Raw genomic sequence first — 139065 nt, forward strand, 5'->3', positions numbered from 1 at the left:
AAGGAGGTTGTCATCGACTTCAGGAAGTGTAATGAAGAACTTATCCCTGTCTACATCAACGGGGATGAAGTAGCAATGATTGAGAACTTTAGGTTTTTAGGTATCCAGATCACCAACAACCTTTCCTAGTCCCCCCATGCCAACACTATAGTTAAGAAAGCCCACTAATGCCTCGATTTTCTCTGAAGACTAAGGAAATTTGGCATGTCAGCTACAACCCTCGCCACTTCTATGGTGCAACCTTTATAGATGCACTATAGAAAGCATTCTTTCTGGTTATATCACAGCTTGGTATGACTCCTGCTCTGCCCAAGACCGCAAGAAACTACAAAAAGTTGTGAATGTAACCCAGTCCATCACGCAAACCAGCCTCCCATCCATTGATCTGTCTAAACTTCTCACTGCCTTGGCAAAGCAGCCAGCATAATTAATGGCCCCAGTCAACCCGGACATTCTTTCTTCCATCCTCTTCCGTCAGGAAAATGATACAAAGTCTGACGTCACTTACCAACCGACTCAAGGACAGCTTCTTCCCTGCTACATTATACTTCTGAATGGACCGACCTCACATTAAGTTGTTCTTTCTCTGCACCCTAGCTATGACTGTAACACTACACTCTGCATTCACTCCCTTCCTTCTCAATGAACGGTATGCTTTGTCTGTATAGCACAAGAAACAAAACTTTTCACTGTATGTTAATACATGTGACAATAATAAATCAAATCAAAAAATATTTATAGGATTCAAATACCATGTGATAGATTCAGCACTATCATTTTCAGAATTGTAGGGACAAGCTGAAAGTCTGGTTGTTAGTTCTGGTGTTGCATGATATGAAATGTGTAGTGATGATGTTATGTTACAGTTCACTCAGGAAGCCCTAAGTTTCTGTGGCAACATGCTCTTTTACATGCATGTAGTCTGGAGCTATGGGTAGTGATGGTAAAGGATTCTTTCCGTCACATGGCTGGTCAAAAATCTCTTTTACTCTTACCACCTGCCATTGGCATGTGTTTAAAGGATTTGCATATTTGGTCACATGTTGAACACACCTTCCTTGGCCATCAAGTCCTGAAGTGGAACTTGAACTCAGAAGCAGGGATGCTACTCACTGCACAACGAGATCTCTCATATGTAATGTACCTCTATAAATAAAAGCATGTAATGTGTATAGTGACTAGTCTCCAGTGCTAGCCTTCACGGCCTGTCCATTTGAGTTGTAGCATGGTAGCAGGGGATGAAGGCGAAGGTGTCAAACTCCAATATTTTATTTCCAGATGTAAAGTGCAATCCCAGTGCCAGTCATGGAAAATGGCAAAAAGCAATTGTCAGGGTACAATTACCCTCCGAGGTTCTTGGAAAATTAACCACGTGCCCAGTGGAAGAAAGTAGATTACCACTTTATCAAATAATCAACAAGGTTGGGATTGTCACAAAGTAAAATCCGAAATGAGATATTTTCTGAGATGGCTACCAATCAGTTGGATAGTGATTCAAACTTTCTAGAAGAAACCCTCAATGAAATCTACAAGAAAGATGTATAAGGTGCCTTTTTCAGAGTTTTATTTTATCAAAAGCAGGTCATCATTGCATGGAAGTATATATGATGGACTTTACCAAATTGGACAAATGGTCAACAATATCAAATTTAGAAATCTCTGTCCAGAACTAGCACTTAAATTAATAAATTGTGCTAAGATATTTCAATATGGTCAGGCAGCTGGTTCTAACTAGTATCCAGTTCTCAATGAAGAAGACTCTAGAGTTATCGGTGACACAGTGGTTTGCACTGCTGCCTCACAATGCCAGGGATCTGGGTTCGATTCCTGGCTCAGGTCACTGTCAGTGTGGAGTTTGCACATCCTCCTTGTGTCTGCATGGGTTTCCTCCAGGTGTTCCATTTTCCTCCCACAGTCCAAAGATGTGCGGGTTAGATGGATTGGCCGTGCTAAATTGCCCCTTAGTGTCAGGTGGAGTAGCTCAGCTAAATACATGGGGTTATTGGAAAAGGGCCTGGGTGGGATTGTGGTGGGTGCAGACTCAATGGGCTGAACAGCCTCCTTGTGCACTATAGGATTCTATGATCAGAGATTTGCTATCTTAAAGTCCTGGTGAAAGTCAACTTCAGGGAACAAATGTGACATTCTGAAAAGCACAAAGATTCTGAGCTGAAAGGATGTCCTTTCACTGCATTGATGGCTGAGGATAAAACATTGTTAAACATTATTCACTTTTCATAGGCAATTTATACTTCAAACTACCAGAGTAAAATCTTTTCTATTTTCATGACAACAAAAAACCCCAATTTTGTTATAGAACTCAAGCCTCTTAAATAGACATCCAATCTCCTGCAGCCAGTTCAGAACATTTTGCAGCTCCCAAAGGTTCATGTCTATTCTTTTCCTTTCTTAATACCACCTTCCACCATGAGATTGTTCTGGAGATTCTCCCTTTAACTTCAGCTCAGCAATCCCTCCAGTTTTGCTTTATCTTCTCATGAACTAGGACTTCAAACTGAGAACACGCTCTCACCCGCAATGTACATGGTGACTGATAATGTCAGCATTTTCTCTGCTTAAGGCGCCAGCCAGGCTAACATCTATCCCTTTCACTCCCCAATTCCCAGTCAGCTCCAGATCAATCAAGAACAAACTGAAGCTACCCTTTGGCCTGGGTCATCTCTGAATATAGCGAAGCTGCTAACCTGATGTCAAAATGACTTCCAGTACTCTTTGCTCCATGGGAAACACACTAGCCCTGTATAGACATAGAAACATTAATATGCTATCACTAATTATCATGCTTTAAAACAAAGGGACAGATTCCAGCACAACTATTAACAACTTGATAACATTTCTCTGGGTTTAGGAGACTTGGACATCGGACTGGATTTTATGGGACTCCCTATTCCCAAAAGCACCATCACGCCCCCTGCCCCCTCAACATTCCTCCCCCACCCAACTCCTTCCCATTTAAACCAGCAATAGGGAACTTGCCTAACAAAAATCTAGCACACTGTTAATTAGCTCAGGGAGACACCCAGGCAGAAAGTCTTGCCTTCAGGTTTGCCAGTCAATCTGACTGGGTGGGAGCTCTGTAGTCTCAGGTGCACCAAGCTCAAGTGGTGGCTACGCTGGGGCTGCAACTAGGCCACGGTTGAGAGGTGGTTATTGAGATGGAGTTCAAGGTAAATCAGGACATCAGCAGGGCCTGGTAGGCACCACAATAAGAGGCATGAGAGGGATGTGAATGCCAAGTTTGAGAGCCGGGGAAGTACAAGAGTGATATGAGGGGCTGCGTCAAATGGACACAGGGGACCCCGACCTCCCCCCAAAGAAACTTGCTCTCCCCTTGGCTGACACTAGCTCGCACAGTTAAAACTGCCAGACTACCACCTGATATGGGCATCCCCCTGCCCTGGGTAAAATACCTATAGAGGAGGAATGAGACACTTAAGTGGAGAATCTGGCTCCAAACTAACCCTGTGTATAAAATAATCATTTAAAAATGCTAATCTAGTTCATACCATTGCTGGCCGTGAACCAGATTATGGCAAACAGCAGGAGTGGGTGAATCCCAAAAGGGGTTCCTACCAGCACTAATCGCACTATGGCCTCTCCCACATGATTCCCCAGCCTTACCACCATTTGCGCACGAGCCTGTGGGACTGAAGTATTGAGCCCAGTGTGTGTCAATGATACTGAAGAGAGGGGTGGAGAGTGTGCATGTGGCACCCACAAGGCATTGGGTGTTGGATATCAGAATCTCTGAATGCAACAAGGGCAAGTTTTGAGGAACGTTGAATATATTACAAATATCTGAAAGATGAACATCCGACCTCTCCCGCAGCTGGGAATAACCTGTGCTGCTGCAGTGAATGGAGATTTGGCAGAGCGCCAAATTCTCCATTCTCGCTGGCAACGGGGCAGGAACTGGCAAGATTGGAGAATGTGGAATTTCAGTTGGAATGACTGCTACAATCAGTTTAGTACATTTAGTATTTTAACACTAATCCACAATGAGAAAAGATGTTTGCTTAATGCGGGCCATTTAGTAACATAAAGGTTACAATATATTTCTCTCATCAAATATAATTCTTCTCTTCAGTGAGCCAGAGAATACGCCTGATTAACATTCACCTGCACTTTCACTTGTACTGATTAAATCTATCTCATTACTTAGTCACATGAATGCACGAAATCCCTTTTATGATAGGAGGACACATCTGTTCAAACAAAGATTTGATACAAATGTACAATTTTTCCTTAGTACCGTCATCACAAGATAAGAAGAGGACCATTTGGGTCAATGTAACTCATTCATGTAGAAAAGCCTACAGTGCCCCATCGCAACATCTTAATGCCTCTCAAAGATGTTAAGATCAGATGAGGAGGGTTAGATTGACTCTCACTCTTGTTTACCGCTCCTTGTTTGACCATAACGAGTTTTTTTTTAAAGAGTATGCTTACCAATTGTGAGTGTTTAACTATCTACTTGCTGTTTGTGTAAAAAAAAGACACAAGGCATGTTTACTAATAAGTGTTTAAAGAAGAAAAGAGAATTGTATTTATTGTGCTTAACACCCCGCGTAAATAAAAATATTACAAAATACTTCAGTTTTTGCATACACATGCATTCAAGGAATCACACATACAGAAGTACATTGCAAAGTGGGAGAATAGATTAAGCAGTTTTCAAGACCACTCAAAGTCAGTGCAAAGTGGATCTTGTAGAATGATGACTTGGATGGTTTCAGGCTGGGCTCCACGGTCCTCTGAATTCAATGTCAAGACACTTTAAAAATGTTGATAGAGATCTTTATTTCTGGAGCTAGCAATTGTTGGGTTGATTCTTAAAACCCTGCCTGCAATGTGCAGATAGTTAAACAATAGGCAAGGCTAGAGTTTGCTGGCTGGATGGAGGGAGAGACAGAGAGGGAATAATACAAGGTTCTCCTTTGTTTCTCTGCTTCATCTCTCTCCTGTCTGGGGAATGGTAGCTTTTTAAAAATACAAAATGGTCAATTGGCTTGTCACATGATTCTCCTCTCGCCAACTGACCAGCAATGACAGACCTGGTTTTGATAAGTTGATTCCAGGTCCGTGGTTTAAATTACTGGACTCCTTACTCATTGTCTATTGTCCAAAGTGGTTCCTTGACTTCTTTCCCCACCCAGTTGCACACACAGTTTGGGCCTGGATGATTTGTAAATGGGTCTAAGGTGATTTCTTCAGTTTTTCCAGACACTTGGGATATTCTTTCCTGTGTCGAGTGGCACAAGAGGTAGACAAAACATATGTCAGTTTCCATGGTCAGTATTTTTCCCCTCAAACACGTGGCCATATCTCGAGGGGTGCCATTCTGTATCAAGCATAGCTGACTAGGAACTCCCATATTGAAAGGTTTTACAGATTGATAATTAAACTGTTTGGCCATTATATGAACACCCATTCCACTGCCACATTAACCAGCTTGTGGAGCTTTATTAAATTTGCTTACAGCCCAGGATGGAAGAGAGGGAAAAGTGTCTTATCTATCGCTACATATCATGTGACTAATCAAAAAAAGTTGAATTCCTTCGTGGGACATGGGTGTCACTGGCCGGCCAAAATTTATTGTCCATCCTTAGCTGCCCTTGAGAAGGTGGTGGTGAGACACCTTGAATCACTGCAATCCATGTGCTATGGTTTGACCCACAATGCCATTAGGGAGGGTATTCCAGAATTTTGACCCAGCAACTGCAGAGGAATAGCGATATGTTTCCAAGTCAGGATGGTGAGTGGTTTGGAGGGGAACTTGCAGGTGGTGGTGTTCCCATGTATCTGCTGCCCTTGTCCTTCAAATGGAGTTTGGAGTTTAATGCAGACAAGTGTGAGGTATTGCACTTTGGAAGGACAAACCAAGGCAGAACATACAAGGTAAATGACTGAAGAGTGTAGTAGAACAGAGGGATCTGGAAATACAGGCACAGAATTCCCTAAAAGTGGCATCACAGGTAGATAGGGTCATAAAGAGTGCTTTTGGAACATTGGCCTTTATAAATCAAAGTATTGAGTATAAGAGTTGGAATGTTATTGAGACGTATAAGATGATGAATGGGATGGATAGGATAGAGGTGGAAAGACTCTTCCCGCTCAAAAAAGACAATAGGACTAGGGGGCACAGCCTCAAGATAAAAGGGGGGCGGTTTAGAACGGAGTTGAGGAGGAACTTCTTCACTCAAAGGGTGGTGAATCTCTGGAATTCTCTGCCCGTTGAAGTGGTGGAGGCTGCCTCACTAAATATTTTTAAGACGCGGGTTGATGGGTTTTTGATAAGCGAGGGGATTAAGGGTTATGGGGAGAGGGCGGGAAAGTGGAACTGAGCCACGACAGATCAGCCATGATCTTATTGAATGGCGGGGCAGGCTCGAAGGGCTGGATGGCCTACTCCTGCTCCTATTTCTTATGTTCTTATGTTCTTATGTTATGGTGAGGTTGTACAAGGCACTGGTGAGGCCGAATTTAGAGTATTGTGTGCATATTTGGTCACCTAATTACAGGAAGGATATTAATAAGGTTGAAAGAGTGCAGAGATGGTTTACAAGGACATTGCCAGGACTTGAGAAACTGAGTTACAGAGCAAGGTTGAATAGGTTAGGACTTTATTCCCTGGAGCGTAGAAGAATGAGGGGAGATTTGATAGAGATGTATAAAATTATGATGGGTATAGATAGAGTGAATGCAAGCAGGCTTTTTTCCACTGAGGCTAGGGGAGAAAAAAAACTAGAGGACATGGGTTAAGAGTGAAGGGGAAAAAGTTTGAAGGGAATATTAGGGGGGTGTTCTTCACACAGAGTGTGGTGGGAGTGTAGAATGAGCTGCCAGATGAAGTGGTAAATGCAGGCTCACATTTACATTTAAGAAAAATTTGGACAGATACATGGATGAGAGGGGTGTGGAGGGATATGGTCCAGATGCATGTCAGTGGGATTAGGCAGAAAAATGGTTTGGCACAGCCAAGAAGGGCCAAAAGGCCTGTTTCTGTGCTGTAGTGTTCTATGGTTCTACGGTCTATAGAAGTGGTCATGGGATTGGAAGGTGCTTTCTAAAGATCTTTGGTGAATTTCTGCAGTGCATCTTATTGATAGTACACACTGCTGCTACTAAGCATCAGCGATGGAGGGAGTGGATGTTTGTAGATATGGTGCCAGTCAAGCGGGTTGCTTTGTCCTGGATGGTGTCAAGCTTCTTGTATTGTTGGAGCTGCACTCATCCAGGCATGTGGGGAGTATTCCATCAGACTCCTGACTTGTGCCTTGTAGGTGGTGGGTAGGCTTTGGTGAGTCAGGAGGTGAGCTACTTGCTGCAGTATTCTTAGCCTCTGACCTGCTGTTGTAGCCACTGTGTTTATGAGGTGAGTCCAGTTGAGTTTCTGGTCAATGGTGACCCCAAGGACGTTGACAGTGGGGGATTCAGTGATGGTTACACTGTTGAATGTCAAGGGCTGTAATTGGTGATGGGCAGTGTGTGGCATGGATGTTTCTCGCCACTTGTCAGCCCAAGCCTGGATATTATCCAGATCTTGCATTTGAACAGGAACTGCTTCAAAATCTGAGGTATCTCAAATGGTACTGAACATTGTGCAATCATTGAACATTCCCACTTCTGACTTTATGATGGAGGGAAGGTAATTGATGAAGCAGCTGAAGGTGGTTGGGCCAAGGACACTATTCTGAAGGTCTTCTGCAGAGTTACCTATTAGTGTCAGAAGTAGGCTTACATTAACACTGCAATGAAGTTACTGTGACAATCTCCTAGTCACTACACTCCAGTGCCTATTCGGGTATACTGAGGGAGAATTTAGCAAGACAATGCATCTAACCGACACATCTTTTGAACTGTGGGAGAAAACTGGAGCACCCAGATGAAACTCTCTCAGACACGGGGAGAACGTGCAGACAATGACCCAAGCCGGGAATCCAAGTCAGGTTCCTGGCGCTTTAAGGCAGCAGTGCTAACCATTGTGCCACCCAAAATGTATCATTCATCACATTTCCACTGTTTCTCCATGGTGCAGGAGTCCTTGCATCTCTCCAGGTTGGATAATCACCAGAGATGTCCTGGAGCTGAGATGACTGACGCTTTATAACTACAACCATTTTCACATGGACCAGATATGACTGCAATCAGCGGAGAGTTTGCCCCTGATATCCATTGATTCCAGTTTGGCTGGGGCTCCTTGACATCACACTCGGTCGAATGCAGCTTGATGTTAAGGGCTGTCACTCTGACCTCACTGTTGGAATTCAGCTCTTTCATCTGTGTTTGAACCAAGGCTGTAATGAAGTTAGAAGCTGAAGGACCCTGGCGAAACCCAAACTGGGTATCACTGATCAGGTTATTGCTGAGCAGGTACTGCTTGATGATGACCCCTTCCTTTACTGATGATTGAATGGAGCTTGATTGCATGGTAATTGGCCAAACTGGATTTGTCCGGCTTTTTGTGTATAGGACATACCTGGGCAATTTTCCAAATTGTTGGGTAGACACCAGTGTTGTAACTGTTCTGGAAGAACTTGGCTAGGGGAGCGGCAAATCCTGGAGCACAAGACTTAAGTACTATTGTCAGAATGTTATCAGGACCCATTGAAGGGCCAGTGCCTGCAATATCACATGGACAAAATTGAATTGGCCGGAGACTGGCATCTGAGATGTTGGGAACCACTGGCAGAGGCTGAGATGGATCATCCACTGGCACTTCTGGCTGAAGATTACTGCGAATGCTTCAACCTCATCTTTTGCTCTGATTTGCTGGACTCCTTCACCACTGAGAATGGGGATATTTCCGGAGCCTCGTCCTCTAGTGAGTTGTTTGACTGTCCACCTGCGACTGGAGGTGGCAGGACTGCAGAGCTTAGTTCTGATCCGTTAGTTGTGGGATCACTTAGTTCTGTCTATCACTTGCTGTGTATGCTGTTTGGCAAGCAAGTAGTCCTGTTTGGTAGCTTTAGCAGGTTGCCACCTTATTTTTAGGTATGCCTGGTGCCGCTCCTGGTATGCCTTCCTGCACTTTCCATTGAACCAGAGTTGATCTCCTGGCTTGATGGTAATGGTTAAGTGGGGGATATGCCGGGCCATTAGGTTGAGATGCTGGAGTATAGTTTGGCTGCTGTTGATGACCCATATCACCTCATAGATCCCAGTCCTGAGTTGCGAGATCTGTTTAAAGTTTGTCCCATTTAGCATGGTGAGAGTGCCACACAACACGATGGAGGTTATTCATAATGTGAAGGCAAGACTTCGTCTCCACAAGGACGGTGCATTGGTCACCCTTTCAGATACTGTCATGGACAGATGCATCTGCAGCCTGCAGATTGGTAAAGATGAGGTCAAGTATGTTTTTTTCCTCCTGTTGGTTCTGTCACCAGCTGCTGCAATTCTTTAGGACTCGACCAACTTGATCAGTAGTGCTGCTGCCAAGCCACTCTTGGTAGTGGACATTGAAATCCCCCATCCAGAGTACATTTTGTGCCACTTTTGGAGTATGAACTCCAAGTATTGTTCAACATGTAGTACTGATTCATCAGCCAAAGGAGGACGATAAGTGATAACTAGTAAGAGATTTCCTTACCCACATTTAACTGGAAGCATGAGACTTCATGGAGTCCAGAGTCGATGTTAAGGACTCCCAGATCAACTCCCTCTTTACTGTATACCATTGTGCCACCACCTCTGCTGGTTTACAATACATAACAAAACCCAAAGTTTCTAGTCCAAAGGTAGGGACACCATCACTGTGCCACTTTGTATGCATTTTCCTTCAATTTGATATCCTGCTTTATTTCCTGAGAGATCCATGGCTGATTATCTCTTTTTCTACAGTTCTTTCTTATCACTGGTATATACTTTTGCTGAGCACTGTGAAAAATCACTTTGCAATTCTTCTACTGTCCCACCATAAAGTTTTTGCTTCCAGTCTATCTTAGCCAATGCCTCCCTCATCCCTTTGTAGTCTCCTTTGTTTAACACAAGATACTCACTGTGCTTTTGAAATCTTTGGAATTCTCTACCCCAGAGGGTTGTGGAGGCTCAGCCTTTGAGTAAATTTAAAAAAGAGATTGACAGATTTCTAAAAGCCAGTGATGTAAAGGGAGATGGGGATAATGTGAAAAACAGGCATTGAGGTGGATAACCAATCACTGAATCATACAGCAGGTTTTATGGGCTGAATGGCTTATTCCTCCTCCTATGAAGCTGTAAAGAGCACTATATAAATGCAATTTCTTTTTGTATTCACCATAAGAGGCAAGTACTCCATGCTAAAACACATAAGATATTACAGATTTGGATAATGTGCATATTCCAATATTCCAATAGCGATGGGGATGTAATGGCCAGTCCTTCCAGCAGAACCACATTCCAATAATTACCTCTAAAAAAAACCCTGATTTAAACTCCTTGGCCTTGAAAGATTTTTCACAGTGCTCAGCAGAAGTATATACCAGTGATAAGAAAGAACTGTAGAAAAAGAGACAATCAGCCATGGATCTCTCAGGAAATAAAGGAAGATATTAAATTGAAAGAAAATGCATACAAAGTGGCAAAGATTAGTGGGAAACTAGAGGATTGGGAAATCTTTAAAGGTCCACAGCCATGAAAAAAGCTATAAAGAAAAGATGGATTATGAGAGTAATATAAAATCAGAATATAAACACAGATAGCAAAAGTTTCTACAAATATATAAACGAAAAAGAGTGCCTGAAGTAAACATGGGTCCTTTAGAGGACATGAAGGGGGATGTAATAACTGGAAATGAGAAAATGGCCAAGGCATTGAACAGGTATTTTGTGTCAATCTTCACAGTAGAAGACACAAATAACCTGCCAAAAATTGCTGACAAGAAGGCTATGGCAGGTGAGGGCCTAGAAACTATTATCACGAAAGAGGTAGTGTTGAACAAGTTAATGGGGCTAAAGATAGACAAGTCTCCTGACCCTGATGGAATGCATCCCAGGGTCCAGGGGAAAATAGCAAATGCACTAGTGGTAATTTACCAAAATTCACTGGTTCTGGAGTGGTTCCTACAGATTGGAAAACAGCAAATGTGACGCCACTGTTTAAAAAAGGAGGTAGACAAAAGGCAGGTAACTATAGGCCGATTAGCTTAACTTCTGTAGTAGGGAAAATGCATGAATCTATCATCAAGGAAGAAATAGTGAGATATCTGGATATAACTTGTCCCATTGGTAAGACACAGCATGGGTTTATGAAGGGAAGGTTATGTTTGACTAATTTGGTGGAATTCTTTGAGAACATTACATGTGCAGTGGACAATGGGGAACCTGTGGATGTGGTGTATCTGGATTTCCAGAAGGCATTTGACAAGGTGCCGCACCAAAGACTGCTACGTAAGGTAAAGGTGCACAGTGTTAGGGGTAATGTATTAGCATGGATAGAGGATTGGTAAACTAACAGAAAGCAAAGAGTGGGGGTAAATGGGTGTTTTTCTGGTTGGCGATCAGTGACTAGTGATGTGCCTCAAGGATCTGTGTGGGACCACAATTGTCTACGATTTATTTCGATGATTTGGAGTTAGGAACCAAGTGTAGTGTGTCAAAATTCACAGATGACACTAAAATGAGTGGCAGAGCAAAGTGTGCAGAGGATGCTGAAAGTCTGCAAAGGGACATAGTTAGCCTGAGTGGATGGGCAAGTGTCTGGCAGATGGAGTACAATGTTGGTAAATGTGAGGTCATCCATTTTGGTAGAAATAACAGCAAAATGGGCTATTATTTAAATGGTAAAAAATTGCAGCATGCTGCTGTGCAGAGGGACCTGGGAGTTGGTTTGCAGATGCAGCAGGTCATTAAGAAGGCAAATGGAATTTTGCCTTTCATTGCTAGAGGGATGGAGTTTACAAACAACAAGGTTATGTTGCACCTGTTTAAGATTCTGGTGGGGTCACACCTGGAGTACTGTGTACAATTGTAGTCTCCTTACTTGAGAAAGGATATACTGGCACTGGAGGGGGTGCAGAGGAGCTTCACTAGGTTGATTCCGGAGTTGAGAGGGTTGGCTTATGAGGAGGGACTGAGTAGACTGGGGCTATACTCACTGGAATTCAGAAGAATGAGGGAGATCTTATAGAAACATATAAGATTATGAAGGGAATAGATAAGATAGAAGCAGGGAAGTTGTTTCCACTGGTGGGTGAAACTAGAACTAGGGGGCATAACCTCAAAATAAGGGGAAGCTGATTTAGGACTGAGTTGAGGAGGAACTTCTTCACACAAATCTGTGGAATTCCTTGCCCAGTAAAGAGCTGAGACTACCTCACTGAATGTTTTTAAGGCAAGGATAGATAAATTTTTGAACAGTAAAGGAATTAAGGGTTATGGTGAGCGGGTAGGTAAGTGGAGCTGAGTCCACAAAGATCGACCATGATTTCATTGAATGACGGAGCAGGCCAGATGGCCCACTCCTGCTCCTAGTTTTTATGTTCTTATATAACCTTCTGAGTAAATTAAATTCTTCTCATCTCAGTCCTAAGTGGCTACCCCCTTATTTTGAAATTGTGTCCCCTGGTTCTGGACTCTCCAACCAGAGTAAAAAGTAGATGTACCACAACTACACTAGAAACAGAATGAGAAGTGACTGGAATTTTGTCAAAATAGACATTTATAAAGACTGGTGCATTTCTGGGTTATTCGACAAAACCAATGTCCTCCGCCCGAAATAAGCTAACACAAGGAGCTAAGTACAATACAATATTAGTGCCTAGGTATCAACTTTGAGTCAACTTGAGGAATGGTTTTAAAAGTCTATTGCAGCAAACCAGACCAATATTGCACCATTTTATAAGAGGGGGGTTTGTGCTGAGGTAGCCTTTAACAGGCTTTGTGAATTTCAGCATAAAAACTTGTTATCATGGGCCAACCTTTACAAGGAGTCTGATACCACCCAGCAACAGAACTATTGTTCAGTCAACTTTTATAAAGTGAGATCCAATATGACCTTTTAAAATTGCACCTCAGGTTACGTGCATCACTGGTAAGGCTGGTATTTATTGGCCATCCTTTGTTGGAAATCTCTTGAGGATGTTTTAGCTGCTGATGTCCTTGCCGGGATGCTGTATCCACAATGAAGGAATTCCAGGAGATTGCCCAAGTGCTGATCAAAAATGTGGAAGTAGATCCAAGTTGAATGGGACTTGAAGGGGACCTTACTTCTTTATACAGAAACAATAGTCCTCATTTCTCCTGATGAGGCCAATGCAATACTGTACTCCTGGGGTAATGCTGTGCTCCAGGTGGGGGGGTATGCTGCACTCCAAGGGCAGTGCCTTGATCCCGGGGGAATGCTGCACTCCCAGGGCAATGCCATGCTCCCAGTACAATGCTGCACTCCTGGAGCAATGCTGCGCTCTCAGGGCAAGCTGTGTTCCCAGGGTGATGCAGATGGAAACAGCACTCCCAGTGGTTTTCCCAGGGCAATGCTGCACTCCCAGGGTAATGCTGTACTACCAGGGAATGCAGACGGCTGCTGTGCTCCCAGTGGTTTTCCCAGGGGAATGCAGGCGGATGCTGTACTCCCAGTGGGTTTCCCAGGGGAATGCAGTTCTCCCAAGGGAAAGCAGGTGGATGCTGCAATCCCAGTGGATTCCCAGGGGAATGTTGTGCTCCTAGGATGATGCTGAATTCCCAAGGGAATGCAGGTGGATGCTGCAATCCCAATGGGTTCCCAGAGCGACATTGCACTCCCAGGAGAATACAGGTGGATTCAGTGCTCCAAGGACAATGCCATGCTCCTAAGGAGTTGCTCCCTGGACAATGCTGCACTCCCAGGGAAATGCAGGCAAACGTTGCACTCCCAGGGGATTTCCAGGGTGATGCTGAGGAGACTGGGGGATGCTGTACTCACAGAAAGCACATGTCCAAAAATCCTCAGAAGTAATTTCATGAAATCAAACCAACATCATTATTTTTATTTTAGTGATCTTTTATCAATATTCCTTTTAATATCTTTTTTCATCATTATTTGATTTGGTTAATGACATGTCATTTTATGAAGTTTTATATCATGGTGAAATTGTAAAGATCAAAGGGAATATCAGACATTACCAGTCTGCTATATGCCCCAGTCAATGTTTGGTTCCAGTGACCACAATTGCTGCTACCCATTTTGTGTCTGATATGAATTCCACCCCCGCCACCCCTCTTCACATTTTGAAATCGAGCACTGATAATCAGTTGGTGCGCTACTGCTAAAGATTTGTAGTGTGTGCTACAAAATTTATGACTAATTGCTATTTGTGCTTGAGTCATTAACAGACAAACCTGTGACCTTTCTTTTGATTGACAAGCTGTTCTTAGCTAAAGTGTAACGTTAGCTAGCTCATTTTCAGTGAGTTCATTCAATGCATGAAGGCAAAATAAAGTTTTGCATATCCAAAGTTTAATCATTTAAATCAGGTAAAGTGCTCAAAAAATGCGGTCTATTGTGTGTACAGCACTCGAGCTTGAACATCCTGAGTAGAATCTATAACCTGGTCCAGATCAACCACAGTGAGTGGGAATTTACTGTGGACAAATATTATAACAGTGACTACAGTTCAAGAAGTACTTCATTAGCTGTAAAAGCTTTAGGATGTCTGGAGGTTGTCAATAATAATTGTAAATCCCTTTTTCCAACTCAAATCCAAAACCTAAATATAGTTATATATGGATAAATTTATACAACTATTGACTGACACAGGCTGACTTGACATTATGATAGTTTTCCTGAATATCCCCATTTTTTTATCTTCATTCGAGAAAACTAGACTGCATCATTTCAGTCCCATATAGTAGTACCACTCATGGGTTCATCTCAACTGGAGAAGGCAGGTACTTATTTCTTGCATTTCTATCTTGCCCTGGGACTCAGCTTTGGTAGAGACCAGAATAGCAGGAGATTCCATTGTTCACTCTCTGCAGTCTTTAAAATTACATTTTAATAATTTTCTGCATGGGAATTCAAAATGTAAGGAGGCAAAAAGAGCTTTATAAAGACTGCTTTTAGATAGGATCCATTTTTGTAATGAAGTCACTCATTCCTCCAATACAGTAGCTTTCTCATTATTATATCTGATAAAATCTGAATAACTCCAGTGCTTTTTAAATAGAGAAGTGTTTTTTTCTTCGTGGATCCGAATTTCTTTTTCACTAAGTTTGATTGGATCCTCTAGCACTATTATCTTGTCTGACTCGAGGCAGTTATTAATCTCAGCTTAACGGAACATTGCGATCTTCTGGACTGGTTTTTATTGCCCAGGTAAGTTGGAGAGGAATTTCCCAGGTTCTTCTGTCTCTTTCTTAGCCTTGGATTTTTCTTCAATTTATTTGTCTTGCTCAAGAGATTCCATGGCTACAGGAAGAAGATAGAGATGGTTTAGGAAGTCTTAGTCATGATGTTTTAACTATCATGTGTGTGGGGAAAGCCTGATGAACTAATGGGTCTTTTCCTGGCTGCCAAACTCATTTGTCATCTCTACGATGTAACATGTTAGACGCTTCAATAAAACTTCACAGATCTTTGTATATCTAGATTGCAAAGATTAAACTTGTATTCAGCTCCATCATAGACCTACCCCATTACACATCATTGGTCTTTTTATTTTTGTTGTGTTGACCAAGAAACTGAGCACCATGCTTAAGTGGGGTCAGACCAGCATATTGTACAGTTTTAACGTTGTGATTGTAAACTTCTGTTCTACTTTTCTGATTATATATGCACATATTCAATTATTCTTTTTATTTAATTGTTTAGCATATCCTCTGGCTGTTGAAAGTGGCATTCTTTTAAATACTTCATCCTTCATAAATCTCTCTTCACTGAGCCAAATCGATATTTGGTTCAATTTTTTTAATATGTTTATAATCACTGGTGTTATTTTGACACAGCCATGTTCCCACCTAACTACAAGGTTCCATGTACTAATTCCTGGTTCAATTCCACTCAACACCAATGCCAATTGTACCTCATAAGTCATTGATTTGTTTCTCTCTCCCTACACATGCTACCAAACTTGCATTTCTAGCAGTTTCAGTTTGTATATTTCATAAGCACTCTCGCGTTCTTTGAGTTTCTTACCAATCTTGTACAGCTGATTTTTGTGAGTCTTCAAAACTTAGAATCTTTCATGTGAAACATTGACTAAAATTTCCTAAAAGTTTAACATCACAGTCAATGCCTCTATCTCTCTTTTATCTGTAAGGTCCTCCAAGGAGTCAAGAATCTTCTAACTACAGAGTCCATGTTTGAACCAAAGGTGAAATGAGGTCAGGAGCTGAGTGACCCTGATGAAACCCAAACTGGGTGTCAGTGAGCAGCTTATTGCTGAGGAGGTGCTGCCTGATAGCACAGTTGATGACCCCTTCCATCACTTCTCTGGTGATTGAGCATAGACTGGGCGGTAGTTGGCTGGGTTGGATTTGTCCTGCTTTTTGTGTACAGGACCTACCTGGGCAATTTTCCATACTATTGGGTAGATGCCAGTGTTGTAACTATATAGAAGAACTTGGCTAGGGGAGCGGCAAATTCTGGAGCACAAGTCTTCAGTATTATTGCTGGAATATTGTCAGGGCCAATATTACAGCTAATGAAGTACTTTTTGAACTGTAGTCACTGTTATAATATTTGTCCACAGTAAATTCCCACCCACTGTGGTTGATCTTGACCAAGAGTAGAATATTGCCTTTGCAGTATCCAGTGCCGGCAACCGTTTCCTAACATCACGTGGAGTGAATCGAATTGGCTGGAGACTGGATTGGCATTTGTGATGCTGGAGGAAGCCAATACCTATCATTGAGGGTAGAGACATTTGTGGAGCCTCCTCCAGCTGGCTGTTTTAATTGTTCACCACCATTTATCTGCTGAATGTGGTAGGAGTGCAGAGCTTGGATCTGACCCATTTGATATGGGATTGGTTAACTTTATCACCTGTTGCTTCTGCTGTTTGGCCTGCGAGTAGCCTTGTGTTATAGCTTCACCTTATTTTTAGGCATGCCTTCCTGCACTCTTCATTGAACCAGGATTGAACCCTTGCTAATGGTAGCGGGGGGTATATGCCAGATCATGAGTTTACAAATTGTGGTTGAGTACAATTCTGCTGCTGCTGATGGCCCACAGTGCCTCATGAACATCCAATTTTGAGTTGCTGTATCTGTTCAAAATCTATCTCATTTAGCACAGTGGTAGTGCCACACAACACAATGGAGGCTATCTTCAATGAGAAGGCAGAACTTCCTCTGCACAAGGACTGTGCGGTGGTCATTCCTACCATTACTATCATGGACTGATGCATTTAATACAGGTAGATTGGTAAGGATGAGGTCAAGTATGTTTTTCCCTCTTGTTGATTCCCTCACTACTGCTACTAACCCAGTCTATCGGTCATGTCCTTTAGTGCTTGAGTCAATAGCAGTGTTTCTGAGCCACTCTTGGAAATCGATATTGAAGTCCCCCACCTAGAGTACATTTCACACCCTTGTCAGCCTCAGTATTTTTCCAGTTGGTACTCAACATTGAAGAGCACTGGTCCATTAACTAAGGGGGTTGGTGTGGTGATGAAAGGTGGCAATCAGCAGGTTTTCTTGCCCATGTTTGATCTGATGCCATGAGACTTCATGAGATCCAGAGATAATGTTGAGGACACCCAGGACAACTTTCTCCTTACTGTAAAGCACTGTGCTGTCAACTCTGGTGGGTCTGTCCTGTCATTGGAGTGGCCATGGTGATTCCTGAGACATTATCTATAAGGTATGATTCAATGAGTATGACTATTTCAGGTTGTTGCTTGATTAGTCTGTGAGATAGCCCTCCCAATGTTTGCCCTCACCCCCAGATGTTAGTAAGGAGGGATCTACAGGGTCCAAAGTGCTGTCTTTGCCATTTGCTGGGTGGTCCATCCAGTTTCATTTCTTTTTCAGGACTCATAGAGATGCAAAACAACTGAGTGGCTTGCTTGGTCATTTCAGAAGGCAATTAAAAGTCAACCACGTTACTGTGGGTCTGGATGTAGGCCAGACCAGATAAAGAATTGCAGATTTCCTTCTCTAAAGGGCATTAATAAACCAGATGGGTTTTTATAAGAATGGTTTCATGGTCACCATTACTGAGAATATCATTTGAATTCTGTATTTATCAACTGAGTTTTCAAATCCACCAGTTGCTGTGTTGGGATTTGACCTTGTGTCCCCAGAGCATTAGCCTGGAACCCTGGATTACTCATCCATAACACTGTCTCTCCCCAGAGTGTACATCTATGTAGCTTCCATGGCATCCCTATGAAACAGCCGGCAAAGTTTCTGTCTGCCTCCTTAATCCCAAAGGGTTGATCCTGACCCAATTTTAGTTTATGTTCTCCTTGCCTGTGAATCTACAACAGTGATTGGGGTAAGGAGAATGAGGATGATGAAGAGGAAAAAGGTACTGATGATAAGGATGATAAATGTTTTTGATAAGAGAGGGGATTAAGGGTTATGGGGAGAGGGCGGGAATGTGGAACTGAGCCACGACAGATCAGCCATGATCTTATTGAATGGCGGGGCAGGCTCGAAGGGCTAGTTGGCCTACTCCTGCTCCTATTTCTTATGTTCTTATGTTCTTAGAAGGAAGAAGATTCTTCCTCATCACCAATATTAATGAGGATACAGAGAAAGAAGATGTTGCTGACAGGTTCCTCTCCCAGATTCCTTTGCCATAACCACCTCAATCTCGCTCTCTTCATTACTAGCCTGGCAGTGCCATGCACTCCCATACATATTATCATCCAGTGTGGGGAGGGGGTAGCTAGTAATTAGATTTGTATCACTGAGGAAATAGCACTAGTGACTCAATTACAAGATAATGGTTGGAATGTGAGTCTTAGCAGGTAATCAAGTCTTTACAGGTGCAGACAGTGTGAGTGGAGAGAGGGTTAAGCACGGGTTAAAGAGATGTGAATTGTATCCAGCCAGGATAGTTAGTGAGATTTTGCAAGCCCAGGCAAGTCATGGGGGTTTCGGATTGATTGAGTTTGTGTCTGTATATGCCCTGTTTGTGAAACAAATCCTGCACTCACCTGATGAAGGGGCAGCGCTCCGAAAGCTCGTGGTACCAAATAAACCTATTGGCCTTTAGCCTGCTGTTGTAAGACTGCTTACTGCTCCTTTTGCACTGTAGGGACTCTGTGATTTTATTCTATGATTCTATATTGAATAAGGTCAGGTCGAGTGTTGATTCTTCCAAGAGGGACATGAGATACATGGAGAGAGAGGAATGAGTGAAGTTGCATGAACCCAAACAAACATCCTTACTCCGATTATACAGCATGACTTCTAGGAACCGTAAAGGTTGGGGGAACCTTCCCCAGGCCAATTCCTTTGACTTCAGAAGCCTCAGGAATCAATATACAGTTTGGTGAAAGAAGGAAAAAACAGGATGTAACACCCAGCAATCAACACCAGAATTCATAAAGACATACCCTGCCCTGCCAACCCTGCAAAGTCCTCCTCACTAACATCTGGGAACTTGTGCCAACTTTGGACAGCGTCCATAGGCTAATCAAGCAACAGCCTGACAGTCATATTCATGGAATCAGACCAGATAGCCAATGTCCCAACACCTCCATTACCATCCCTTGGTACATCTAGTCGTACTGGCGGAACAGACCTATACAAAGTGTAACGGCAGAGTGGTATACAATCCACAAGGGTCTGCCCATGGACGTACTCAGTGTTGACTCTGAACTCTAAGTCTCATAGCATCAAGTCAAACATGGACAAGGGAACTTCCTGCTGATTACTACCCATCTTCCTTATCCACAGCTGACGAATCAGTGCTCTTCCATGTTGAAAACCACTTTGGAAGAAGCACAAAGTCTAGCAATTGCACAGGGTGCAACATCACCCCGGTTCTCTGGGTGGAGCTGAAACATTTGCAATCATCTTCAGCCAGAAGTGCTGAGTGGATGATCTATTGCAGTCTCCTCCTTAGGTTCCACCGCCATTCAGCCAAATTAATTTCTTTATCAATAAATCAATACACAGTTTGGTGAAAGATAAAGAAATAGCTAAAAGCACTGGATACAGCAAAGATTATGGGCCCTGACAACGCCCCAATTGTAGTGCTAAGGACGTGTGTTTCAGGACTAGCTGTGCCAGTAACCAAGCAGTTCCAGTACAGCTACTTCACTGGCATCTACCTAGAAATTAGGAAAATTGCCCAGATATGTGCTGCCAAACAGAAACAAGGAAAATTCATTCTGGCCAATTAAGGCCTCAATTTACTCTCAATGGTCAGCTTAATGGAAGTTGTCATCAACAGAAATATCGAGCTGCAGGTACACACACAACTTACTGATGTCTGTTTGGTTCTACCTTAATACAGTCGTGATCCAAAGGTGAACAAAAGGGCTTGAATTTGAGAGATGAGATGAGACGAGTCAAGGCAGCATCTGACTGAACACAGTATCAGGGAGCCTGAGTACAATTAAAGTCAGTGGGAACCAAAGGCAAATCTCTCCACCAGTTCAAATCATACTTGTTACAAAGGAAGATGACTGTGGCTGCCAGAGTCTAAATTTTGCAGCCCGATAGCATCACTATGGGAGTCTTTCCATCATAAGATCAAAGTAAGGGGTGTTCACTGATCACTTCACCAAGATGAAATGAAAACACACAAGTTGGCCTTAAGTGAAACAACATGCCAGGTACTCTAACGATTATTAATGTGATATTATGTACAGAGTAAACACGCAAATAACACTGCAGCGCAGTCCACTGCATCAATAATGAATAGAGGCAGCTGGCTCACTGGCAGTCAACCTCATTGTGGAGGTGTTGGTATCTTCAAAAGGTTGCTGCAACAGTGGTGGCAGTTTCTGTTCCAGGGTGCAACTCAACAGATCTTTCATGGGTGGTCATGGGTGTGGTTGAGGATGACAGAGCCTCATGTGGGGTGATCTCCAACCCCCTCCTCTACAATCATCATCAATCACCATCTATCTCCTCAGACCTTTTGTGGAATTTATGAACACCAGAAGGAACTACCATCTGGGGCACAGGCAGCATTTGACCCCATGTTGCCTTGTGCCACTGACTGGTCCACAAATCCAGCATCCACACTGAACAAAGCTGCAGTGACTCCAAATGAAGTTGGTTACTTTCTCAATGCTGGAGTTCATCTGGTCAAAGCATGGAAATAGAGGACCCCTCCATTCTCATCACATGAAACCACAGTGCTTCAGGTACCTTGGACATGTGGGCACACATCTCACATCGGTTCTCCAGACAAGGCAGGATGGTGGCAAATGGTCCCAATTCCATCGGATGAGTACATGGAATCATGATATTCTCCCAATGTCTGTATGGATTTCCTCTGAGTGTTCCAGTTCCCCACATCCAAAGATGTGTAAGTTAGGTGGATTGGGCATGGTAAATATGCAGGGTTATGGGGATAGGCAAGGGCTATATCCTCCAGTACAGATCCCCAAACCAGGCAACATCCTGGTAAATTTCTTCTGCACCCTCTTCAATGCATCAACATACTTCCAGTGATGTAGTGACCAGAATTGTACACAATATTCTAAATGCAGCCTAACCAAAGTCTTGCACAGCTGCAACATGATTTTCCAATTCTTATCTATACTCAACGCCCCGACCGATGAAAGCCAGCATGCCATACTCCTCCCCAATCACCTTGTCCACCTGAATTGCCACCTATAGGGAACTGTGGATCTACATGCCTAGACCCCTCTGTGCTAATATTTTTAAGGGCTCTACCATTTACTGTATACTTTCCTGCTGCAGTAGACCTTCCAAATCACATCACCTCACATTTATCCAAGTTAAATTCCTTTTACCATCTTTTGGCCCAGGTCTCTAAGCTGATTTATATCCTCCTGTATCCTCACTATCCGCTATTCCCCCAATTTTTGTATCATCTGCAAATTTACTAATCAAACCACCTGTATTTTCCTCCAAATCATTTATATAAATTACAAACATCAGAGGCCCCAGACTGATCCTTGTGGAAGACTGCCTGACATAGATTCCAATTAGAAAAGTACCCTTCCACTGCTACTCTGCTTTCTATGCCCAATACAAAGTCTCACAACACCAGGTTAAAGTCCATCAGGTTTATTTGGTCGCACAAGCCAGAAACTTTCAGAGCACTGCTCCTTCATCAGGTAAATGGGAGTTCTGTTCACAAACAGGGCATATAAAGACACAAACTCGATTTACGAAATAATGGCTGCACTGCGAGTCTTTACAGGTAATCAAGTCTTAAAGGTACAGACAATGTGAGTGGACAGACAGTTAAGCACACATTAAAGAGATGTGAATTGTCTCCAGCCGGGACAGTTAGTGAGATTTTGCAAACCCAGGCAAGTCGTGGGGGTTACAGATAGTGTGACATGAACCCAAGATCCCGGTTGAGGCCACCCTCATGTGTGTGGAATTTGGCTATCAGCTTCTGCTCAGCGATTCTGCATTGTTGTGAGTTGTGAAGGCTGCCTTGGAGAACGCTTACCTGAAGATCAGAGGCTGAATGTCCATGACTGCTGAAGTTCTCCCCATCATCCACATCTCCACATCACTTCTATGCCCAAGCCAGGTTTGAATCTATTTTACCAGATTGGATCACCAATCCCAAGGTATGGGATCACCTTGGATTTCATATGACTTTACCTTCTGTATTAGCCTGCCATGAGAAAAGTTATCAAAGGCTTTACTAAAGTCCATGTGTACAACATCTACTGCTCTACCTTGGTCAATTTTTCTTGTTATTTCCTCAAATCTACAATCAACGATGTGAGGTGGGGACAAGGTGGAGTGGAGAAGCGGTTGGACATAGCTTTGAGCAAGGTTGTGCCAGCAGCATGAGTTACAGATTATAAAGCATAAAAGTACCTCAAATAGGCACTTTTTTTTAAGTTAGCTCAATGTTATGGCAATATGAAAATAAACTCTATGGTTAATTTTGGTATCTGCATACTTAAGTGGTATTGCTAATCCCAAATCATTGAGCATTGTGGTTTGGGGTAAATGTCAGTTATGGTACTTTTAACAATTAATGATAACGAAATGATGCAATTGATGTCAGATGAGTGCAAGTGAATACTGTTGAATACAAATGATGACAAACTTTTCAGGTAGGGCATCTCCTGTTTATGTCTATGGAACTTTGCTCTGCACAAATTAGCAGCTATATTTCTACATTATAGCAATGATCTTACATCAATAGTACTTCACTGGCTGTAAAATACTCTTTCAGTCACGAAAGGCAACTTCTTCCTTCCTTTATTTATTTCTGCTTCTGCCAGATGTCTATGGGAGAGCACTGAGCATTTGATCTCTTTCAAATGCAGCTCTCCACTGTCTGGATTTATTACAGAACTCATGAATATGTCACTGCTATATCAAATAATTGAATGTTATTACAGGAGGTTAAATCCAGCAATCTTTGTTTAATGGAGTCTGACCAGCAACTTGGTAATTCAGCACCTTATCTTCTCCGCTACACTGCAGTCTCTTACAATATTATTATATATTACAAAATTGCAATACAACACTAGTTATACAGGCCAATACAACACTAGTTGCAAAGACTTTATTATTTTCTAGACTGGAGTTTCAATGTAATGACAGAGATCTTTGGAATTTAAAAATCTGCAGCAATTTCAAATGTATGATTTGTGTAATTTTCTTTTCATAATTATGCATATTTTCACAAAGCTTGGCTAATATGTTCCTCAGCCATTCATAGAAGAATATCAAAATGTGCATAGTTATATTTTAATGTATACCCGACCTGTCATGACAGCTTTCAAAGCATCATGTTTAGAAGTGACACACCTCAGAATATCAAATCCATGAGGTGAAATATCATAATTGATTCACCACTTTTCCATCATTTGCAAACATCTAGCTGCCAAATGTGAATATCATGTGAATATAAATGAAATTTATAATTTACCAATGAGAAGTTGATAGAAAACTGAGTTGTTTTCTATAAACATGATGTAAAACTATCCAATTCACTCAGAATCATACAGTGCAAAAGAAGCCTTTCAGTCCATTGAGCCTGCACCATCACACAGGAACCTAACCTAATCTACCTAAACCCATTTACCAGCACCTGGCCCATAGCCTTGAATTTGATTTGATTTATTATTGTCTCATACATTATTATACAGTGAAGTGTATTGTTTTCTGCATACTATACAGACAAAGCATACCATACTTATACAAGGAAAGAAGAGGGTGCAGAATGTAGTGCTACAGTCATAGCTAGGGTGCAGAGAAAGACCAACTTATTAAATTGATGTTATGATACATCAAGTGCTCATCCAGGTACTTTTTAAAGGATATGAGGCAACCCACCTCCAAGGCAGAGTGTTCTAGACCGTCACCACCCTCTGGGTAAAAAAGCTTTTCCTCACTTTCCTCTAAATCTCCTAGAGCTGGTGTCCCCTCATGAGTGACCCTTTCACCACTCTTCTTATCCACTCTGTCCATGCCCCTCATAATCTTGTACATCTCGATCAGGTCACCCCTTCAGTCCCATAAGAACAACCCAAGCACGTCATAAAGCAGGACACAAATAAGATACCAGGAAATCAGGGTTTAGTGGGAGGGAGATACTGAAAGAGATCAGTTTAGTAGTAGAGAAATGGTGTTGGGGAAACTGATGGGATTAAAGGCCATAAGTCTCCAGGGCCTGATAATTTACATCGCAGAGTACTTAAGGGAGTGGCCCGAGAAATAGTGGATGCATTGATGGTCATCTTCCAAGATTCTACAGATTCTGGAAATGTTCCTACAGATTAAAGGATAGCTAATGTAATCCCACTATTTAGAAAAGGGAAGTAGAGAGAAAAACAGGGAATTATAGACGAATAAGCCTGATGGCAGTAGTAGGGATAATTCTCAAGAATTATCAAAGATTTTACAGCAAAACACTTAGAAAACAATGGCAGAATTTGATGGAGTAAGCACGAATTAATGAAAGGGAAATCATGCTTGACAATAATGAGTAGAGTTGATGAAGGGGAGCCAGTGGATGTGATTTATTTGGACTTTTAGAAGGTTTTCAACAAGATCCCACATAAGGGATTAGTGTGTAACATTAAAGCACATGAGATTGGGGGTAGTGTATTAAGATCCACTTTAGGTGGATTACTTTTTGAATGGCCATAAAATAGGAGAGGGGAATGTGCAATGAGATCTGAGTATCCTTGTCCACCAGTCACTGAAGGTAAGCGTGTAGATGCAGCAGACAGTAAAAAATGCAAATGGTATGTTGGCCTTTGTAGCAAGAGGATTCGAGTACCTAAACATAAATGATAGGAGCAGGAGGAGGCCATTTGGCCCTTCCAGCCTGCTCCACCATTCATTGCGATCATGGCTGATCATCCCACTCAATAGCCTAATCCTGCTTTCTCCCCATAACCTTTGATCCCATTTGCCCCAAGTGTTATATCCTGTACATTCAAGTACAGGATTGGTGCAATTATACTGGGCCTTGGTGAGGCTACTCCTGGAATATTGTGTGCAGTTTTGGCCTCCTTAAGTAATGAAGAATGCTCTTGCTCTAGAGGGAATGCAGAGAAGGTTTACTAGATTGATTCCTAGGATGGCTGGACAGACGTAAGAGGAGAAATTGAATCTTTTAGGACTATATTCGCTGGAGTTCAGAAGAGTGAGGAGGACCTCAAATCCTATAAAATTCAGATAGGACAAAACAGATGCAAGAAAGATGTTCCCAATGGTGGGGGTGTCCAGAGTCACAGGTCACAGTCTGAGGACACAGGATAGACTGTTCAGGACAGAAATGAGGAGAAATTTCTTCACCTCGAGAGTGGGCAGCCTATGACCACAAAGTAGTTGAGAGCAAAACATTGAATGCTTTCAAGAAGCAGAAAGAGCATTTCAGGCAAAGGGAATGAAATGATGTGGGGAGAAGGTGGGATCAGGATAATGAGTTGGATGATCGCAATGAATTGGGGAGCAGGTTTAAAGAGCCAAGTGATCTCTTCCTGCTCCTACTTTCGATGTTTCTATGTATCCAACTTCTCTTCATAACTTGAATGTTCCATCCCAGGCAACATCCTGGTGAACCTCCTCAGCAATCACATCCTTCCTGTAATGTGGCAACTAAAACTCCGCACAGTACTCCAGCTGTGGTTTATATAACTCTATCATAACCTCCCTACTTTTGTAACCTATATCTCGATTGATAAAGGCAAAACACACATGTCCCATATGTCTTTTCCAGCACTTCACTAACATGCTCTTTTGCCCTCAAAGACCTATGGGCAACCATGCCATGGTCCCTTCTGTTCTTTGTGTCATGCCATTCATTGAATACTTCCTGGTCAAATTACTCCTTCCAAAGTGCAAGACCTCTGCCCAATTGACCATCTCATCTCTATCTTCCTGTCGCCCAAGACACTCGACCTCACTGTTAACCACCCAGCCAATCATTGTGTCATCAGCAAACTTACTAATCCTATAATATAGTCATCTATGCTGTTTTTATAAATGATGAAAAAAAGAGGAGCCAGCACAGATCCCTTTAGAACACTACTGGACACTGGCTTCTAGTCACTAATGTGGAGTACTCCACTCACCTGACAAAGGGGCAAACCCTGAAAGCTAGTGGGTTTACTATCAAATAAACTTGTTGGACTTTAACCTGGTGTTGTGAGACTTCTTACTGTTTCTAGTCACTAATGCAGCCTTCTGTCATCGCCACTATCAACTACAATTAAGCCAATTTTTAATCCAATTTATCAAATTACACTATATCCTACGTGCATTTGCTTTCTTTACAAGTCTCCCTATGCTTTGCTGAAATCCATATAGATTACATAAACTGCACTACCCTCATCCACATACCTGGTCACCTCCTCAAAAAATGTGATCGAATTTGTTAGGCATGATCTCCATCTGATTTGACAATGCTGACTATCCCCAATCAAACCTTGTCTCCCCAAGGAAGGATAAATTCTCTCCAATAGTTTCCCTACCATTGACATGAGACTCATTGGTCTATAGTTCCCTGGCTTATCTCCACAATCCTCCTTAAATCGCAGAATCACATCAACTGGTCTCCAGTCCTTTGGCACCTCACCTGTGGCACAAGAGGAATAAAAAAATTGTGTCAGAGTCCCTGCAGTGTCCTCCCCTGCCCCCCACAACGCCCACACACACACACACACACACACACACACACACACACACACACACACACACACACACACACACACACACACACCATCCTAGGACACAATTCATCCAGACTTGGAGTTTTGTCTGCTCTTAAGCCTGCCAACACCTCCAATACCTTATCCTTCCCCATGTCAATTTGCTCAAGAACCTCAGTCTCTCCCTGAATTCCATTCCTTCATCCTCATTCTTTTGAGTGAAGAAGGGTGTGAAGTAATCGTTCAACACTCTACCAATGTCCTCTGGCTCCACCCACAGGTTGTTCCCTTGGTCGCTACTGGGCCCTATTCTTTCCCTGGTTATCCTCTTCCTATTAATCGGATTTTCCCTACTTTGACCAACCAGGGCTTTCTCATATCCCCACTTTGCTTTCCTAATTGCCTTCTAAATTCCACCTTGCACTTTTCTGCACTCGACCAATTTGCTCCCCTTGTATCTACTAAAGACCTCTTTTCCTTAAATTAAGTTACTATGAAATTTTCATTTATATCTCTGGTCATCCATGGTTCTCTGGGCTTGTTACCCCTTCCTGTCAGCTTAGAGGGAACATGTTGGGCCTGCACCCTCCTCATTTCCTTTTTGAATAGATTTCCCCACAAGTAGCTGTTCCCAGTCGACCTTGGCCCGATCCTGCTTATTTTACTAAAATCTGCTTTTCCCCAGCTCCAAAACTCTTACTGCAACTCGTCTTTCTCTTTGTCCATAATAAGATTAAATTGTATCAAGTTGCTATGATTAAAATTCTCCTCCACCACCACCTTAACCACCTGTTGGGCGTCATTCCCCAGAATTTGGTCCAGTTCAGCTCTTTCCTTTATTAGACCCTCTGTGTAATTCCCTAAAAAGTTCTCCTGTGCACGTTTCAAGAAATCCACTCCATCCAAGCCCTTAACTTATCCCAATTAATGTTGTGGAAGTGCCGGCGTTGGACTGGGGTGAGCACAGTAAGAAGTCTCACAACATCAGGTTAAAGTCCAACAGATTTATTTGGAATCATGAGCTTTCAGAGCGCTGCTCCTTCCCACTCACCTGAGGAAGAAGCAGTGCTCCGAAAGCTCGTGATACCAATTATGTTTGAAAAATTGAAATCATCTAATATAATTACCCCATTCCTATTGTTTGTACACACTTCCACAAATTGTGTACATATTTGCTCCTCAATTTCCAGCTGTCTGGGACTCGAATAAATACCTAGCAATATGGATGCCCTATTTGTTTCCCTAACTCTATCCATAAAGCTTCATTTGATGCCCCCTGTAAGTTATCATCTCTCCTTATTGCAGTAACTGATCCCTTAACTAATACTGCTATGTGTTGTCCTCTTTTGTCCCCTCCTGTCTCTCCTGAAGATTCTATTTCCTGAAATGTTGAGTTGCCAATCCTGCCCCTCTCTCAACCACATCTATGATGGCTACTAAATCACAATTCCATGTGTCAATCCTTGCCCTTAACTCATCTGTTTTAACTGTAATACTCCTGGCTTTAAAGTAGAGTTGATGTGGAGATGCCAGAGTTGGACTGGGGTAAGCTCAGTAAGAAGTCTCACAACACCAGGTTAAAGTCCATCAGGTTTATTTGGCAGCACAAACTTTCAGAGTCTCACTCCTTCATCAGATAAATGAGGAGCTATGTTCACAAACAGAGCATATACAGACACAAACTCAATTTACAAGATAATGGTTGGAATGCGAGTCTTTACAGGTAATCAAATCTTAAAGGTACAGACAATGTGACTGGAGAGAGGGTTAAGCACAGGTTAAAAAGATGTGTATTGTCTCCAGCCAGAACAGTTAGAGAGATTTTGCAAGCCCAGGCAAATCATGGGGGTTACAGATAGTATGACATGAACCCAAGACCCCGGTTGAGGCCATTCCATGTGTGCAGGAACTTGGCTATCAGTTTCTGCTCAGCGATTCTGCGTTGTCATGTGTCTGAAGGCTACCTTGGAGTAGAGGTTATACAGCCTTACCTTTATTCCCTTGAAATGTAATACAGCTGTTCTCACTCTGATTTGATTGTTTATTATGCCATGCCCTTACTATGCTAACAAACTATGTCCCCCACCCCCCACCAAATTACTTTAAACCCTTCCAACCATCACTACAGACCCACCCACACAGATGTTAATCTAGCTTTGGTTCAGATGTAGACCGTTCTGCTTGTACATGACCCACCTTCCCCAGAAACAGTCCCAGTGTGCCAGAAGTCTAAAACCCTCCCTCCTGCACCACATGCTCACCTGTGCTATTCTCCTATTTGTGTGCTTGCTAGCACATGGCACTGGGAGTAATACCGAGAGGTTTTGAATTCTTGATGAAAACCTCATCCCTCTTTCCACCTATATAATGACCTCAGCCTTATCACCTTCCCCCCTCAGGATGTTCTGCAGCTGTTCTGTGACATCCCAGATGTCAGTACCAGGGAGGCAACTTAACAAGACAGGGAGCATTTAATGAATGGCATGACACTAGGAAGGTCAGAGGAACAGATGGATCTTGGGGTACAAATTCACAAATCCCTGAAGCAGCTGAGCAGGTGAACAGGATAGTAAAGAAGGCAATATGGGACTCTTGCTTTCATCTGTCATGGAATAGAGTATAAGAGCGCGGAGGTAATGTTGGAGCTGTACCGAACATTGGCTAGGCCCCAACTGGAGTATTGTGTGCTTCACTACAGGAAGGATGTGATTGCACTAGAAGGGTATAGAGGAAATTCACCAAAATGTTGCCTGGGATGGAGCATTTGAGCTATAAGGAGAGACTGAATAGGCTTCGATTGTTTTCTCTAGAGCAGAGAAGGCTAAGACAGGAATGACTAAGGTGCATAAGGTTGAGTGATATGGACAGGATGAATAGGAAGCAGCTGTTCCTGCTGGTTGAGGGGTCAATCACGAGAGGGCATCATTTTATGTAAGGGAAAAGTGATCCCGAAGGGATTTGAAAAAATAGTTTGATTTTTGATGTGATTTATTATTGTCACATGTATTAGCATATAGTGAAAAATATTGTTTCTTGCGCACTCTACAGACAGAGCATACTGTTCATAGAGAAGGAAACAAGAGAGTGCAGAATGTAGTGTTAGTCATAGCTAGGGTGTAGAAAAAGATCAACTTAACGCAGGGTAGGTCCATTCAAAATTCTCACAGCAACAGGGAAGGAACGGTTCTTGTATCGGTTGGTATGTGACCTCAGACTTTTCTATCTTTTTACCCAACAAAAGAAGGTGGAAGAGAAAATGTCTGTGGTGTGTGAGGTCCTTAATTAATCTGGCTGCTTTGCCAAGGCAGCGGGAAGTGTAGACAGTCAATGGATGGGAGACTGGTTTGGTGTGCAGGAGTCATACCAAGCTGTGATACAACCAGAAAGAATGATTTCTATGGTGCATCTGTGAGAGTTGTAGTGGGCATGCTAAATTTCCTTTGTCTTCTAAGAAAGTCGAAGCTTTGTTAACTATAGTATTGGCATGGGGAGACCAGGACAGGTTGTTGGTGATCTGGACACCTTAAAATTTGAAGCTCTCGACCCTTTCTACTCCTTCCCCATTGATGTACACAGGGGCATGTTCTTCGATGACAATCTCCTTTATTTTGTTGACGTTGAGGGAGAGATTATTGTTGCAGCACCAGTTCACCAGATTCTCAATTTCATTCCTTTATTCTATCTCGTCATTGTTTGAGATCTAAACCACTACAGTGGTGTCGTGAGGAAAATTGAAGATTGAATTGGAGGGGAATTTGGTTGCACAATCATAGGTGTATAAGGAGAATAGTAGGGAGCTGAGAACACAGCCTTGTGTTAAGGATGATCATGGAGGAAGTGTTGTTGCTTTTCCTTACCAATTATGGTCTGTGGGTTAGGAAGTTCAGGATCCAGTCTGAGGGAGAAGCCACAGCCACAGAGTTTGGAGATGAGTTTCATTAGAATAATAGTGTTGAAGGCTGAGCTGTATGCAATAAATAGGAGTCTGACATAAGTGTCTTTGTTATCTAGGTGCTCCAAAATTGAGTGCGGGGCCAGTGAGATGGCGCTGCTGTGGACCTGATGTGACGGTAGGTGAACTGCAGTGGATCCATGCAGTCCAGGAGGTTGGAATTTATTCACACCATGTCTAGTCTTTCGAAGCACTTCATAATGATGGGTGTTAGGGCCACTGAATGATAGTCATTAAGGCACGCTGTTTGGCTTTTCTTTGGTACTGGGATGATGGTGGCTGTCTTGAAGATTGTTGTAAAGAGAGGTTGAAGTTGCCAATGAATATCCCCGCCAGCTGATCCACGCAGAATCTGAGTGCTTGTTTGGGTACCCCATCCACGCCAGTTATTTCCCGTGGGTTGACCTTCGAGAGGGTTGCTGTGATGTATGCAATGGTGCAAATCTGCAAATTGTCACTCAGAGGGTGGTGGGAATCTGGAACACACTGCCTGGAAATGTAGTGCAGGCTGGAAACCTTACAACCTTGGATGAGCCCTTGAAACATCATGACATTCAAGGATATGGAACAAGGGGAACTTTACTGGTAATTATTGTCAGTGCAGACTCGATGGGCCAAAGGGCCTTTTCTGCACAATACAACTCTATTCTGGAGTTACACTGAAGGCCACAGTAGTGCCTATCTGTTCCCCTGACTATAGACTCCTCTATTACTATTGTAGTTCCTCCCCTCCTGTACAGACAGGCTGCTTGTTGGCTCTGTCTGTACTCCCTGGAGGAACCAACATCATCCTCCAAAATGGAATACTGATTTGCAAGTGGGGACCCCGGTGACTCCTGAACTACTTGGCTATTTGTCTTGGACTGCCTGGTGGTCACCCATTCCCTTCCTTCCTCAGGTCCCTTCTGCTGTGATGTGACCACCTCTCTAAACATGCTATCCACAATGCCCTCAGTCTCTCAGATGCTGCACAGTGCCCCAAGCCTTGGTTCTAGCTCTGAAACCCGAGCTTCCAGGAGCTGCAGCTGAACACACTTCTGACACACATCCTGGACACTGGAAATGTGCTCAGCTTCCCACAAAGAACAAGAAGAGCAAACTGCAGCTTTGAGCTCTCCTATCATGACTAAACCCTTTAAGTTTATAACTTTAATAGACTTCTTTTAAAACAAACAAATAAGTCCCTACCCTTCCTTAAACAATGACTTACAATTTATAGTTTGAAAACATCCACCAGGACTTACTCACCAATCAGGTGTTCCCACAATACTTTCTGACCTGTGACATCACCTCAGAACACCATCACCTGTTCCCAAACTATTACCAATTTACCCTGTCGCTTCCATCAAAAACCTGTTATAATTGAGTAACAATTACTCAGCCTGACCCAATACTCACCAATCAGTTCCCTCACTCTCCCTCATTGTTTATGAGGCTCTGCTGTACTCTGCTCCCACCGGACTGAGACCCACACTCAAATCTTTCGACTTCACCTAAATCTCTGTTTTTACCTAACTCCAAAGCATCAACAGTGCAGCAAGCAGCATTATGGTTGCCTCCCTCATCATAGGCCCAAAAACAATGCTTTTGAAAATGGATTAAACCAGTTGTTCAATTAATCTGCTTCTGTTAAGAGTGGCTCAGCTGACTCCTGCTTCACAGCTATACACTCAATCAAAAGGAGCAGCTTTTAGTTACTAGATTAAACAACTAATTTAACTTGAAATTAGCCCTGAAGTTAAATTTTATTTCCACTTAATCCCTTACACACTTCCATTTGAAATTCCCTGTTTTCACCCAACTCCAAATCATTCTCATTTCACTGAGCAGCACTCTAATATTCTGTCATTTTTCTCAGGAGAAATCCAGCTTTTGTGGATTAATTATATGTATGAATGATGTGTCAGGAAATAAATTTTGTGGGCCATTCTCATGTCCCTCAGAACATGTATTTACTGAGTTGTATTCACAAAGACCAGGGTCCAGATAGCTAGGCAACTCTCAAAAACTGAAGAGTGATGCATACTTTGGTTGGGAAGTAGTTACATAAATAAAGTCCAGAAAATATAATGACTAAAAATAAAAAAAGTGGTGTTACTATTATCATATGATGTATATATTAATTTATTGCAGTTTTCTGTAACATTTGCTGTGATGACTCTTTTAGTCACTTAAACTGAGTGGTTTGTGTGGTCTTTGTCAAAGTTGTAATTTTCAGCTATGAATCATCCCGCTACAATCTAATGGCTGTAAAACCAGTTGCAATCTTTCCTAAATTCTTCAATTTCAGAGGACATCGTTTTAATAAAAATTAATATTTCTCTTAATATTCCTGGACTTCCTTCATTCTAAGAAGTCTCAAAACACTAGGATAAAGTCCAATAGGTTTAGTTGAAGTCACGAGCTTTCAGAGCACTACTTCTTCATCAGGTCAGTTGTTCTAGAGAAACAAAACACTGATTAGAATAACATCCCAGATACAGATCTCTTTGAGTGTCATGTAAATGGCAGATATGTGTCCAAACCCAAACCTTTAACACTTCTTCCTCTGCATGCAATACTTGATTTTGCCTAACATCAAACCAGTTAATGGGCTGAATATCACACTTACCAATTAGTTATTTGGTAAGACAAAACTTGAGCATTGCTGAAAGAGACATGCATTTGAAACTTTCCATCTTGGACACATCAAGTAGTTTGCAAGAATACCAATAGTAAAAAGTGAACAATAATTTATACTGCATGAGGGCTGATTGAGTGGCAAGTGGACTCTGGCTACTACAGGTGTTGATATGTTGCATAGAACAGAGAGATTTACATGCGCAATTGCACCCTCTAGTATGTGTAGTGAGCTAAGGCCCCATCCCCTCCCCTACTGGTTGGAATCAGGTAATACATTTTTGCACTAAGTGCCATAAGATTTCACTTGCAGCTTTGCCAAAAAGCAGATTGGAAACGTTCCCGTTTTCAAGCTTGTTTGGCACGTAGAATGTTTTTAGTAAGATCATCCCTTTTGAGTTTTAGATAAATCCATAAACGTTTGGCGGTGTAAATTCCACATACGGTTTCACCCATGTTCTTTTAATTAGAAACTTTTTGGAGACAAGAGATACTTTTGAGTCTACGCAGGACCTTTTCCTCAGCAGCCACCTTGGCTGCCTTTTAAGGTCCATTTTAAAAGGAAAAGATGATTCCAGGAAATTCTATACTGAAGACAGTCCATGTTTAAAGTTATGAATATGACATGCCTTTATTTTGCATGACAGCTGTCAATTGTTTTGATGGACAGTTGTGTGCCTTAAATCAATTTGCACTTTACTTGCTAATACCTGTTTACATTTGAGTCATATCCAATTGTTAATTGATACTTGTTCTCTTCATTTTGTTCATAGAATGGTGGCCACAATAAACAAGCAGAGGCAATCTGCTCTGTTACACTTTTTTTCAAATTGAAACACAGTTCATTCAGTTTAGATTGATAATCATTATTTTGTCTCTTTTCTGAAGAACTGTCAGTTGTTCACTGACAGTTTCACTAAATGCTTGAGGTGATTGGTAATCCTTTGCCCTAATTACATTTAATACATTTATTTAGTGTACTAATAAATACGCAGTACCTTTTATGTGTTTGCTGAACTTATCTCTGCAGGAGCGTGCAGAAACCATTATAAATAGATTGTAGCCAAAACTCTCTGGCCATTCATGCCTCACCAACGCTGCCAGCAAGGACAGAAGATTTGGTGCTCAGCCAAATCTCCGTTCACTGCAGTGGGACCAGAGAGTCCTAGCTGTGGGTGAGGTGAGAGGATCTGGTCCTGTACACTAATAGGATAATTGTCATGTTGGATTGTACCCCAGATTCCTCAAAAAATGAGTGAGGAAGTCGATAAAACTCTAATTAAAAAAAACACTTAGGAGTTTAGATGATAGCTGAGGACTAGACGATAACTGCTCTGTTGGCATTCAGAGAAGCAATAGAGTATAAATTGTAGAGCAGTAAGTGTATGTACTTTGTCTGTTCTGGTCTGGTTAATATATTACTCCAGATCCACACCAACATGTCTGACACACCTGCCAGCAGACCTGCCAACAATCATGAGCATTAAATAACACCCACGGATTCAGCCCTATAGAGATTGTTTATTCAGCTGTCAAGTGGACCATTAGCTTTGTTTTATTGACAGTTTTATGATCTCATAAGAGGTTTATCTTCCTTTTGAAGTGATTTTTGAATGCCTGTTTATTTATTTGGAAAAGTTTGAGGTATTAAGAGGATTAAAGTGATTTTTTGGAATGGGCGTATGAACGGCTACATTTGAATGATAGTTTTGTAAGAGGAATAAATTTTTCATGGGAATTTTGAATAGTTGACTGTTTATTTTGACCGTTTAATTAGCATTTAAAAAACTTGCCAGTGTTGTGGTTTATCAGAATGATTACAGACGTGAAACATAAACGGCGATTTTCTAGCTGCACTTGCCCAAGACCATAGAATGCCATCTGAGGTCAATGGACCCTTGCATGGTCCGTCCCTCCTGCTGTGATTTCTGTGGTGGGTAGGATGGGAAAATTCCTCCCATTGACTGTTTTTCTCTCTGTACGCAGAAGCTGCCCAGCCTGCTGAAGTTTCTTTCCGGCATTTTCTGTTCTAATTTCAGGCGTTCAGCATCTACAGCATTCTGCTATTCAATTATTATAAGGTTCACTGGTTCTGTATCTAGTGGATACTGGAAGAGTGGGTTTGGAGGATGCAAAAGGGTATTGTAGAGGAATGGAGAGACAGATGGCATTGGGTGTGCGGACTAGGGGACCTAACAACCATGAATAGATCTACCCTGATGTCCCAGCAGCTCGAAGCATGCCTTCTAACCAGTCCACCTTGGCATCCACCCAACTCCATTACCACCTTGTGTCTTCTTTGGAAGATGGTAGACCCAACTCATTAGAATGAAACTTTTGTGTGACTAAGCTGACTTTCAGAAATCGGAAAATCATTGCAGCAAGGAGGAGGTTAAGTGGTCACTCATTTCTTCACTATTGTTATTTTGCTTCAGTTTATTTTGTTGAGTCCCTGCCATTGATTCAATAATAGTTTCCTTGGGATGGCTGAATTCAAATGCAAAGTATTCTACTCTACTCTAAATTCAAATGCAAAGTAATTATCCTTCAAGTTTGCCATTTCCTTATTTCCCTTAGTACTTTTCACAGGGGATTTTCTCAGTAACTTCATTGCATTGTGAATGTAAGTCTACTTGTGACACTAATAAATAAAATAATATCACCATTTTCAGGTTTCAAGGGAGCAATGTTGTCCTGAACAACCTCTTTTTTCAAATATACTTATAACAAAAATATTGTGTGGCTTTTAATGTTCCTTGCAAGGTTCTTTTCACACTTCCTTTTTGTAAACCTCACTGATATGTTTTTGCCATCCTTTACTGATCTTTGTATCTTTCCCAATAACCAGGATCTGTGATTTTTTTTTTGCAATTTTGTATTCTTTTTCGTTTTGTGTTGTATTTTCTTTAGATGTTTCCTTTTGGCAAATAAAACTCTTTCTCTTTAGGCATATAAACTGGTTCTGTATCACATTAAATATCTTTTTCAACACCTTTCACTGACCTTCTGACATTTATCTAGTAAGAGAAATGGACAAAAGGTCCTTAGTTGGCCATCCAAGGGTCTCACTTGGTCTTTGTGTAGGCAGCTCAGCTTCCAGCTTTCCGGCTACTTGTAGAATAGCAGCAGGAAGACATCAGACACCCTTTCCCCAGCCCACCCCAATGTCAGTCTTCCATCTCCCAGCCCAAAGCCAAGAGTCTGGTAAAATTTTGGCTATAGTAGCTGTTTGTTGCTTCTCCTTTTCAAACATTACGTTGAACGCAACCATATTATAGTCACTATTTGCTAAATGTTTAGAAAACCTTACGCTGCCCAAAGATGTGTGGGTTAGGTGCATTGGCCATGCTAAATTGACCCTTAGTGTCAGGACTAGCCAGAGTAAATGTATGGGGTTATGAGATAGGGCCTGGGTGGGATTGTGGCCAGTGTAGACTCGATGGGCCAAATGGCCTCCATCTGCACTGTAGGATTCTATGTTAAATAAAGGATAAGGGGTAAACCTTTTGGGGCTGAGGTGAGGAGAAATTTCTTCACCTTGAGAGTGGTGAATCTGTGGACTTCACTACCGCAGAAAGCAGTTGAGGCCAAAATGTGTGATTTCAGGTAGAAATTAGATATAGACATTAAATTGACATCTCCTCTCTGTCAAAGCTCTTCAAAGGGGTCTGCTAATACCCACAGCTCCTGACAGGAAAATCTTTGCCGCAGAATGGAGTGCTGAAATGATTTAAATCCTGCCAGGTGAACCGGGGGGGCGGGGGCGGGTACAGGGTGGTGCATGGAGATTAAAGTGATGGGGTCATTTCAGAATTTACACAGCTGACAAGCAGTGTTGTGGGGTATCCGAGATGACCAGTACTGCCCAAAGTTTAGACAATACAAGACTCATGATGCAGGTATCTCTGTATAAAGACGTAACTTTTAAAAAACCAGTGGAGGCCAGGAGTTCATCAAAGAGTTAAGTAGCTCTGATATAAAGCAGCAGACTCTCTCTGATGAATCTAACATAGACAATCGAAAACAGCTCAATTATAGTGTTTTCTTATCATCACTCCCACCTTTCAATAACTTTAAATCAATCATCTTTAGGATACACAAATCAACAATAATACATGTCAAATACTTTAGCCAATTGAATTCCACCAATAAACATAACGGCATTTTATTAGTCCATGAAATCCAAAAGCTGACCCCACACCTTGGTTACTTAGAAGCCTAAGACATTCAACCCAGAGTTCAAATGAACGTTCTCATGAGTTCCCTTAAAGGTCTAACCAGACTAACTCGTGAAACCAGAGGGTGGCAGTGGAAGGGTGTGTTTCTGAATGGAGGGCTGTGACAAGTGATGTTCCTCAGGAATCAGTGCTGGGACCCTTGCCGTTTGTACTATATATATATATAAATGATTTAGAGGAAAATGTAACTGGATTAATTAGTAAGTTTGCAGACAACACAAAGGTTGGTGGATTTGCAGATAGCGATGAGGACCATCAGAGGATACATTAGAAGATAGATCAGTTGGAGACCTGGGCGGAGAGGTGGCAGATGCAGTTTATTACAGACAAATGTGAGGTAATGCATTTTGGATGGTCTAATACAGATAGGAAATAAACAGTAAATGGCAGAACCCTTAAGAGTATTGATAGGCAGAGGGATCTGGGTGTACAGGTACACAGGTCACTGAAAATGACAATGCAGGTGGAGAAGGTAGTCAAGAAAGCATACAGCATGTTTGCCTTCATCGGCCGGGGTATTGAGTTTAAAAATTGGCAAGTCATGTTGGAGCATTATAGAACATTAGTTAGGCCACACTTGGAATATAGCATTCAATTCTGGTTGCCACACTACCAAAAGGATGTGGAGGCTTTGGAGAGGGTACAAAAAAGATTTATCAGGATGTTGCCTGTTATGGAGGGCATTAGCTATGAAGAGAGGTTGGAGAAACTTGGTTCATTCTCATTAGAGTGACAGAGATTGAGGGGAGATCTGATAGAAGTCTGCAAGATTATGAGAGGCATGGATAGTCAGAAGCTTTTTCCCAGGGTGGAAGAATCAATTATGAGGAGGCATAGGTTCAAGGTTTAAAAGAGATGTACGAGGCATATTTTTTACACAGAGTGTGGTGGGTGCCTGGAACTTGTTGCTGGGGGAGGTAGTGGAAGCGGATACAGTAGTGACTTCTAAGAGGCCTCTTGACAAGTACATAAATGCGATGGGAATAGAGAGATATGGTCCCCAAAAGGGTAGGGGGTTTTAGTTAAGTTGGGCAGCGTGGTCGGTGCAGGCTTGGAGAGTTGAAGGGCCTGTTCCTGTGCTGTAATTTTCTTTGTTCTTTGTTCTTTGTTCGCCATGCCTGGGTATCAGTCCATCTCATCTGGACAATCAATAAACCCTATTCATGAAATATGATTCGGTATTCTAAATGTTCTCCCATCCAAACTTTTACTGATAATCTTGCATACTTCTAAGACCAAAATATTCTCTTGAATTATGACTTTGCCCTAATAACTTTTACCATGATGCCTTGGGGTAAAATGTTTTTTGGCCAAAGTAAACAATATGCCTTAAAATTAATAATACATTCAAAATATCATATGTTTTACAATCAAAATCACCTGTTTTGAATCAATTACTGCATCTCATATGCGTAAATTGCTTCTTGTTCACTCATAAACTTATTTAAAATGTTTTTTAACTGAATGCTGCTAGTTCTGTCAGTGCCTTGATGTCTACTGGTTTAACAATCCTACCACTTATTAGGGGTTCCACTTACAAGCAGCAATGCAGATATTGATCACAGGGCTGCCTGAAATCATCGTAAGAAGTCTGACAACACCAGGTTTAAGTCCAGCAGTTTGCGGTGTCGATAGTAGTCATGATGTGGAGATGCCAGCGTTGGACTGGGGTAAACACAGTAAGAAGTCAGGTTTAAACCTGGTGTTGTCAGACTTCTCACTGTTTACCCCAGTCCAACGCCGGCATCTCCGCATCATGAAATCATCGTGTCAGAGTTGATCTTCAGGTCTGCCAGAACTAGAAGGAGCAGTCCAACCATGACCCAGCAAAGAGTGGCGAGGTCAACCCCTTTGCCCCAGCCTGAGCCCACTCAACCCCCAGGACCCTTGAGGGAAGCATTCTTTGCATCCTGGCAACAGCAAAGGGGCAAATGGCCACTGAAACATCCTCCTCAAGCTCCCTCAGGGCCCAAGGTGTCAGACCAGAGTGTCTGTGCCAGGGTGTCAGGGCTAAGGTGCGTGGCTTATAGGGAGGCTGAAGTGGGAGATCTGAATGAGAGGCCCAAGGAGAAGGGGTGTTGAGTGGAGTTGGATCAGTACACCCTCAGCTTGCATGGTGTTGGGGGGGAAAGGTGGGGGCTGGGGGGGGGGGGGGGGGTGGTGGGGAGGGGGGGGCAGTGTGTGGCTGGGGAGTGGTGACCCATGATTTAAGTGGTGAGAGTAGGATGTCCCTCTTTTCTGACAGGTTGGTGATGCTCCCCTGGACCCTTGGCATCCAGCGCACCGGGTCCTCACTTGTGGGTCGCACATGTGAAGCCTGACTGGTGCCGTTCCTACTGGTGAGCCTGGAAAATGACGGGAGGCTGTCAAACCTGCAAATGACATTCAAATTAGCCGGTTTGCATAATTATCGGGTTGCTGTCCATTCTGGGCAAGAACTCGATTGGAGCCAGTGGAGTGGGTCAGGCGAATCCTGAGAGCCCTCACCCATTGGGAATCCTGATATTTGGCCGTTCACTGGGGCATCGGCGGTCTGAAGAGGTCGGAGAATCAGGCCCCTTTTTTTATCAATTTAGCTCCTAATTCCTCATACTGTTGAAAAGTGTCTTCCTTCCTACTCCTGCCTTTGTTGCTGGTTCCTCCAATATCCTCTCAGACCACTTTTAGATACCCCTCACCCTGACATTGGGTAGGCAACCATTCATCCAGGACCACCAATCTGCTTGCAAAGGGTGTTATCTGTTCCCCCAGTTATTGAATCCCTGGCAAATATCATATTGTGTTTCCCTCCTCATAGAATTGTTACAACACAGAAGGAGGCCATTCAGTCCATCATGTTCACACTAGCTTTCTATAAAAGCTATTTACCTAATCCACCGCCCCATCTTCTTCTTATAGCCTCCTCCTTCTTTCTTTTCAGATTCCAATCCAATTTCCTCTGGAATGCCCTGATTGAACCTGGCTCCACCACATTCTCGGGCAGTGCCTTCCACTGCGTGAGACAGCTTTTCCTCATGTTGCCTCGGCTTCTTTTGCTAATTACCTGTGCTTGTTGTTCTTGATCCTTCCATCAATTGGAACATTCTTCAGTATCAACTCTGTTCAAGCCTCTCATGAATTTGAATATTTTTATCAAACCTCCTCACAACCTTCTTTTTTCCAAGGAAAACAATTGATTTCCATAACTGAAGTTCCTCATTCTTAGAACTATTCTCATTAATCTTTTCTGCACTCTCCCCGGTGTGGCATCCAGAACTGGATACAATACTCCAGTTGAGGCCAATCCAATGTTCTAATGTCCCGTACAAGTTTAACAGAAATTCCTTGATTTTATATTTGTTGCCTCTGTTAATGAAGGCTTTTAAAATGTAAAATGAATCAATTCCATTCCGATCTAACAATTAACACAAGCATTCCTTCCATGTCGGTTTTGTGCATTTCTTTACATTGCTCCTACAAAATGTTCCCCCCATGGTTCCAGCTCGAGAGGTGAACAGTTGCTGAACTTGCACTGAATATACTTCAGATCGTTGTGGTGGGTAAACCTCAAACAACAATTGGCTTGGAGAGGCTGTGTGCAGACTTCAGCATTTCAGTGTGAGTCAGAGCCTGACCCGGTTTACTACTCAATATTATGAATCACACTGCTGAACGCCAGGGGAACCTGAGAGAGAATGATCTTTGGACTTTCCCCATATCCACTTTTATGCCTTCTTTTTATTAATATTGGCCTGATTATCATTTAAATCCATATCAGGGAGCTATTTCAATAGAAACTCACAATGAAGCATTTCAATTACTAATAGCTCTGAAAACATTTCTTCAGACTTTTCCCTTATGTTGACAGTGCTGAATCTATGACCGTTATTCCCAGTTCAGCAGCTAAAGTTTAAAGTTCATTTATTAGTCACAAATAAGGCTCACATTAACACTGCAATGAAGTTACTGTGAAATTCCCTTTGTTGCCACAGTCTACAAAGAACAAAACAGCCAGGGAAACAGGCCCTTCGGCCCAACGAGCCCGCGCCGCCATCTCAACACCACCAGTCCCCCTCTCCACCCATGACCCTTATCTAATGTTTTATGGCCATCCACATTGAGAGAAACTAATTTAGGGACAATTTATTACTGCCAATCAGCCTAATAGGGGAGAATGTTTGGGTCAATGCACCTAACCAGCACATCTTTCAGAATGTGGGAGGAAACCGGAGCACCTGGAGGAAACCCATGCAGACATGGGGAGAATGTGCAAACTCCACGTAGACAGTGACCCAAGCCGGGAATTGAACCCAGGCCCCGGCGCTGTGGAGCAGCAGTGCTAACCACTGTGGTGCTGTGCCGCCTAGTAGTAGAAGCTAGCAGAAGCAATCATTCACGATTTACTTTCTCAACCTGCTGATAATTTTGTAAAGAATTATTAGAGAGACTCACTAACCTTTGATCGAAAAGGTGCAAGAACAATAGAGCAGGGAATTTAATCAGGAGATGAAGAAAGGGGTCAATCAGGGGATCATTTTAGTCAGATACCAATTCAGTGGAGGACAATTTGGGGCTCTTGTGATGGGGAGAGTTGGGGAGCACAATTAGAGATCTTGCAGGAAAGGTCATATGCCAATGGTGGAAACTCCTCAGGCAGGCACCTGAACGCAGAGGCAAGATATAAAACTATTTATCTCCACAATCCCACCAGTAGGATCAGAGAATGGTCACAGCAAAGGAGGAGGCCACTGAATCATAAATGCAATAAGAGGGCTGTCTATGATACAGAGACAGCATCATGGGTTGGTCTGGCAAGGCTGCTACGGGGCTGCCAAACACTTCCATGGTAGAACACAGGAATTAGGAGCAAAAAGAGGTAACCTGAGCCCTTCGTGCCTGCTCTGCCATTCAATCAGGTCATGGCTGATCTCTCCCTGGCCTCTAATCCACCTCCTAACCTGTTCCCTATATCCCTCTTTCCCCTTTTATTAGAAATATGTCTATCTCCCTCTTGAAACTGTTCAGTGATTCAGACTCCACTGCGTTATGGGGCAGTGAGTTTCACAAATTCACCACCCTCTGCGAGAAATATTCCTCCTCATCTTAGTTTTAAATCCACTGCCTCACAGCCCATACCTGTGACCTCTTGTTTCTAGATTGCCCCATAAGAGGAAACATTTGGCCTACCTTTATCAATCCCTTTTAAAATTTTATATACCTTAATCAGATGCCCTCTCATCCTTCTAAACTCCAGCAAGTATAAGCCCAAACTGTTTAATCTCTCCTCATATGTCAACTCTTTCATCCTCAGAATCAATCTGGTAAACCTCCTCTGAACTTCCTCCAGTGCACAACCTTCCTCAAATGAGGAGGCCAGAACTGGACACAATACTCCAGATGTGGTCTCCCTAACACCCTATACAATTACAGCAATACTTGGGGGTGGCACAGTGGTTAGCACTGCTGCCTCACAGTGCTAGGGTTCGATTCCCAGCTTAGGTCACTGTCTGTGCGGAGTCTGCACATTCTCTCCATGACAGTGTGAGTTTCCTCCCACAGTCTGAAAGATGTGTGGATTAGTTGTATTGGCCACAGTAAATTCACCCAAACAGGTGCTGGACTGTGGCGACTAGGGGATTTTCACAGTAGCTTCATTATAGTGTTAATGTAAGCCTACTTGGGATATAATAAATAAGTAAACTTTAAAAACTTCTCTACTTTTATACTCTAGTCCTTCTGCAATATGCCAACATCCCATTTGCCTTTTTTTATTACATGCTGCACCTGCATACTGACTTTCTGCAATTCATGAACAAGGGCATCTGGATCCCTCTGCCCAGGCACATTTTGAATCTGCTTTCCATTTAGGTGGTAATTTGCCTTTCTACTTTTTTCTGTCATAATGGATAACCTCACACTTATCCACATCCATCTGCCAAATTTTGGTTCATTCTCCTGGTCTGTCTACATCCGTCTGTGGAATCTTTATATCCTCTTCACTGCCTGCTTTCCCACCTATTTTAGTATCATCTGCAAATTTGGCTGTGTTACACTTTATTCCTGCTTGTAGATCATTTATATAGATTGTAAACAGTTGAGGTCCAAGGACTGACCCTTGTGGCACCCATTAGTTACATTTCACCAGCCAGAGAAGGACTCATTTATCCCGACCCTCTGCTTTCTGTCAGTCAGCCAATCCTCAATCCAACCTAGCTCTTTAGCCTCAATCCCCTGCGATCTCACTTTCTGGATCAGTATTTCATGCGGCACCTTGTCAAACACCTTCTGGAAGTCTAGATATACCTTATCCATAGGCTCCACAATTTGGACCGTGGCAAAGACTGACTCCTCCATGCTCCTAGTCAGTGACTAGAGGCTATCTGATAGGCCTACTAGTGTACCAAGCAGATCAATGTGCACCATTGTCACATGTCTGCCCAACCAGCTCCTCATCTGAGACACTGTAGCTAAACCCGTCTATGACCACATCCTCCGAGGGATTCACACACGAGCTGACATATCCTTTTTTTTAATTACAGGTTCACGGTATGTGAGCATCGTTGGCTGGGCCAGTCTTTATTACCCATTGCTAATTGCCCTTTAGAAGGTGGTGGCGAGCAGCACATTCTTGAACTGCAGTGGTGCATGTGGCATAGATATACACACAGTGTTGTTAGGGAGGGAGTTCCAGGATTATGACCCAGCAACAGTGAAGAATGGTGAGTGGCTTGAATGGGAATTTACAGATCGTGATGTTCCCATGTGTCTGCTGTCCTTATCATTCTAAATGATAGAGGTTGTAGGTTGGAAGGTGCTTTTGAAGAAGTTTTGAGTTCCTGCAATGCATCTTGTAGATGCACTCTGCATCAGTAGTGGAGAGAGTGAATGTTTGAGATGGTAAATATGGTGCCAGTCAAATGGGCTGCTTTGTCCTGGATTGTATGGAGTATCTTGAGTGTTGTTGATTCATCCAGGCAAATGGAGAGTATTCTGTCACACTGCTGACTTGTGCCTTGTAGATTATGGCCAGGCTTTGAAAAGTCAAGAGGTGAGTTAGTCAGCACAGGATTTCTGGCCTCTGACCTGCTCTTGTAGCCACAGTATTTAGATGGCTAAGCCAGTTTAGTTTTTGGTCAATGGTAACCCACAGAACGTTGATAATGGTGAATTCAATGGAGGTAATGCCCTTGAATGTCATGGGGTGATGGTTAAACTCTCTCTTGTTGGAGATGGCCGTTGTCTGGCACCTGTGTGGCACAGATGTTACTTGCCACTTGTCAGCCCAAGTCTGGATATTGCCCAGGTCTTGCTGCATCTGGAAATCAGTATCTGGGGAGATGCAAATGGTGGTGAACATTGTGCAATCTTCAACAAACATCCCCACTTCTGCCCTTATGATTGAAGAAAGATCACTGAGGCTGAAGATGTTTGGGCCTAGGACACTGCTGAAGAGTGTCCTGGGATTCCAAAAATTCACCTCCCTCTGAGTGAAGAAAATCTTCCTCATCTCCAGTCTTAAATGGCCTGCCCCTTATTCTGAGACTGTGTCTCTTGGTCCTGGACTCACCAACCATGAGAAACATCCTATCAACATCTACCCTGTCACGCCCTGCAGGAATTCTTGACGTTTCAATGGAATCACCTCTCTGCAAAATTCTTGAGAATACAGGTCGACTTCCCTCAATCTCTTCGCATAAGGAAATCTCACCATCTCAGGAATCAGGCTGGTGAACTTCCTTGGTACTCTCTCTATGACAAGCATGCACCTTAGATAAGAAGACCGAAACTATATACAATTGTTATGGACAGGGGGGTTAACATATACTGATCTGATTTCTCCTCTCATTATCCATCTGTCAACAGAAAGGTGTTTCTGATTTCCCCCTTTATATATAGTGTATCTTTAATGTCCTTAGTGTCAAACTTGCATGAAAAATGGAGTAAATCCTGCTGGCTTTTTGCGGTGGGAGTTCAGAGATGAATCTCATACACTCTGTACAGCGCTGAGTGCACCAGCACGATTCACTCCAGAAATCGGGGGCAGGGCCTATTCCTGCCCACAAGGCTACCAAGCATGTGCCAATCTGTCAGTGCTGAGATCGACGCATTTGCAGTGGCCCCTGTCTGCCAGGCTCCCGATCACTGGCCAGCCCTGTGACCCCTGCAACACCAGCTCTCTAACCCTCCCACTGTCCAATTGCTAGCCCCCCCCTTGCAGGTCTGGGCCAGCCTTGACCACCCTGTAGTCCCAACCCTCCCCAGCAGACTGCACCCCCCATCCATCCCGCACCGCTATGCCCAGCCCCAACCGCTGGCCTCTCTCCCTCCGCTTGATCTCAAAATGCAGAGTGGCAACGGGACCCCTCCCACCCCCCACCACTGATCACCCCAATGAGGCCCTGCTCCCTTGGCACTGTCACATGGCTGATGGGCAGTGTCAAGGTGTCCGCTGGGCATTGGGTACTTTCCCCATTAGGCAATGCCAGGGGGCCCAAGCTGGCATTTCCTAAGTACCAATACCCAGAGGACATCACCCCCACCATCTGACCTTCTTGGAGCCCTGATTGCCCCCCCTTCACTCCATTCCAGCAGGGTCAGGCTGCGAGTTCCCAGAAAGTGGGGAGCTATAGTAATCCCCACTGGAGTAAACCCTCAGCGGGGGAGTCTCCGGGCCCGCTAATTTAATTTAAAATATGTGTAAATGTTTATTTAAACAATATATGCAGCTTCCTGCTGATTTCCAGCGCAGAGCTGACACTGCCAGAAATCCGGCACTAGGGGACGCTGTTGGGGCAGGAGGCCCAGCATGGATCCCACACCACTGGAATCTCCCAGTGGGAGAATCGCCCCCTCAATGGAATGTTCTTTCAGAAGGGAGTTTGGTTTGCCTTTGCAGGGTGAAGCCAGACTCCCATAATGACAGAAAGCACATGAAGTGGTTTAATCTTGGAGGCACAAGTTCCAATAGTTTGCAGTCTAGATGAGGGTCACAGGTCTTCTGCTGCTACCTGTTTGATGGTTAAGATGGCAGACAGCACAAGCTGCTCGCCTGGAGTCCTGCTTTCATAAGAACATAAGAACATAAGAAATAGGAGCAGGAGTAGGCCATCTAGCCCTTCGAGCCTGCCCCGCCATTCAATAAGATCATGGCTGATCTGTCGTGGCTCAGTTCCACATTCCTGCCCTCTCCCCATAACCCTTAATCCCCTCTCTTATCAAAAACCCATCAACCCGCGTCTTAAAAATATTTAGCGAGGCAACTTCCACCACTTCAACGGGCAGAGAATTCCAGAGATTCACCACCCTTTGAGTGAAGAAGTTCCTCCTCAACTCCGTTCTAAACCGCCCCCCCTTTATCTTGAGGCTGTGCCCCCTAGTCCTACTGTCCTTTCTGAGCGGGAAGAGTCTCTCCACCTCTATCCTATCCATCCCATTCATCCCATCCCATGAATTTCAGCAGAGGTCAAACTGCCTGAGCTCAGCTCCACTGGGCAATATTGCAAGTTCCATGTGACATACCTCCCACCACTTTTCCTGAATGTTGGAGAAAGGATGTATTTTCCTAGGAATTTTAATAGGAGTCAGAATCCCTTTTGTTCTTAGAGACACTGGTTTCAGGATGAAACGAGATCCTCTTGCTAATAGAATCCCTACAGTACAGAAGGAGGCCATTTGACCCATCGAGTCTGCACTGACTCTCCAAAAGAGCATTTTGGAAAAAGCAGTAAATGCAACCCGCCCCCCCGCCTCCCCACCACACCCCCATGTAATGCACCATACTACTTGATTTTAGATGAACAACAGCAACCTCTTGGAAAACAAGAATACAGACTGCTTTAGGATATGGAAACAACCTGTTGTTATCTTATAAGAAAGAAAATGTGCTAAATATTGGATGAGAATTTTGCATGTCAGCAGGGATGTGAAACTGATCCTGCTTCTGAATTGCCTGATGTTGACCTGAGTCACTGGCTGGAAGGAGAGAGTGATGGATTGAATTGAGTGTGATGTAATCTTTTCAAACAGTCCAATAAATTGCTAATTTCTTTTTAATCTACCTTTAGAGCACATCACTGATAGCATAGTAATTGCTGGATAAGGGAACTAGCAACAGAACAATGTTAGCAATCAGTTTTTATTGATTTTTCACATAGTGATTTGAAAGGAATAAAGGTAATTCAGAGAGTGGAAATTGAAGAGTGTGGAATGACTGTTAGTGGTCAGAGGACATATTAAATGAGTTACTTTGCTCTTTCATTTTCAAAAATATTATTCGCATTCAAAATCTCCTGGATGAGCTGCCAATACCACAAAAAGAGCTCCAAAATTATTTAATATTTAAGCCCAGCAATTTAGCAGTACTGAACTTCTGCTCTATGTCTGAAGGCTTGTTCCGCACTTATTTTGTAAGATTGCGCCCCAGGGGAGGAATTTTCCAGCCTCCCAGCTGTGTATTTTTTTGGCTGCAGGAAGTGGGATTTTCCGTTGATATCATTCCACGTCACCGGGAAACCCACAGAAAGGGGAAGGCGCTGCCAGGGGGACTGGAGAATCCAGCCGGCGTGAATGACCAAAGAATTCCATTCTCCCCAGTTATCTTTTGGGAAAATTCTGCCCGTATTCACTATTGAAATATAGGAAACATAGCAACATAAGTGTGTACAGCAAGTTCCCACAAATATCTCAAGAACATAAGAACATAAGAAATAGGAGCAGGAGTAGGCCATCTAGCCCTTCGAGCCTGCCCCACCATTCAATAAGATCATGGCTGATCTGTCGTGGCTCAGTTCCACTTTCCCGCCCTCTCCCCATAACCCTTAATCCCCTCTCTTATCAAAAACCCGTCAACCCGCGTCTTAAAAATATTTAGCGAGGCAGCCTCCACCACCTCAACAGGCAGAGAATTCCAGAGATTCACCACCCTTTGAGTGAAGAAGTTCCTCCTCAACTCTGAAATCTTATATGTTGGTTGAAGAGACTCTCCTGCTGCTTGGATATTGTCAGGGGAGTTTTGAATGTTTGCCAGAGAGGGCTTATAGAGCCTCAGTTTGAAATCCAATGCGAAAGACATTTTCAGGACTATACCGGTGGGGAAACAGGAGCGTTTCCCGTTGGCGCTGGGAGCGTCAGTCAGGTGGGATTCATTTTGGGGAACCCACCGGCCAAGCCCACTGTTCCGAGACCGGGCCACCTTTTATAAAGGTCGCCCCAATCTCTGCACTCAGACAGGCCACACACTCCCTCCCCCCACCACCCCACCACATTCAACCTCCCCCCCCCCGCTTGGACTCTTACTCAGGTTCCCCCTTTTAAGCCACATGCATTGCCTCCCTCAGTGCCCTCGGTGCCAGGACATGGTGTCAGTGCCTGGGGGGGGACAATCACTGTTAGCACAGCCAAGGCACGTTGCCTGAGTGGGGTGTCTGAGTGGCAAAGAGGCTGTGGGGAGTCTGAAGGGGGAGAGGGGTTGGGTGAAGTCACCCCCCATGCCTGCAAGTTGTGGGAGGGGGCATGGGAACTGATGACCCATGATGATGGGGGAAATGCCCCTCTTTTCTGAGGGGTTGTTGGTGCTTCCCTGGGGGTCCAGTTTGCCATGCCCCCACTTGTGGTTAGCAATGGTAAAGCCGCCTACTGCTGTTCTCACTGGGGGGCCAGGTGCATGGCGGAAGTGGGGGGGGGGGAGTACTGATAAATGGGTCATCAAACCCACTAACTAAATTACAGTTAGGGGGCTTACATAACTATCGGGTTACCACCCACTGTGGGCAGGAATCCAATCGGGGCTGTCGGCTCAGATTAGGGTGAATCCCAATAGCACTCACACTTTTCAATGCTGCGCAGAAATGTAAGCAAGATAGGGGTGATTTGGAATGCGCGCTCTCCGTCTACAGGAATGGCAGTGATGACTTCAGCCAGGATAACAAGATTGGCGTGCTAGAGTATGAAGTTCCGACATCAGAGGCTGAGTTGGAGGATCCTGACCCAGCACTCAAGTGGAGGAAAAGACCCCTGAGGGAAGTAAACCGAGGGGATTCCTCGGACTTTGTGGGGTAGGAGTGCGATGACTCCAGCCAGACTAATGGGGTTGGCTTGCTAGAGTGTGAATGACTTGATGAGTCTTAACTGATGGTTAAATCAGAGTCTCGTGCTCCCTATTTAAAGCAGGTCTGTCAGTGTCCTGGCCTGTATTCAGCAGAGAGCAACTGGAGAGCTGGTGTAAATAAAGTAACTCGGTGATGGGACTTTCCATAGAGTTATTACAGGCAGCACATTCTCAAAGTCCAGAGAGCACAATTCATGTTGGCCAATTTGAGTCCAATCTTACCAGATCTTTGCGGTGCAGTGATGTGAAACCTGCCTCATGTCATTAGTGAGCACTCTATCCGGGACATTCCCCTCACCGGATATTCAGTGGGTGCCAGCATGACCTAGAACTAAACCTGCTGTGGGGTCTGTCTGGGATCATAAAGGTAAGTATAGTCCTCAGGGGAGAGGGACAATGCATGGCAGTGCCCTGGAAATGTCCTCCAGCACTACCCCTTGGCCCAGGCTGGCAGCATGCCCATGACAGCTTGGAAGTACCAATCTATGCCAAAGGGTGGGCCCTAGTGGGAGCCTCACAGGGGGGTGGAATCATTTAGATGTGGTGGTGGCCTGAAGTGGATGAAGGAGCAGGGGATGCCAGCGAGGGCAGTTGGTGGGGGAGGTAGTGAAGATGAGTGCCAGTTCAGGCTTTGCGGGGGGGGGGGGGGGGGGGGGGGGGGCGATGTTGGTGGTGAAAGGGCCAATGATTAGGGAGGGGGCAGGAAGAAAGGGTTGATGAGCGGGGAGGGGGGAAAGACGCTGATGACTGGGGACAGGGGACATAGAGAGGTACAGACTCTGATCGAGGATGGGGATGGGGTCTCCTGTGACCCCTGTGATGGGATTGGAGGGACTGGTGTGTTGAGGCCCCTTATATGATGGCATGAATCAAACCCCATGATTTTTTTAGGAAGAGTGTCATAAGATCTAGAGAGAAAAGCAACCAGTTTCTCTGGAGAGGTTTTCTCAGCAACAACAACACTGCCATTTTTTGGTACAATTTCACCCTTTGATCTGGGACTTGAACATAATCTTTGGACTCATACTACCACTAAGTCGAAGCTGCCACAAAGCACTAACACTAATCATGATGTTCTACTTCCCAATTTATCCACAATGAAGCAACTCTGATAGCCAGTGTGCCTGTCACTCTGTGATACACATTGCTATTTACAGAGTTTGTTTTCAGTCAAGAGGACCTTTATGATACAATCATTTTCATCTCTAATCTAGGTCCCCCCCTACGGGGGTTTTCATATCACCTTATTCTCTTTCAAACAGAAGGTCCACCATCTTAATTTGCAAATGAAATATAAGTGTGTGCATCTTTTGTCTGGAAGTTGTTTTGCCACCAATCGGATAATAGCAATATTCAGAGCCTATCAGTGCCGTCAATCTGCAGCTGCTGATCTCATTTAGATTTATTTAACACAGAATTATTCCATTCTCTGTTGGTGAAAAGCAAAAGTGAATTTTCATTGACCTGGACTATCCTAACCAGTCACTGTACCATGAGCAATTAAACCTTTTTCACGGCTCATATGCAGTCTGCGTCCTGAAGCTTTCCAGTCTGCATCCAACAAAGCAAACACCAAATTGAATAATAAGATTCTTAAAGGAACATTTGTTACCATGAAAAGATTGTTATGGGAAAGGTTGAGGGGTGAAACGAACCATGTGTTTCGCTCATGGTACATAGTGACAGAGTTTGATGTGGTTAACAATATTAAGACTTTTGTTTAAAAGATTTGTAGGGCTATGATACAAATCTAGTTTGGAGGCTTTCCTGGATGTTGAGTTATGGGATGTTCTACCACATAATTTCCAGAAATGCCATTGCAAGCGTTGTATCTTCAATAATTGAGAATCTTTAATCAACTGTGGTGAGAATTGTGGCAAGGCCATCCATGAGCAGACAAAGTCAGGAAAACAAAGGTTAGGGAGCAATTTATGGGGGAGATGTTAGAGCCAACTTTGACTTTCCCACTGATTAACCAGTAAGTCAGCAAAAACTGATGACTCATAGATACAGGTAACACTCTGATTTGTCAGAACCAACAGTGGTACTTAAACTCAATTATACTCTATATAGAACTTGTAGTTATAGGTGAAATCTCCATTATCCTACTTTTACCTATAAAGCTCAGTCTCCACTGTCCACCAAAGCTCCTCACTCTCATCTGTTCCCTTCATGACAGTACATACTGTCATTAATCTCAACCCCACATTCCCACCTACCCCCAATAACCTTTCACCCCTTGATTATCAGGAATCGATCTACTTCTGCCTCAAAAGACACTCAAGGACTCTGCCTCAACTACTTTTTGTAGATAAGAATCCCAAAGTCACAGCACCCTCAGAGAAAAAAAATCAATTCCTCATCTCAGTCATAAATGGGTGACACCTTGGGGATGATATTCCAGCCATGATGCACGTTGGGGCCAGAGAGTTGTGGGGAAGGGGCCTAGCATGTTTACTGCCAGCAAGAACTCTTTTTAGGATCCCCCCAGTTCCCACACCCAAATATAATCTGGTTCCCACCTAATGAGGCGAGAGCCAGATTAGCATATTCATTTAAATATGCTTAGCCCATTTCAAACTGGATTCTCCCCGCTTCTGAGATTCTCCAATCCTCTGGCACAATAGGAACCCACTGAGAATAACTTTCCACAAATGAAAACCACGCCAAGGGACTTGGAGGCCATTGAAGCCCCTGGAATTGGGAACAAGGCAGAGCAGTGCCTGTATGTCACTGCTCCCAACACCCTGGCTGTGTCAACCTGGCAGTGCCAACTGGCACATCAGTGCCAAAAGGTACTGCCAGGGTGTCGGGGGGAAAGACAAGGGGGCAGGGCCTGAGAGGGGTGGGGCAAGAAGTGGAGTATAAAGTGGATATGAAGGAGGGCAATTGGGAGGACCCCAATGCCCGTGACTTATGTTTGGGTTGGAAGGGGTGGTGGGGGGAGAGATCAGGTTAGCAATCTATGCTGGGAAGGGGTGTGGAGAAACATGCCATTCTTTTAAGGACCAGATTAGAAATCCGAGGTATGTTATGAAGTTAGCCTCAACCCCAACTTTTGTTTGATTTTGGCCTTAATGCCAAATAAGGTGTTTCACTCCTAATCTTTTAACCCACCATAGAACTTAGAACATTACAGCACAGTACAGGCTCTTCGGCCCTCGATGTTGCACCAACCTGTGAAACCAATCTAAAGCCTATCTACCTACACTATTCCAATATCATCCATACTATCACCATAATATCACAATATCACCAGGAAACTTGCATTAAAGCAAATGTTATTTAAGATCACAGTTCAAATAGGTATGGCATGGTGGCACAATTGTTAGCACTGCTGCCTCACAGCACCAAAATCTGGGTTCAATTCCAGTCTTGGGTCACTGCCTGTGTGGAGTTTACACATTCACCCCATGTCTGTGTGGGTTTCCTCCGGGTGCTTCGATTTCCTCCCACCGCCCATACAGTTTTTAGTGCTTGTTTTCACTGGAAAAATGGAAGGTCAACCTGAGAGACATAGATAGGGTGGAGAGTTAGAGGCTTTTTCCCAGCATGGAAAGATTGACTATGAGAGGGCTCAGGTTTAAGGAGCAAGGTGGTAAGTTTAGGGGACATGTGTGGGGAAAGTTTTTCACACAGAGGGTGGTGGGTGCCTGGAACGCACTGCCAGTGGAGATGGTGGAAGCAGGCACATCAACAACATTCCAGGTGTATCTTGATAGACATATGAGCAGGAGATGAACAGAGGGATATAACCCATGTATCAGTGCAGGCTTGGTGGGCCAAAGGGCTTGTTCCTATGCTGTATCGTTCTTTGTTCTAAAAGTAGAAAGTGTTGGAGACACATTGCAAATTGGTTAAGACTCTGATAGCCTTCACTTGAAATCTCAGATGTGACTGACTATTCCAGCATTTACCATATTAGTTTCAGTATTTATGTATTTGACCTATGATTCATGTAATGACAAAAGCTTTTCCCCATCAACTTGGCATTCATAAACACGGGAATGAGGACTGAGCACAAACTGTACATTAACACATTGGCATTTTCTGGCAGTTGGACAGGGAGTGTTCAGCCGCTTTATATTCACAAAGGAATTCATACAAAGGAATGGATTCTCCGCTGACTGTGCCGGACCTAATGGCAAGACATGATTAGCGTTTTGTCTGTTTCCTGGCTGCAGAGACTGGCTGTGTGTTGAGCTGGTAAGCCTATGACACCCGCACACAGGCCAGTGAGTAAACAACAGGGAGAGACAGATCTGAAGGTCAGAGGGACTTTACAGAAGCATGGTGTGTTCAATAATTCAATGCATCTGTCTGATCTGTGATCAATTGATTGGTTACCCTTGTAGTGTTAAATATGACCTGTGAGGGTGAAGTCTGGAGGCCAGCAGGGTTAGATTAGGAAGGTCAGAGCTTGCAGAGTGAAGAATGACCAGCTGTCTCATCTACCTTTAGCTACTATCGTTCCTGAAGCCTAGTATCCCAGCTGGCCAGGTTAAACTTAAAATAGAGAAAAATATGTGAACCACACAGTCATTAAAATATTTAAATCAGCACTGGTCTTCTTATTAAAAGTGGACAGGTTCATGGAATCATAGAATCCATACAGTGTAGAATAGCCCTTCAAGTCTGCACCAACTTTCTGAGTATCCCACCCCAGCCAATCCCTGTACCCTCACACATAACCAATCCACCTAACCTGCATTATGATTCCAGGTTCAAGGCAGACTGGATTGGGGTTTGTGATTTTAACCTCACACCCAAACTAAACACACTTGGGGAATAAAATTCACCCAATTGTCCCCAACCCAACCTGACTACCATCTAACCTGGCAATCATAGAATCCTACAGTGCAGAAGGAAGCTATTTGGCCCATTGAGTCTGCACCAAACACAATCCTGCATAGGATCTATTCCTGAAATCTCACTTATTTACCCCTGCTAATCCCTGACACTAGGATTAATTTAGCATCGCCAATCGACCTATTCTGCACATCTTTGGACTGTGGGAGGAAACTGGAGCACCCGAGGAAACCCACGCAGACACAGGGAAAATGTGCAACTCCACACAGACCTTCCAACGTGGTTCAATTACACTCCCACCCCCATAATACACCTACACTCTTACCCACTCTGTCACCTCGCCAGCCTACCCCTCACCAACTTAACACCACCCACCCTGCCTCCACAGCCACCCTACACCCTTACCCACTTACTTTACCCACCCTACACAATTATCTTACCCCCACCCCTTACTCACCCTCCACAGTTATCCTACCCACCCTACACAGTTACCTTACCCACCTTACACAGTTACCTTAAAGTTTAGTTATTAGTCACAAATAGGCTTACATTCACACTGTAATTAAGTTACTGTGAAAATCTCCTGATGGCCATACTCTGGCGCCTGTTCAGATACATTGAGAGAGAATTTAGCACGGCCAATGCAACTAACCTGCACATCTTTGGACTGTGGGAGGAAACCCATGCAGACACAGGGAGAATGTGCAAACTCCACACATGCAGTGACCCAAGCCAGGAATCAAACCTGGGTCCCAGATGCTGTTATCTACCCTACACAGTTCCCTGACCTACCCTCCCCCTCACCCATCCTATCTCCTTATACGCTTACCATCTCTCTACTCTTTAAGTTAGAAGGCCAATGCTCAGAGGGGACCAGGCAAACCCAAATCCATTCTTTGCTTGCTCCAAAAGCCAATTTCAAAAATCCAATTCAAGGTCCCCACAAGAGTGGCAAACATGATCCAAGCTACCACGAAAAGTCATTGCACCCCATCTTGGTCTTGATTTGATGCTTGATCTTATCCAAAATGCCAATTATCAAATAAGCTTTGTGACATTTAAACTCTGAACTTACTGAATATAGCAGTGAGTGCATTAAAAAGGGGTGTGCTTTCTGTGACTCCCCACACCATTAGTTGCACTGGGTCAATTGTGAAGAATTATCCAGTGGATGATCCTCAGAAAAATCAGAGGAAGTTGAGTGTAATTTTTTTCAGATCAGAGTCAGAAATAGGACTTAGCTTATTAATAGAAATATAGGGCAGAATTTTCTGTTGCTTTTCAAAGTGTTGGCTCAGGCAAGAAAAGCTGTATATAGCCCAGCTGCTGCACTGCTGGTTTTTCCTGTCATGATTACCAATAAAGAAACACGAACCCCTCTCCATACACACGAAGATTTCCCCACCCCCATCACATACACAGGCAATAATCAGGGAGCAGTGTCATATCCTCCCTGCCCGGGATCTATACTTACCTGTGTGCCCCCAGCACAGCTCTTTGCCTGGTTTACGTTTTGTAAAACGATTGTAAACCTTGTCGATGTGAAGTCACACTGGCAAGGGCTGAATTCCTAATGTGGGGAAACCCTTTAATGACATGTTGATTTATTGAGATGAGGTTCTCAACCTTCCTGGGTGAGAACCTACTTCCATCACCAGCAAGCAGCGGGAAACATCTAAAAACATGACAAGATTTTTGTTTTCTGACCCGAGTGGGATTTTGCACCCATGTCACTGTTTGCACTCGGCCATAGGGTACAAAAGCCTCCTCTGTGGATTGTTACTTTGACGTAATGAAGAGGCCTGTGCATTCAAACAATCCCTGAAGTGATGCCATTGGAGCTTCCTGCTCCTTGTAGGCCAGGAGGATTAAAAGAACAAAGAACAACACAGCACAGGAAACAGGCCCTTCAGCCCGACAAGCCCGTGCTGCCCATTTTAACCCTCAGTGAGTGCCTCATTCCAATCCTTCTTCTACCTACGACTTTTGTCTACATCTAGTGGACTCCACAATAAAGGGGTGCAAATTTAGGGAATTATATGTGTGCCAGATTAAGGGAGATCCAATTTAGGGACAATTTATTAACAACAATCAGCCTAAAAGCAAGTTTTTGGGGTGTGGGAGGAAACCGGAGCAGCTGGAGAAAAACCACGCAAGCACAGGGAGAACGTGCAAACTCCCACAGACACTGACCCAAGCCGGAGATCCGACTCGGGTCCCTGTAACTGCACAGCAAATAATGATAGTCACTGAGTTGTCGTGTTGCCCGTCAATTGGTCCAGTTTAAGCGTACACTAACGACGTGAAGCACTAGGCAACTCTCGAAGCAACATCCAAGAGCAGCCCTCGCACAACCCATTGCGTATGCCCCTTGTTGGCTAACAAGGCGGACCAAATCGCCTGTGGATGTAAAAAAGAGACATCAATAAACATACAACAGCCTATACAGACATTAATGGAAGATCCCCAGTAGCTCCAACGTAACAGACAGGTGAGCCATAAAATTTGTTGGACGGCCAATAGGAATCTGTTAGTTCCTGTGATTGTGGGATTGTGCCAGATAAAGTGACATCCAAAACAGTGCTCAACAGTAGAACAGCTGAAAGAAGACTGTTGTCAAAATCTTGCTGCCATTTATGCCAGTGGGAACTTACGGTCCTGCTGACAGCACACCCCTGCTGCAGGTTTCCCAGTTTCCCAGAAAATCCCATTGACAATAGCGGGAGCGTAAGATCCGGCTACCAGCAAGTGGCACACTCCCACTGCAAAGAGACAGGAAAATCCCACCCTGCATGCTCTTTGGCTGCAAAGGTGAAAATAGGTAAAAGCAAAGTAATTACACTGACCTTTTGTAAAACATTGAGTTAGAAGTCTGCTGAACTATTCTGTTCAATTCTGTTGGTCTGTTTTTTAGAAGATGCAGGATATAAATTTAACAAGATAAGTTCTCTCAGGATTAACAAAAGAATTTCAAATAGTTGAATTGGTGATTTGCTTAACCAGAACATTTACTGTGATTTCTGTAAAATTAATCCTTATTTCCAGTTTCAAGGCCAGTCTTGTAACCTCCAGAGAAGTAATTCAATGTTTTCAGATGAACATGCATAAGTCATCATGCCCTCCTATTAGCAACACTTCAGTGGCAAAAGTTCTGGCAATAAAGGATATTATTTGCTCTGGATCTCATGACAGAATGATTTACTGGGAAATGTTTTCAGATGGAAGTAAAGTGGCAGGAAGCAGCAAAAGGTGTTTTTATTTGCATGTGATAGTCATGGACATTAGAGATTTCAGCTCAGTACTTATTATAAACATTGCTACTGTTAAACTACCAATAAAACCAAGTGTAAAACTAAAACATATTGGGTATATAGGGGAATATATATTCAGCAAACATGTACCACCATCTAGATAACAGAGTAAGTGTGTTTTTGTTAAATTGATGTATGAAGGTTATTGCTGAAAACTCTTAAAACACAATTTGTTTATCAGTGCCAACAAATCTTTCTGCTCTGTAACCACATCACTGACAAGAGAGTTGAGAAATTGGAATTTTATTACCCAGTTTTGTTATTGGGTAATCTCTAGCAGAGATATTATGTGTTAATGAAGTTAACTGTGAAAGGTTATTATTTGCCTGTAGACTCTACCCCCTCAGGAACACACACCTTATAGGCTCAGACTGTCTGCAAAAGGGAACAAACAATATCTAAGTAATCTCTGCCACTAATGTAGGAATACAAGGTAGAAGTTAAAGTTTAGGGAAGAAGCTGCCACATCTTGGGTACATTATACTCAATATTGACCTGAAGGTATGGACTGTGGGTGAGGCCTACTTCAAGTAAACTGAATCTTGAATGAGTGTAAAAGATGACGTAAAACAAACATAAATCTATTTGGACTGTTACGATTCCCATAGAAACTGAGAACTTTTTAAAAAGAGATTTGAATTCTTAGTGACCAAGGCAGAAATTCATGTTTTAAGATCTTGTAAGTTTTTGCGCACTGATTAACCAACAAAATTAATTTTGCACTCAGAAAGGATGGGAAGTGAATTTAAATATTTATGACATGTTTAGCATGTCATTAGTGAATCCCGGATGCTATTATTCAGGCTCTCTTATACTTACTCCCTCATCGGTCAAGGTCCTCACTGGCGAAAATCTTGTGTGTATTTGGGGAGCAGATTAGATAGCCTTGGGGGCAGGGCTGTCCAGTGCCCATTGGGCAGTGTCTGATTGGCACCCTGGCACTGCCCACTGGGCACCATGGCCAGTGCCAGGTGCAGTGCCAAGGGGCCAGGGCCTGAGGTGGCAGGGGCAGAGGGGTGGGGCCTGAGAGGGGGTTGAGCCATGACATGGGGAAATGGGGGGCTGTTCTACAGGGGGAGGGGGAAGGGGGAACTCTGCAGGAGGGGGTTGATCTGTGGGGGCATGATAGTCTGACTCCTATCTCTGAATTAGTAGATTCTGAGTTGAAGCTCTACTTCATTAGGCTGAGCACATGATTTTAGCTGGCACTGGAATGCAGTGCTAAGGGAATTCTGCGCTGTTGGTAGGGCCAATTTTCAGATGAGACATTAAACACAACCTATCCTCTCAGGTCAGACTTAATGGATCCTTTGGCACTATTCAAAGAAGGTGAATATTTATCTCCCAAATAACAACACTACAGCAGACTGGCTGACCATGTACCTGGTCATTATGGGATCTGAAGTGATCATTGGGTGCACCTACATTATAACTTAAAGAGCAAGACCAACACTAACAAGTGTTTTTCTTTCTTTCTAACAGACAAAAATGAAAGAAAAGGGTGCAGACATGAGCTGCAGTTTCTTGGTTCCCTCACTGGCTATGCCAGCCCAACAGTGCACTCTAGCAGAAGAGGAAGGTATGGCAGCTTGCACCATTTTGTATTTGGTTCCTCACTGACCCAGAACCTGTAAAGACACTTACCAGGTAGGTCCCAATATCAACAAATCATTCCCAGTCAGAACTTGTAGTTTCAAGCCTCATTCCAGGGACTGAGAGTCATTACACCACAAAATCGTGGGCCAAAGGGCCTGTTCTGCGCTGTAATGTTCTATGTTCTATGTAAAAAGAGGCTATTCAGCCCATAGGTCCATGCCAGCTCTCTATAGAGCAGCCCAATCAGTCCCAATCCCTTCTCTATCCTTGTAACTCAGTCAGTTTATTCCCTTCAAATTCCCAGCAGAGTTCCAATTGAAATCATTCATCTCCGCTTCCATTTCCTAATTCTAGGTAATAACATCATAATATTTCAACATAATACTAAATTTGGGTGTCAGAAAAATTCCAGGACCATTGAAGTCTGCTGAACTATTCTGTTCAATTCTGTCGGTGTGCTTTTCAGAAGATGTAGGATATAAATTTAACAAGATAAGTTCTCTCAGGATTAACAAAAGAATTTCAGATAGTTGAATTTGTGCTTTGCTTAACCAGAACATTTACTGTGATTCCTCTAAAGTTAATCCTTATTTCCAGTTTCGAGGCCACTTCTGTAACCTCTGGAGAAGTAATTCAATATTTTCAGATGAACATACACAGGTCATCACTGCCTGGAATAAAGTGCCCGGAAATGTGAATCATTGAATCCTACAGTGCAGAAAGAGGTCATTTGACCTTGAGTCTGGATCGATCACAATCCCTCTAAGGCCCTGTCCCTATAGCCCCGCATATTTACCCGGCTAACCCCTGACGCTGAAGGGCAATTTAGCAACCTAACCCACATGAGAGATTTTCATTCCCTGGGGTAAGGGCACAGGCTGCAGTTTAGCCAGCCAGAGATAATTCAGAGGTAGCCTCAGGGGCCTGTCAGGTACAGAGACAGGCTGTTTGAATGGCCTAAAGCTGGTGCTGTGGGACTTTGTCCCAATTATAATATGGGGCCACATGGTGGCACAGTGGTTAGCATTGTGGCCTCACAGCGCCACGCACCTGGGTTCAATTTGCAGCTTGGGTCACTGTCTTTACGGAGTCTGCATGTTCACCCTGTGTGGGTTTCCTCCCACAGTCTGAAAGATATGCTGATTAGGTGCATTGGCTACTGTGATGGCTTCAGCCAGGCTGATGAGGTTGGCTTGCTAGAGTATGAACTACCTAATGAGTCTCTGGGGAGGCAGTGGCATCGTGGTATTGTCACTGGACCAGTAATTCAGAGACCCAGTGTAATGCTCTAGGGACCCAGGTTTGAATCCCAACGTGGCAGATGGTGAAATTTAAAGTCAATTAAATAATCTGGAATTAAAAGTCTAATGATGAAGCTCTGATTGTATGAAAAGAAAAACCTGATGAGTGTTTGGTATGAAAAGAAAAACCTGATGAGTCTTTGTCCCAAAGTGAAGTTGATTTAGTTTAATTTGTTGGTATCCAGAAAGAAGTACTTGATGAGTATTAATTGATGGTTAAATCAGGGAGTGTCATGCTCCCTGCTTAAAGCAAGTGTGTCCTGCAGGGAGCAACTGGAGAGCTGGCTCTGTACAGATGTGTGGTATAAATAAAGTAACTTGGTGATGGGACTTTTGCCTTTTTGCAGTTATTACAGTGGTGACAAGGAAAATGGAATGACCTGAAGGAACTTGCTGAATCACTGCACATATTGAGGGTAAGCCATTATTGAGAAAATATACCACTGATTGAGAAGTTGGGCTCTTTTGACCCTGCAGTTGAGGACTGGGCCCAATGTGTAGAAAGGATGAAGTATTTCTTCAGGGCAAACAACATAACCCCAGATAAGAAGCTAAGGGTTATCTTGCTAACAGCATGTGGACCAGCAGATTTCTCGATTATGTGCAGTTTAACTTTCCCAGAGGCACTGGGCACAAAGTCTGTCCGAGAGTTGTCAAACTTAGTTCAAGAATATTATGACCTAAGCCACCCCTGATCCTGCAGAGGTACCATTTTTACTCTACTTTAGGAGAAGCGGGACTGTCAATTATCAGTTATAAAATTTCACCAGTATTTATATGGGCGAAAATTTATGATTGTAACTGATTAAAAACCATTGCTGAGCCTACAGGAGGAAGACAAAGCAGTGCCACCGATAGTGTCAGTCCGGATCCAGCATTATCACTGGCGGCATATCAGTATTGATTGGAGCACTGACCAGGGACTAGAGTGGCAAATGCCGATACCTTAAATCAGCTACTGCTACTGGACACCCGACAAATGGTACCCAACATAGAGGAGACTGTGATGACATTAAACTTTCTGGATACCCTCCCAGTTGATGCACACAACATACGCCAATGGACGCAGAAAGACCCTGTATTGGCAATGGTAAAACAGCTAGTCTCAGTAAAAAGTCTGACAACACCAGGTTTTAGTCCAACCGATTTATTTGATAATAGACTCACAAGCTTTCGGGTTAGTCCCTTCGTCAGGTGAATGGAGAGTTCTGGCCTCAGACAGAGCATATAAAGCACAGACAGTTTAGAGATTACTGATTAGAGATTACTAGTCTAACAGGGCAGCTAGAAAGACCGATCCATCCACTGTTCCACCCATACTGGAGCAGAAGGGAGCAAATCGTCCCAAGACAGAGCCGTTGGAGCATACTGTCCAAACTACACCGTAGGCACCCTGGAGTATCAAAAATTAAGATGCTGGCCAGGAGCTACTTCTGATGGCCTGGTCTGGACACAAATATAGCGAAACTGGTAGGGCAGTGCCAGAAGTGCCAACGGGCAGAAGGCACCACCGGCCACCCTGCTGCACCCATGGGAATGGCCAGGTAGACCATGGTCGCGAATCCATGTTGACTTTTTAAGCCCATTTCTGGGGTCCACGTTTCTGGTTCTAAATGGTTAAACGCCTATCAACTAAATTCGGCAAACACAACGGCAACCGTTGAGAAACTGCGCAGCTCATTCGCAACACACGGGATCCCAGTGGTATTAGTTTCCCATAATGGTTCAGTGTTCACCAGTCTAAAGTTTACAAAATTTATGAAATCAAATGGGATCTGGCGCGTCAAGATGGCACCTTATCACTCAGCGTCAGATGGGCTAGCAAAGAGAGCAGTCCGGACGTTAAAGGCCGGGTTGAACAAACAGCCAGCGGCCTCATTAGAGACAAAACTCTCAAGGTGATTATTTAACTACAGGGCCACTCCACACACCACCATGGGATCTGTGTCAGCAGAGTTACTGATGGGCAGACGGCCCCACATCAGACTAAAGCTGTTGTTGCCAAACCTGGAAGGGAAGGTGGAAAGACACCAGGAAGCCCAATGCAGGGACCATAGCAACACTCGCCAAGAGAGGAACTTCAAAGCAGGGGAGAGAGTTTGGGTCAGAACTTATGCAAGTAGGCTCACCTGGGTAACTGGCACAGTCAAGTCCAGGACCAGACGGGTATCCTACCGAGTATGCATAGACAAGGCAGTGGTAAGGAAACACCTGGACCAAGTCCAGGCCTCAAGCTCTCCACCCGATCTGGAGCCAAGTCCGCCCTGCAGACCTAGAGACGAGCAGAGTCCCCCTCGACGTGCCAGTACTGCCTCCCCTGCATCCTCAGGGTCCGAAATGGACACAGGATGAAGCTGCAGCGACTCCCCTACCACCTGAAGTGAACGAGGAACCAGACTTCTGGCATTCGCTGCGGAAAAGATAGATGCCCAACCATGACACACTGCCAACACCAGAGGCCAAGCTGAAAATTCCTGACCCGCCCGCCGCTCAAACAGAGGAAAAGACCCCTAAGGGAAGCAATCCGAGGGGATTCCTCGGACTTTGGGGGGCGGAGTGTGATGACTTCAGCCAAGCTAATGAGGTTGGCTTGCTAGAGTGTGAACTACCTGATGAGTCTTACAAGCCCGCTGGACACCACAGGGGCTGGGGTGTATTATAGACCCCAAAAACCACACTTTGATTTGTTGGTATCCAGAAAGAAGTACCTGATGAGTCTTAATTGATGGTTAAATCAGGGAGTCTCATGCTCCCTATTTAAAGCAGGTGTGTCAGTCTCCCAGCCTGCATTCAGCAGGGAGCTACTGTGTATGGATGTATGGTGTAAATAAAGTAACTTGGTGATGGGACTTTCGTCTCTATGTGGTTATTACAGCCACTCTAAATTCTCCCTCTGGGTATCCGAACAAGCACCTGAGTATGGCGACTAGGAGATTTTCGCAGTAATGTCATTGCAGTATTCGTGTAAGCTTACCTGTGAGATTAATAAATAAGCTAATAAAACCAGAAAGGTGCTTCAGCCTTCACCCTCACACCCCCAATACACTTCCCATGTCCCATGTATGCCACTGCAAGACCCCTACCTATGGCCCTTCATGATACCTATGCCAACAATCTAATTTCTAAGTTCCCAGCCAAATATGGTTATATATTCTTGACAAACATTAGAGTACAGAAATACCTGAGCCCAAGGGAAAACATAACTTGATTGACAACAGCTCTGGGATTCTACCCTATGCTACCACTCTCGCTATCTTTATTTATACAAGATATTCAGGTACTTGCTGTTTCAGCCATTGATATTTTAATGGTGTTGGATGACTGACACTTTTATTGTGCTGTTGTAAAAAAATGTTACTTTTTAGAAAGTGGCAAGTTAACACTGAATTATCAACTCCATGAATATTACAAAAGACAAAGATGTGCCTATCTGTATAATGGGGGGTGCAGTATACAGGCTCACTGTCTGACCCAGTTGAAGGGTTCAATTGAAAATAGGAAATACCTGAAATGGGGTCAGTAATCCCAGAATTGAGTTGAAGGCACCATTTTCAACCCTCCACAGAGTCTCCCTGACTCCATGAAAATGTAGTCTCTAATCCAGGCTGACACTGAGTTCAGTACTGTACTATCATAGGTCTTCCAGATGAAAGTCTGAAATGTTAAAAAGGCCTTGTTTAGCCTCTTAAATGGAAGTAAAAGTCCAGATGGCACTATTTCAGAGTAATCAAAAGACATCCTCTTGGTTCCCTGACCAACAGTTATCCGTCACTAAAGGAGATGATCAAATATCTCATGCTGTTTGTGGAATGATGTTGCCCCGAGTTTCCTTCTTTACACCAGTGACTGCTTTTCTTTTCAGCTTCTCCCATTTCATTTGGGTTGTCCACAATTCTGGTTGATTCTCCATCTCCTCCTGCCACTCACCCATTCCTCTTCCAATCCTGCTGTGACTACAGTTCCAAAATATTCAATTGTCTATAAAATGGTTTGAGCTTTGCTGTTTGATGATCATCATGGAAATGAAAGACTTTCTTTTTTAATTTGTTTATTGCCATGATATAGCTTCTTTCAAGCAAACCTGTGAAATTTGGCCATGCTGTGACTGGGATGCATCTGAAGAACTATCCAGCCCAGCACTGACTAAGAATATCCAAATTGCAGAATTTCACTCCTCATCAAATGCACTGGCAGAGCGCATAGTTCAGACTTTCAAAGATCACCTGCATAACTATAAACCATGAGAGCATGGTTCCTGTTAGCCTATAGAAGCACCCTGCATACCACTGAAATACCTCCAGCTGAGCTGCTGATGGGTTGGTGTTTGAGGGTCGGGTAGTTCTAAATTTGGCAGAGAGGATGGAGACAAGACAGAGTTGCCAAGAAAGGAACCAGGATTCATCAAAATTCAAAAGTATATTTGAGATAGACCCAGCTTTGGAAAGAATTTTGGAAGCAGACCAAGTTGGGTCCCAGGAGTTGTGGCCAGGATGGGGCCACTGTCCTATGAAGTGAATTTGCTGGACAAGTTATTGAAGAAACACATAGATCATTTGCAAAGATGGGAGCTGTGCCAAGAAGCAGTGTTACCTCCTGACCTAATTGTGCCAGCAACTAGTGGTGTTGTTTGTCCAAGAAGTGAAGTGGCTGATCAGCCAGTAGCAGGCTATTAGACTAGACGGGATTGAGGTTCATAACAAAGAGGTGTTAAAAATTCTGGACAGTATGAAAATAGACAAGTCCCCTGGCCAGATGGGATTTATCCTAGGATTCTCTGGGAGGCCAGGGAGGAGATTGCAGAGCCTTTGGCTTTAATCTTTAGGCCGTCATTGTCTACAGGAATAGTGCTGGAAGACTGGAGGATAGCAAATGTTATTCCCTTGTTCATGAAGGGGAGTAGAGACAACCCTGTAATTATACTCCAGTGAGCTTTACTTCTGTTGTGGGCAAAGTTTTGGAAAAGATTATAAGAGGATTTATAAACATCTAGAAATGAATAATTTGATTAGGGATAGTCAACACTGTTTTGTGAAGGGCAGGTCATGCCTCACAAACCTTACTGAGTTCTCTGAGAAGGTGAGCAAAGAGATGGATGAGGGTAAAGCAGTTGATGTGGTGTACATGGATTTCAGTAAAGTGTTTGACGAGGTTCTCCACGGTAAGCTATTGCAGCAGATATGGAGGCATGGGATTGAGGGTGATTTTGGGGTTTGGATCAGAAATTGGCTAGCTGTAAGAAGACAGAGGATGGTGGCTGATGGGAAATGTACATCCTGGAGTTCAGTTACTAGTGGTGTACCACAAGGATCTGTTTTGGGGCCACTGCTGTTTGTCATTTTTATAAATGACCTGGATGAGCGTGTAGAAGGATGGGTTAGTAAATTTGCGGATGACACTAAAGTCGGAGTTGTGGACAGTCCGGAAGGTTACAGAGGGACATAGATAAGCTACAGAGTTGGGCTGAGAGTTGGCAAATGGAGTTTAATGTGGAAAAGTGTGAAGTGATTCACTTTGGAAGGAGTAACAGGAATACAGAATACTGGGCTAATAGTAAGTTAATTGGTCGTGTGGATGAGCAGAGAGATCTTGGTGTCCATGTGCATAGATCCCTGAAAGTTGGCACTCAGGTTGACAGGGTTTTTAAGAAGGCATACGGTGTGTTAGCTTTTATTGTTAGAGAGATTGAGTTTGAGAGCCGTGAGGTCATGTTGCAGCTGTACAAAATTCTGGTGCGGCTGTACTTGGAGTATTGCGTACAGTTCTGGTTGCCACATTATATATAGGAAGGATGCGGAAGCATTGGAAAGGGTGCAGAGGAGGTTTACCAGGATGTTGCATGGTATGGTGGGAAGGCCTTATGAGGAAGGGCTGAGAGACTTGAAGTTATTTTCATTAGAGAGAAGAAGGTTAAGAGGTGACTTAATAGAGGCATACAAGATGATCAGAGAACTCGATAGAGTGGACAGTGAGAGCCTTTTTCCTCAGATGGAGATGGCTAGCACAAGGGGACATAGCTTTAAATTGAGGGGTGTTAGAAATAGGACAGATGTCAGAGGTAGGTTCTGTTGTAATTTTAAAATCTCTGATTCTTTAGACCAGTTTGCTTACTCCAATGTTTTACCCCGGTGCCCTTATTTGCAAGGTGGACAAGCAACAAACACAAGTAAAGGTTCAACAAGTTTATTAACAATAACACTACTAACCCTTAAATTACCCACATAAAACAAGAGGATACCCCAAAATCAGATATACTACCCGCAAGGATGGTTTGGTTAAAACTGTAGGCTCGATTCTCTGAGTCCCTCTGGTCCGGCGTCACCAAGGTGAGTCTCGATGGCAGCTTCTTCCTTCCTTCCTTCCTTCTCTGGTCAGTCTTCCAGATGGTCAACGGTCGCCTCCTTCACTGAGTCTTCGCCAGTCTTCCCTGCTGGTGTCTGCAAGTGTGTTCCTTTATCCCCTGCCTGCTTGCCTTTCCAGAAACTTCTCTGGCTTCTGGCCAATGAGGTCCCAGGAGGGGGTTCCAATACCCAGTGGGTTTCTTGATATCTGCCTGACCAGGGTCCGCCCTCAGGTGTCCATCTCCATGCTGCTGCTTTCATGTAACCTGTTATCAGATTAAGCCAACTGCAGGAACTTGTGGTGACAGAAAGTCTGGCCCGATCTGGGCTTCTAACAAAAGGCTGGTGCATTTCAATGGGGTGCAATGATCTCCTGCTAAGTATCAGTAGGGTGCAACGACCTTTGATAGGAGGTTGATGAGTCAGGCCCAGACAGGTTTGTGTATTGTACAACTGGCCTGCCTGACGTTTGACTGTGTTTGATTTTTAATATGCCCAATTCTTTAATTTAGGATATCCAATTTCATCAGCCATAAAACTAGCCCCTGTTTATGCTACAGTTCTTTACTCAGAGAGTAGTAAGGGCATGGAGTGCCCTGCCTGCAACGGTAGTGGATTCGCCAACATTAAGGGCATTTAAATGGTCATTGGATAAACATATGGATGATTTAGAATAGCATAGGTTAGATGGGCTTTAGATTGGTTCCACTGGTCGGTGCAACATCGAGGGCCGAAGGGCCTGTACTGCGCTGTAATGTTCTATGTTCTATATGTCTGTCAAGATATGCCTTAAACATTGCTAATGTGCCTGAATTATAAGAGATAGTTGCTAACATGCCAGGATTATAAGAGATAGGATTTCTAAACATCTAGAAAGGAATAATTTGATTAGGGATAGTCATGCCTCACAAACCTTACTGAGTTCTTTGAGAAGGTGACCAAAGAGGTGGATGAGGTTAAAGCATTTGATGTGGTGTATATGGATTTCAATAAAGTGTTTCTTCTCAATGTGTACTCACTACCCTATGTGTGAAATACGTTCCCGCACGTCACTGCTAAACTTTCTCCCTCTCACCTTGAACCTGTGCCCCCTTGTAATTGACACTTCCACCCTGGGAAGAAGCCTCTGGCTATCCGCCCTATCTATACCTGACATAATTTTGTAACCTCTATCAGGTCGCCCTTCAGCCTCCATCTTTCCAGTGGAAACAATCTAAGTTTATACAATCTCTCCTCATACCGAGGAGAATTGATCACTGGGGAAAAAAGGGTGCAGAAATCTGTTTCTTATTCACTCATGGGTAGTGAATGTTATCGGAATGGTGAAAGTTTTTGCCCACTTTGAGAAGATGGTGGTAAGCTGATGGTCATTGCCTGGAACTTGTGTGGCACAGTGGTTACTTGCCACTTATTAACCTGTATATTTTTCAGGTTTTTGCTCTTCCAGGCACAGACTGAAGCACTTTGTGATGGGTCATAATGACCTGAATGAACAAATGAACTGAATGAAGACCAGGTTCAAGGTGAAAATCCCCATTTCTGAGTTTATGATGGGATGAAGATCATTGATGAAGCTGCATGCAGACGATTGGGCTAAAGATACTGCCCTGCTGTGTCAGGACTGACAATAACAACTATCTTTCTTTGTGCTAGAGATGATTCCAAACAGAGAGTTTTCCCAAGATTCTGATTGACATCAGTGTTATTCAGGATTGTGATTACCCTCTGACCCCTCTCACATTGCTCCTGTCATTCCAGTCAACACTCCTCAAAGGTAGTCCATTCTCCGTGTCTTCGCAAGTCCCATTCGCTCGCTCCTCTCACACATCCTGGGTTTCGGCACAAGAGTTGGTCTGTTTCCTTTAGGGCGGCATGGTGGCACAGTGATTACTGCTACCTCACAGTGCCAGGAACTGGGTTCAATTCCCGGCTTGGGTCACTATCTGTGTGGAGTTTGCACATTCTCCTCATCTCTGTGTGGGTTTCCTTTGAGTGCTCTGGTTTCCTCCCACAATCCAAAAATGTGCAGGTTAGGTTGATTGGCCATACTAAATTGCCACTTAGTGCCAGGGGGACTAGTGGGGGGAATACAAAGAACAAAGAACAACACAGCACGGGAAACAGGCCCTTCGGCCCAACGAGCCCGCGCCGCCATCTTATGGGATTATGGGGATAGGGGCTGGTGGGATTGTGGTGGGTGCAGACTTGATGGGTCGAGTGGCCTCCTTCTGCACTGTGGGGATTCTATGATCTCATTCCCTCTCTCTCCTTTCACACATCCCAATCTCTCTTGCCTCTCAGACATCCCATTCCCTCTCGCCTCTCACACATTCTATTCTCCCTCTCCTCTCACACATGCTCTTTGATCATTCATCAATCTTCCACTTCACTTTCTCTCCTGACCATGCACCATTGTGCCAGCATTTTCAGAGTATTTGTCCTGCCAGACAAAACAGAGCTAGTGACAGATGTCCAGGACATTGGTTGATGGATATGATGCAATGATTATGACCATGTCCATCTGTGGCTTGATTAGTTTTGTAAGACAGCTCGGCACATCTCCTTCCCTAAAGGACATTACTGAACCCCCAGATGGGTTTTTATGACAATTCTGCAGTTCCATGATCATCAATACAGATACCAGCTTTTGTTCCAAATTTATCTCATTATTTCATTTTAAATTCCCCTGCTATCATGATGGGACTTGTTTTTTTAATTTGTTTATGGAACGTGATCTTCCACGGCAAAACCAGCATTATTGTCTCTGTCTAATTGACCTTGAGATGGTGATATAGTTCCAAGTCAGGATGGTGTGTGGTTTGGAGGGGAACTTGCAGGTGGTAGTGTTCCCATGCATCTGCTGTCTTTGTTATTTTAGGAAGTAGAGGTCATGGGTTTGGAGTGTACTGTGGAAAGAGTCTTGGTGAGTTCCTGCAATGCATCTTATAGATGGTACACGCTGCTGCTACTGTGCATTGGTCGTTGTGAAAGTGAATGTTGAAGATGGTGGGTGGGGTGCCAATTTAGTGAGCTGCTTTGGCCTGGATGATTTGAACTCAGTAAGTGTTGCTGGAGCTGCACCCATCCACGCAAGTGGGGAGTATCCCCTGACACTGCCGACTTGTGTCTTGCAAATGGTGGACAGGCTTTGGGAAATCAGAAGGTAAGTTACTCACTGTAGAAGTCACAGACCTCTGACCTCCTCTTGTAACCATAATATTTAGACGGCTGGTCCAATTCAGTTTCTGATCATTGATAAACCCCAGGATGTTAATGATGAGAGACTCAGTGATGGTAATGACATTGAACATCAAGGGAAGATGGTTAGATTTTTGTTGGAGATGGTCATTATCTGCCACTTGTGTAGCATGATTGTTACTTGCTATTTACCAGCCCATGCCTAACTAGATTTTGCTGTATGTGGGGATAGACCTATGCCACTAGTTCTCTGGATTACTAATCCAGTCACATAACCACAATGATAATGTCACTAAGATCCAGAGGAGACAGAGAATTAGGTGACACTCCATTTACCTAAGTCTAGTTGAGAGAAGGGAAAATTAACATTAAACGTGAACTTGCTGTTTGGCTGAAATATGCTCATTTTTAGAGGCAGAGGAAATTGGGCAATGAACGGGAAGAGATTGTGTGAGATAGGGCAAAGGAGGATTCAGATTTACAGGAAAGAAATACACATGGCCCAGTTATGCAACTTCTTATAGAAGTTCTGGAAATTAGTAAAATAAGAATAGGTAAGAAGTACTTTAAAGAGAAGATAATGCTCAAGTAATCATGCTTTAAACAAATTTCGACCTCATACAACCTTTTTGTTGAGTATGCAACTTCAAGAGTTTGAACTTCACACCAAATGTATGTTTAGATGCCCACATTGGATGATGCTATCACAAAGGGATGTGCTTACATGCCCAAGGGTGTCATTGTACATGTTTTCAGATGTACCCAATCTGCGCACATGCACAAGGTCAATCTGCTGGAGTTTGCATCTCTGGTGATATCACCAAGTCTGCACATGCACAAATCTGCAGAGCTTGTCCAATGCGTGCATGCACAGTTGCAACTTCCACTTCACTGGGAGTCACTCTGAATGAAGAGTCACTCTGTGTCAAATAGCATCTGTGAAGTGAACAATGGGGTCAGGTTTTGGTTGGAGGCCCAGCATTAAAACATCGAGACAATAACGTGACCATTTTATCCAAACAAAAATGTCTTCTAATTCTTTTTCTTTCTCTCATTTAGGAAATTGATTTGCCCTGTCTTCTACAACAGCAAAATTGTTTGTTTGTGATGAACACCCAAGATTTTCATCCCGTGACTCGGCATTGTAGCAATAATAATCCTACTCTTCAAAGAATGAGTTGACAGGGAGAGTGGCAACTTCTGTTATGTTTTGGAAATTGTAAACATCTGGAGATTTAAAACAATGAACTTCACAAACTGCTCATACGAATCTTGTCCAGGACAAACAAAAACATTCACTGAAAGGACTGTCATTGCTTTGGTCCTGGCCTTGATTACAATTATGGCCACTTTGTTAAACTCAGCTGTCATAGCTGCTATCTGTATCACAAAAAAACTGCACCAACCTGCAAACTATCTCATATGTTCCCTAGCTCTGACGGACCTCCTTGTTGCCATTTTAGTCATGCCTGTCAGTATTATGTACATTACTAGCGAGACCTGGCTTCTGGGATATATTGTGTGTGAGACGTGGCTGAGCTTGGACATGACATTCTGCACATGCTCAATCCTCCATTTGTGCGTGATTGCCCTGGACAGATATTGGGCCATCACCGATGCCATAGAATATACTAGAAAAAGAACTGCAAAGCGTGCAGCAGTCATGATCCTGACCGTATGGGGCATTTCTATTTTCATATCCATGCCTCCCCTATTTTGGAGGAGTCACAATGTTAACAGTACAGGTGAGAAATGCATCATACAGCACGACCACGTGATCTATAGCATTTACTCAACATTTGGAGCCTTCTATGTTCCATTAGCTTTAATTCTTATTCTTTACTACCGCATCTACCATGCAGCCAAGAACCTTTACCAGAAGCGCGGCTCAAGCCGCCATTTCAGTGGTCTGAGTAGCGACAGCCAAATCTCCACCTACATGAGCTACAAGCTGACAAACACCTTCTGTGCGTCCGATTTACCCAGCTCTGAGCCCGCACTGAAGTTTCAAAACGATCATGTGACAGTCAGGAACCCACCACTTGAAAATGGGCTGGGGAGCACATGTGACCGCCAGCAGATCTCCACCTCCAGGGAGCGGAAAGCAGCTCGCATCCTGGGACTCATACTTGGGGCTTTCATTATCTGCTGGCTGCCCTTTTTCATCAAGGAGCTCCTTGTGGGTCTTCACCTTTGGACTGCTTCTCCCTTGGTGGGTGATTGTCTAACATGGCTGGGTTATGTCAATTCTTTAATTAACCCTCTCTTGTACACAAGTTTCAATGAAGATTTCAAGTTAACCTTCCGAAAGCTGACAAGGTGCAGGAAAAATGGCTAAACACCCCCTGAACAGAAAGGATGCAGCTATATAAAATGTGCTTTTAATGATTTAGAACATTTTTTGCAATTGTTGTAAAATAATAAATGACCTTTTGTGTACTTGAACATCAGTGCTATCTTTTTGCAAAGATTTCTCATCATTTGGAAGTGTAGTATTACTGAAAAAAAGAGAAATAAGAGACATGCTGTATAAGCTTTTCACTTTACATTCATCAGCAAGATGTAAGAATTGAATCCCACCAGTGTAGAAAGAGGCCATCTGATCCATCAACTCTGCACCAACTTCTGAAAGACCTTCTCACCCAGGCCTTCCCCTCTGCCCTATCCCCATAATCCTGCATATTTGCCATGGCTAATCCACCTAAACAATACATCTTGGGATGCTAAGGGGCAATATTGCATGGCCAATCCACAAACCTGCACATCCTTGGACTTGGGAGGAAACCCTGCAAATGCAAGGAGAACATGCAAACTCCACACAGACAATTACCCAAGACCAGAATTGAACCCGGGTGCCTGATGCTGTGAGGTAGCAGTGTTCACTACTGTGCCACTGTGCCACCCCATTTATATTGCATGGATATTATTATCATTGTTCTCTTTACGGTTGGTATTATTGCAATCTGCCCTAATGCGTGCTAAACGAAAAGCTTCGAGCGCATGCTTATGTCTCTTTTTTCAGCAATGCTCAAGTAATATTTAATAAAGTATCTGTAAAGAATATTTAAAACTACAAAAACAACTTTTCTCCTTGTGCAAAACAACAATTTATATTTATGTGGTATCTTGATGTAATGAAATGATCAGTAAATGGGCACATGAGCAGTGGGAAAGACCTTATCCTGAGTGAGACTCCACCCTAAAAGTGGTCTCCCCTGCCGCAGTGAAGAAGCTGGTTATTTGGAGAGTATTTCAGCTGCTGTGAGGCAGCAATGGGGGAACACAAAGACAACAATGAGGTCACAAGAAACTGGTAAGTTGAATGGCCGGTAAGTGCTCAGTGTAAAAGGCAGTGTGTGAGAAACTTACATCTGGAATAAGGGCCTGAGATAATAAAGTGATACAAGTAAATACAAAATAGAATAGGGTTAATGTAAGAAAAGTAAATAGAGTGAACCAAGAATCAGAGTGCAAGCTTGGAGTGTTGATTGGTTATTACCCTATGACAGAAAAAGGAAAATTTGTTTGGTGAAATTTTTTTAAGTGGGTTAGTTCTACCCTTTCACGAGGGTTTAAAATGGTGCACAACTTGGTGGTTATTTAATAAAATATATAAAAGGCACTATGAATACATAAATAATTTAACTATGTCCTTATTTAAAATACATTAAGGGTTGCAGGACATGTGATGTGTCAAGGCTGCAGCACGTGGGAGCTTTTGGATAACATCCAGGGCAAACAAGTCTGCAGTAAATGTTCACAGCTCAAGGAACTGCAGCTCAGAGTCATTGAACTGGAGGCTGAACTGCAGACACTGATATATCAGAGATTACCTGGAGGCATTCTTGGGCTAGGGTATGCTGGTTTGGAAAGTGGTCAGGGACAGGAGTGTGTGACTGCAACTGAGGCAGGTATGGGATCCAGAGGGCAGAAATATTAGCCTCTGCAACAGACTAACAGGTTTGAGGATTTCTTAGCTTGTTTGGATGAGAGTGAGGGTTGCAGGGTAGATGAGCTGACTGACCATGGACCATGATCCTGTGTTGCCTGCCCAGTGTGAAGGTTCAGGACATTTACTCCAAGCTGGAAAGGAATTTATGGTGGGAGAAGGAGGACCCCATTGCCATGGTCCATGTAGGTACGAATGACATAGGTAGAATGAGGAAAGAGGTTTTCCACAGAGAGTTTCAGGAGCTACGCAATGGATTAAACAACAGAACCTCCAAGGTTATAGTCTCAAGTATAACCTGAACTGCGTGCAAATTAGCATAGCGTACATAAAATTAGAGAGGTGAACATGTGGTCAAAGATTGGTGCGGGAAAAGTGGGTTTCAGTACACGAGACACTGGCATCAGTACTTTGGAAAATGGAGGCTGTACCGTTGGGACAGCTGACATCCGAACCACGTTTGGGACCAGCACTCTTGCAAGCTGCATAACTAGGGAAGCAGGCAGGGCTTTAAACTAAACAGAGGAGGAGATGGTTCTGGACAGTGGATACATAGGCTTACAAAGCAATAAGGTATGGCAGAATTACAAGGCAGATATTAAGGTAATGATACACAGAGTGTAACATGAAGGGCAGAGTGCAGAAATATTAAAAAAGTAGCAAATGGGGACAATGGGGGGAAAATGGTAAAAAGGCAAAATTCATAGAATCCCACAGTGCAGAGGGAGGCAATTCAGCCCATCAAGTCTGCAGTGACCACAATCCCACCCAGGCCTTAACTCCATAACCCTATGCATTTACCCTAGTCAAATACCCTGACACTAAGGGGCAACCTAGCACGGCCAATCCCTCTAACTCGCACATCTTTGGACTGTGGGAGGGAACCGGTACACCCAAAGGAAATCCACGAGACACGGGGAGGATGTGCAAAGTCCTCACAGACAATGACCCAAGCAGGGAATGGAACCTGGGCCCCTGGTGCTGTGAGGCAGCAGTGTTAACCACTGTGCCACTGTGCTGTCCTCTTAGTTAAGTAATGGCTTTTATTCATGGCTCTTTACTTAAAGAATAAAGAACAAAAACAGCCCGGGAAACAGGCCCTTTGGCCCAACGAGCCCGCGCCGCCATTTTAACATTACCAGTCCCCCCTCCACCCATGACCCTTATCTATGCTTATGGCATTCCACATTGAGGGAAACTAATTTAGGGACAATTTATTACCTCCAATCAGCCTAATAGCACATCTTTGGGGTGTGGGAGGAAACCGGAGCACCCAGAGAAAACCCACGCAAGCACGGGGAGAATGCGCAAACTCCCACACCCGGCCCAAATCCATGTGTCTGCACAGCAAACAGTGATAGTCACTGACCTGTCGTGTTGCTCAGCATCTGGTCCAGTTTAAGCGTACACTAACGACATGAAGTACTAGGCTATTCTCGAAACATCCAAGAGCAGCCCTTGTACGACCCATTGCGTGTATGCCCCTCGTTGGACAACAAGGCGGACTGACTTAAAACCTGTGAATTAGAAGAGAAAAACATTAGTATCATTCCATATCCTTTTACATTACCAGGGACGTCCCAATGCTACTGAACCTTATTTAAAACAATCTCCTATATCCTCCCATCTCCAACCCACTCATGTGCCTGTCTAAGTAAGTCTTAAACAATTCCAGCGTGCCTGCCTCCTCCACCTTGCTTGGCAGAGCATTCCATACCCCTACAACCCTCTGTGTGAAAAACCTCCCTCTAATATCCGTGTTATACCTCTCCCCCCTCACCCTAAGCCCGTGGCCTCTCGTACTGTGCGTTTCTAACATAGGAAATAGCTTACCACTGTTTACTCTATCTATACCCTTCATAATCTTCTATACCTCTATTAGATCTCCCCTCAGTCGCCGTCTTTCAAGGGAAAACGGCCCCATTTGCTCAATTTTTCCTCATAACCCAGTCCTTCCATACGAGGCAACATCCTGGTAAACCTCCTCTGCACTCTCTCCAGGGTCTCCACGTCTTTCCAGTAGTAAGGGGACCAGAACTGGACGCAGTACTCCAGATGCGGCCTAACCAACGTTCTATACAACTGCAACATTAGACTCCAGCTCTTATACTCTATACCCCTTCCTATAAAGGCTAACATACCATAAGCTTTCTTCACAGCCTTCTCCACCTGTACTGCCACCTTCAAAGACTTGTGCACTTGCATGCCCAGGTCCTGCTGTGTTTCTATATTCTTTATAGGCTTATCCTTTATCATATAACTCCCCCCTACATTATTCTGGCCAAAATGCATCACCTCACATTTATCAAGATTAAACTCCATTTGCCATATATCTGCCCAATCAACCAGCCTATCTATATCCCGTTGTATTGCCAGACACTGCTCCTCACTGCCCGCCAATCCAGCCATCTTAGTGTCATCTGCAAATTTGCTGATCATACCACTTACTCCCTCTTCCAAGTCATTTATATATACTACAAAAAGAAGAGGTCCCAGTACTGAGCCCTGCGGCACACCACTAGTGACAGACCTCCAGCTAGAAAAGGGCCCTTCCACTACTACTCTTTGTCTCCTCTTACCAAGCCAGTTCTCAACCCATCTAGATACCTGGCCTCGTATCCCATGAGCCTTTATCTTTTCAACCAACCTACCGTGAGGGACTTTGTCAAACGCCTTACTGAAATCTATACAGACAACATCAACAGCTCATCCTTCGTTGATTGTTTTTGTCACCTCCTCAAAAAATTCTACCAGGTTCGTAAGGCAAGACTTCCCCTTTACAAAGCCATGCTGCATATCCCTAATCAGATCGCAACGCTCTAAGTGCTCATACATCCTATCCCTAAGAGTCCTCTCCATCAACTTGCCTACCACTGACGTCAAACTCACCGGCCTATAGTTACCAGGGTTATCCCTCCTACCCTTTTTAAACAACGGTACCACATTCGCTATCCTCCAGTCCTCTGGGACCTCACCTGTGTCCAAAGAAGACACAAAGAGTTGCGTCAGAGGCCCAGCAATTTCATCTCTTGCATCCTTAAGCAGCCTAGGATAAATGCCATCGGGCCCCAGAGATTTATCAGTTTTAATGCTATCTAAAAGCCCAAACACTTCCTCCCTCGTAATGGATTGTTCCTTCAAATGGTCTACAGCTCCCTCGAAGACTGTACCAGACATCAAGCCCCTCTCCTTCGTGAATACCGATGCAAAGTATTCATTCAGGATCTCCCCCGTTCCCTCAGATTCTAAGCACAATTCCCCTCCTCTGTCCCTGAGAGGACCGATTTTTTTTTTTCCCTAGCCACCCTCTTGTTCCTAACATAGGAGTAAAACGCCTTTGGATTTTCCTTAATCCTACCTGCCAAAGCCATTTCATGCCCCCTTTTTGCCCTCCTAACTTCCCTTTTGAGATCCCTCCTACTCTCTCTGTACTCCTCCAACGGTCTCTCCGTTCCCAGCTGCTTAGACCTAACATATGCCTCTTGTTTCTTCCTGACCAAGTTCTCAATATCTCTAGTAATCCACGGCTCTCTAATCCTACCTTTCCCATCCTTCCTCTTAACCGGTACGTGTCTTTCCTGCAACCATTTCAGTTTTCCCTTGAAAGATTCCCACGTGCCTAACGTGGACTTGCCCTCCAACAGCCTACCCCAGTCTGTATCCCTAAGCTCCTGCCTAATCTGGCTGTATCTAGCCTTCCCCCAATTTAGCACCCTCCCCTTAGGGCAGCACTCATCCCTTTTCATTAGTATCCTAAATTAGACAGACTTGTGGTCACTATTAGCCACATGTTCACCTACTGCAACCTCAACCACCTGACCTGGCTCATTGCCCAAAACTAAATCCAGCATAGCCCCCTCTCTAGTCGGGCTATCTACATACTGGTCCAAGGACCCTTCCAGCACACATCTTACGAATTCCTCCCCGTCGGAAACCCCAGCTCTAGGCACCTTCCAATCCACCCCAGGGAGATTAAAATCTCCCACTGCAACAACCCTGTTCTTCCTACACTTATCCAAAATGTCTCACGTATACCCTCTTCCACTGCCCGCAGGCTGTCGGGCGGTCTGTAGTACACCCCTAGCATAGTAATCGCTCCCTTCCTATTCCTCAACTCCACCCACAGAGACTCAATTCCTAACCCCTCTACATTATCCTCCCTCTGCACCGCTGTGATCTGCTCCCTAACTAACAGCGCCACTCCCCCTCCTGTTTTCGACCCTCCCCTGTCATACCTAAAACACTTATACCCAGGAATATTTAGTTGCCAGTCCTGTCCTTCCTTTAACCACGTCTCCGTCACTGCCACCACATCTAAATTCCTTGCAAGCATTAAGGCCTTAAGTTCATCCGCTTTACCCGCCACACTCCTCGCATTAAAACAGATGCACTGAAGACCCACAGGCCCACTCGGATCATCCTCCTCCTGGGAGATTTTTGTCTCATCTAGACTTGCCCTGTCACCCAACTTGCTCCTAATCCCAGTGCCTGTTGAGCTATCTGTCTCCTCCCCACCCCGCCTCCATATTAGTTTAAACCCTGCTGAAACACTCCAGCTAACCTCCCAGCTAAAATATTTGTGCCCTTCCCATTTAAATGTTCCCCATCCCACTTGTACAGGTGCCCTTCCCTCACAAAGACTTCCCAATGTTCTACAAAAGTAAAACCCTCTGTCCTGTACCAACCCTTCAGCCACACATTCAGCTGTAGCATCTCGTTATTCTTAGCTCCACTATTACTGGGCATTGGCAGCAGCCCAGAGAATGCCACCCTGGAGGCCCTGCATCTCAGCCTGGCCCCCAACTCCCTGAACTGCCTACGTATATTCCCCCCCTGCTCTTCCTTCCCACGTCCTTCTCTCCTGTGTGTATAATTACATCAGCCTGGGTCCCTTGGCCCTTCAAAATTCCCTCTACCCTCTCTGACACATCCTGTACCCCTGCTCCAGGGAGGCAGACTACCATCCTGGAGTCCCACTTTTGCCCACAGAACCGCCTATCAATTCCTTTAACTCTCCCATCCCCCACCACTATCTCACATCCAGCCCCCTTCCTTCCCCTCTGAGGCATTCTGGTCTTCCTCTCTTGCCCTTTCTACTCCAGCTGTTGCCTTACCCCTGATATTTTGGGAGACTACCTCTGGGGTAGTCTTAGTACCATGACTCCTCTTTTTCCCCTTCCTAACAGTAACCCACCCATCTCCCCACAAGGCTCTGGGATCTCCACGTGACCATGGTTCCTATTCGTTATTGCCTTGTTCTCCCTGACTAAAAATAAATCTTCCAGATGCAGCTCTAATTGCCTAACCCGGGCCCTCAAACACTGCAACTCCAGACATTTAGTACATATGTGGACTTTTGCGAGATGTGTTGTCTCCAGGAACTCCCACATATTGCACCTAATGCAACTGACGCATCTCCCCAAAGACCCTGCCATTTATTTGACCACCCTTAGAGTTATGGACACAGAAATGGAAAACAGGGAAAAATGGACCAGTAACTCACCTTGCCTAAGCCTGCTCTCGCCTAAGCCCTGTGAGCCAAAGCCCTTACAGCACTCACTCTGTACCCACCTCACTCCACTGCCCGCTCCCGACGCTGCCCGCTGTCTACTGTGGCCTTCTTTTTGTACTCCCACGCTCCCTTCCTGACTGCCCCCGTGCCTAGCTCCCGTTACGGAAAGCGAAAACAAACAAAACCCCGTGAACCGGCAATAGAAGAAAAAAAACTAAATCGCAAATTCAAAGACTCACCAGCCACCAAGTATACTGCTCCAGAGAACAATTAGGTGGATCCACGGGTGAGTACCTGATTTGTACTCCTGTGCTCCCTTCGATTCATGTCATGACTAACCTTTCAAAGAACTTCATCATGATGGATGTCAGAGCCACCAGCCGATAGTCATTAAGGAACATTGCTTGGTTTTTCTTAGATACCAGGATGATGGTCATCTTCTTGAAGCAGATAGGGACCTCAGATTGTTGTAAAAAGAGATGAAAGATGTCTGTGAATCCCTCCAACAGCTGATCCATGCAGGACATGAATGCACGTCCAGGTAGCCCATCCGGGCCAATTGCTTTCCATGGGTTGACCTTCAAGAAAGCTGCTTTGACATCTGCAGTGGTGACCCCAGATACAGGTTCATCCAGGGCTTCCGGGGTAGAGGGCATGGTCTCGCTGACCTCTTGCTCAAAATAGGCATAGAATGCATTGAGCTCATCAGGGAGAGGTGCATTGGAGCTGACGATTTCACATGCCTTCATCTTGTAGCCTATTATGTCTTGTAGACCTTGCCATAATCAGGTATAGTCATCTCGAAAGTGAAGACAGAAGAAATCATCAAATAAGACAAGACTCCGGAAGGTGACAAACCTGGTTGAAATTTTGAGTGTGACTAAAATATTTTTTGTTAGTCAGTGGGAATTATAATTATCCAAACAGCATTTGGTTTGTTTTATTCAGTTTGTTAATAGTTTAGTTAATAGTTCACTGTTAGTTAAATAAATAAAGTTTTACTTGTTTTTACAGAGAGATTTTCAGGTAGTTATTTTGATTTAACCACCAAAAATTGCCTAAGATATTACCCCTTCTCACATACTCTTTAACGGATTTTAAAGGGAGATACTTCCCTTTGCGTGGTTGAGTTAGTATTCAGAAAGGAGATTAACCTCCCCCTTTATAACAGAAGCAACCAGTATAATTGCTAGATGACTTGTGGAAAATCCTGAGAGATTTATGCCTGGCAGCCCTGGGCCAGTCACATGGCCTTACCTGTGAGGATTGGAATGTGGGTGATACTAAACATTTCACATAACAAACTATCTATTAGTGTGGATAAGTTAGAAAAACAATTATAACAAGATGTTATTGAGTTGGACACAGCATACCAGTGCTGCTCAAGCAACTAGTAGAGTTCATGTCATATTAATTAATAAAAACATTTTTAGTTCCGACCCAGAAACATCAGGGAATAAGAAAGGGGATGCTTTATCTTGATGGGATATTGGTTTGCACATTAAGATCCATTGTGGCAGATTTTCTCCCCTAAAGAGGATTACGGAACTGAATAAGTTTTCATAGCTTACTTCGATTAGTATCATTTTCCAGATTTTTATTAACTGAACTCAAATTCCACCAGCTGCTATGATGGGAGTTGAACCCATGCCCACAAAGCATTAGCCTGAGTCTCTAGATTACTAGGCTAGCAACATTACCACCATCTCCCCATACTTATAAATTAAATAGACCAAAGCTTCTAAAACAGAGATGAAGGCCAAAAGATCAGAAGTGTTCGCAATGCCTAAATATATGGCCTCAACAAGCGTGCACCTATACATATGTTGTATGTTGGCACAGTCCAAGCTAGCTAAGTAAAATAAGAATGGAAGATGTTTCTCTTAAAGGGTGACGTGGCTCTGAATCATATTCAGAAGTCCATCTATGGAAGATTTCAAGGCTGATCAAAATGAATAAGACGTAATGAGAAGATAAAGATAAATAGTTCAACATACAATATGGCCTGTTGAAATTATATAAAATTAAACTATTTGTCAGTCAATGGATAATAAAGTTTGTATGTCCAAAAATTACTCAGGGCCAAATCTGAAGGGAGGTTATTGTCACTAGCCTGACACTAAACAACTCTTTGTTGCAACAGTTATCAAGGGAAATCCCTAAACATTGACAAACGGCTTTCTGTTCAAGGTAGAAGTTGCAAAGCCCTCATTCTATGACACCAAAAACTGACAGATGAAAGTGGAAGTCAGAGAATCTGTGCCTCATATTTGGGTCAAGTGAAGTTCTGCAGTAAAACATTTAGAAATTTCTGTCAAGAACAAGGCGCAAGCCCCCCTCGGCATGAGACATGAAGATTTCTATCATGAACAATAAATTTAGTTTAATCCAATTCCATGGAGCTAAAGCTTGACCTTTTAGTCTGAAATACTGGCCTAATGGAAAAACTTCTGTCTCTTCAGCTGCTTTGGAGCTCCCCCTGCTGTAAGATCCAGTAACAACTTTCTAAAATTACTACTCGACAGTATCCTCCTATTCCACTCTGAACCAGAAGAATTACTCAAATTTATGTTACTGCCAGCGAGCTTTGTTTTCTACCCATTCTTATCAGGAAGTTGTGAACATGCTAACATACAAATTAACCCAAAAATGTTCTACTGGTACATAAATAGTAAATAGATAGTAAGAAGTGGGCTAGGGCCTCAAGGACAAACAGGGTGATACATTTTTAGATGGGAGGCAAGGCTAAATGAGTACATTGTATCAGAAGAGTTTGTTGACAAAACATTGATAGAAGAGAAGGTGATAAAGATAGGGTATAAATTGATGTAATGAAGACATACTGGAAAGAATTGTTACACTTGGAGTGGATCAGTTGCCTAGTCCAGAAGGCTTGTGTCCCAGGTTGCTAATGCAAGTGGGATGGAAATAGTGAAAAGGCTTTTCATAATCTTCTAATCTTCCTGAGATATGGGAGAGGTGCCAGTTCATGGAAATTGACAGGGGTGAAGAGAAGGTCGCACGCCTCCTTGTGGAATGTACCTTTGCAAAGAAGGTCTGGAGTGAGACACAGTGGTATTTGTCGAGGTTCATCCCAAGCAGCTCGGTGACACAGGACTCTGTGCTCTATGGGCTGTTTCCAGGGACGCACACCTGAGACAAATATCAACTGCTGCTGGAGAAAAGAGGTCCTTGGAGAAATTTGAGTTACTTGTGGAGATCCTGCAGATTTGTAAAAGGCAGATCACGTTTGGTCTAATTAATTTTATTTTGATGAAATAACAGAGAAGGATAATGAAAGGAAAGCAATGGATGTTTTCCAAATAGATTTTAAGAAAGTGTTTGATGAAGTATAATAGATAATAGAGGTATATAAGATTATGAAGGGTATAGATAGAGTAAACAGAGGTAAGCTATTTCCTATAATAGAGTCACGTAGGACAAGGGGCCACGGACTTAAGGTGAGGGGGGAGTGGTACAACACAGATATTAGAGGGAGGTTTTTCACACAGAGGGTAGTGGGGGTATGGAATGCTCTGCCAAGTAAGGTGGTGGAGGCAAACACGCTAGAGTCCTTTAAGAGTAACTTAGACAGGCACATGACTGAGTTGGAGATGGGTGGATATAGGAGAACCTTTAAATAAGGGTCATTAGCATTGGGGCGTCCCTGGTAATGTAAATGGGTATAGTATGATAATAATGTTTTTCTCTTTTCATTCACAGGTTTTAAGTCGGTCCACCTCGTGTCCGAGGGGCATACACGTGATGGGTCGTACTGGGGCTGCTCTTGGTTGTTCGAGATTGGCCTAGTGCTTCATGTCGTTAGTGTGTGCCTAAACTGGACAAGATACTGGGCAAGACGACAGCTCAGTGACCATCACTGTTTGCTGTGCAGACACATGGATTTGGGCCGGTGTCAGTGGGAGTTTGCGCATTCTCCCCGTGCTTGCGTGGGTTTTCTCCGGGTGCTCCGGTTTCTTCCCACACCCCAAAGATGTGCTGTTAGGCTGATTGGCAGGAATAAATTGTCCCTAAATCAGTTTTCCCTCAATCTGGATGGCCATAAAACATTAGATAGGGGTCATGGGTAGAGAGGTGGTGTTGAGATGGCGGTGTGGGCTCGTTGGGCCGAAGGGCCTGTTTCCCAGGCTGATTTTGTTCTTTGTTCTTTGCTCTTTAAGTACCACGTAAAGGCTAATTAACAAAATTGAGCTTCATTGAATAGGAGGATCACTGTCAAATAGGATTTTAAAAACAGGCTTCGGGACAGAAAACTCATGGTTAATAGTTGTTTCTCATATGGCATGTCAGCGACAACTCTCACCAACTTTTACAGATGCACCATAGAAAGCATTATTTCTGGTTGTATCACAGCTTGGTATGGCTCCTGCTCTGCCCAAGACCGCAAGGAACTACACAATGTTGTGAATGTAGCCCAATCCATCATTCAAACCAGCCTCCCATCCATTGACTCTGCCTACACTTCCCACAGCCTCAGCAAAGCAGCCAGCATAATTAAGGGCCCCACACACCCCAAACATTCTCTTTTCCACTTTCTTCCTTCAGGGAAAAGATACAAGGTCTGAGGTCACGTACCAACCGACTCAAGGACAGCTTCTTCCCTGCTGCTGTCAGACTTTTGAATGGACTTATCTTGCATTAAGTTGATCTTTCTCTGCACCCTAGCTATGACTGTAACACTATATTCTGCACTCTGTCCTTTCCTTCTCTATGAATGGTATGCTTCGTCTGCACAGCGCGCAAGAAATAATAGTTTTCACGGTATGCTAATGTGACAATAATGATGTTACGTTACCGATGGGGGAAATTGATAGAGATGGTTCCTATATTTTGCACCTCTTGACTGACTGAAAATAGCATACTTTAAAGTCAAAGATTTTTAACACCTGCAACTGTCAGGAACAGACAAATGACAGGTTTTCTTGTAAGCTAAAAGGAGGAGATATTGGGGTTCTTGAGAAACATTAAAGTAGACAAGTCCCCAGGGCCTGATGGGATATACCCCAGAATACTGAGAGAGGCAAGGGAAGAAATTGCTAGGGCCTTGAGAGAAATCTTCATATCTTCACTGGGTACAGGGGAGGTCCTAAAGGATTGGAGCATTGCCAGTGTTGTTCCTTTGTTTAAAAAGGGTAGCAAGGATACTCTGAGTAATTACAGGCCAGTGAGCCTTACATCAGCAGTAGGGAATTTATTGGAGAGGATTCCTTGAGAAAGGATTTACTCCCACTTGGAAATAAGTGGATGTATTAGCGAGAAGCAACATGGTTTTGTGAAGGGGAGGTCGTGTCTTACCAATTTGATCAAATTTTTCGAGGAAGTGACGAGGATGATTGAAGAGGGCAGGGCAGTGGATGTTGTCTACATGGACTTCAGTAAGGTCCCTCATGGCAGATTGGTACAGAAGGTGATGTTGCATGGGATCATAGGTGAGCTGGCAAGATGGATACAGAACTGGCTTGGTCATAGAAGACAGAGGTTAATGTATGTTTCTGAATGGAGGACTGTGACAAGTGGCATTCCTTAGGGATTAGTGCTGGGACCTTTGCTGTTTGTAATATGTATAAATGATTTGAAAGAAAGTGTAACTTAGTTTGATTAGTAAGTCTGCAGATGTCACAAATGTTGGTGGATTTGTGGATAGCAATGAGGACCGTCAGAGGATACAGCAAAATATAGATTGGTTGGAGACTTGGGCGGAAAGATGGCAGATGGAGTTTAATCCGGACAAACGTGAGGTAATGCATTTTGGAAGGACTAATACAAATGGGAAATATACAGTAAATGGCAGAACCCTTAAGAGTATTGATAGGTAGAGGGATCTGGGTGTACAGTACACAGGTCACTGAAAGTGGCAATGCAGGTGGAGAAGGTAGTCAAGAAGGCACATGGCATGCTTGCCTTCATCGGCCAGAGCAGGGGTCTCCAAACTACAGCCCGTAGGCCACATCTGGCCTACAGCAGGCCACATCCTGATTGGAGTCTGGAGACCGCTGGGCCAGAGCATTGAGTTTAAAAATTGGCAAGCCATGTTGCTGTTTTACAGAACTTTAGTCAGGCCGCAGTTGGAATATAGTATTCAATTCTGGTTGCCACACTACCAGAAGGATGTGAAGGCTTTGGAGAGAGTACAGAGAAGATTTACCCAGATGTTGCCTGGTATGGAGTACATTAGCTATGAGGAGATGTTGGAGAAATTTGGTTTGTTCTCACTGGAACGACAGAGGTTGAGGGGGTGACCTGATGGAAGTCTACAAGGTTATGAGGGCATGGACAGAATGGACAAGTACAGATGATGTAATCCGTGTCGATGATCCGGCATGTCTTGCAGAGGTTGCTGTGGCAGGGTTGTGTGGTATTGTGGTCACTGCAGGTGCAGCAGGTGGTCAGGGAGGCTAATGGGATGCTGGCCTTCATAGCAAGGGGGATTGAATATAAAAGTAGGGAGGTCTTGCTGCGGCATTGGTGAGGCCGCAGCTGCAGTTTTGGTCGCCGTACTTACGCAAGGATATTTTGGCCTTGGAGGGAGTGCAGAGGAGGTTTACTAGGCTGATACCGGAGTTGAGGGGGTTGAGCTATGAGGAGAGGCTGAATAAATTAGGCTTGTACTCGTTAGAGTTTAGAAGAATGAGGGGAGATCTCATTGAGACATATAAGATGATGAATGGGATGGATAGGATAGAGGTGGAGAGACTCTTCCCGCTGAAAAAAGACAGTAGGACTAGGGGGCACAGCCTCAAGATAAAGGGGGGGGGCAGTTTAGAACGTTGAGGAGGAACTTCTTCACTCAAAGGGTGGTGAATCTGTGGAATTCTCTGCCCGTTGAGGTGGTGGAGGCTGCCTTGCTAAATATTTTTAAGACGCGGGTTGATGGGTTTTTGATAAGAGAGGGGATTAAGGGTTATGGGGAGAGGGCGGGAATGTGGAACTGAGCCACGACAGATCAGCCATGATCTTATTGAATGACGGGGCAGGCTTGAAGGGCTAGATGGCCTACTTCTGCCCCTATTTCTTATGTTCTTATGTTCTTCTGAAGGCTGGGTAGTTTGCAGCAAACAATGGTCTGTTTGAGGTTGTGCTTCAAACAACCGCACATCATCTCACGTGAGAATACCATCCACCAGGTACACGGCACATACTCTTGCAACTCAGCCAACATTGTGCACCTAATACGCTGCAGGAAGGGATGTCCCAAAGCATGGTACATTGCAGAGACCATGCAGACGCTACGACAACAGATGAATGAACATCACTCGACAATCACCAGGCAAGACTGTTCCCTTTCTCTTGGCAAATACTTCAGCGGTCACGGGCATTCGGCCTCTGATCTTCAGGTAAGCATTCTCCAAGGCGACCTTCACGACACATGACAGCGCAGAGTCGCTGAGCAGAGACTGATAGCCAAGTTCCGCACACGAGGCCAGCCTCAACCGGGATCTTGGGCTCATATCACACAATCTGTAACCCCCATGACTTGCCTGAAATTGCAACATCTCACTTACTGTCTTGTCTGGAGACAATACACATCTCTTTAACCTATGCCTAATGCTATCTCCACTCACATTGTCTACATCTTTAAGACTTGAATAGCAGGTTAGCTGTAAAGACTTGCATTCTAATCAGTATTCTATAAACTGTGCCTTTATATGCCCTTCTTCAATCAAAACCTTCCACACACCTGACAAAGGAACAGCGTTTCCAAAAGCTTGTGGATTTACTATCAAATAAACTGGTTGGACTTTAACCTGGTATTGTGAGACTTCTTACTGTTTACTCCAGTCCAACACCAGCATCTTCACATCAAGAGTTCATCCAGGCCATGAGCACTGCAGTTGCCCGCCACTCAAAAAGCATGCTTATTCCATTGAGAGACTGGTGACTGTCATGGTCAGCCAAACCAAGCAGCTCAATGATGGGAGGCATGGGTATGCATTCTGAACTGAACCCAATCGCACAGTCTCTGAGACCTGGTGCTCCAAGCCATGGAAAGAGGAGGAAGAGGATCTTAATATCACCTCCAGGCCGTGGTTACTCTCAGGAATGATGTGGATGTGCCAGCGTTGGACTGGGGTAAACACGGTAAAAAGTCTGACAACACCAGGTTTTAGTCCAACCGATTTATTTGATAGTAAACACACAAGCTTTCGAGGTTTCCCTCTTCGTCAGGTGAATGGAGAGTTCTGGCCAGAAATTAATCGGTTGGACTAAAACCTGGTGTTGTCAGACTTTTTACTACTCTCAGGAAAGCAGGGAGCTGCTGCTGCCGTTGGGGGCACCTCTCAGGACGCCTCTGATAGGGTCCGTCTCCTCTGTCCTGCTGCCATTGAATGCCTCAGAATACTTTGGTGACAAATGAGCCTCCTGCCATTGTGCCAGAGATTCCCACCTCACAGTTTCAGGTGACCAGAAGACACCCACTGAAGTTATCCCAGGCAAAGGGATTATAGGTGTCAACAGCTTATCTTTCTACACAGCTGGCACTGAGAGATGGGGTAGCATGCTGTAACACTTGTAAAAAAAACACATTAGTCACATATAGGCTCACAAGGGTGAATATTTAGTTTTGATAGCAGTGAAATTTCTTAATTTATCAAATAACTTTTTTGCATTTGTGACTTCAACTAAATTAATGTTTCATGTTTGTGATGTGCTGGTTTTAATCTTTGATTTCATGCTCCTATAGGAGTTTCTTCTTATGTGAGCCGACCTGATTGGTTTCATTTGGTACCTCCATATTAGTACATGATATTGATGAGTAAGAGATACCAATAGAAGATGAAGGCAGCCGGGATGGTCTTGTAGTTCAAACTGTGATTTCTAGTTAAGTTTTCACATTATTATCAAATTCTGAGAGTCCCTGGCATTCAAAGCATCCTGTGCACTGATTAGTACTGCTGCCTGGCGTGGCTCAGTCTCCTCCTCTTCAGACTCATCCTCATCTGTGCAAGGGGTTTGCTCCATTTGAACCTTGCCTATCAGGACCTCCCCACACTCGAGTGCCGGGGTTATGCAAGGCATAGCATAAAAGTTTATTTATTAATCACCTGAATATCTGAAATATATATTTTGAGCTTACACTGAAATGCAGCTGCAGGTTTCCGTCTCTCAAGGAATCAATTGGAGATTGGGTATGAAAGTGGAGTTAAAGCCCAAGATCAGCCATGATCATAAGCCAAAGCAGACTCGTCAGGCTATATTGTCTACTCCAGCTTCTATTTCTTGTTTTCTCGCAGTTTTTCAAACATGAGTTTAATTGAAAACAGAAACTCAGTTGCTTGATGTTGTGAAATGACACAAATCTGAGAAGGTAAGTTTATTAGTTATAACATTTTGGTTACATAGCAGTACATAGTTTAAATTCATGAAGTTACATTGGATAACCACTTATATGAAGCAATGAAGAGCACATGCACTTTCATATGCTTTCTTTTCTCAGGCTCCTTTACATTCTTAGGACTTGTGATAGTAACAAGTGCTACAATGGCATTCCGTGTGATTTTCAATCTTCAGGTTTCCCATTAGTGTCACCTAAAAATATTAAGAAATAACAGAATGTCACTAGCATACACATTTCCTTATTGGAGTTATCCATGTTCATCAATCAGTGGTTGCTCCTTTCACTGAGGTACAGTTTCGCAGCAATCCTTCCCTTTCAACACCTTACTCAACTGGTAATTACTCATGTGTGAGTCATAGCAATGAGTTCTAAAAAGCTATTCAACTGTAGGAAACATTGCAGTTAAACCATTTTCTATTAGCATATAGACGGAGATATTCAGCAGGATTCACTGGATATCAATCAGAAGTAGGAAACCTGGAAACCTTCTTCACCCCTACCTACTCATCGAACAGTGAAGACGTCTGCCCTATCATAGCCATGACTCAGTGCAAACCTGGCATTTTCTAGTCTGAGAGATTTAAGGATAGAGCTCTATAATCAATCACAGCATTTATAATATATGGCATCCTATTATGGCATTAGAAGTTTGCAAGAGCTTTTAAAACTTTACCTGTCCAAAAGCTTCCCAAATCAGAGACAGATTAGGCTTCAGAAAATCATTGAAGATTTCAAATTCATGGAAATTCAAAAATGAGGTAGGCATTTAAAAGGCTGAACCCAACGTCACTTTGACTCATCTTGTCTCCTATGCCAGTCAAATTGGTGGCCAGCGGGAATCAGCAGGGAGATTCAAATTTGCAGTTGTCCCTGCCTCAATTTGTGGCTTCCCAACATGGGTTTATCCAGTGTTGGGACAGCAATGCTGTGGTTGCGCACCAGCTGGATGCTCAGAAAATAGAACCCTTCCCATTGATGAAGGGCACCCCCATCAAGATGATGCTTGCAGGGCAACATATCGGTCATCCCCTGGACCTGGGGCATCCTGATGATGACGCTGAATCCTGCAGCCTGGGTATTCTGGTGGGCACTAATAACCTGGCATCAATGGGACTAAAAGGTGCAAAGTGAGGCCCCCAACTTGGAGCTTTGCTGAACTAAAGCATACAATGGATTCAATGCAATAATGTTATACCTCCATTCTGAGGTAAACTTGCACAGATTATTAAGTAGAATAATCCAATTAGCGTTATATAGGGTACATTTTGAGTGCTTAAAAAACTACATAGGATTTTACTGGATATCTGGCACAAGAATAGGTCATCCCAAATAATCCATGGTACAATGTATGTCTACCTGAGACTCCTTCCATCTTTCCCCATCTAAATATACCATCATCACTATCTGTTCCGTTCTCGCTCATGCTGTCTAGTTCCCCTTAAATACAGTGATATTATTCGTTTCATCCACTCCTTATCATAATAAGTTCCACATTTACACCTCGCTTTGGGTAAAGAGGTTTCTTCTGAGTTCCCATGTAACTATCTTACATTGACGCCCTTAAGAGGAAACATTCCTTCTGCATCTACTCCATCAACATCTTCCATTGGCCTTGTTTTAACAAATCTTGATATGTATATCCACACATCTCTGGCAACATCCTTGTAAATCTTCTCTGCACCATTTCCAGTGCCACTATACGTTTTTTTAATAATACAATGAGCAGAATTCTATGCTCAAATGTAGTCTAACCAAGGTTTAATGTAACTTTCTACTTTCCAGTTTCTCCCTCCAGAAATGTATCTGTGGGCCTTATTAACCTGCAGCATAACATTTAGTTATTGATGTACTTGTACTCAGAGATCCCTTTGTTCCTCTACCAAACCTGGCTTGCACTTTCCAAGTAATAGGTGACCTCCCTATTTTTCCAACCAAAATGTGCTACCTGCATCAAGCTTCATTTGTTAATCATTTTCTCATTCTACAAGTTCATTAATTATGTTCCAGTAATTTCATAGAATAGAATCCCCACAATGGGCCATTTGGCCCATCAAGTCTGCACTGACCACATTCCCACTGAGGCCCTATTCTTGTAATCCCACATAATTACCCTGCTAATCCCCTAGGGTCAATTTACCATAGGCTATCAACCTAACACATCTTTGGAATGTGGGAGGAAACCGGAGCACCTGGAGGAAATCCATGCAGACACGAGGAGAGCGTGCAAACTCCACAGAGTGATCCGAGGCCGGAATTGAACCCTGTGAGGCAGCAGTGTTAAGCACTGTGCAACCGTGCCACCCAAATTTGTTGCACTCTTCCTCAGGGTTATCTGTTCTCTGACCTACCCATCCCCTCCCGTTACCAGCATACTCTTCTTCCACCTCCCCTCCACTATTAAGTAATCTGTAAACCACACCTATTAGTGTGATAGATCTTTTGTTATATTTTATCATTATTCAAATGAGTTCTATTTTTGTCTCACTGATAGCAGTCTTCCTTTTTGCTGCTGCTATTACGTTACCCCTATTTGCTTCTCCACCTCCCCTTGCACCCCTATCTTTTCTAATTATACCCTGCAATGTTTAATTCCTGGTCCTGATTTTTCTGTCGCCAAACCTCAAGAATTCCTATCCTGGTTCCTCCCAAAATATGACTGTTTCAGCTCCCTTTCCTTATTACATTTTTCATTGAATTCCTTCTCACTTTATTTAAGCATCTTTTTAGATTCCTGTTCTAAAACTTTTATTTATTCCCTTGTACATCAGTGTCTCCCTTTACTTTATTCTTTCCTAAATTCTCTAGTTCTGTTTTGTTTACATTTAGGCTGCTTATATTTCTTGTAAATCCCCTCCCCACTGCCTCCTCCTATTTACTTGGTTAAAGCTTTGACACTGCGTTATTTAACCTTTCTAATAGGACACAGATGGGAGAATTTGCTATATAGAGGGACACAAAGCTAGCCAAACTGGTTTTACATGTCAACAGTGGGCAAGAGACGTGGTGGTGAGTGTGAAATTTATTTAAGATTATATGAGTGGCACGGTAGCACAGTGGTTAGCACTGCTGCTTCACAGCTCCAGCGACCTGGGTTCGATTCCCAGCTTGGGTCACTATCTGTGTAGAGTTTGCATATTCTCCTTACGTCTGCATGGGTTTCCTCTGGGTGCTCCGGTTTCCTCCCACAGTCCAAAGATGAGCTGGTTAGGTTGATTGGCCATGCTAAAAAAAAATTGCCCTTAGTGTCCTGAGATGTGTAAGTTAGAGGGATTAGTGGGTAAATATATAGGGATATGGGAGTAGGGTCTGGGTGGGATTGTGGTCGGTGCAGACTTGATGGGCCGAATGGCCTCTTTCTATACTGTAGGGATTCTATGATATCTCCTTTACAATAAACACGGGATAAGAAACAATAGACAGACACAGAAAGGCTGCATTAACAGAAATCACACAAGGTAATAATTATGGCATCTTTCCCACACATTTGTCCCACATAATTAAAGGTGCTAGAATTCGATTTCTAAAAGCTTAAGAGGGAAGCTCTTCAATTTACTCAGAGACAAGCTTAAGCAGAAAAGATATCTAAGAAATATATGAATATTATTGATATCCATGTCTCATATGCAAGTCATGTAAAAGATTATGTTTTATTATTTCATACATTTGATATAATAAATATTCCTCATTTTCAGTGCTTCCCTACACATTATCACAGAGGTAATGGATGATTGACCATAACACACAAACTTTCATTAGGGTGTTATTAGGATATATGACATCTTATATAAAAATACTTAGCTCCATCCTGTACTTACATTTACTTAGGGTCTACACCAGGAACATAACCTGACAAAACTATCCCTCAAATGTATTTTATTTAGTGAGCCAACTGTTTAGGTGAAAGAAAGGAGTATGTTTTCAGTCTCATCTTGTAGTAAGATTTTCTACTTCATTCAAAAGCTTACCCTGGAAAATAATTTAGCAACACAGCATGTTGCCTCTGAAGTGATATTCTTGGGAACCAGCATTGTTTTTTTGGACCGCATTGGTGTGGGATAAGCACGGGAGAAGCAACAGCCTTTACACTGGAAGATGGGCACTCCTGTTCTTGAGAAACGTGTGTTCTCCTTCAGTCTACAATCTGGACATCCTTCACAGAGAAACAGAGAAAGAACAGGTAGAGTCATTCTTCTGAATACTGGAATTGGCACAACTATAAGGAAAGACATAGTGCAAATTATTTTGTTTCTCTATAAAGACAAAGGGGCAACACAGTGGCACAGGCCATGATTCTCCCATCCCGACCTGCTAATTTTTTGGCGGGTCAGGCCGGGAGAATTGCACATGCACTGATTCATGGGATACGCGAATGCGCACGCTCTCCCAGCGACGGATATACAATGCAGTCGGGACCATACTGGAAGCTGACAGGAACAGCAGGTAAGTGATTTAAATCTTATTATAATGTTATTTGAATGTGATTATCAGGCCCAGGACTGAAGTCTCCAGGTCCGATAGCATCTCCCATTCCACCAGTATAATTTCTCTCTGGTGGATTTACAGTAGCTCCCCTCTTTCAGGGAACTAGCGGGAGACCCCACTCAAGTGAAGGGAGGCAATTGGGGGCCCCTAGGGGGTCAGGCGGTGTGGAGGGTGGTGCCCCCGGGCATGGGCCAAAGGTGGGCCCTCACGGGCACCTTGGCACTGCCCACTGGGCATCAGGCACTGCCAAGGGGGTAGGGCCTCGGGGGCAGTGCCAAGGGGCAGGTCATAGGGACAGTTGCTGGCAGTGGGGAGTCCAGCTACCACACTGCATTGGGATCTGGTCGGGACTGGAGGGAAGCCAGCGATAGAGGCGAGCTGGAGGGGAGTCTTCTGGGGAGCATCTGCGTCCCCAGGCGGGGGGCGGGGAGGGGGGGGGGCGGTGTCTGCCAGGATAGGAGCATCTCCTCCGGGGGGGGGGGGGGGGGGGGGGGATTGTCACTGTTGGTGTGTGTGTGTGTGTGTGTGTGTGTGTGTGGGGCGGGGGGGGGGGGGGGGTGGCGTGCTCGAGATTGGGCTCTCCCAGCTGGGTGGGGGTGGTCAGGGCTGGCCCGGGAATGCTTATGAGGGTCCCAAGCTGGTCAGTGATAGAGCTGGCCAGTAAGCCAGAGGCTGACAGATCAGAGTCACAGCGTATGCACAGAGGCACGAAACTCTCAGTCTCCAGCGTGAATAGGCTTTTAATGATATTCACAATTATGACCTCTGCATTGCAGAGTGTGGAAGATTCAAGATTGAACTCCCACTAGCACAGTGGTTAGCACTGCTGCTTCACAGCTCCAGGGACCTGGGTTCGATTCCCGGCTCGGGTCACTGTCTGTGTGGAGTTTGCACATTCTCCTCGTGTCTGCGTGGGTTTCCTCTGGGTACTCCGTTTCCTCCCACAGTCCAAAGATGTGCGGGTTAGGTTGATTGGCCATGCTAAAATTGCCCCTTGGTGTCCTGGGATGTGTAGGTTACAGGGATTAGTGGGTAAAATGTATAGGGATATGGGGATAGGGCTTGGGTGGGATTGTGGTCGGTGCAGAATCGATGGGCCGAAGGGCCTGTTTCTGCACTGCAGGGTTCTATGTTCTGTGTTCACTGAAAAAAATCGTGATTTACACCAGTTTTCTCGCAAATTCAGCACTTAGAACTCTTTTGGGAGATTTGCCCCCTGTTTTGCAATACTGCCTCACAGCCCAGGGACCCAAGTTCAATATGACCTTGGATGACTGCCTGTGTGGAGTTTGCACATTCTCCCCCTATCTCTATGGGTTTCCTCCCACAGTCCAAGGGTGTGCAGGTTAGGTAGAATGGCCATGTTAAATTTACCCTTAATGTCCAAAGATGTGTAGGTTAGATGGATTAGCCGTGACAAATGCGTGTGGTTACAGGAATAGTAAGAAGTCTCACAACACCAGGTTAAAGCCCAACATTTGGTATCACAAGCTTTCAGAGCATTGCTCCTTCATCAGGTGACTCACCTGAAGAGGCTCTGAAAGCTTATGATACCAAATAAACCTGTTGGACTTTAACCTGGTGTTGTGATGCTTCTTACTTGCCCAACCAGTCCAACACCGGCATCTCGACATTATGGTTATAGTAGGGTAGGGTATTGGGCCTGGGTCCTCTGCCTTGATTGGCTGAATGGCCTCCTTCTACACTGTAGGGATTCTAAGATTCTTTGTTTTCGTGTCATATCAAAATGTGCCATCAAGCTTATGTCACATCAATCACATTTGACTTGTCTGATTATTCTTCCCTTACATTAAACACTCCTTAATAAATATACAAACTCTTAATTTGTTCATATTGGTCCTCTCAGAACTGACTGAGAGTTATATTTGCACTGCATAAGGAACCAGAATGATCCCTTTGGTTTAGTCAAAATTGCAGATCACAAGGACCAGTAGAAAAATTGACAGTCGCATTAATCCCATTCTCCAGCATTTGTCCCACATCCTTAAATGTTATGATATTTCAAGTGTTCACCCAAATATTTTTAAAGGTTTCTGGCCTCTGCTACCTTCACAGGGAGTGCAATTCAGATTCCCAGTGCCGTCTGTGAATTTTTTTTTCAAATACCTGCTGAATCTCCTGCCCTAACCCCTAAAACTATGCCCTCTTGTGATTGATCCCTCCACCAAGGGGATAGCTGTGTCCTATTCAACCTGTTCATACCTCCCATAATCTCATACGCCTCAACCAAATCTCCCAAACCTTCTCTGCTCTAAAGAAAGTAATCCAAGCCTATCCAGTTGCTCCTTATAGCTCAAATGTTCCATTTCAAGAACATCCTCAGTACCCTCTTTAGTGCAATCACATCCTTCCTTTAGTGAGATGACCAGAACTGCACACAGAACTCCAGCTGTGGCTTTAACAACATTCTGTGCAACTCCAACATAACCTCCTTGTACTTGTACTTTATGCCACGACTGATAAAAATAAGTGTCTCATATGCCTTCTGAATTACCCTATTCACCTGCTTTACTACTTTCAGGGATTTGTCAATAAATACTCCAAGATCTATCTGTTCCTCTGAACTTCCTAGGGTCCTGCTGTTCATTAAATACTCTCTTGTATTATTGCTTCTTCCAAAGCGCATCACCTCACATTTATCAGGGTTAAGTACCAACTGCCACTGCTCTGCCCATCTGACCAACCTATCTATATCTTCCTATAACCTTGTTATTCATTGCTAACCACTGCACCAAATTAGAACATAGAACACTACAGCACAAACAGGCCCTTAGGCCCACTAGTTGCGCCGATCACATCCATGCCTACCAAGCCATAGAACTATCTGTAACTCCCAATCCCATTAAATCCCATATACTCATCCAGAAGTCTTTTAAAAGACCCCAGCGAGTTCACCTCTACCACCACCAACGGTAGCCGATTTCACTCACCACCACCCTCTGAGTGAAAAACTTAACCCTAACATCTCCTCTGTACTTGCTTCCCAGCACCTTAAACCTGTGTCCTCTCGTAGCAACCATTTCAGCCCTGGGAAATAGCCTCCGAGAATCCACCCTATCTATTCCTCTCAACATTTTATAAACCTCTATCAGGTCGCCTCTCAACCTTCATCTCTCCAGGGAGGAGACCTAGCTCCCTCAACCTACCTTCACAAGGCATGCCTCCCAATCCAGGCAACATCCTTGTAAATCTCCTCTGCATCCTCTCAATAGCTTCCACATCCTTCCTGTAGTGAGGCGACCAGAACTGCACACAGTACTCCAAATGGGGTCTGACAAGGGTCTTATAAAGTTGCAGCATTATCTCCTGACTCCTAAACTCAATCCCTCGATTAATGAAGGCCAGTACACCATTCGCCTTCTTGACCACATCCTCCACTTGCGAGGCCAATTTAAGAGTCCTATGGACCCAGACCCCAAGATCCTTCTGCTCTTCAACACTGCTAAGACTCCTACCCTTGATATTGTACTCAAATTATAAACATGCTTATTATTCCTCCCATATTATCTAATTTATGTATATAACAAACAATAAAGTACAATAATAACAAAGATTTGTGTCAGAGCCCTTGCAATTTCCTGTCTTGCCTCTCTGGGATGCAATTCTTCCAATCCTGAGGATTTGTTCATTTTTAAGCCTGTCAAAACTTCCAGTACCTCCTCACTTCCTATGTCAAACTGCTCAAATTCCTCACAGTCCCATTTCCTGAACTCTGTACCTGCGTTCTCCTTTTCCTGAGTGAAGACCGATGAAAAGTATTCATTTAACACCCTTCCAAAGTCCTACCGCTACAAGAATAGATTGCTCTCTTGGTCTTTAATAGGTCCTACTGTTTTTCTGGTTAATTGTTTCTCCTTAATGTATTTATAAAATACCCTAGGATTCTCCCTAATCTTGTTCGTAAGTCCTCTTTCATGCCCCCTTTTGCTCTTCTAATTGCTTTAAGTTTCCTCTTGCATTTCCTATATTCCTCATGAGCACAGAGGATTGATCCTACTGGACTTGGTAAAAACCTTTCGCTTCTTCCTTATTCAGTCCTGAATTGTACTAGACATCCAGGATTTCCTGAACTTTGCACCTACATTTTCCCCTATAGAGAATATATTAGAGCTATAATCTCCCCATTTCCTTTCCTCCCCACCACCACACCCTAGCTCTTCTGTGGACTTTTCCACAAGGAGCTGTTAAGGCAAATATCATAGATGTCTTTAAATGCCCTGTAGATAAGTACATGGAAGAGAAAGAAAAAGGATGTTCAGATACGGTTAGATGATGTACAGTGGGAGGAGGTTCGTGTAGAGTATAAACACCAACAATGATTGGGTATGCTGAATAGCCTTTTTCTCTGCTGTAAATTATATGTAATTCAGTTTGTAGCTCTCGTACATAACTCTGTAACAACTGTACCGCGATAAGAAGGGATATGAAGGTGTGTTTAACCTCCTGTGTACTGGTACTTATGCAACAGCAAAGGAGGCAGGGAGAAATGGGGTGTGGGTGTGCAGAGAGAAGGATGGGATGGGGTTAGTCTGAACCGTGCTGGGACCAGAGTGCTGGCGAATCGAGTAAAGAGGACTGTAGACAGGGCTTTAAACTAATTGGGGGGGGGGGAGGGTGCGAGGGTAGGTGACCTTACGAGGTCGAAAGTTAAGGAGAGTGTACATGTAAGGGAAGAGGCCAAGGATGTCCCAATAATAGAGGGAGTAGGGGGCGTGAGTATAGTTGGTGGCGTTGCGGCAAATAGGGTCCAGGTGAAGGCTGGGATGAAAGCACTTTATCTGAATGCACGAAGCATTCAGAATAAAGTGGATGAGCTGATGGCTCAGATCGACACAAATGGATACGATCTGGTGGCTATTACAGAGACGTGGCTGCAGGGTGACAGGGAATGGGAACTGAATGTACAGGGCTATCAAGTGTTTAGGAAGGATAGGCAGAAGGGAAAAGGGGGGGGCGTAGCTCTGCTGATTAAGGATAGCATCACGGTGGTAGCAAGGGATGATATTGGAGCCAAGGAGCAGAGGGTGGAATCGTTGTGGGTGGAGATTAGGAACAGCAAAGGGAGGAAGACGCTGGTAGGTGTCGTCTATAGGCCCCCGAATAATGATCTGGAGATGGGGCGGGCTGTTAACGCGCAAATAAGTGCGGCGTGCAGGAATGGGACGGCCGTAGTTATGGGGGATTTCAATCTGCATATTGATTGGTCGACCCACGTTGGACGTGGGGGGCTCGAGGAAGAGTTCTTGGAATGCTGCTGGGATAGTTTCCTCGAACAGTGTGTGTTGGAGCCGACGAGGGAGCGAGCTATCTTGGATCTGGTGCTATGATCAAGTAGATAAGGTTGTTAAGAAGGCGTACGGTGTCTTGGCGTTTATTGGTAGGGGGATTGAATTTAGGAGTCGCAGTGTAATGTTGCAACTGTACACTACTCTAGTGCGGCCGCACTTGGAGTACTGTGTGCAGTTCTGGTCCCCGCATTATAAGAAGGATGTGGAGGCGTTGGAGAGGGTGCAGAGGAGGTTTACTAGGATGTTGCCTGGTATGGTGGGGAGGTCCTATGAGGAGAGACTGAGGGATTTAGGGTTGTTTTCGTTGGAAAGAAGGCGGCTAAGAGGGGATCTTATTGAAACATATAAGATGATTAGAGGTTTAGATAGGGTGGATAGTGATAGCCTTTTTCCTCGGATGGAGAAAGCTAGCACGAGGGGGCATGGCTTTAAATTAAGGGGGGGTAGCTACAGGACGGATGTCAGGGGTAGGTTCTTTACCCAGCGGGTGGTGAGGGATTGGAATGCCCTGCCTGCTGCGGTTGTAAATGCGTCTAGTTTGGGGGCGTTTAAGAGATCTCTGGATAGGTTTATGGACGAAAAGGGATTGGTATAGGCTAGTGGGTCATTGTTTTTGTAACTGGTCGGCGCAACATCGTGGGCCGAAGGGCCTGTTCTGCGCTGTAATGTTCTATGTTCTATGTAATGAAGCGGGTAGAATTAGGGACCTTGTGGTGAAGGATCCTCTTGGGGAGAGTGATCATTGTATGGTGGAGTTTCTGGTGCAGCTGGAGGAGGAGAAAGTGGGTTCCCGGACACGCGTCCTTTGTTTGAATAGAGGGGAATACGGTAGGATGAGAGAAGAATTGGCGAATGTGGACTGGGAGAGCGCGTTGGAGGGAGGGTCTGTTAAGGAGCAGTGGAGGATCTTTAAGGAGATCTTTCTTGGTGCTCAACGGAAATTTATTCCAATGGTCAAAAAGGATAGTAGGAGGAGAGGTAATAAGCCGTGGATAACGAAGGAGGTGAAGGAAAGTGTTAAACTAAAAGCGGAGGAATTTAGAGTAGCTAAGAGTAGTGGGCGAGAAGAGGATTGGGAGAGGTTTAAATGTCAACAAAGATTGACAAAGAAGTTGATAAGGAAGGGTAGGAGAAACTATGAAGCTGGGCTAGCGCTTAATATAAAAAAGGATAGCAAGAGTTTTTATAAATATATAAAAAGGAAGAGGCTGGCTAGGGTGAATGTTGGTCCTTTAGAGGATGAGAAAGGGGACCTAGTGGTAGGGGATGGGGATATGGCTAAGGTATTGAATAACTTTTTTGTTTCTGTCTTCACGGAGGAGGACGTGAATAATTTGCCAGGTGTTAGCGATGGAAAGGTGGTAAGACTGGAGGGTCTTAATGACATTACTGTTACTAGAAAGGCGGTGCTCGACAGACTGGAGGGGCTGATTGTGGACAAGTCCCCAGGACCGGATGGAATGCATCCGAGGGTTCTGAAAGAAATGGCGGAGGTGATAGTGGATGCCTTGGTGGTTATTTTCCAAACGTCGCTGGATTCCGGGGAAGTGCCGGATGATTGGAAAACGGCTAATGTTACGTCGTTGTTTAAGAAGGGTGCCAGGCAAAAGGCGGGGAATTATAGGCCAGTTAGTTTAACGTCTGTGGTAGGTAAAATGTTACAATCTGTCATTAAGGAGGAAATTGCGAGGCATCTTGAAGGGAGTTGCTTGATAGAGCAGACGCAGCACGGTTTCATTAAAGGGAAGTCGTGTCTGACAAATTTACTGGAGTTCTATGAGGATGTGTCTAGGGCGGTGGATACAGGAGAGCCGGTGGATGTGGTCTTTCTAGATTTTCAGAAGGCGTTTGACAAAGTGCCTCACAAGAGGTTATTGCAGAAGGTCGAGGGACATGGAGTTGGGGGTAGGGTGTTAGCGCGGATAGAGGATTGGTTGTCAAATAGGAGGCAGAGAGTGGGGGTCAATGGGTGCTATTCGGATTGGCGGATGGTGACTAGTGGAGTGCCCCAGGGGTCGGTGCTGGGGCCTCAGCTTTTTACCATTTATATAGATGATCTGGAGGAGGGAACCGAGTGTAGAGTGTCGAAATTTGACACCAAGATTGGGGGAACGGCAAATTGTGCGGAGGGTGTGGAGAGTCTGCAGAAGGATCTAGATAGGCTGGGTGAATGGGCCAGGAAATGGCAAATGGAATTTAATGTTGGCAAGTGTGAGGTGGTCCACTTTGGTAGGAAGAATGGTAGGAAGGACTATTACTTATGGGGCGAAAAACTGCAGCAGGCGATGGTGCAGAGGGACCTCGGGGTCCTTGTGCATGAGTCGCAAAAAGTCACCAGCTTGCAGGTGCAACAGGTGGTCAGGAAGACGAATGGGATGCTGGCCTTCATAGCGAAGGGGATTGAATATAAAAGTAGGGAGGTCTTGCTGCAGCTGTATAGGGCATTGGTGAGGCCGCAACTGGAGTACTGTGTGCATTTTTGGGCGCCGCACCTGCGCAAAGATATTTTGGCCTTGGAGGGAGTGCAGAGGAGGTTTACTAGGCTGATACCGGAGTTGAGGGGGTTGAGCTATGAGGAGAGGCTGAATAAACTGGGCTTGTACTCGTTAGAGTTTAGAAGAATGAGGGGAGATCTCATTGAGACGTATAAGATGATGAATGGGATGGATAGGATAGAGGTGGAAAGACTCTTCCCGCTCAAAAAAGACAATAGGACTAGGGGGCACAGCCTCAAGATAAAGGGGGGGCGGTTTAGAACGGAGTTGAGGAGGAACTTCTTCACTCAAAGGGTGGTGAATCTCTGGAATTCTCTGCCCGTTGAAGTGGTGGAGGCTGCCTCGCTAAATATTTTTAAGACGCGGGTTGATGGGTTTTTGATAGGAGAGGGGATTAAGGGTTATGGGGAGAGGGCGGGAAAGTGGAACTGAGCAGCGACAGATCAGCCATGATCTTATTGAATGGCAGGGCAGGCTCGAAGGGCTGGATGGCCTACTCCTGCTCCTATTTCTTATGTTCTTATGTTCTTATGAAAGCTAGGCCAGGTTTTGCAATTATTTACAACTGATTTACATTGGGAGAACCAAAGGCAAAAAACACAAATTGGTGTTGGGTCTTCAAGCTTTGAACTTCCCATGTTGCAGCACCTATTGAAAGCATTTTCACCATTTCATAGCCAGAAGTTTGCCTTTCCATACATGTTAAAACTTGTGTCCAGTGATTAGGTGAGCATTTTTGAATTTCATGTTTCAGTTGGTACATTTATCTAAGTGCATTGTTTTGCATGTTGATTTTATCTAGCCTTTTATTTTTTGAAACCTTTAAGACTCTACTGGTGAGGGGAGTTTCACTTTGATTTTGCAAAAGCTCCCATTGGTCAGATGTCCATTTGGGATTCTTTCTTGCCCCCACCCTCCATCTGAGAGCTGGAGTTTAGGAAGCTTTCCAGAGGATTCCTGCAGTTGAAGCATGTGGCACAGAGCCTCAAATACCCAACTGGAAGGCTGATCCATAGATTCATCAGCTCTCATTGTGTATGTTAACAAACACGTGCCTTTGCCAGCTTATCATGATGAACGAAATGTTTCTATAGGTTTGAATTGTGCCCTCACAGTGTCATCTTGTTTTGTCAGAAGTTTTGAGAGGTTGAGAAATAAGAGGATATAGAATAAGTTTAGAGGAAACAGACTAAAGTAGATGTGGAGACAAAGCTACCTCATTTTTCAACAAATGGCAAAAATACCATTTGAGACTACTCAATAGGAGATGGGGTTTATGAAATTGTGTATATAGTGCAGTGTTCTTGTAAGCATCCTGACACACTCAGAAGATTCTAGGTTTGACTCCTGTCTGGCTCGAATTTGGGGCGACACCGTGGCATACTGCTTAGCACTGCTGCCTCATAGCGCCAGGGACCTGGGTACAATTCCTGGCTTGGGAGGACTCTGTGCTGAGTATGACATTTGCCCAGTGTTTGCGTGGGTTTCCTCCGGCTGCTCCAGTTTTCTCCCACAGTCCAAAGATGATCTGGAGATGCCAGCATTGGACCGGGATAGGCACAGCACAAAGTCTTACAACACCAGATTAAAGCCCAAAAGGTTTATTTGGTGGCACAAGCTTTTGGAGCGTTGCACCTTCACTTGATGAAGGAGCAGCGCTTCAAAAGCTGATGCTACCAAATAAACCAGTCCAAAGATGTGCAGGCTAGTAGGATTGGGGGTGCTAAATTGCCAGTTAGTGTCAGGGGGACTAGCTAGGGTAAATACATGGGATTCTGGGGATTGGGCCAGGGTGGGAATGTGGTCAGTGCAAACTCAATGGGTCAAATGGCTTCCCTCTGCACTGCAGGATTCTCGTTCCCGATGCCATGTATCACATATTGTACACAAGCATGACCTCTTCCTTAATATGGCCATCACCACAGGACATTTGCTATATATTCTATAAATGTGGCTAGATATCTATCCTGAAGATGACAATGCATCAGGATTCATCACTTAAAATTTTGTCTTCTGAGTTTTTATTGCTTTAACAGTTGCAGGATTTATCAGTGTTAGTATTCTTTTGTCTTCTTTCTTAATATCCTACACCATATCTTAACTCTTCAAGTGGTGGCTTAAATACAACCACTTGCCAGTCCTGTTGACCCTATGTGATATTCACCCGGTGCTGCAGCCTCCACTTCAGGGAAGGAACGCACACCCTGTTCTACCACGAGAAGAACAACCAAAGCCAGTCCACCACACTTCATGTAACGAGCCATTCTGTACACAAGCTGAAACGTAAACAACAACCATTAAAAATAATTAGTATTGTTACATGATCAAATCAATGTAAAAAATACTGAGCCATTTATGTTTAAGACAATAACTATTTTGCTACCTCTGCAACCAACCATTTCTTACTTCCACCATCAAGGCTCCAAAACCCTCAATCTGTATTCAAAACTTGCAGTTTCAGTTTCTCTTCTTTCTCTCCTTGTGACCTCGCCAAGGTGGTTATGTCCATCGTCTCCCTCTTATGGTCGATGAAGGCAGTGCTTCCGGTGTGTTGTACATGATTTTCAAAAGGCATTCAATATAGTGCCACACGACTGACTTGTGAAAAAAGTAATAGTTCATGGAATAGAAGGGACAATAGCAATGTAGATACAAAATTGATGAGGAAACAGAGAGTATTAGACAACAAATATTTTTCAGCCTGGAGGAAGGTTTGCAGTGGAGTTCCCCAAGGATCAGTATTGGACCCAATGCTGTTCCAGATATATATTAATGATCCAATTCTTGGTATACAGGGGACAATTTCAAAATTTGCAGATAATACAAAACTTGGAAGCACTGTAAACTGTGAGGAAGACACTACAGAACTTCCAAAGCTTGTGGACAAGTTCGTGGCAGATAAGTGGCAGATCAAGCTCAATGCAGAGATGTAAGGTGATGCATTTTGGTAGGAAGAACAATACAAAATAAGGGGTAAAATTATTTAGGGGGTGCAAGAGCAGAGGGATCTGGGTGTATTTGTGCATGGATCATTGAAAGTGGCAGGACAGGTGGAGAGAAAAGTTAATAAAGCATGAAACATCCTGAGCTTATAAATAGGGGCATAGCATACATTGAGAGAGTAGATAGCAAGAAATTGTTCCCGCTCATAAAAGGATCAAGGACAGCATAAATTTAAAGTGATTAGCAAAAGAAGCAGATGTGATGTGAGAAAAAACTTCTTCGGACAATAAGTCATTTGGGTCTGGAATGCATTGCCCGGAGGTCTGGTGGAAGCAAATTCAATCGAGGAATTCACAAGTATATTAGATGATATGATTAGCTCAGTTGGCTGCATGACTGGTTTGTGATGCAAAGTGACGCCAGCAGCGCAGCTTCAATTCTGGTTGAAGTTATACTTGAAAGCCCTGACTTCTCAATCTTGCCCCTTGCCTGAGGTGTGGTGATCTTCAGGTTGAATCACCACTAGTCAGCTCTCCCCCTCAAAAGGGAAAAGCAGCCTATGGTAATTTGAGACTATGGTGGCTTTACTTTTACTTTAGATGATTATTTACATAGAAATAATGTGCAGTGGTACAGGAAAAGGCAGAGGAATGTCACTAAGTCACACATTGATGATGGGCTGAATGACAACCTTCTATGGCATAACAGTTCTGTGATGCATGTTTTTTGGCATTATTTGGAATACACAAAGCTTTTGTAAATTGTTACAACATATTCAATTATAAGTCACTTTAATTTCCATGCATTACATTTTGATACAATTAGAAATCTTGTTATCATCAAGATTTTGAATTGCATCTGCATCACCACAAAAACAGGTCAAAACACACAAAAAGCTTCAAATCCAGCACCTTTGGCTAGATACATTACCTACCAAACCCATGATTGTGTGGAATAAGAAATATTGGAAGAGACATGATTGAGTGGAGTTCTCTAGTTTCAATTCTTCTATTCTAGAAATTTTGGGATATTCCCAGTGTAGCAGGGCTGTGAACGGCACTAATCTAAATATATGCAAATGTGCATCTGAGCAGAAGAAGTGAGGAATGGGCCATGCTTATTGCCCAAAGGACAACAATGAGTAGCATCATTTTCATCTTTACTTTGTAAATTGCTTTGTAAATGTAATAGAAGTCTCATCTTATGCTTAAATGAAATCATAACTTTTACCATAAAATCATGGACTGGTTACAGCACAGAAATGTACATGCTGACTCTGCAAGAACAGCCAGCTAGTCCCATTTTTCTTCCCCTTACCCCACAACATTTTATCCCCCAGATACCCAATTCCCAGTACCAATATGGAGTCAGCTTCAAAATATTGAACAGCTCGTACTGAGAGCCACAAAAATTTCTTACAATGGCAAGCCAGCCAACAGCTATTGATATATGTTGGCGTAAATGGGCTTCTAGATTACAGAATTCTGGCGTTGCCTTGTCAATTACAAAAAGAAAACCTTGGGGAGAGTCTTACCAGCAGAGTTCTGGCAATTCATTCAGGACAGCAGAGTCAAAAAGAGTTGGCAGTTCCAGAACTAGAAAATTTGAAAACTTACCTAAAACAGATTGTCATTTTTAAGCAATCCAGAAAGGGACTCATATCACAAGATAATACGACAAACAATATAAAACAAAGGATAAGTTCTGAAGGGGAAGCAAGAGCAGAGGACCGGAGTGTTTATGTGCATAAGTGACAGAGCAGATTCAGAGGCCAGTTAACAGTATATACAAAGCAGTTAATAAAGCATATCCTAACAATAGAGATACAGAGTACAAACGCAAAGGAGATTATGCTAAACTTGTGAAAGACATTGGCTCGGCATTAACTAGAGTCCAGTCCTGGATGCCATACTTTCGGAAAGATGTTAAGATATTAGAGAGGGTGCAAAAAAGTTTCACAAGAATGGTTTCAGCAATGAGGAATTTAGGTTACAAGTTCAGATTGAGGAAGGAAAGTTGAGAGGAGATTTGGTCAAGGTATTAAAACTAATGGAGGGACCTGTACAGAATAGATAGGGAAAAACTTATCCCCATTAGTGGAAGCATCAAAAACAAGAGGGCACAGATTTAAAGTAACTGAGAAAAGAAACAACTGAGACACAAGAAAATTTTTTCACACAGCAAATAGCTAGGATCTGGAATACACTGACTAAGATTGTGATGGAGGTAGTTTCAATTAAGGCATTCAAGAGGTAATTGGATTAATATCTGGAAAGGAAGAATTTACAAGAAGGCAAGAAATGGCTTTGGGTGAAATGCTCATTTGGAGAGCTGGCACGGATACAAAAGGCTGAATGGTCTCCTTCTGTGCTGTAACAATTCTGTGACAACTGCTCTTTCAGAATTCAGAATTTAACCGATAGACAATATTTTAGTAAAACCATTCAACTGAAAAATGTCACATCTGGCAATTCAGCACTTCCTTCTTATGCACTATTGCATCATTCTGAGTTGAAATTTGTTGTGGCACTTGAACCCACTATCTGACTGAGAGGTGAAAGTGACATTATCAAAACTGATGTGTGACACTTAAACGTGAAATGGAATTGGTGTAAATACTGTTAAAGTATCATGTACATCTGAACTGTCATTGTTGTAGAATTACTACGCTTTTTTTTCTGAAAAAGAAAAATGAATCCACGTATCTTATTATATACCAGCAAACGTTTTACTAACACTATGTCATTATTTCAGTTCACTGAAGATACAGTATAATGTTGTTTTTAGAAAAAACAGACTATAAAATTAAGTAATGTATTCTACTCACCGTTGTCCTGATCTGTAATTTGTAGGTAACCTGGTTGAGATGATGATTTGTCTGTCTATTTTTGCTGTTCTCCACCTTTGGCTGTTGCATGGCTGGATCATGCTACCTTTATACCCACTGTGACTTGTCATATGCACCTGTACCTGACGCAATGGATTAGGCATTGCATAAACATTAGCTCAACTGATGCAATTATCCACTCAGCCAAATCCTGCTCAAGAACAGATTTGGTAGATAAACCACTTAACAACAGTTCAATTTCTCCTCATCCCCATATTCAAGAGATTAGAGAAAAGTACCAGCAGCTCCAGATAATTTCAGTCACTGTGACATTGAAAACGAGAGGATTATGATAATAAGACAATTCAGTCATTTCAAACATTGTCTTCCAAATTTGATCAAGTACTAACCCGGAAATAAACATTAAAGGTTTGTGACAGTACCCACATTTCAAGATATTAGGTGCAGTCTTGCCACCACCATTGTCAGCCAGACAGGGAGTTGCCAGCAAAAATAAGAAGCTTCCTCACAGTAACAAAAATAGGAAATAAAGAATCAGAAGCACAAACAAGTTAATTTAACCCATTATATCTGCACCTGTACTTTTGTCCATCCAAGCCACCTAACAACTCATTCATCTGCTTACTCCTCATACCCTTTATATCTCGTCCTTTCAAGAATCTATCTTTAAAATAATTTGGACACTTTTTCAACAATGACCATGGCAGAGAATTCAGGGAAGGTCCCTTAGATTAGAAAATATTCAAAAAGGGAACAAGACAGAAGACAGAAAAACTACAGGCCAGTTAGTGTAACATCTGTCATAGGGAAAATGTTAGAAGCTCGTTATTATAGGAGCAAGAGCAGGGCACTTGGATAAGTCCCAGGTGATCAGGCAGAGTCAACATGGTTTTGTGAAAGGGAACTCTTGTTTCATCAACTTATTAGGGTTCTTTGAGGAAGTAACATGATAAAGAAAAACTAGTGGATGTACTGTACTAAGATTTCCTAAAGTTTAGAAGAGTAAGAGATTAGAAATCATTGAAGATCCTGAGGGGTCTTGACAGGATGGACATGGAGGGGATGGAGATTCTCTTGCAGGAGAATCTAGAATTAGGGGTCACTGTTAGAAAATAAGGAGTTGCCCATTTAAAACAGATTAGGATTTTTTTCTCATGAGTCTCTGGAACACCTTCCTGAAAAGGAGGTGGAAGCAATATTTTTAAGGCAGATGCAAATAGATTCTTGGTAAGCAAGTTGGTAAAAGGTTACTGGGGGATAGAATTTTTTGAACCAGCCTTTATTGGTTGCTTTGTAACACTGGGTGTTAATTGACCATGTTTTAATGAGAGCAAAAACCTTTAAACCTTGTTTAAAAAGGGTAGCAGGCAAAAGGCAGGTAACTATAGGCCGGCTAGTTTAATGTCTGTTGTGAGAAAAATGCTTGAATCCGTCATCAAAGAAGAAATCTTGAGAAGAATTGTTTGATACAGCAGACGCAGCACAGATTTGTCAGGGGGAAGTCGTGTCTGACAAATTTATTGGAATTCTATGAGGATGTGATTAGTGCGGTAGACAGAGGGGAACTGGTGGATGTGGTGTTTCTCGATTTTCAGAAGGCATTCGATAAGGTGCCGCACAAAAGGTTGCTTCAGAAGGTTAGGGGGCATGGAGTTGGGGGTAAGGTATTAGCGTGGATAGAGGATTGATTGTCTAATAGGAGGCAGAGAGTTGGTATCAATGGGTGCTATTCTGATTGGCGGTTCTGACTAGTGGAGTGCCGCAGGGATCGGTGCTGGGGCCTCAGCTATTTACCATTTATATAGATGATCTGGAGGAAGGAGCTGAATGTAGGGTGTCGAAATTTGCTGATGACACAAAGATAAGTGGAAAAGCAAATTGTGCGGAGGGTGTGGAAAGTCTGCAGAGGGATCTAGATAGGCTGAGCGAGTGGGCGAGGACCTGGCAGATGGAGTATAATGTTAGCAAGTGTGAGGTTATCCACTTTGGCAGGAATAATAGTAGGTGGGATTACTATTTAAAGGGCGAAAAGCTGCAGCATGCTACGGTGCAAAGGGACCTGGGGGTCCTTGTGCATGAGTCACAAAAACCTAGTCTGCAGGTGCAGCAGATGATCAGGAAGGCGAATGGGATGCTGGCCTTTATAGCGAGGGAGATAGAATATAAAAGCAGGGAGGTCTTGCTGCAACTGTTCAGGGCACTGGTGAGGCCGCAGCTGGAATACTGTGCGCAGTTTTGGTCACTGCACTTGCGCAAGGGTATTTTGGCCTTGGAAGGAGTGCAGAGGAGGTTCACGAGGCTGATACCGGAGATGAGCGGGTTGGACTATGAAGAGAGACTGAATAGACTGGGTCTGTACTCGTTGGAGTTTAGAAGGATGAGGGGGGATCTTATAGAGATGTATAAGATAATGAAGGGGATGGGTAGGGTAGAGGTAGAGAGATTCTTTCCACTCAAAGGACAGCAGGACTAGAGGGCACAGCCTCAAGGCGGGGGGCAGTTTAGAATGGAGTTGAGGAGGAACTTCTTCACTCAAAGGGTGGTGAATCTCTGGAATTCTCTGCCTGTTGAAGTGGTAGAGGCTACCTCGCTAAACTTATTTAAGACACGGGTAGATAGGTTTTTGGTAGGCAAGGGAATTAAGGGTTATTGGGAGAAAGCGGGAAAGTGGAACTGAGCCACTTCAGATCAGCCATGATCTTATTGAATGGCGGGGCAGGCTCGAAGGGCTAGATGGCCTACTCCTGCTCCAATTTCTTATGTTCTCATGTTCTTAGAAATGCTATAATTTCTCTTCAGAGAGAGTGATTTTTCATTAAATCTTAGTCAGTTGTATATTTTGCTCAAACAACATACTTTATTACTTTTTGATCATAATGGATGGCAGAGCAGGCTCAAGATGCTATAAGATGTATGCCTGCTTGTATTTATGTTTTTTTGATTTGTTGCACTTGGTCTCAGAAATCCCATTCAAACAATCAGGTTTCTGAATCATCACCAAATTTCACCATGGCTCGTGGTGTTTTTATTCTGTGGACAAGTGCCACCAACAAGAGTACTTTCTGCTTCCTCTCTTTAATACTGTTAGCTGGAAAAAAATAAGCATGCACTCTGCGTATTGGGACCAGTCTTCAATGCTTACATTGTAGGCTTCCAGCTTACCAAAAGGGAATACTTTTCTTACTGTTGAATTACTTGTCTCAGCAGTAAAGGTTGTCTGGAGAGTAGAAAAAAATTCATTTTAGTCCTCATCACCAATGTAATAATCTTATTGAAACCAATGTTGCGTTATCCACATACTTTATTTATAACATGCACAAAGTACCACTTCTGCGACTACTGTCAGTCTGAGTGGAGCCAGCTGGTTTTAAAGCCTCTGCTACTCCTTCCCTTTTGGAAGATCCTCCACTCACTTAGTTGGGGAGATTGTATTCTACGAGGCCCACAGAGAGATCTATTGATGATCTCCTGTTGCCACCATAACAAGGGCGCACCTGATTGAAGTGTATAAAATCATGAAGGTCATAGACAGGGTAGATAAGAAGAAACCTTTCCCCTTACTAGACAGGTCAATAATTAGGGGGCAAAAAATTTAAGGTAAGGGGCAGGATAGTTAAAGGGGATTTGAGGAATCTGGAAGAACCTTCACTACATTTAAGAAGCATTTAGACGAACACTTGAAATGCCATAGCAAAAAAAGCTATGGACCAAATACTGGAAAATGGGCCAAAGGGTCTCTTTCTGTGCTTAAAGCTCCATGACTCTTTGATTATAATTTGTCAAAATATCATTTACTGACTGAGTCACTGATAGGTCCCCACCAGATTTTGATTTAGCTCTAAAGCCTAAGTATGAGACACTAATAGCAACTAGTAAAAACAACTTGCATTATGCATTGCTTTTAATGTAAAACAATCCAGAGAGATGTCATGGAGGTGAAAACAGGCACCAAGGTCTGGTGTAAAAGAAGAGGCATTCAGGGGAGGCATGGCCACAATCATAGATTTTTGGCAACCTTTTGAAAGTGGGAATAGAAATAGCAACTTTGAGGGAATTCCAGGGTGTAGACTGTAGCATCTGCCACCAATGATTTGTTGAGGAAGTAGCGGAAAAGAGACCATGGAACATAGAACATTACAGCGCAGTACAGGCCCTTCGGCCCTCAATGTTGCACTGACCAGTGGAACCAATCTAATGACCCTCTAACCTGAACTATTCCAATGTTATCCATATGCCTATCCACTGACCATTTGAATGCCCTTAAAGTTGGCGAGTCCACAACTGCTGCAGGCAGGGCATTCCACGTCCTTACTGCCCTCTGAGTAAAGAACCTATCTCCGACATCCGTCCTATAATTACCACCCCTTAATTTAAAGCTATGTCCCCTTGTGTTAGCCATCACCATCCGAGGTAAAAGGCTCTCACTGTCCACCCTATCCAATCCTTTGATCATCTTGTATGCCTCAATCAGGTCACCTCGTAACCTTCTTCTCTCCAATGAAAATAACCTCAAGTCCCTCAGCCTTTCCTGATAAGACCTTCCCACCATACCAGGCAACATCCTGGTAAAGCTCCTCTGCACCCTTTCCAATGCCTCCGCATCTTTCTTATAATGCGGCAAGCAGAACTGTACGCAATACTCCAAGTGCGGCCGCATCAGAGTTTTGTACAGTTGTAACATGACCTCACAGCTCCGAAATTCAATCCCTCTACCAATAAAAGCTAACACACCGTACGCCTTCTTAACAACCTTACCAGAATTGTAAGACCAGATGCTTCTGTGTGGAGTTGGATGAATTGGAGAAAGGAATAGGTGAAGCTATAAAGCAATCTATGAATGAGTACAAGGATTTTGAATTAAATGCTTTGGTGCAGTCAGTCTGTGGAGCTTGAAAAAGATGTGTAATACATAGGGGAATAGGATATAAGGGCATGGAACTAGGTGGCCAAAGTTATCTGAAGGAACCAAAATAACACAGCATACCCAGAAGTAATACACCATGCAACACAACATATATTTGAGTCAATTATCATTCACTGAATTCAGAGCCTCTGCAAGACCAATTTGCCAAATGACAGAACTCACGGCACTGCAATTGCACATGGTCTATTAAGAGCATAAGAAATAGGAGCAGGAGTAGGCCATCTGGCCCTTCGAGCCTGCCCCGCCATTCAATAAGATCATGGCTGATCTGTCGTGGCTCAGTTCCACATTCCCGCCCTCTCCCCAGAACCCTTAATCCCCTCTCTAATCAAAAACCCATCAACCCGCGTCTTAAAAATATTTAGCGAGGTAGCCTCCACCACTTCAACAGGCAGAGAATTCCAGAGATTCACCACCCTTTGAGTGAAGAAATTCTTCCTCAACTCCGTTCTAAACCGCACCCCCTTTATCTTGAGGCTGTGCCCCCTAGTCCTACTGTCCTTTCTGAGCGGGAAGAGTCTCTCCACCTCTATCCTATCCATCCCATTCATCATCTTATACGTCTCAATGAAATCTCCCCTCATTCTTCTAAACTCTAACGAGTACAACCCTAGTTTATTCAGCCTCTCCTCATAGCTCAACCCCCTCAACTCCGGCATCAGCCTAGTAAACCTCCTCTGCACTCCCTCCAAGGCCAAAATATCCTTGCGTAAGTACGGCGACCAAAACTGCACACAGTACTCCAGCTGCGGCCTCACCAATGCCCTATATAGCCGCAGCAAGACTTTTATATTCAATCCCCCTTGCTATGAAGGCCAGCATCCCATTCGCCTTCCTGACCACCTGCTGCACCTGCAAGCTGGGTTTTTGCGACTCATGCACAAGGACCCCGAGGTCCCTCTGCACCGTCGCCTGCTGCAGTTTTTCTCCACGTAAGTAATAATCCTTCCTACCATTATTCCTACCAAAGTGGACCACCTCGCACTTGCCAACATTAAATTCCATTTGCCAGTTCCTGGCCCATTCGCCCAGCCTATCTAGATCCTTCTGTAGACTCTCCACACCCTCCGCGCAATTTGCTGTTCCACCAATCTTGGTGTCATCAGCAAATTTCGACACCATACACTCGGTTCCTCCTCCAGATCATCTATATAAATGGTAAATAGCTGAGGCCCCAGCACCGACCCCTGGGGCACTCCACTAGTCACCAACCGCCAACCCGAATAGCACCCGCTGACCCCCACTCTCTGCCTCCTATTTGACAACCAGTCCTCTATCCACGCTAACACCCTACCCCCAACTCCATGTCCCCTGACCTTCTGCAATAACCTCTTGTGAGGTTGTAGGTCAGGTTGATCATTCTGTATTTTTTTCACTTACTATCCTTTTTTTTATTCATTCATAGGACATGGGATTATTTTCCTTCTGTTAGCGCGAGTGGGCAAAACGACCACTACGGACTCAGGGTGAAGTTCAATAACGGCACAGCTTTATTTTCTTTTTACGTCGACGGAGAAGCACAGTCAGGACATACAATCGGACTGTCCCGAAAGTGCTCTAAAGACTCCCCCACAACTTCGCGTTTCAAATGCTAATCCTTTATTTACAGTTTTTGACTTCAGCCATCCTGTTTCGATGTTTGAGTGTTGCAGCAATTGTTTTAAGTGTGTGTTAATCGTTTTTGTCTGGTTGGTTATCAATGGTCTAGAATCTCTGGGGTTTGAACCATAGGTGTGTTATTGATCTCAAGAGTTTTGAGGGGCCAGGGACGCTTCCTTAACGGTGTTAATTTTAGGTGTCTCCATGGGTTGTTTGACTGGTTTAGAAGTGCTGATTTTGATGGGGTGGGGATGTGTTCTTTAATTTAGTTCCTGTAGGTGCCATTCTGTCCAATTTCCCTTATGTGCTAGCCCTCATTTGCATTCTAAAAGCATGCTCTTGCCTACTGATCAGTGTCTGTTACTTTGTGATTTTAATGGAGGACTCTGAGGATAGCTTTAGTTTGCTCCCATTTTGTGTGCCCAATTTCATAAAATTTGTTGTCCGATAACACTTCCAACACCAATATTAACCATGTGAATACCAAAAACAAAGCTCATTAAACTAGATTTATGTTTCCAACAGATGAATGTATAGCTAAATGAGAAAGACCATTCTTAAAGCTCATACTCAGTTGAATACATAAAATATGAGATCAAAAAAGGAACAGCGGTAAAAGAAACATGATATTCCCTGGTTTAATCATTCTAATTAAGGTTTTGTTATGTTCCCTCCCAGCACATATGAACCAGGAAACGGATAGTAATTTCTATTTTAGAAAACATGTCCTTGGAGCGAGATGAGGTCAGACAAACTGATCTCTGTTTCTAGGATCTTCATTTCAAAGCTAGACAAAAGCCAAGGCAAAATAAACAGGAATATAATCAAATTAATGGCTCATGTAATTTGGTAAAACGTTTAGGACGATCAATGCACAACAGGAATACACTGCTGTCTACAGAATGAAAATTCATGTCTAATATTTTCAAATAAGTTACTACCTCTTTTCACAGATTACTACAGTGCAGAAGAGGACCTTCGGCTCATCAAGACTGCATCAACGCGTGAAATGCGTTCTGCCCACTTGCCAGCACTTAGCCCATCACTTTGAATGTTATGGCGTGCCAAGTACTCATCCAGGTACTTTTTAAAGGATGTGAGGCATTCCGCCTCCACCACCCTCCCAGGCAGTGTGTTCCAGACCTCTGATTAAAAAAGCTTTTCCTCAAATCCCCCCTCAACCTCCTATCCCTCGTTTTTAACTTGTCTCCCCTTGTAACTGACACTTCAACTCAGGGGAACAGCTGCTCCTTATCCACCCTGTCCATGCCCCTCATAATCTTGAACATCTCCAACACGTTGCCCCTCAGTCTTTTCTGCTTCAACAAAAACAACCCAAGCCTGTCCAACCTCTCTTCTTAACTTCAATGTTCCATCCCAGGTAGTATCCTGGTGAATCTCCTCTGCACCCCCTCCAATGTATTCACATGCTTCCTATAATATGGTGACCAGAACTACACACAGTACTCCAGCTGTGGCCTCACCAAAGCTCTATACAACTCCATCATGACCTCCCTGCTTTTGTAATCTATACCCTGATTGATAAAGGTGAGTGTGCCATATGCTTTTTTCACCACCATATTTACCTGCCTTTCTGCCTTCAGAGATCTATGGACAAACATGCCAAGGTCCCTTTGTTCTTTGGAACTTCCCAGTACCAGACCTTTGGTGGTATACTTCGTTGTCAAATTACTCCTGCCAAAGTGCATCACCTCACACTTTTCACGGTTAAATTCCATCTGCAATTTATCCGCCCATTTGACCATCTCATCTATACCTTCTTGTAATCTCAGGCAGTCAATCTCATTGTTAGCCACCTGGCCAATCTTTGTGTCTTCAGCAAATTTACCAATCCTACCCCCCACATAGTCATCTATGTCATTTATATAAATGACAAACAATAGGTAGCCAGCACGGATCCCTGTGGTAAGCCACTGGGTCACTGGCCTCCAATCACGAAAGCAGTCATCTGTCACCATCCTCTGTCTCCTACCATTAAGCCAATTATGAATCCACCTTGTCAGATCACCCTGTATCCCATGTCCATTATCCTTCTTAAAAAGTCTCCCATGTGAGAATCTGTCAAAGGCTTTGCTGAAATCCATGTAAACTACATCAACTGCACTACCCTCATCCACACACTTGGTTACATGCTCAAAAAATTCAATCAAATTTGTTAAGCATGATCTCCCTCTGACAAAACCATACTGAATATCCCCAATCAAACTGTGCCTCTCCAAATGGAGATAGATTCTCTTCTTCAAAATCTCCTCCAGCAGTTTCCCAACCACAGACATGAGACTCACTGGTCTGTATTTCCCTGGCTTGTCTCTACAACCTTTCTTAAACAGTGGGACCACATTAGCTGTTCTCCAGCCCTCTGGCATCTTCCCAGTGGCCAGGGAGGAATTAAAAATTTGTGTCAGAGCCCCTGCAATTTCCTTTCTCGCCTCCTACAAAAGCCTGGGACACAATTCATCCAGACCTGGTACACTTTTAAGCCCGCCAACACCTCGTCACTCCCCATGATAATTTTCTCTAGTGCCTCACAGTCTCTCTCCCTGAGTTCCATAACTACCTTTTCATTCTCATTGGTGAAGACAGATGTGAAATATTCACTTAACACCCTATCAATGTCCTCTGCCTCTGCCCACAGATTTCCCCTTTGGTCACTAATTGGCCCAAATAAGTTAAAATTTCTTATTAAAATTTGGGTCTAATGAGATTACGGCATAAAAATTTATCATACGTTGGGAGCAGGGGGATCTGATATTATGTGGAAAATCCAAAAGTGTGACATACAGAAGGAGGCAAGACCAGGTGCAGGTATGTAGAATTGCAGGAGGATAAAGCAAAGCAATTAAGTAATCTGTAAATGAGGTAAGGATTTTGAGTTTAATACATTGGGTTCAGACAGCCTGAGGCGTTTGGCAAAGATATGGATTATACAGATTCAACACATTAGGTCTATACTTGCTCTCTATAAAGCAATCCAATCCATCCTATCCATTTGCTCTATCTTTGTAGCCCACATATTTATTTCCCTTAATTTCTTGTCCAATTTCAGATTGAAATCATTCCTCTTCCCTTCCACAAACCTTGTAAGTAGTAAGTTCCAGGTTCATAGAATCCCTACAGTGCAGAAGGAGACCATTCGGCCCATTCAGTCTGCGCCGACTACAATCCCACCCACGGCCTATTCCTGTAACCCCACATATTTACCCCGCTAATCCACTGACACTAGGGTCAATGTAGCACGGCCAATCAACCTAACCCGCACATCTTTGGAGTGTGGGAGGAAACCGGAGCACCTGGAGGAAACCCACACAGTCACAGAGAGAATGTGCAAACTCCACACAGACAGTGACCCAAGGCCAGAATTGAACCCGGTCCCTGGCACTGTGAGCTAACCACTGTGCCGCCTTCACTTCCAAAAGCAAATATGGTAAATGAGGGTTTTTGCCCAGGGGTAAATTGTAGTTCACTGCTTTTTGGATATTTATAAATTATTTGGATAATTGAATGCAGAGTAAAATTTTAAAATGTGCAAATGATCCCTACCTTGGAGGTATGGCAAACAATGAGAATGATACAAATCAACTGTAACTAGATATAGATCGAGTAGAATGGCCATACAAGAGGCAAGGAAGTGGCAGATTTTACTCTGTATTCAATTATCCAAGTAATTTATAAATATCCAAAAAGCAGTGAACCTACGACTTACCCTGGGCAAAACCCCACCATTTAAAAACCTCGTTTTTGGATGCAGAGGCGGGTTGGGCAGAATATCTGCCTTGATGCATTGGCACTATGTTTAAATAAATAAATAATTTAAACAAAAAGCATCCCTCCAGCTCTCACTGCTCTACACACTTCCTATGACTCATCCATGCCAACACAAGCCTTCCCACTTATTCCCCATGGCTCCCCATATCCCCCAAGCCTACCCTCTACCCACCACCCTTAAGCCTTACCTGTTACAGGCCAAATCACAGAGTACCTCTGGATATTTCCTTGACAGCTGGACAATTCTTTGCTAGCTTGACAGTTCCAATGAGTTTTTGTATAAAACATAAATAATCATGTTTACTTTTAACAATCTCAAAGTGTGCCTTACCTCTCAAAAATGGAGCTTTAGCTCTTTCAATATGTCCTGGGACACATTTGCAAGAAGTATCTAACCTCTCCAGAGGGGTGCCCCAGCTATGCAAACAATTCTACCCAGTTCAGACCTCCTGTTACCTGTTCTAATCTGCACACTCCAGGTTTCACATTTCGATCTTCCAAAATCCCACATCAATGGAGGCAGTTGATGATATAAATGGTCAGTTGCCTCAACAGGTCGTGTATGCACGAACCACAGTCCAATTCTATTCTCACCTGACCTAATATGAAAATGCTGGGTTCAGGGACAAGACCCAGAATTTTTGGCCATTTCCAGGATTTCCACCATGACAGATAAATCTCTGTTGTGGAAAAAATCTGGACCTCAGTCATATAAAAGCAAAATACTGCAAATGCTAGAAATCTGAAATAAAAACAGAAAATGCTGAATAAACTCAGCAGGTCTGGCTATATCTGTGGAGAGAGAAACACAGTTAGTTACACGATGACATGGCCCTTCTGCAGAACTCAATTACACTTTGCAAAATCATGCTATTTATACTACATTGTTTTCTCATCTTAGTTCTTCCAAAGTGCACCTCTTCACAGTTCTCCACATTGAACTCCACTTCTGCCTGTTTTAATATCATTTCTATCTCATTCTGAAAGCTATAACCATCCTCACCACAACTGACTACATTTATCATTGAATCATAGAACCCTACAGTGCAGAACGAGGCCCTTTGGCCCATCGAGTCTGCACCGAACACAATCCTACCCAGGCCCTACCCCCACATATTATACCCACTAGTCCCTCTAACCTACACATCCCTAGACACTAAGGGGCAATTTCTTAGCATGGCCCATCAACCTAACCCGCAGATCTTTGGACTGTGGGAGGAAACCGGAGCAAACCCACGCAGACATGAGGAGAATGTGCAAACTCCACACAGACAGTGACCCGAGCCAGGAATCGAACCAAGACCCTGGAGCTGTGAAGCAGCAGTGCTAACCACTGTGCTACCATGCCGCCCTAGTTATACAGTTAAGATGAAAGAGCAGAAATAGGTCAATCATCTCATTGAGTCTGCTCTGCCATTCAATGAGATCATGACTGATCTGATATAATCCTCAACTCCACTTCACTGCAAATATTTTCACAGATTCACTACCCTCTGAGAACATAGAACATAACAGCGCAGAACAGGCCCTTCGGCCCACGATGTTGCGCCGACCAGTTAAAAAAAAATGACCCACTAATCTAAACCAATCCCTTTTCGTCCATAAACCTATCCACGGATCTCTTAAACGCCCCCAAACTAGGCGCATTTACAACCGCAGCAGGCAGGGCATTCCAATCCCTCACCACCCTCTGGGTAAAGAACCTACCCCTGACATCCGTCCTATAACTACCCCCCCTTAATTTAAAGCCATGCCCCCTCGTGCTAGCTTTCTCCATCCGAGGAAAAAGGCTATCACTATCCACCCTATCTAAACCTCTAATCATCTTATATGTTTCAATAAGATCCCCTCTTAGCCGCCTTCTTTCTAGCAAAAACAACCCCAAATCCCTCAGTCTCTCCTCATAGGACCTCCCCTCCATACCAGGCAACATCCTGGTAAACCTCCTCTGCATCCTCTCCAAAGCCTCCACATCCTCCCTGTAATGTGGGGACCAGAACTGCACACAGTACTCCAAGTGCGGCCGCACCAGAGTTGTGTACAGTTGCAACATGATGCTGCGACTCCTAAATTCAATCCCCCTACCAATAAACGCCAAGACACCGTACGCCTTCTTAACAACCTTATCTACTTGATTCCCAACTTTCAGGGATCTATGTACACATACACCTAGATCCCTCTGTTCATCCACACTATTCAAAGTCCTCCCGTTAGCCCTATACTCAACACATCTGTTATTCCTACCAAAGTGAATCACCTCACACTTCTCCGCATTAAACTCCGTCCGCCACCTCTCGGCCCAGCTCTGCAACCTGTCCAAGTCTCCCTGCAAACTATGACACCCTTCCTCACAATCTACCACACCTCCGACTTTGGTGTCATCAGCAAATTTACTAATCCACCCAGCTATACCCTCATCCAGATCATTAATAAAAACTACAAACAGCAGTGGCCCCAAAACAGATCCCTGAGGCACACCACTCGTAACCGAACTCCATGACGAATATTTACCATCAACCACCACCCTCTGTCTCCTATCTGCTAGCCAATTTCTCCAAGAGGAGAAATTTCTCTTGCTGTTGCCATAAATGAGCAACCTCTTACTTTGAGATTATGCCCTCTGGTCCTAGAGTCTTCCACAAGGGAAAACAACCTCTCAGTATCTATCTTGTCAAGCCCCCGGGAATCCTATATATCTCAATAAGCTTGCAAGTATTCTTCTAAACTCCACAGGCCCAATCTAGTCAACATCTCCTCATAAAAAAATCCCCCCCATACTCAGGGTTAACCTAGTGAACATTCTCTGAACTGCCTCCAACGCCAGTGTGTCATTTTTTAGATAAGGGGACCAAAACTGTTCACAGTGTTCCAGGTGTGGTCTAACTACTGCCTTGTATAATGTTAACAAGACTTCCCTATTTCTACACTCCAATGCCGGAGACATATCAGATTTTAATCCCATTAATTTTCCTGGTCCTTTTTTCTTTAGTGGCAGTTAACGAATATATTTCCTCCCCTGTTTAGCCCTTTGATTATTAAGTATTTTTGGAATGCTATTAGTGTCTTCTACTGTGAAGACTGATTGATGTAAGGCATTTAACTCCTTTGTCACTTCCTGATTTCTCCCATTATTATTTCCCATTCTGTAAGGAGACAATGTTCATCTTGATTACTCTTCCTTTTTATATACTTAATGAGGCTCTTACTATCTGTTTTTATGTTATTTGCTATTTTACCCTCATAGTTTATCTGCTCCCTCTTTACTACATTTTGGTCATCTTTTGTTGTTTTTTTTAAACTTTCCCAATCCTCTGGCTTAGCATTAATCTTTGCCACATTGTATGTTTTCTTTTCAGTTTAATGTTATCCCTAACTTCCTTGGTTAATGATTTATCCCCTTCTTAGAACCCTTCTTCTCCACTGGGATACATCTTTGTTGTGATCATGAACATTTTTCATAAACGCCTACCATTTTCTTTTCTGCTAAACTCCTTCCCCAGTCTGCTCCAGCCAACTCTGTCCTCATGTTTTTGCAATTATTCTTATTTAAGCTTAGCACAGTGTGACCCAAGTTTCTCACTTTTTAAATTTTGCCATGTTATGGCCACTGTTTCCCAGGGGTTATTTTATTCTGAGACTGTTCATTAAACCTGCCTCATTGCACAATATCAGATCCAAAATAGCCTGATCCCTAGCTAGATCTACACATATTGTTCTCGGAAACTCTTCCTAATACATTCTACGAATCCTTCCTCATGGCTACCTCACAAATTTCATTTTCCCAATCCACATGAAGATTAAAGCCACTCGTGATTAATGTGCTGCCTTTTCTACACGCCCTCATTGTATGCTGATTTATTCTCCTAAATATAGCCACTGCTAGGGAGCCTATAGGCTACTCCTAACAGTGTCTTTTTCTGCTTGTTATTTCTTATTTCCACCCATATGGATTCTACATCTTTTGATCCAAGATAATTTCTTGCTAGCATACTTATTCAGTCCCGTACCAACAAAACTACACCACCAATCTTTTCTTCCTGCCTGTCCTTGAGAAAAGTCATAGATCCCTGAATATTTTGTTCCTAGCTTTGAGTACATAAAATTAAGAGTTGAATATGTGGTCAAAGACTGGTGTGGGAGAAGTGGATTTCGGTTCATGGGGCTCTGGCTTCAGTTCTGGGGAAAGTGGGGAGATTGTTCCTTTGGGATTGCCTACTTAATTCTTGCAAACTGCATAATTAGGGGGTAGAGAGGGCTTTAAATAGAGGGGGAGTTATTCTGAGAGGGGTTTATGTAGACATACAAAGCAAAAGGATATGACAGCATCACAAATAATGATATCCAAAGTGTAACAGGAAGGGACAGAGTGTGTAAACGTAAAAAAGGCATCTGTAATGGCTGTAAGATCATATGCATTAACCTATGCCATTAATTCATTTAATTTGTGCCAAATACAAGATGCATTTAAATAAAGGACCATTAATGTTGCCTTTTTATCATTATTTTCTCTTTGGCCCTAATTGATGCCTTTTTTTTACGCTTACACACTCTGTCCCTTCCTGTTACACTTTGGATATCATTATTTGCGATGCTGTCATATCCTTTTGCTTTGTATGTCTACATAAACCCCTCTCAGAATAACTCCCTCTCTGTTTAAAGCCCTCTCTACCCCCTAATTGTGCAGTTTGCAAGAACTATGTAGGCCATCCCAAAGGAACAGTCCTCCACTTTCCCCAGAACTAAAGCCAATGCCCCATGAACTGAAATCCACTTCTCCCACACCAGTCTTTGACCACATATTCAACTCTTAATTTCATGTACCCAAGCTAATTTGCACACAGCTCAGGTAATAATCCTGAGATTATAACCTTGGAGGTTCCATTGTTTAATTTAGTGCACAGCTCATCAAACTCGCTATGCAAAACCTCTTTTCTCACTCTATCAAGTTGTTAATATTTACTTGGACTATGACAATGAGATCCTCTCCCTCCCACTTCAAGTTCCTCTCTAGCCCAGAGCAGATGTCCTGAACCCTGCCACTGAGCAGGCAACTCAGTGTCTGGATTCTCGTCCTTTGCTGTAGAGAATAGTGCTGATTCCCCCTCACTTTACTGTCTCTTACTACTATTACATTCCTATGTGCTCACCCACTTGAATGGCACCCTGTACCATGGCCAGTTAGTTCATCCACCCGGCAGTCCCCATTCTTATCCAAATAAGCTAAGAGACCTCAAATATGTTACCCAATTGCAGAGGCTGACACTCCTTCGTTCCTGCTCTTTAGATTCCCATACCTGCCTCAGCTGCAGTCACACGAACCCTAACACTGTCCCTGATCATTTTCTAAACCAGAAGCCCTATTTTAAAGGGTGTGATTGCATCCTGAAACAAAACGACCAGGTAACTCTCCCCATATTTGATGTGTTACGGTGTCCATAACTCAGCCTTCAGTTCAGTGACTAAGCCAAAGTTCCTCGAGCTGCAAACACTTAGTACAGAAGCGCTTACCCTGAATCACAATGTTATCCAGTAGCTCCCAACTACTGCAGCTTTAACAGATCACTTGACATGCCATTCTTAATGTAAAACAAAGAGAACAAAGAAAACTGCAGCACTGGGACAGGCCATGCTGCCTGACTGAAATAAAACGCCCTACCCTTCCGGGGAGGGTATGCCTCTGTTCCCATCCTATTCATGTATTTGTCAAGACACCCCTTAAAATCACTAACATATCTGCTTCGCTAATTCCACTAAGTTTCTTCAACCTCTACTCATAGCTAATGCCCTCCATACCAGACAATATCCTAGTAAGTCTTTCCTGTATCCTCTCCAAAGCCTCCACATCCTTTGGTACTGTGGTGACCAGAATTGAACTATATTCCAAGTATGAGCCAACTAAGATTCTATAAAGCTGCAATATGACTTCCCAATTTTAAACTCAGTGCCCAAGCCAATGAAGACAAACATACCATATGCCTTCTTGACTACCTTCTCCACCTGCTTTGCCACTTTCAGAGACCTGTGTACCTGTACACCCCAGATCCCTCTGTCTATCAATACTTTTAAGGGTTCTGCAATTTACTATATGTTTCCCATCATACTATATATTTCCATCAGACCTTCCAAAATGCATTACCTTACGTTTCTTTGGATTAAACTTTATCTGCCATCTTTCTAACCAGTATCCAGCCACTTAGATATCTCTATTGTCCTGCTGTGTCCTCTGACGGTCCTCATCGCTATCCACAATTCCACCAACCTTTGTATCGTCTGCAAACTTACTAATCAAACCAGTTACATTTTCTCCAAATCATTTATATATATTACAAACAGCAAAGATCCCAGCACTGATCCCTGAGGAATGTTACTAGTCACAGCCTTCCATTCAGAAATGCACCCTTCCACTGCTACCCTCTGTTTTCTATGACTGAGCCAGTTCTGTACCCATTTACCAGCTCACCTTTGATCCTGTGCGACTTCACCTTCTGTATCAGTCTGCCATGAGGGACCTTGTCAAAGGCTTTACAGAAGTTCATGTGGACAGCATCCACTGCCCTACCCTCACCAATCATCTTCGTCACTTCCTTGAATCAAGCTCGTGAGACACAACCTCCCCTTCATAAAACCATGTTACATCTCGCAAATACGTCCACTTATTTCCAAGTGGGAGTAAGTCCTGTCTCGAAGAATCATCTCCAATAATTTCCCTACCACTGATGTGAGGCTCACTGGCCTGTAATTACCTGGATTATCCTTGCTACCCAGCTTAAACAAAGCAACAACGTTGGCTACTCTCCAATCCTCTGGGACCTCTGGAACATCCCCTGTAGTCAATGAGGGTACAAAGATTTCTCTCAAGGCCCCAGCAATGTCCTCCCTTGCCTCTCGCAGTATTCTGGGGTATATGCCATCAGGCCCTGGGGACTTGTCTACCTTAATGTTTTTCTAGACCCTCAATATTTCCTTTTTGATTTCAAATGGCCCAAACTCTCTGTACACCCTTCCCCAGACTCATCATCCACCTCTTTGGTTAATAGCTGGCCCATTTTCTCTGGCTCCAGACACAGATTCTCTCTGTCTTTGAGTGCGCCAACCCTCTCCTTGGCTATCCTCTTGCTCTTTATATATCTATACAAAGCCATGGAATTTTCCTTAATCCTGCTGGCCAATGACATTTTGTGACCCCTTTTAAACCTCCTGACTCCTTGCTTAAGTTTCTTTCTATTTTCCTTGTATTCCACACTTACTTTGTGTGTTTCCAACCTCCTAGCCTTGATAAATGCTTCCTTTTTCTTTTTAACTAAAGTCACAATATCTCTCATTATCCAAGGTTCCCGAAATTTGCCATACTTATCCTTCATCCTTACAGGAATGTGTTGATCCTGAATTCCTATCAACTTACACTTGAAAGCCTCCCACATGCCAGATGTTGATTTGTCGTCAAACAACTGCCCCCCAATCTACATTCTTCCATTTCTCCCTAATATTGTTGTAATTAGCCTTTCCCCAATTTATCATCTTCACCTGACGATTACACTTTAGAACATAAAACATAGAACGTTACAGCGCAGAACAGGCCCTTCGGCCCACGATGTTGTGCTGATCAGTTAAAAAGCAATGACCCTCTAACCTAAACCAATCCCTTTCCATCCATAAACCTATCCACGGATCTCTTAAACGCCCTCAAACTAGGCTTCATCCATCAGTACCTTAAAGTTTACTGAATTGTGGTCACTGTTCCCAAACGATTCCCCTACTGAAACATTTACCGCTTGGCTGGGCTCATTCCCCAATACAGGTCCAGTTTGACCCCTTCCCTAGTTATCTACATAATATTTCAAGAAGTCCTCCTGTTGCTCCTTACGAACTCTGCCCCATCCACGTTCCTACCATGAAGCGAGTCCAAGTCAATATTGGGGAAATTAAAATCACCCTGTTACTTTTACACCTTGCCAAAATCTGCCTACATATCTGTCCCTCTATCACTATAGGCTGTTGGGGGGCCTACAGTAAACCCCCAACATTGTGATTACACTTTTCCTATTCCTGAGCTCTACCCATACTGCTTCACTGTGTGAGCCCTCCGAGGTGTCCTCCCACAGTACAACTGTGATATTCTCCTTAACCAGTAGTGCAACTTCCCCCACCTCTATTGCATCTCCCTCTATCCCGCCTGAAGTATCTGTATACTGGAACGTTAAGCTGTCAATCCTGTTCCTCCCTTATGTCTCTGGAATGGCAACAAAATCATAGCTCCAAGTACTAATCCAAACTCTAAGTTCATCTGCCTTACCTGTTACACTTCTTGCTTTGAAACAAATACACTTCAATCCACCGGACCCTCTTTGATCAGCAACCACATTCTGCCTGCTTTTCTTCTGAATCTTAATGGGCCTACTCTCTACTTCCCCTTTAATTAATTCGCCTTTGCTTCACTCAGGCCCATTTTTCCCTTGGATCCCCACTCAGCCCCCTTCAGATTATGTACCTTGGCAGCGCCAGCAATGCACTGCTCCCTGGCAAGCTGGTCTGGTGCTCTGAGCCCCACGGGGGCTCGAGGAGTTAGGTGATGAGGCTATTTGCCCCTGTGCTGATCCCAGGCTGCAGACGAAGGATCCCTCAAGGGTCTCAGGGTTGGGACAGTAATAGTTCAAACTTGCCACTCTCCACTTGGATGATGTGTCGTGGCTGAACTTTCCCTTCTAGCCCTGGCAGACCTGAAGATCACCATTGGCATGATGATTTCAGGCAGCCCTATGATCAATATCTGCATTCCTGCCTATCAGCTGTGCAAATTCTTAAGTGAACAGGTTTCTCTAATCCTAATAGAAAATCTAAGGTATAACTTCCTCTTTTGCAAACCACTTCAAAAATGAAGTTAAACCACAGGCTATCAATCAGGCTTAGTCTCTATCAACATTGCAGTTAGGACCACTGGGGTACTTAAGATCCATTCAAGTGTGAAGAGAAATCAAAATAATCACAAATGGCTGGAGGATGATAGAAATCCATTGAGCTGTGAAGGGAAGTCTTTTTCAAGGTATTGCATATTGAATTTTTTTTTGGAGACCAAAAGGTCCATTAAAGTGGCTAGGATTTCAAAGGATTCGATCTGCCCATTACCCTCAGAAACAAATGAAAGCTATGTGCGTACATTGGGGCAAAGTGCACAGTTGTGCACACACTACCGCCCCCCCCCCCCCCCACACACACACACACACACACACACACACATGAAATTGGCATCAGAGAACTGGCTGAAATCACCATGCCAGGGGTGATCTTCAGATGTGCTAGGATTGGAATGGGCAGTCCAGCCACAACACATCCAACCTGGCAGGGAGTGGCAAGGCCAACCACTTACCCCCAGCCTGAGCCTACCCAACCCCCAGGGACCCTTCAAAGATCTTTCCTCTGAAGCCTGGCAGTAGCAGAGGAGAAAAGGGCACTAGATCAACCTCCTTAAGCTCCCTAGGCACCCAAAGTACCTGGCCAGGGTTTCAGTACAGAAGTAATGGGGACACTGCACAGTTGGCACTGCCAAGGTATGTGACTTGAAGGGAGCTTGAGTGGGGCAGGGGCAGGTCTGGCATTGAGGAAGTCTGAGTGGAGAGTCATGGTATGGGGGTGGGAGGGCACCTCTCATTGTTGAGGGGTTGCTAGTGTTCCTCGAACATTAGGGTCTACCATGCCAGGTCCTCGCTTGTGAAGACCTATATAAAAGCCTGCCAGCTGCAGATCCTGGTGAACAGCGGCAACTATTTGAATTGGGCTTGAAGCCCACTAATTAGTGAATTTGAATATGTATCGGGTTCCAGTCCAGTATGTGCATGAACCTGATTGGGGCTGACTGAGCAGGCTGGGAGCACTGCAGCAGGTTTGGTCCCTAGTGCAAAACTCATTTTTTTGCCAATGCCAGAACCTCTGGGCCATGCAATTTGCAACCGAAGTAAAGGGCCCAGAGAATACCACATCTTCCTGCCCCTGATCTCGATTTTAGGCAACTAATAAAATGTCTGTCAAGGTAGGGGTTTATGATGTGGAGATGCTGGCGTTGGACTGGGGTAAATTCAGTAAGAAGTCTGACAACACCAGGTTTAAGTCCAACCGATTTATTTGATAGTAAACTCACAAGGTAGCGGTTTGAACAGTCAATCCCATGTTCTTAACAGGATCTGCAAAAATGGAATTCATCTTTTAACTATGAAGCTGTGATTCTGATCATGGATTTCCAAAAACACTCTCTCTCCAACCACCCCACACACTTTCCCTCACCCCTACAATGCCTAATATTCTTCCCTCAACCACTCACACTTTCACCTTGCTCACTTAAGGTCTTTGATCTGCCTGCTGCTTCGCCTCTAGGATCCATCATCCACTCCACTCCTTGTCTGTGGGCTCCTCTGCACTCCCCCCCCCCTTGCCTCTGGGCTCCTCTGCCCTGCCTTCTCACGTCCAGGCTCTTCTGCCACCGCCCCCCCTCGCCCCTAGGCTCCTCTGCCACCCCCCTCCTCATCTCTGGGCTCCTCTGCCCTCCCTCCTCATCTCTGGGCTCCTCTGCCCCCCCCTCCTCACCTCCGGGCTCCTCTGCCCCTCTCCTCACCTCCAGGCTCCTCTGCCCTGCCTCCTCACCTCCGGGCTCCTCTGCCCCACTCTGCTACCTTGTCTCTGTCCACCCCTTCACCTGGGGCCTTGCCTGCTGACAGACTGGACTCTGTTGCCTCACCCATGCCTGTTACTTGCTGCAGCCGCCTCTCCTTCCCCTTGGGTCCTTGCTCACCTGCCACCAGGGTCTAACAATTTGCATTTTCCTGGTAACCTGTAACTTACCTTCCCTCCCTTTCTTTGCTTCTCATCTAATTACAGTCAGGTTTTCCTCTGCATTTTCTGCTGATAGGCCCAAACTAGTTGTTCAGGCTGCTGTGCCTAGGCATGGTGCGTTTCATTCTAAACTCGCCCCTGCAGTTTTCAAATCAATTGCTAAACAGAGGTGAAGGGCTTTATATCCTTTCACACCATATGTTACTCTAATCATTGCAAAAGATGAGAGTCCATATACCTTTCCATATCATACTATCAATTCGGTCTCCTTTATTATTATGCCTTAGTTGAAATGAAAGTAATGCATAAAAACAAATCATCCTTGTTAAAGGGATTTAGGATACCTTGGAATTAAAAGACTAATAGATGAAGATAAAGCTGATTTAGAATGAATATTGTATAGGAAAGGTACAAAGTACCTTGAGTTACAAAGATACTTTTTGCATAGAAACACATATAACCACTGTTAGATAATTTAAATGTGTGTTTTTATATATTCTGTATTAAAATGTACACTTTGGCCAACTGTAGACTGCCCCAAGGCATAATGGGAGAAAAGCTAAGATGAACCACATTCTTTAAAACAATACAGCCATAGAGCACAGTTTTTATTAGTATGGGTTGCAGATAGTTGAAGCAATCCCAGACAGCCAAACGAATAGAATGATTCAATTTCTTCTGATGAAGAATTGCTAGCAGACAATGAGAAAGGAAACTTTCAAACTCTATGGACTTATATAATTGAGGTTGCTGGGAGACAGTGGAAAGAACTTTCCAAATTTATGTAGTGGGTTGCCTGGAGACGGTGGGCAGAAACTTCCAGACTTTACAGACCTATGAATTTTCATATTGCTAGAAGGTGGAATGTTATTGGCCAAGGTAAATGACTCATACTGAAATGATTGGCTTGTCCAGTTAGGGTGAGTAAAAGAGGTGGGCAAATCATTTTTGGAGAATTATAATTGCAGTGCTGATAACAATGCAATTTAGAACAATTTGGGTTGTCTCCAAATCACTCTCCCACATGTGTAGAACAGGCCTGGGCAAAATAAAGGACGTCTTCAACCAGAATTTATTGTCTCCGCGAATTCTTTGTACTTACTGAGCTGTATTTATTAAAGAGAAATCTCCCGAATAAAAGCCAGCAAAACACTTAAGTCTCTTAAAAACTCCTACATTCTTAAACATGCTATTGCTGTCTATATTGTGCTAGTTCGTTACCATCAAAATGGATTGACTCTGGAGACCAGGATATAATTCAGCTTCTTTAGGATTTAAGTGTTGAAAGAAGATATTTAATAATTTTTAATACCAGCCTTTTCATTATATTACCTATTTCTCAGGAACCAACCTGAACCCCTCCAGACACAATTGGATCTGCACATGGTTTATTCTTTACATGTGAATGGGAAATAAAAACATTTGAGATTATGGACATACGAACAAGGAGTAGGAGAGGGCCATTAAGCCCCTCAAGCCTGAGAATATAAAAGCCATAGGTTTATGTACAGTTTGTAATCTCATGCTGTGAACATGCTGTCCTGCAGGTATGCAGAAGTGCAATTAATCACACTGTGCAGTCTTGCTGTACCTAATACCAAGTGTTTTAACTGCCGTGTAAGGACTTATTGCAATGAAAGTGTGTATAGATTTGATTGGTTTTCAGAACATTATGAACTGTGCATGCAGCTATACTACCACTCTATTGGTGTAAAAGAGTCAGGGACAAGTTGTAATAGGCTAATGCTCTGGAAGCCCACCTACAGACTGGGATAAATGTTTGGAAAAGTAGAACAAAGGAGTTTAGTTTCGCCTGGGTGATGCCTGCCCACCCTAAGGAAAACTAGCTCCGATGTCGTAAAAGAATAAAGGTATAAATCTTCTATCCAGAATTGACTTGATTATTATCAAACCAAGCCGAATGCAGAGCGCCAAACCATAGAAATTGTCATTTGGTGTCAGGAGTGAGATTCCAATGGATGTCAGATGATTGGGGACCGGTGTTAGTGTGGACGGGAGCGGGTGCAGGACAAGGGAATTGGCCACCCAGGTGAGTACCTTTTGATGCCACCTGGTTTTCCCTTGTTTTGTGGTCCTGTTGCTCGTTAACCCTTCGGTCACCATCACTCGTAATCCCGACAGAATCAGGAGACGGTAGGGCTTCAGCTTGTGCAACTTTCGGAATAGGTCTTTAGGAATGTTATAGTCCGGGTCACTGCGAAACGTGGTGAGGTTCACCATTCACCGAGAACGGTGAGGTAAACAGAAACTGTCAGTGAATGATTGGCTTGGTAGGTATTTAGTTGATTCACCGAGGTCGCTGGTGAACAGCGAGGTAAACAGAAACTGTCTGTGAATGATTGGCTGGATAGGTATTCGATTCACTGAGGTCGCTGTTGAACGGTGAGGTAAACCGGCGAGGTACCGTGCCGGGAATTGGTTGATTATTGGAAGCGCTTGAAACGAGTAGTTGAGGGGAAACGTTGCATGAGAATTGATTTGCCATGGGAAGTCACTTAGATAAAATAGATACCAAGGGTTCAGCATTGCAAATCTTACGCGAGAAATATCCAGATAAAGCTAAGAACTTAAGACAATTGTCAGGAACGTAATTTACGTTGATTATCTGCTGTTTTGAATAGTAAATTGGGTAAAGATATTTGGCTACTAGGCGGCACATGGAACCTTGAAAAATTGCACTGACACGGAAAAGAATGCTAAGTAAAAATGGAAAACATTAATTTCAAATTGGAAAAAGGAGTCAGCTAGGCGCCATGAAGCCATTTGGCTAATAGGCAGGTTGGGCTAGCCCATCAGGTTAAACAACAGGAGGATCCTCCCAGTTGCTCTGGCATGCCGATGCTTCCCTACTCTGGAGATACTGAGGAAGAGGTCTCGACCTCGCTCTGGTAACGAAGGGAGGAACAGTAAATAATCCATTGACCGATCTAAATCCTTCACACCAGGGAAAAGACATCAGATCCTCGTGTCACTGGGGAAACTCCAGCTCTGGAGTGCAAATGCTAAATTTTGGTATTATTTGTCCCACAAGGTATTTACAGTATTAGATATAGCTAACAAGTTCTGGTCCATCCCCTTGAACTTTAACTCACAGGATAAATTTGTCACAACAGGAGGCACCCGAATCAAACATGGACAGATTTATTAGAGCCCAGTGAGCTCCCATCAGTGAAGGGTTAAAAAGAAACAAGCAGACTGACTCTGTATGGTACAGAGAGAGAGAGAGAGAGGGCTAATTGTGCGATCGAGGGCCTCATGTGGTGTAATAGGGTATAGCCAAAGTGAATTGTTTTGAGTTTAATAAATTACGTAGGGATCGGACAGAGATTTGGGTTCTGCCATGTGAGAAAGGTGGCATTCCATTACATCTGAAATGTTCTAAGGAGAGTTAACCATTTAGGCACACAGTAGATTTGATTTTGTAGTTGCCTGTGTTGGTTACAAAGGCAGCAGCTGTATTGGCCTCTGATTGTTTCCACCGGAGGTAATCAGGCTCTAAATCAAGTACCTGCACTGGGGACGACGGACATGCCAGAGATAACTGAAGTACAACAATTACAGAGGGACGCCTCTGATTCTGAGCGCAAACTATGGAAGTCAATGGGGTGTTCGTACTCTTTAGCAAGGGACCTCTGGCTTACGCCAGTTGGTCAAGTTTGTATTCCAGATTCTTTACTACCGGTACTTATTGACTATTTGCATTCTTGTTCCCATCTTGGCAAGGAGGGAATGACACAGCTACTTCTAAAGACTTGGTGGCATCCAGACTTGAATACAGCAGCACAAACACGGCTAGATCGATGCCTTATATGAACGAAAAATAATAAGGGTAAAGGTATTAAATGTCCTCCTGGAGCCACTCCCTTGCCAGATGGCCCTTTTGCTTGTATACAGCTTGATTTTATTGAATTACCAAAAGTACATTGCTATAAATATTGTTTAGTAATAATCGACGTGTTTAGTAAATGGATTGAAGCCTTCCCCACCACAAATTGTACTGCACATACAGTGGTGAAGTTATTGGTGACAGACGTTATTCCCCGTTTCAGGGTACCCAAAATGGTGAGCTCAGATAATGGACCACATTTTGTGACTCAGATCAACATTGAATTATGCAAAGCCCTCGCAACTAAACAACAACTGCATTGCGCGTATCATCGCAGGCAGCAGGAATTGTGGAAACAGCTAATGGGACTTTAAAAGAGAAATTATCTAAATTGACTCAAGAAACTGGATTAAATTGGCTACAGGTATTGCCCTTGTCACTGTTTCACATGCAAGTGACTCCCCGTACGCAGACCGGACTGTCAGCTGCAGAGATAGTCTATGGTCAGCCAATGAGGACTCCCTGGGACGTCCATGAAAATTCCCTAGAGGGAGTAGACTTACCTGGGTGATGAACATAGAACATAGAACATAACAGCGCGGAACAGGCCCTTCGGCCCACAATGTTGCGCCGACCAGTCTTATTTTTAAAAAAAAACATTGACCCACTAATCTAAACCAATCCCTTTTCGTCCATAAACCTATCCACCAATCTCTTAAACGCCCCCAAACTAGGCGCATTTACAACTGCAGCAGGCAGGGCATTCCAGTCCCTCACCACCCTCTGGGTAAAGAACCTGCCCCTGACATCCGTCCTATAACTACCCCCCCTTAATTTAAAGCCATGCCCCCTCGTGCTAGATTTCTCCATCCGAGGAAACAGGCTATCACCATCCACCCTATCTAAACCTCTAATCATCTTATATGTTTCTATAAGATCCCCTCTTAGCCGCCTTCTTTCCAGTGAAAACAACCCCAAATCCCTCAGTCTCTCCTCATAGGACCTCCCCTGCATACCAGGCAACATCCTGGTAAACCTCCTCTGCACCCTCTCCAAAGCCTCCACATCCTTCCTGTAATGTGGGGACCAGAACTGCACACAGTACTCCAAGTGCGGCCGCACCAGAGTTGTGTACAGTTGTAACATGACGCTGCGACTCCTAAATTCAATCCCCCTACCAATAAACGCCAAGACACCGTACGCCTTCTTAACAACCTTATCTACTTGATTCCCAACTTTCAGGGATCTATGTACACATACACCTAGATCCCTCTGCTCCTCCACTCTATTCAAAGTCCTCCCGTTAGCCCTATACTCAACACATCTGTTATTCCTACCGAAATGGATTACCTCACACTTCTCCGCATTAAACTCCATCCGCCACCTCGCGGCCCAGCTCTGCAACCTGTCCAAGTCACCCTGCAAACTTCGACACCCTTCCTCACAATCTACCACACCTCCGACTTTGGTGTCATCAGCAAACTTACTAATCCACCCAACTATACCCTCATCCAGATCATTAATAAAGATTACTAACAGCAGTGGCCCCAAAACAGATCCCTGAGGCACACCACTCGTAACCGAACTCCATGATGAATAATTACCATCAACTACCACCCTCTGTCTCCTATCTGCTAACCAATTCCTGATCCAAGTACCTAAATTACCACCAATCCCATACATCTGCATTTTCTGCAGAAGCATACCATGGTGAACCTTATCAAACGCCTTACTAAAATCCATATATACCACATCTACTGCCTTACCCCTATCCACCTCTTTGGTCACCTTCTCAAAGAACTCAATAAGGTTAGTAAGGCACGACCTTCCCGCTACAAAACCATGCTGACTATCTCTAATCAATTCATTACTCTCCAAATAACTATAAATCCTATCCCTAATAATTCTTTCTAAAACCTTGCCCACTACAGAAGTAAGACTCACTGGTCTGTAATTCCCAGGGAAGTCTCTGCTCCCCTTCTTAAACAATGGGACAACATTCGCTGTCCTCCAATCTTCCAGTACAGATGCAGAATTATTTGAAGCAATTAACCCTGTCTCTGAAGTTTCTCCACTCCCAGGTAAAACAAGCACATCTCCCACAGACAGCGGGGACAGCTACCTCTCAATACCCCGTGACTGAACCTAGAGACTACCTTTTGATAAAGAACTGGGATAGGAAGAAGAAAGTAGGACAATGCTGGATAGGTCCTTTTTAAGTACTACTGACCCCACAGACTTCCATCAAGCTTCAAGGACGTTCAAGTTGGGTTCATCTATCCGATTGTAAGAAGATTACATCCGACCCAGATACGAAGACAGGATGAAGATCCTTATCATATGTTTCGGACTTTGTGGACTATTTGGACTTAATGGACACATGGTAGTAAAAAAAACCAGTTACCCAAAGACTGCATGCAAATACCTATTTACATATGTCATACATATATGCTGAAAGAAAGAATGTAAGGAACTGTTGGGTTTGTACCTACATCCCCATCCATTCAAAAGGAATACCTCTTCAATCCCTCCCATTTCATTTAGCAGGGGCCATGGAGTGGATTTTACGTCAAAATCAAACAGGAACGGGGGGAGATATGATAGAATGGGCATCGGCTGGCTACAAAATGAATAGGTTTTCAACCTGGTACGACAGCGGGTTGGAATGATCAACTATTGCAGGCAGTGGATTCCCAATGCAACGCTCTTAACGAAAAAACTAACTCCCTACATGGCTAAAGAAGGCTCTTTTATTCCTGACCCAGCTGCAGAAGAGGCCTTTGCCAAACTGAAATAGCTGCTGACACAGGCTCCGGCCTTAGGACGACCCTTATACGACTGACCCTTCCAACTCTTTTGCACTGTCATTGAAGACTGTGCCACATTTGTCCTGACTCAGCATCATGGTGACTGACATCGGCCTGTGGCTTACTTCTCTACCAAATTGGATCCGGTGGCGCTCAGATACCCATTTTGTACTCAAATCCTCGCGGCTATATACCAGAGCCTGCAGGCTGCCGCGAACCTGACCTTGCGGCAGCCTACTGTGGCATACACTACCCATGCAGTAGCAGCCCTGTTGGGACAGCTGCAAACCCAACATTTAACTGCAGCCAGACAGATTAGATATGAGGTTTCCCTACTAAGTAACCCGCAGCTTACCTTCAAGTATTGCACTGCCATTAACCCTGCCGAGTTTTTGACACATCCTCCGCAAGTTACAGAGACCCCTTCCCATGACTGTGCTACCCTCATACAGGAAGACACCTCCATTCGTCCTGACCTTTCTGACTTACCCTTGACTGATCCCGATCTTGTTGTCTTCACCGACGGTAGTGCTTTCATTGACGAACAGGGTCACTGGCTATCCGGGTATGCTTTAGTTAATGACCAAGGGGTTGTGTTGGAATCGGCAGCCTTTGAGACTCCGTTTTCGGTTCAGCAAGCCAAATTCTTTGCTCTCATTACAGCCTGTGTTCTAGGTCATGGCTTAAGCAGCAATGTTTATACAGACTCCCAATATGCCTTTGGAGTGGTTCACGACTTTGGACAACTCTGAAAAAATAGAGGCCTCCTCACGTCGTCAGGTACTCCCATTTCACACAAGCAATTAGTGTCTGACTTACTTCAGACTCTCCTCTTGCCTCAGAGTGTTGCAGTAATTAAATGCGCAGCCCACACGGCTGGTAAGGACTCCGTAGCCCTGGGTAACCGCCGTGCCGATGAGGCAGCCAAATTAGCTTCTAAGTGTCGTCAGATGATTGTGCCTAAGATGATGGGACCGGACAAAAGTCCTGACAAGGGCTGGTCTGTCTCTGAGAAATTAATGCCAACCATTGATGATGCTATTAAACTCCAGGAGGACGCTCCTAGCACTGATAAACAACAATGGAAAAGTATGGGCTGTAGGGTAGATCCAGAATCTGGAGTCTGGGTCACCCCTGTTGGCCAGGCCTGTATGTCTGATACTTTGGCTTTGCGGGTAATTAATTGTGTACACTTTGCAACTCACTGTGGTGCACGGTCTCTGGGTGATTTACTTCTCAAAACCTGGTGGCATCCTCATGTGCAAGACATGGCGCAGGGTGTTAGTCGCCGTTGTCTGATCTGCCAACAACATGATCCTGGGAAGGGAGTACCCTGTGAGTCAGGCAAAACTCCCTTGCCGGCGGGCCCCTCTGAGACCTTGCAGATGGACTTCATTGAGTTGCAAAGATGTCAGGGATATAAATATATCTTGGTCATTGTCGACGTCTTCAGTAAGTTGATAGAGGCATACCCTACCTCTGATAATAAGGCAGCCACTGTGGTAAAAATATTGTTACGCGAGATTGTGCCTTGCTTTGGGATCCCAGTTTGCTTAAGCTCTGATAAAGGTCCACATTTTATAGCATCCGTCAACAAAGAGTTGTGTACTCAATTTAATATTTGACAATAACTCCATTGCGCTCATCACCCTCAGGCGGCTGGGGTGGTTGAGAGAGCAAACCAAATGCTCAAAACTAAATTGGCTAAGCTGGTGGAAGCAACCAGGTTCCCTGTTGAGTGCTCCCTGTTGCCTTATTTCAACTCTGCACGACTCCCTCTGGTCTGTCCCATCTTTCCCTGGCCGAATTTTTGTATGGGTGACCCTTTCGAACCCTGTGGACTACCAGGCCAACTACCTATGTTCATTTTCACCAAATGTCCGAGGAAATGACCGCTTATATTCTTTCACTCACCCCATCCATGCGGCACCTCCACTCCCAGGTTCGCACTGCGCATGGCACACCGCCTACCCTGACAACCCCTACCACTATCAAACCGGGTTCGTTTGTACTCATCAGAAATTGGACACGCCGACACTTGGAGCCCTGATGGGAGGGCCCGTTTCAGGTCCTCCTGACTGCCCCCACAGCGGCCAAGGTGGCTGGGCGTGAGGCGTGGGTCCATTTACATCACTGTAAGTTGATTGGGCAAGCCGATCATGAAAAGGGGGGCGAAGAGGGAGGCAACGACTTGGGAGATGATTTTGCGGACAAAGCGGGCGAGTAGGAAACCGGACAAGAGCATGGGAATGCTGGGCTCCTTGGCATTAATTTTTGATTTTTAATTTTTGATCTCTAATTCTTTGATTGTGACTGGTGTGGGTGGCATTTTATATAACCCTTTACATAACCTATGCATTTGGAATATCTGTGCCGTGAGTACAGGGAAGAGACATACCTGCAAAATCAGTCAGCCTGATAAAATTCATCACCTTTGGCGTGAGGATGTCCTCGTCCGTAATGGCCCTGATGCATTTGGAACATGGAATGTGACAAAGATAGACTATTGTACAGGGACTCTTCAGCAGCCTGACCACACTGTAACCTTAGATTTGCGTAATAAGTGGGAACTCCCTTGTCATTACCGAGCATGCCATTTTGACTACACTTGTCAAAGGAGAGGGGAGGACATGGGATATCATCCTCTATATGTCTATCATTGTTATAGGGAAGCGAGAGAATAAGGTTGGACTCCACAGGATACTCCGGCTCCAGGGGAGGAAATCCATTTTAGGCACCGAAGGGGTATTCCCTTTAGGACAGTAGCCGAAGGCAATGGGAATTGGTTTGTACAGACCCATTATTCCATCCACGGGATGTCCACGGTAGCCTATTATCCTCAACCAAGGGGGGTACATTCCTTATTCATGGTTACTCCTGCCTGGTATCAGGAGGACGAATTGTTCCAATGTGCATGGCACAAGGCAACCCTCCCCAAAAAGGATCGGATTACCTTCCGGTATGACTCAGCTCTTGCCCCAACTGGACGGGCAGAAAATGGAGAATGGGAAATTCTATGGTGGGAGGAACAGGGTGATACTCCCTCAGACAACCCTACTTGGGACACTAGGAGCTATGAGAACTGCTTCAGGGGGCAAGGTTGGGGGTGCTCAATAGTTTATGGATGCCAAAATCACTCCTGCATTAGGAGACATTGCCATCAGCATAAATGTGAGTATGAAGCCCGCAGAGGTGAGATAATCTGTAAGTGCTTGCGGTCCTCATGTATAGCCTTGAAAGAGGGGGAAAACCTGATCTGCGGTACCATAAATGATACCCATGTTGAATCTGAGGGGCAAGCATTCCCCATTCTAAAGAGGCAGGGGAAAGTGGGGTGCCAAGGCTTTACTTATCATGATGCAGGGGAATTTTGGGACCAGGAGGAGAGGGAAAAGTGTGCTGAGACTATGTACACCAAGAAGGGCTATTTCTTCTTTTACAATGGCATGGCTACCAATTACTTACAGTACCCTCACCCTTACTCTGTCGCAATCTGGACTATCACTCCCAGTATGGTCCCCTGTCCTGATCATTGGGAACTCCCAGGACAGGTGAGGAGGGATAAGCGAGGAGTCGCAAATGAATTTTGTGCTGACTATAAGGAAATCACCACCCTAGCAGACTCATGGGTATGGGGCAGCTGGATTTTTCTCCTTTGGGGCCATCCCAGGACAAATGGCAGCAGACAATCATAACTATATTGCATGCGGCCTCACTATATGAG

The 139065-nt window shown here is 43.9% G+C and overlaps 2 protein-coding genes across 3 annotated transcripts; one reads left to right on the plus strand and one right to left on the minus strand.

The window, feature by feature from the left end:
- The first annotated feature begins 71904 nt into the window (after positions 1–71904).
- Positions 71905–72999, plus strand: htr1e (5-hydroxytryptamine receptor 1E). The gene has a single exon (XM_080199771.1). It carries the CDS (start codon positions 71905–71907, stop codon positions 72997–72999), a length of 1095 nt encoding a protein of 364 aa, XP_080055897.1.
- A 16483-nt stretch (positions 73000–89482) lies between these two features.
- On the minus strand, positions 89483–118135 carry cga (glycoprotein hormones, alpha polypeptide). 2 transcript variants are annotated; one of them, XM_080199772.1, is made up of 6 exons: positions 118055–118135; positions 110700–110774; positions 107537–107679; positions 103931–104042; positions 93446–93630; positions 89483–89671 (listed from the first exon to the last, which is right to left on the minus strand). In XM_080199772.1, the coding sequence occupies exons 3-6, from the start codon at positions 107624–107626 to the stop codon at positions 89594–89596; spliced, it is 465 nt and encodes a 154-aa protein (XP_080055898.1). In that variant the 5' UTR covers positions 107627–107679; positions 110700–110774; positions 118055–118135; the 3' UTR covers positions 89483–89593. The 2 variants fall into 2 exon arrangements, with proteins under 2 accessions (XP_080055898.1, XP_080055899.1); XM_080199773.1 differs by lacking the exons at positions 107537–107679; positions 110700–110774; positions 118055–118135 and adding an exon at positions 104163–104599.
- Between the last annotated feature and the right edge of the window lie 20930 nt (positions 118136–139065).

Source organism: Carcharhinus amblyrhynchos, chromosome 12 (assembly GCF_965287045.1).
Source record: "Carcharhinus amblyrhynchos chromosome 12, sCarAmb.v2.hapA, whole genome shotgun sequence".
In the NCBI taxonomy this organism is placed as follows: Eukaryota; Metazoa; Chordata; class Chondrichthyes; order Carcharhiniformes; family Carcharhinidae; genus Carcharhinus; species Carcharhinus amblyrhynchos.

What these genes read in the sequence shown, in the direction of transcription:
- htr1e (XM_080199771.1), top strand. Translation starts at nt 71,905, where the DNA reads ATGAACTTCACAAACTGCTCATACGAATCTTGTCCAGGACAAACAAAA.
- cga (XM_080199772.1), bottom strand. Translation starts at nt 107,626, where the DNA reads ATGCAACAGCCAAAGGTGGAGAACAGCAAAAATAGACAGACAAATCAT. An exon ending in AATTACAGATCAGGACAACG is followed by an intron (nt 104,043 to 107,536) that starts GTGAGTAGAATA and finishes TTTACGTTTCAG; the next exon opens with CTTGTGTACAGAATGGCTCG. An exon ending in AGTGGAGGCTGCAGCACCGG is followed by an intron (nt 93,631 to 103,930) that starts GTGAATATCACA and finishes TTCTCTGTGAAG; the next exon opens with GATGTCCAGATTGTAGACTG.